Source organism: Erythrolamprus reginae, chromosome Z, assembly GCF_031021105.1.
Source record: "Erythrolamprus reginae isolate rEryReg1 chromosome Z, rEryReg1.hap1, whole genome shotgun sequence".
NCBI classification, from domain to species: domain Eukaryota; kingdom Metazoa; phylum Chordata; class Lepidosauria; order Squamata; family Dipsadidae; genus Erythrolamprus; species Erythrolamprus reginae.
Window position 1 is genome coordinate 88,960,500 of NC_091963.1, and position 144,179 is coordinate 89,104,678.

At 41.6% G+C, this 144,179-nt stretch overlaps 1 protein-coding gene across 3 annotated transcripts; it reads right to left on the reverse strand.

Moving 5' to 3' along the window:
- Positions 1 to 285: 285 nt before the first annotated feature.
- On the reverse strand, positions 286 to 95,678 carry CEP72 (centrosomal protein 72). Of its 3 annotated transcripts, XM_070730069.1 has the most exons (13): positions 95,569 to 95,678; positions 89,615 to 89,739; positions 88,306 to 88,498; positions 76,845 to 76,956; positions 65,906 to 66,075; positions 61,692 to 61,783; positions 57,170 to 57,221; positions 49,027 to 49,118; positions 35,717 to 35,849; positions 26,458 to 26,660; positions 11,585 to 11,711; positions 5,566 to 5,677; positions 286 to 464 (listed from the first exon to the last, which is right to left on the reverse strand). In XM_070730069.1, exons 1-13 carry the CDS (start codon positions 95,669 to 95,671, stop codon positions 326 to 328), a joined length of 1,653 nt encoding a protein of 550 aa, XP_070586170.1. In that variant the 5' UTR covers positions 95,672 to 95,678; the 3' UTR covers positions 286 to 325. The 3 variants fall into 3 exon arrangements, with proteins under 3 accessions (XP_070586170.1, XP_070586172.1, XP_070586173.1); XM_070730071.1 differs by lacking the exons at positions 35,717 to 35,849; positions 49,027 to 49,118; XM_070730072.1 differs by lacking the exons at positions 26,458 to 26,660; positions 35,717 to 35,849.
- Positions 95,679 to 144,179: the final 48,501 nt, after the last annotated feature.

The window sequence follows — 144,179 nt, forward strand, 5'->3', positions numbered from 1 at the left end:
AGATACCGTATAATAATTTCAATATTGTATAAACTGTATCTTTAGTGTATAAGAACTATAGCTCTGTATCAATAATATGTGTAAAAATCATGATCCATAATGACAGTCACTTTTTGGTATTCACATAAGAGAAAATTTGCTTTTGAAATCTGCATTAAAATAATGCAATATTTCAATAATCTATCAATGTAAACAATATTTAATAATAACATAATGAACATATCCTTCAAAATTAAAGTATTTTTCATGTCACTAATCGCAACAGTATTTATTTATCTTTAGACATTCGTTACACAAAATTTGTTTTATTATTAATTCTCATTACTTATGACTTAGGAGATAGAGTATCCATTGTTTTCTTTAACTGATTGTAGTTGCAATGTAGCTGTTCCACCTCAGCTTTATGTTTTAAATGCATTTCATTTAATTGTTTTAAGAGATGCTCATTGGTAGAAATCAATGTTCTGTAAAAACAAAAACATCATGTTTGCTTTAACTGACTTATATTCCATTAGAAAATAAATTCAAGGCATGAAGCCTGTTAGCATCCCACACTGTGCTTATAACCAATGTTAGAATCCTAAACTTAAATCAGAGTATACGTGACAGTGATGGTTATTCAGCCAATAACCCAGACTAATAAATAAAGTATAAATATTATTTGCATATATTCAATAGTCGTAAATAAACAGTTCACTTCATACATATTCAAGGCAAGCAATCATATACAAACCAGATATCAGAATATAGAGTTCTATACATACAGCAGCTAACCAATAATATTCCCCTTCAGAACACACAGTTCTCTATACCAGTGTTTCCCAACCTTTTTTGAGCCGCGGCACATTATTCATATTTTCAAAATCCTGGGGAACATTGAAAGGGGGGGGGGCGGGCTAAAGAAAAGTTTGGACAAAAAACCCCTCTCTCTTCCTCCCTTTCGCTCTATATCTCCCTCTTTCTCTCTTTTCCTTCCTTCCCTTCTTTCTCTCTCTCCATCCGTCTTTCTTTCTTCCTCTCTTTTTTGCTCTCTTTCTCTCTCCCTCCTTCCCTTCCTCTGTCTTTCTCTCTCCCTTGCTCTCTCTCTCTGTCTCTCTTGCTATCTCTTTCTTGCTTTTTTCTCTCTCTCTTTCACTGTCTTGCTATATGTCTCTTTCTTTCTCTTTGCCTCTCTTGCTATCTCTCTTTCCTTCTCTTTCTCTCTCTCTCTGCCTCTCTTGCTAAGTCTCTCTTTTTCTCTTGCTATGTCTCTCTTTCTTTTTCTCTCTCTCTGCCTCTCTTGCTATGTCTCTCTTTCTCTCTCTCTTTCTCTGCCTCTCTTGCTGTCTCTCTTTCTTGCTCTGTCTCTCTGCCTCTCCTGCTATGTCTCTCCTTCTCTCTCTCTCTGCCTCTCTTATATGTTTCTCTTTCTTTCTCTTTCTCTCTCTCTCTGCCTCTCTTGCTAAGTCTCTCTTTTTCTCTTGCTATGTCTCTCTTTCTTTTTCTCTCTCTCTGCCTCTCTTGCTATGTCTCTTTCTCTCTCTTTCTCTGCCTCTCTTGCTGTCTCTCTTTCTTGCTCTGTCTCTCTTTCTCTGCCTCTCTTGCTATGTCTCTCTTTCTCTCTCTCTGCCTCTCTTATATGTCTCTCTTTCTTTCTCTTTCTCTCTCTCTCTGCCTCTCTTGCTAAGTCTCTCTTTTTCTCTTGCTATCTCTCTTTCTTTTTCTCTCTCTCTGCCTCTCTTGCTATGTCTCTCTTTCTCTGCCTCTTTGCTGTCTCTTTCTCTGCCTCTCTTGCTATGTCCCTCTTTCTCTCTCTCTCTTGCTATGTCTCTCTTTCTCTCTCTCTCTGTCTCTCTTGCTATGTCTCTCTTTCTTTCTCTTTCTCTCTCTGCCTCTCTTGCTAAGTCTCTCTTTTTCTCTCTCTCTGCCTCTCTTGCTATGTCTCTCTTTTTCTCTCTCTCTGCCTCTCTTGCTATGTCTCTCTTTCTCTCTTTCTCTGCCTCTCTTGCTGTCTCTCTTTCTTGCTATGTCTCTCTTTCTCTCTCTCTCTGCCTCTCTTATATGTCTCTCTTTCTTTCTTTCTCTCTCTCAATTGACCGCCACGTCAGGGCTCCCGCTTGCAGTCAGCTGAGAGAGAGAGAGAGCGCTCCCTCTCGCCGCCGCCTGGAGCTCCCTCTCGCCGCAGCCATCTCCCTGCGACTGCCTGCGGCCGCTGCAGCCCCCCCCTCCCACCGGGCCACAAAGGACATTTGCCGCCGACGCCAGTGAAGCTTCAGCTGGGCGGGGGCGCTGCCGGTACTTCCCTCCTGGGGCTCCCGCTCGCAGCTGTCCCCCGGCTTCTGCTCGATGCCGCGGTTTTCGGCGCTGTCCTGCTGTGCCCCAAAGAAGGAAGGCGGGGAAAAGGCGAGAAGAATGGAGCTCTCCTCCTTCCTGCCTTCCGTCTTTGGGGCCCAGCAGGACAGCGCCGAAAACCGTGGCATTGAGCAGGAGCCAGGGGACAGCTGCGAGCGGGAGCTCAGTGCAAGGAGCCGCTGACTGCGGGCCCCAATTTGCCCAGGGCCCGGTAGCGCGCTCCCTGTAGTACCCGTCTATCGGCGGCCCTGGCTTTGCGCCATGAAGAGAAAACGGCAGCAGGGAAAAGTCGGCCGTTTTCTCTTCATGGCGCAAAGCCACACAGTCCCGGACTCTCGGATTCCTCGCCCCAAGGCAGGAGGCGGTGGCGGAGAAGAGTGGGCGGATCGGGCAGGCAATGGGGCAGGACGGAGAAGCCAGGGGCGCGTTTGGCCGGAGGCACCGTGGGGAGCAGGGGCAGGGTGGTGCGGCAGTAGGAGTAAAGGGAGCCGCGGCTGCCCCTGCCTCCCCACGGTGCCTCTGGCCAAACGCGCCCCTGGCTTCTCCGCCCTGCCCCATTGCCCGCCCGATCCGCCCACTCTCCTCCGCCGCCTCTCGCCGCGGCACACCTGACAGTGTCTCGCGGCACACCACTGTGCCGCGGCACACCGGTTGGGAAACGCTGCTCTATACAATATTCTACAATATTTATTTCCTATAGAACATACAGTTCTGTATAATACCATAAGTATTATTTACATACATAATACATAGAACAACATTTAGCCCACAGCAAGTCTAGAGTATAGTAACACAGACAAAACTAGCAGAGAGTGAGGTCAGGGAGTTAGCGTGTTAGCAAGAGCAATAGAGCAATAGCAAGCATTAGCAACAATAACAGAGAAACACATCTGACTTCCTTTTATAGCTAATTGCAGCACTAGCTTTTAAAGCTAATTCCTCCAAAGATCCGTTGCTGGTTAGTTCATAAATTGACAAACCCAACCGGTGAGGTATGTAGTACTGACAAAGCCCACTAGGAAAAACAGAATTGTAGCTATGGTACAATTAAAAAAAAAGTGTATGGTAAAATTAAAAAAAAAAACCTACCGGTTCTGTGGGTGTGGCTTGTGGGTATGGCTTGGTTGTCATGTGACCAGGTGGTTGTGGCCAACTCAATATTGTTTATGTTAAGGGGTGCCTTGCCTTGTTCCTCCCCTCCCAGCTATTATTTGTCACACCCAAATTCAACATATCTGTAGTTCTGTAAAATGTTGTTCATCTTTTTTTGACTTTATTATCTACATACTACAGATGTACTTTCATGGACTACTGAAAGGAGGAAATTACTCACATGCTTTGCCCAAGAGTGTGATAGACAACTTTTTAAGGGCTGCCATAAAGAAGGCAGGGCAATGTATTTTCTAGAGCAGCAGAAGGCAAAACAAGAAGCAATGAATTGAAACTGAACAAAGATAGAAGCAACCTAAAATTAAGGAGAAAATTCCTAAATGTGACAAACAATTAATCAATGGAATTGCTTGTCTCCAAAAGTTCTGGATGCTTGATCACTGGAGGTTTTTATGAAAAGACTGTGCAGCCATTTCTCTGAAATGGAATAGGGTCCCCTCCAAAGTCTCTTCTAAGTGTTATTCTGTTATGTTAATCTATTTCCCAGACTCTCCATTCATATCCAAAGTTCGGCTGTGGTAGCTATCCGAGCTTCTCTGTTTTTTATGTGCAATAGTTTAGGATCAGAGCTAAACTAGTTGCTTTTCTACTAATACATAATCCTTAAAAGTACTCTCCTGTAGGGACCCTGCATGGTCTAATTCAGAGGCCCCAAACCTCTAATTTCATGGAAGACAATTTAACCTGGGGGGGGGGAGAGAAAAGGCTTACCAAATACATCAGGCAAAGGATCTAGAAGGTAAGGCTGATGCTGGCGGTGTGGGGGAGGGAGACTCGCTTCACTCATCCAAGGAGCAATTTCAAAGGGATAAAGTGAGGCTCGCTCATGTCTTGGGCCTAGCATGCTCGGTTTCCGAGGGGTCTTTGGTTTTGCTTTCCCCTCCGCCTTGGGTCCTGCTCCTGCATCCAGCCCATAACGGGGTGCACCAGTGGCAGGCAGGCCGCTTGCCCTCCCAAAGCACTTTCTTCCTTCTCTAATGTTGTGGTTAGCTCTGGCCCAGCTCCTGCCCCAAGGATTGTGGATGTGGGGGAGACATCCACATGCTGCAGGCCTGTTTTGCCCCCGGTGGAAGCTGCTGATGAAGGCTCCTCTGACCAAGAAGACATGAGTGACAGGGAGGAGGAGAGTGTGGCAGACAGCTCAGAAGATCTATTATCTAGCTCCTCCTTGGATTCAGAACAAGAGTTAATGATACAGCCACGCATGCGGAGAGCGATGCATAGGCAACAACAACTGAGAGATTATTATCAAAGAAAATGAGGCCACCTGTGGTTGGGTGGGGCTGTGGTAATTAGTGAGGCTGCTATAAAGAGCAGTCTGTGGGTTTGGCCATTGTGGAGGATTATCTGATTGTTGTGTTTCGTGACTGCTTTACTGACTTGGACCTTTTGTGTGCTGATTTTTCCCCGCTTTGAAACTAAACCAGGGCAAAGTGTGTTTCACTTTGTGAAAAAAGAAGGACTGTGAATTACCTCACAGCTGCAAGCTAAGTATCACAGAACTGATAAGGGACTTGTACAAATTACCAGTTTGTTTGGAGACAAGTGCTCTTTGCTATCCCAAAAGAGGGCTTGGATTAAGTTAATTTTCATTATAAAGAACATTGTTTTGAATTTTCAAACGTGTGTGTGTCTGAAATTGTATCTGTGCATTTTTGGGAGGATTCTACCAGAGAGCTTGACAGAACATCTAGCCACTGAGAGAGAGGGGGGGGGAGGGAGGAAGGAAGGAGAAAAAGAAAGAAAAAGAAAGAAAGAAACATAAGACCACAATTGAGCCCAAAATTTAGTTGCTAAGCAAGAGCATTGTTAAGTGAGTTTCACCACATTTTACAAGTTAGAAACCCCAGGCTGTCACATGACTACCAAACCACACGCAGCAAGCCACACCCACAGAAATGGTAGGGAATTTTTTTAGATTTCACCACTGCTCAATTGGAAATGAGTGATAGTTAAGTTGAATAAACTAAATAATTAATTTTGGGTTGATAGAAATGAAAAATGATGAAACTTCTGGGATGTAAAATTTTCTGTAAGAGCAAAATTTGCAAACCACTATCCTACCTATGGCTTTCCTGTAACATTTCTGTCATTTCTCTCATCTTGTTAAAATTTTGGAGATGTTTTTTCATACTAGCATTCTCATCAATTAAAAGTTGATGGTGGTCTTCAAAATCTAATGCAAGAGTAAAAACAGTTAGTGTTACAAACAAACAAATAACACATATATGGTTACCACCATACAAATACCTACCATATATTATGAAAACCAGCCAAGAGGGACATGAGTCCAACAAACTAGTGGCAGAACTCACAGCTCCCATAGCCTTGTCCATTTCATCAGGTGTCAACATGTCAAACTCCTCACACACAACAGAACTAAGATGGGCCCCTGACACCTCGACTGACTTATTGTCAGCGACACTGCATTCCAGTTGGAGTTGCGGTCCCTCCAGATCTGGGCAATTTTATCTGCGAAAAACTTATTAAAATCCTAAGCACTACCCTGCAAGGGTTCATCAGCCACCACCACCCCTGCCTAAGGAGGAAGCAAGTCACCCTAGACAGGGCTGTTGGGCTGGATTCCACAAATGCAATCAGGATGACATGATATGCACATCTTGTTGCCCTGAGAGCCACTTTGTAAATCTCCATATGAGCTTTTACAAGTGTTTGGTCAGATTCGGGTTTACTTCTCCTCCAATGCTTCTCTACACATCTCTTCTGGAGTTTCATCCCTGGAGTTCCTCAGTGAACCAAGAAGATCTCCAGGATCTACTGCCATAGGGAGGTCACAAAGGCACAATCCAGTCAAGAGCCCCCACTGCTGCAGTATTCCAGGCTACAGCAAGGGAATCTGCCGAACTGTGTACAAGCAAATCTGGCAAAACCCCAAGCATCCTCTGAAAGCCCTCAGGGTCTATCCTAATTGGTTCCATCTCCTGCGGGGAAGGATTGGAGCCATGAAATCAAGCCTTATCAGAAAGTGATCTGACCAAGACAAAGGCAAGGTATCTAAGCCCCTTAATTTCAGATCATTACTCAACTGCTCTGAGAGTTATACCATGTCGGGAATGTGCCCCCTCTCATGAGTTGGACCCTGAATTACTTGGGTCAGGTCCATGGTTGCCATGAACTCCTGTGCCAACCCAGAGGATTAACTGAGCAACAGCAGGTTAAATCCCCAAGACAATAAGTCTGGGGAACTCCACCACCAGCCTGGCTGCCCCCTCAAGTAGCGCAGGCAAGGCTGTTGATACACAGCTGGGAGGCAGGTACGTCAGCAACAAGCCCACCTGAACCCCTCCAACTTCACAAAAAGTAACTCACAACCCGCTATCTCAAGAGTAGTGAGCCTGCATAGGATGAAGATTTTCCTGGCTATGATAGTCACTCCTCACCCCCGTCCCTGGAGTCGCGGCTGGTGCCATACCTGAAATACAGCTGGGCACATTTTAGAGACAGGAACTCATCCCTCTGGGCCCAGTCAGGTCTCAATCACACATGCCAAGTCGGCCTCCTCATCCAGGAATAAATCCTGAATGAGGGGAGCTTTATTTACAACTGACCTGGCATCGAGTAGGAACAGCTTGAGCCCAGGGTCCAGGATTTGCTTGTCACCAATACCCCGGGCTGAGCTCATGAGGCTGGAACAAGGGATCGCTTTCAAGCAGTGAGCTCTTGTTCCCCGAGAGAAGCCTATCCCATGTCTCCCACCATATCTGCCTCTCCTCAGCAAAACCAGAATATTCTGGCCCTCTGCCACCTCAGAGATAGGTTCCCCCACACCTCCTGCCTCTACCTCCCCAGGCAAACTGACCCTCCCATTCATAATACTCATCCCAATATAGTCATTTCTGCCTAGCTCTTTAGACATAAACAATTGAACTATAGCACTGAGAAGCTGAAAACAAACACTTTTGTGTTACACTGTTAGTACATGGTATGCAACCTACTTGGGTGTTGCCATACAGTAAACTAACAATGTTAGTATGTAAAATATAAAGACTGTATCTTTAAGGAAATATTACTGGTTGGACATAAGAGGGCGCCAGCACCATTCCCTTTGGGGGGAGTTACTTTTTTAGAGATACAGTATATTTTGCCTGTGAGCTAGATTCTTGCTTTGTGCATGGTTTAGAGTTATATTGTTGATTCTGTATATTTGTAAATAATAGTATTGTTGCATATACATTGATATTAAGTCTGATTCATTGTCTGGCTAACCCACATTACCTACACCCACAACAACTCTGCTTAATGTATTTTGAAGGTTTCGACCCGAGACATACTAACATACACAATGTTATATTTTCCTCCCATCTGGATCTGTCTTTTTCGAAGATGGGAACCACATCAGTGATTTTCTAAACCTCTGGTAGCTCCACAGTGCTCTGGGATCTTTGAACAGTTAAAAGGTTCTGAGTTCATTTCTGCTAGCTTCTTCAAAACTCTGGGATGCATTAGTATATTCCCTTAATAATTAATTATTGTTAACAAAATATCAAAACATATATAATCAATTTTGATAAGAATATCAATGAAAAATAAAATTCAATAAGAATTTCCTTAGAAGAAGGCATTCTATGAGATCACAACACTAGATGCCATCTTTCAAGATGCTCAGAATAGAAGCAAAGCTTCAGAAAACTGGTTAATTAAACTGACTTTTTATACATCCACTATTAGTAAAATACATTCAATATTAGTAAATCTAGCAATGATAATTCATATTTTAGCATATATAGATAAAGATTATAATTACCATATTTTTCGGAGCAAAAAAGACACAGCTTTTTACCCCCCAAAAGAGGGTGAAAACTTAGCTGTGTCTTATGCACCAAATGTAGCCCCACTCATCCACCCCCACTCTTTGATCTCTGCCTGCCAGCAATTTATCTCCTCGCAGTAAGCAGCAGCAGAGCCTGCTTAGTACAAGCCATAGATTACCTGCCCCCTGACACTCAGCTGATTGATTGAAGTTGCTGGCAAGCCCACATGCTAAAATGAAAATGAAACTAAAGCTGTATGGAGGCAAATTGCTGGAGGGGTCAGACTGTACTGGTTGTTTGTTTTTTGCTGCAAGGTGGTAATGCCTATAGCAGTGATGGCGAACCTATGGCACGGGTGCCTCAGGTGGCATGCGGAGCCATATCTGCTGGCACACAAGCCATTGCCCTAGCTCAGCTCCAACGTGCATATGTATGCCAGCCAGCTGATTTTTGGCTCGCATAGAGGCTCCGAGAGGGTGTTTTTGGTTTCCAGAGAGTCTCGGGGAGGGATGGGAGGGCATTTTTACCCTCCCTCCAGCTCCAGAGAAACCTTTGGAGCCTGGGGAGGGCGAAACATGAGCCTACTCAGAAGTTAGGAAACAGGACGTTTCCAGCCTCCAGAGGGCCTCTGGGGGGCAGGGAAAGTTGTTTTTGCTCTCTACAGGCATTGAATTATAGGTGTGGATACTCATGTATGGGCACCTGAGGGAAAAAAGGTTCGCCATCACTGACCTATAGAATGTTCAAATTATTAGACTTATTTTTTAAAGACTTCTTTATTACTAACTTAACAAAATGAAGAAGCTTTTTGAAATAAATGTTTGATCTGAAGAGGCCCAGTGATATTGTACCTTCTTTTAAATAGCAGAGAATACTTCCAGAAAGCCACATCAATTTTGAAGATCTGTAAAAGTATACAGTGATCCCTCAATTAGCACGGTCTCGATTAGTGCGAAACGCTACAACACGGTTTTTCAAAAAATATTAATTAAAAAATACTCCACGGTTTTTTTGCTATACCACGGTTTTTCCCACCCGATGACGTCATGCGTCATCACCAAGAGTCACTTCTCTGTCTCTTTCTCTTTCTTTCCTGTCATTCTCTGCTTCAATCATTTTCTCATCTCTTTTTTCTCCCCTTTTTTCTATCATTTCTCTCTCTTTCTTCCTCTCTCACACTCTCTTCCTCCCTCTCTCATCTCTTTCTTTCCTTCTCTCTCTTTCCTTCTCTCTCCCCCCCTCCACTTGCCCACGAGAAGAAAAAAAGCAACCTCTGCCAGGCAGCTCCCCTTGTGCCCCCGCTTTGTGCCTGCCTCTTGTCCCTCTCTTTTGGGGATTTTTTTTTCTTTTCTGTCTGAGTGCGTCTGTGTGAGCGTGAGAGAGGGAGTGCGTGTATGTGTGTGTGTGTCTGTTGCGGCTTGGGCTGGTCGGCCTCGGAGGCGGGAGAAGGCGAAGAGGTAGCAAGCGGGGAACCCGGCGGGGTGGATGGCGGCGGCGGCGTGTGTGTGTGTGGTGGCCGCCTTCAGCTTGGGGTCGCCGCCGGCGTGCTCGAAGGACGCGCCGCCGCCCGCCTTGGAGCCCTCGAAAGCCTCGTCGTCTTCTGTGCTCTGCTCGCCGCTGCTCTCCAAGCGGGGCGCAGCGGCTGGGAGCGCGCGCCTTTTCTCCCCTACGTGGATCCTGGCTAGCCGTCGCGCCTCTCTTGAAGATGGGGAGCCTGGCGACGCGCTGTTTTCCCCCACCGAGGACAATCGGGGTAAACTCTTTTGGTTGGGAACCAACCGGCCCGGTGCTCTTTTGGCTCTCTTGGGGTTTCCCCTTTGCCTGGGCAGCAGGAAGACCCAGGGAAGGTTCCTTTGGCCGCCCAACAGCTGATCTGCTCCGCAGCGCGGCAGCAGCGAGGAGCCGAAGATGGAGTTTCCCCTTTGCCTGGGCAACGGGGAAACTCCATCTTCGGCTCCTCGCTGCTTCCGCGCTGCGGAGCATATCAGCTGTTGGGCGGCCAAAGGAACCTTCCCTGGGTCTTCCCCGCTGCCCACATGCAAACTCCACCATCTGCGCATGTGCGGCCATGGAAAAAAAAGGGCGCGCATGCGCAGATGGTGTTTTTACTTCCGCACCACTATAACACGGAAAATCGATTAGCGCGGGAGGTCTTGGAACGTAACCCCCGCGCTAATCGAGGGATCACTGTAATCTGAAATGTAACGGTATCCTGTTTTGATATTAAGATAAGGCAGCTGAGTTAAACCCTCACTTACTTGTGTTTGGAGTAGATCTATTTAAATAATTGGGAGGAGTTAAGTGTGATTACATTTAAGAAAACTATTTGGGATTAATATACTGCCCTAATGTACATTTCTCCTATTCTGTGTTATTTCTATGGGTCAGGCACACATACACAGAAATACACAGCAAACAGTGTACAGTGGTCCCTCGATCATCACGAGGGTTCCGTTCCAGGACCCCAAGCGATGATCGATTTTTCGCGAAGTAGCGGTGCGGAAGTAAAAACATCATCTGCGTATGCGCAGATGGTGTTTTTACTTCCACCGCCGCCCGCCCTTCGCCCGCCCACCCCGTTGCTCGCGCCTGGGGTTTCCCCGCGCGCGTGCCGCCCGCCCGCCCACGCCGTTGCTGGGGCCGCTTCCCAGCTGGGAAGCGGAGCTGGGATGTCCCCAAGCGCGCGCGCGTTGCTGGGGCCGCTTCCCAGCTGGGAAGCGGAGCTGGGGTTTCCCCAAGCGCGCGCGCACCGCCCGCCCGCCCACGCTGTTGCTGGGGCCGCTTCCCAGCTGGGAAGCGGAGCTGGGATGTCCCCAAGCGCGCGCGCGTTGCTGGGGCCGCTTCCCAGCTGGGAAGCGGAGCTGGGGTGTCCCCGCGCGTGCCGCCCGCCCGCCCACGCCGTTGCTCGCGCCGCCGCTGGGGTCTTACCGGGGCAAGAGGGGGAAGACCCAGGGAAGCCGCCCAGCAGCTTATCTGCCCGGCGGGAAACTCCACCATCTACGCATGCATGGCCATAGAAAAAAGGCACGCATGCGCAGATGGTGGAGTTTACTTCCGGGTTGAAAACTCGCGATATAGCCCTTTCGCAATGCTCGAGGACGCGAAACTCGAGGGATCACTGTATATCATCTGTGCTGTTTGTTGTTTGGCAAACTGCTGGGTGGCAAAGGCCTTTTTTCCTTGTTTTCCTCCCCCAAAACTAAAGTGCATCTTATACTCCGGTGCAGCTTATACTCCGATAAATACAGTAATATTTACCTATAATCAAATAATGAAAAAGTAATTGGAACAAACATTTCCCGAGAATTTACCAGTAATCTGTAATGATGCTGTATCAGCAGAATCTGAAATCTGAACACTTTCTTCCACTTTGAATTTATGATTTTTTAAGTCTTCCTTTTCTTTCAATAACTTATTTAAATATTGTTTCAGTGCATCCTAAGGTTAGAAGAGTAAAGAAAACATATGAACACAATTGAATTAAAATCACATTTTAAATTTTGTGACTAGTTATAAAAATAAACTAAAATTGAACGAATCAAGTTTAATAGAAATATATGAAAAAAATCTTCACTTGGGAAATAAAATTTAAAAAAATATTGGGTCAGTTTTGTAGTTCAGTCCGATGAGACAAAGTAAATAAGCTTCACATTGATTGGCTGCAGCTGCTGCCTTTATGTCCCAATCCCTGAAACCACTCATCCAAGCCAGCAGCAAGCAGAAGATATCCAAGTGCTGTCCAGTTTGGGATCAAATGAGGCCTGCAGAGATGCTGGCCTCTTGGCGGGAGAATGGCTGTCTTTTACTCAGACACTGGCAAAGCTGTTTTCCTTAGCTCTTGCATTCTTACAACTTTACTGGCATCTAAGTAAAAGATGGCCCTTTTCTGCACATGGGTCAGCCTGTTCTGCAATTCCGGAGATCTTTAAAAGGTAAATGAACGATTGGAAACAGGTCAGGCAGAAGCAATCGGAATCTGGGAGGTTAACAAAGGCCCAGTGCCTGTGGAGACTCTTCCCTACCCTGAGATAATTACCTATGCATTTGATTAATGAATGCATTGAGGAAAGCAGGGAGGGACCACATTCATTTAGAACGATCAAATTAATGAATCCTCAGGTTATGAATATAATTGGCAAACTCTATTACATTCATAACTTGAAGATTACCTGTATAAATTTAGTCCTATCTTGACAGGGCGCCAGTAGAAAAGTGTCAAAGACAATGACATTCCCAGGGTGGTTTAGCAACTGAATAAGAAGGTTAGGCTCCTCACCTTCTGAAAGGTACTTTAAGGGAAAAGAAAAGCTCTTGATTTATGAACTCCCAAAATTTACTTACGATCCAATTTTAAAGTCATGGCTATTACAATTCTGTTGCTGTCAAGTGCATAAAATGCAGACAGATTTGTCCTAATGACTAACTGCAGAGGCCTTGCAGTGCCCTCATTTATCTGCCTACCAATCCTGCTTTGTGGGCCCCCGCCCTACCCAGTCCTCACAGGATTGCTTCTCCATCAAGTCCCCCTCACTTAACAATTACTACCAACCTGTCTTTCATTGAGGACTGGTATACTGCACAAGTCAAAGAGTGCTGTGAAAAAGTTTAAAGATCTGTTGCATCCTGGAAATAAATTGTTTCCACTCCTACACTCAAAATGACACTATAGAGCACTGCACCAGAACAACTAGACACAAGAACAGCTTTTCCTCAAACACCATCACTCTACTAAACAATTAATTCTCTCAACACTGTCAAACTATTTACAAAGTCTACATTACTATTGTTCCTATCATCGATCTTCTTACTTACTGTAAACTTTGTTGCTTGTATCCTTACGATTTGTATTGTTTCCCAGTATGATTTGATTGCTTATTTGTACCCTTTGACTATTAAGTATTTATACCTTATGATTCTTGACTAATGTGTCTTCTCTTTTTATGTACACTGAGAGCATATGCACCAAAGACAAATTCCTTGTGTGTCCAATCACACTTGGCCAATAAAGAATTCAATTCAATTCAATTCAATGCTGTTCTGTTCTGTTCTATTCTATTCATTCTACAGATCTCCAGAGCTGTAGACTTAGCATTGGGGAAGGAAAGCAAGTTGCCTTGCCTCTTGGCATCCCAAAGCTGTGTGGCTCCATTCTAGAAATGAGTCCCATTTTTGGTGTGGCCACAATGAATTGCAGTGGTTCTGAAAATTGTTGTTCCGGTGTGAGCAGTGAGGAGAATGGTGGGTCCGCTGCTCCTCTGAAACGACGGTAAATCATCAGAGAATGGGTTAGTCCAGGTTGGGGATGGCTGGAGATGGGTCAGAGTCCACTGGCTACTTTGTCCCCCTATTTTTGAGAACTTGAGGGTCGGGAATGCTTCCGCCTGTTGGAGGGACGCCGAGAGAGACCGCGGCAATGAGAGGTGGCCGGCTGAGGCGTGGAGATGGCGTCGTCATCTGGCGGAGCCTCGCGGAGAATGTAGCCTTTGTGGGGGAGGAGAAGAGAGGAGTCGGGGGAACGCCGAGCCACTGCCGTGGGGGTGCCGAGGGAGAGCCGAGAGAGAGTGCGGCACCGGAAAAAACAACTGGCTGGTGCGGAAGATGGCGGCGGGACCGGACGGAGGACGGAGGGTTGCAGTGCCGGAAAGGAAGAGATGAGAGGAGCCGAGGGGAGTTGAGAGGAGTCAAGTCCCTGCTGAGTTAAACTCCCAGCCCGACTCCGGTGGGTGAGAGGTCCAGTGTCGAGATGGTGGTGACCGGGAGTGACGGAGACGATGTGGGGGAGAGAAACAGCGGAAGGGAATGGAGTCCAGTGGCGGTGAACAACTTCAAACGCCAACGGAGACGTGTCAAATGAGGATATCTAGGGGCAATAACTTAGCCCCCCCCCCGTATGGCACCAGTGGGTGAGAGCTGCTGGGGGCCAAGAGGAGACTAAAATGAGGATTATTGCCATTGTTACCGCTTGTTATTCCACCAACCCCCCTTCCCCCCCCTCTTAATCTTAATCTTGATCTTTGTGTACCATCGTTGAAGAACTATGCCCCCTTGTGGATTGATTGAAGAACTATGCCCCCTTGTGGATTGTTTTAGAAAGACAGTTATAAAGACAGTAGATTTAAGACCAAGACTCTTTGAATTAGATTTAAGACCTAAGACCTATGAAGACCAAAAGAACATCACACCTGGACTGATTGATTGCTGATGATTAAATAATGTTTAAGATCTGATTTTACACCACCAAAAATCAATTTATATAATTACACAATTTTTATCTTATATTTTATATATTTATATATATATTTTAGTGTTTTAGTGTTTTTAAATTGCTATTAATTACTATTTTAAATTGTTATTAATTTAATCGATTTTTAATACTATTGGGGGTTCTAAATTAATGGATGATTGGGATAAATATACCTGTGGATATGAGTGGAATGACTGGTATGATTGAGTTGGTGGGGGTGGGTGGGGTTATGGTATGGATGAGACGATTGATAATAGTATGAATGATAGATTTGGCCCACCTGACGCTCGGGTGACAGGAGAGGAAGGGGCACCGATCTCTAGGGTGGCAGAGGGTCGGAATATTCCAGTGTTGCTGGGGAGAGGCAGATATGGCGGGGGCCACAGAGTTAGCCGTTTCAGGGGAACGAGGGATCGTTGCTTAATAACGGTCCCTTGTTCTGGCTCTGTGAGCCCAATCTTGGGTACTGGTGATGAGTGTAACTCTGGCCCTGGGCTCAAGTTGCTGCTGCTTAATGCCAGGTCGGTGGTAAATAAAGCTCTCCTCGTCCGGGATTTGATCCTGGATGAGGAGGCCGACCTGGCATGTATTACTGAAACCTGGCTGGGCCCAGAGGGAGGTGTTCCTCTCTCTGAAATTTGCCCAGCCGGGTTTCAGATATGGCATCAACCTCGAACCTAGGGAAGGGGGGGAGGAGTGGCTATTATAGCCAGGGAGAGCCTTTGCCTACGTAGACTCATTGCTCCGGAAATTGCGGGTTGCGAGTCTCTCTTGAAGTTGGACTTAGGGGTTCAGGTGGGCTTATTTCTCACGTACCTGCCTCCCAGCTGCATGTCAAAAGCCCTGCCTGTGCTACTCGAGGAGGTAGCCGGGTTGGCGGTGGAGTTCCCCGGACTCATTGTCCTGGGGGACTTCAATCTGCCGTCACTTGGCGAAACCTCTGGGTTGGCACAGGAGTTCATGGCCACCATGACAGCCATGGACCTGACTCAAGTAGTTCAGGGTCCGACTCACGAGGGAGGGCACGCACCTGACATGGTATTTCTTCCCGAGCAATTGAGTAATGGTCTGAGATTAAGGGGCTTAGAAGCATTGCCTTTGTCATGGTCAGACCATTTTCTACTACGGCTTGACTTCCTGGCTCCAATCCTTCCCCGCAGGGAGGGGGAACCAATTAAGATGTTCCGCCCCAGACGCCTGATGGACCCAGAGGGCTTTCAGACGGCGCTTGGGGTTATTCCAGAGGCACTCGTCCACAGTTCGGCGGAGTCTCTTGCGGAGGCCTGGAACAAGGCTGCGGCGGAGGCTCTTGACCGGATTGCGCCTTTGCGACCTCTCCGTGGCGCTAGACCCCATAGAGCCCCATGGTTCAACAAGGAGCTCCGGGAGTTGAAATGCCAAAAGAGACGTCTAGAGAAGCGATGGAGGAAGAGTAGGTCTGAATCTGATCAAACACTTGTAAGAGCTTTTATTAAGACTTACAAAGTGGTGCTTAAGGCGGCAAGATGCGCGTACCTTGCCGCCTTGATTGCATCTGCGGAATCCCGCCCGACCGCTCTGTTTAGGGTGACACGCTCCCTTCTTAACCAGGGGGGAGTTGGGGAGCCCTTGCAGAGCAGTGCCGAGGATTTTAATACGTTTTTCGCTGATAAAGTCGCTCAGATCCGGGCTGATCTCGACTCCAATTGGAAAACAGAGTCGACTGACAACGAGTCAGTCGAGGTGACTCGGGCACGTACTTGTCCACCTGTCTGGGAAGAGTTTGATCTGGTGACACCTGATGAAGTGGACAAGGCCATTGGAGCTGTGAGTTCCGCCACCTGTTTACTGGATCCGTGTCCCTCCTGGTTGGTCTCGGCCAGCAGGGAGGTGACACGGAGCTGGGTCCAGGAGATTACCAATGCTTCCTTGGGGAGGGGAGTTTTTCCAACACTCTATAAAGAAGCGCTCGTGCGCTCCCTCCTCAAGAAGCCTTCCCTGGACCCAGCCGTACTTAATAACTATCGTCCAGTCTCCAACCTTCCCTTTATGGGGAAGGTTGTTGAGAAGGTGGTGGCACTCCAGCTCCAACGGTCCTTGGAAGAAGCCGATTATCTAGGTCCCCAGCAGTCGGGTTTCAGGCCCGGTTACAGCACGGAAACTGCTTTGGTCGCGTTGATGGATGATCTCTGGCGGGCCCGGGACAGGGGTTTATCCTCTGTCCTGGTGCTCCTTGACCTCTCAGCGGCTTTCGATACCATCGACCATGGTATCCTTCTGCACCGGCTGGAGGGGTTGGGGGTGGGAGGCACTGTTCTCCAGTGGTTCTCCTCCTACCTCTCTGGCCGGTCGCAGTCGGTGTTAGTGGGGGGTCAGAGGTCGGCTCCGAGATCTCTCCCTTGTGGGGTGCCTCAGGGGTCGGTCCTCTCCCCCCTGCTATTTAATATCTACATGAAACCGCTGGGTGAGATCATCCAAGGACATGGGGTGAGGTATCATCAATACGCTGATGATACCCAGCTTTACATCTCCACCCCATGTCCAGTCAACGAAGCAGTGGAGTGATGTGCCAGTGCCTGGAGGCTGTTGGGGCCTGGATAGGTGTCAACAGACTCAAACTCAACCCGGATAAGACGGAGTGGCTGTGGGTTTTGCCTCCCAAGGACAATCCCATCAGTCCGTTCATTACCCTGGGGGGGGATTATTGACCCCCTCAAAGAGAGTCTGCAACTTGGGCGTCCTCCTCGATCCACAGCTCACATTAGAGAACCATCTTTCAGTTGTGGCGAGGGGGGCGTTTGCCCAGGTTCGCCTGGTGCACCAGTTGCGGCCCTATCTGGACCGGGACTCATTGCTCACAGTCACTCATGCCCTCATCACCTCGAGGTTCGACTACTGTAATGCTCTCTACATGGGGCTACCTTTGAAAAGTGTTCGGAAACTTCAGATCGTGCAGAATGCAGCTGCAAGAGCAGTCATCTTTCACCATCACTCCGCAGTCTGCATTGGCTGCCGATCAATTTCCGGTCACAATTCAAAGTGTTGGTTATGACCTTTAAAGCCCTTCATGGCACTGGACCAGAATATCTCCGAGACCACCTCCTGCCGCAGGAATCCCAGCGACCGATTAGGTCCCACAGAGTGGGTCTTCTCCGGGTCCCGTCAACTAAACAATGTCGGTTGGTGGGCCCCAGGGGAAGAGCCTTCTCTGTGGTGGCACCGACTCTCTGGAACCAACTCCCCCCAGAGATTAGAACTGCCCCTACTCTTCCTGCCTTCCGTAAACTCCTTAAAACCCACCTTTGCCGTCAGGCATGGGAGAACTGAAACACCTCCCCCGGGCATGTTCAATTTATACATGGTATGCTTGTGTGTGTGTCTGTTAGTATATGGGTTTTTTAAAAAATCTTTAAATATTTTAAAGTTATTTGGATTATTTATGATTTGTTCTATCTTGTTGTGAGCCGCCCCGAGTCTTCAGAGAGGGGCGGCAAAGAAATCTAAATAATAATTAAAAAAAAAAATCTGGTTCAGGGATGATGGCAAATGACCTGCAGGAATACTTCTTTTTCCATTGCAAGATCCAGAGTTCCAGACTTCATGGATCTTTTAGAAGTCACATGATAGCACACCCTGTTCTTGTATAATTTTCAGAGAATCTCGAAACTGCATAAGCAGTTCATAAGTGAATTCAGGGAATCTGGAAACCATGCAAGAAGACAGCCCATTCAAATGCAGTCTCCAGAACCTCAGAACCTCAGAATATTGTACAAGAATGGAGAGTGCTATTATGTTTTTTGAAGGCTGCAGAGTTCAAAAGAACATTCTCTAAATTTCAACAACACGGATCTGATGTGACCCAGAGTAGCCTGTTAACAAAAAGAAACCAGCATCTGCAGAACCAGGGTAGTAGGTGTATGGTCAGGTATGCAGTACCGGTAGCAAAGTTTGGTCAGGTACATAGTACCGGTAGCATAATTTTGAATTTCTTTCTTTTTTTCCCTTCTAGGCTCTGGGTATGTTTTTCATATCACAGTAAATGAGGTTGAATTTGTAAAATTTTAGAAGAGCCGTGCGTGCGTGTTTGTGTGTACATACACATACAGTTTATGTAGTAGATAATGTATATTTGTGTGTGCCTCTGTATAATATGCATGTATACATATGGCATATATACATAGAATTAAATAGCATATTTTGGATGCTCAGTACTAGTAAATAGATGGGGAAATTGTATCTCTTTGAGTCGAGGATAGGCCAGGCACCCTAACCCTAATCCTTGATGTGAGTGATGTCAAGTTGACCACCTTTAAGCCAGTCACATGACCTTTAAGCCTCCCCCATCACATGATCATCAAGCCACTCCCACCTGGTCACATGGCCAGCAAGCCACACCCACAAAATAAACCATGCCCATAGTGTGGTAGTAAAAAAAAATGTAGCCCACTGGCAGTACTTCATCACAGGGGCATTTGTTTCTCAGAAATAAGAACAATGTGGGTTTTTCTGAATGATAGTGGTGGCACTAGGGCTAAAATCAATTATTTTAATGCTGCCATTTATTGCTGCTGTTCAGGGTGGCCTAGATGTAGGGAGGGGGAGGGAAAGACACTCCTCCAACTGTGCAGCTCGGATCATCATCTTAGTCTGTAGATAATGGACTTCCATCTATCTTTCCACAAAGCTTCTACTAATTCTACTGACTTGTTATTTCTAGGGATTTTATTATGTCTTCTTATAATAAATTCATGCTACATTCAAGATGGCCTTCCTTCCCTTGCAATTTTTCCAAAATCATCTTGTGTATCAGGAGCTGATCTTTTGTCCCTCTGCTGCTTGGTAAATTCTTATGGATATATCCATGACTGAATTATTTCATAGATGCATGGCAAGAATAAGAGTAATTCAATTACTCTGTAGAATGTGAACTTTGATAACACTAATATGTGAGTTTACGCTTTCATGAAACAGAAAAAAAAATATTTTGCATGGAGCACAGGAATGACCCAAGATGATTTTTTAATAGATGTAGATCCACCTGAGAAAGGGAGGCTTGAAGATTCCATTTAGGGGGGGGAGGATTATTGCTAGCAAAGTATTGGTTTGTCATCCATCTTCTTGCAGCAGTTCATTTTCTTAAGCATGCATGTATTTTAACTTCACTCTTTTAACTTCATTTTGTTTTTTATATTTAAAAGTTGATGCCACCTTGATTGCATCAGCGGAATCTTGCCCGGCTGCTCTGTTTAGGGCGACTCGCTCCCTCCTTAACTAGGGGAGAGTTGGGGAGCTGTTGCAGAGCAATGCCGAGGATTTTAACACATTTTTCACTGATAAAATCTCTCGGATCTGGATGGACCTTGATTTCGATTGGATAGCAGAGTCGACTGACGACGAGTCAGTCAAGGTGACTGGGGCCCGTCCTTGTCCACCTGTCTGGAAAGAGTTTGATTTGGTGACACCTGATGAAGTGGACAAGGCCATTGGAGCTGTGAGTTCCGCCACCTGTTTACTGGATCCGTGTCCCTCTTGGCTGGTTTCGGCCAGCAGAGAGGTGACACGGAGCTGGGTCCATGAGACTGTCAACGCTTCTTTGGGGAGGGGGCCCTTTCCGGCTCCCTACAAGGAGGCTCTTGTGCGCCCCCTCCTCAAGAAGCCTTCTCTGGACCCAGTCATTCTTAACAACTATTGCCCAGTCTCCAAACTTCCCTTTATGGGGATGGTTGTTGAGAAGGTGGTGGCACTCCAGCTCCAGTGGTCCTTGGAAGAAGCCAATTATTTAGGCCCTCAACAGTCAGGATTCAGGCCTGGCTACAGCACAGAAACTGCTTTGGTTGTGCTGATGGATGATCTCTTGCGGGCCCGGGACAGGGGTTTATCCTCTGTCCTGGTGCTTCTTCACCTCTCAGCGGCTTTTGATACCATTGACCATGGTATCCTTCTGCGCCGGCTGGAGGGGTTGGGAGTGGGAGGCACTGTTTTACAGTGGTTCTCCTCCTACCTCTCCAGTCGGTCGCAGTCAGTGTTAGTGGGGGGTCAGAGGTCAACCTCTAGGTCTCTCCCTTGTGGGGTGCCTCAGGGATCGGTTCCTTCCCCCCTGCTATTCAATATCTACATGAAACCACTGGGTGAGATCATCCAAGAGCATGGGGTGAGGTATCATCAGTATGCTGATGATACCAAGCTGTACATCTCCACCCCATGTCATCTGGCGGGCCCCAGGGGAAGAGCCTTCTCTGTGGTGGCCCTGACCCTCTGGAATCAGCTTCCCCCAGAGATTAGAATGGCTCCCACCCCCCTTGCCTTTCGCAAGTTACTTAAGACTCACCTTTGTCGCCAGGCACGGGGTAACTGAGATACCCTGAGCACATATAGTTTTATGAATGGTATGATTGTATTGAATTTATTTATTTATTATTTATTATTTGGATTTGTATGCCGCCCCTCTCCGAAGACTCAATGATGGGTTTTTTAAATGTTTTCTTTCTTTTTAAATATTGGATTTGTATATTGTTGTGATTGTTGTGAGCTGCTCCAAGTCTCCGGAGAGGGGCGGCATACAAATCTAATAAATTATTTATTATTATTATTATTATTATTATTATTATTATTATTATTATTAATTCTTTAGACACATATAAAGTGATTCTAAACCAAGTAAAGATCCTAAATATTAGGAGTTATAGGCCTAATTTAGTAAATGAGGTTGATACCAAGATTTTAGTTACAATTATTATATTATCTTACCACACATAATTCACCTCCCAGTTGGAGTTTATCAAAATTCATCAGGTTTCAGACAAAGACTATTACATGACCATTGTTACTGATGTTGTTAAAGTTAAGTTCTGGTACTTTTTTTAAAGTGTTCTTCAGTATTTTCAATGTTATAATATCTCATTTTGAAGATATTTATCAGTTTTATATATTCTTATCCTTTGATTAAAATGTTTAGCTTCATCTAGTGTCAATTTTTAAAATCCTTATGTCCTACTGAAAGGATTTTTAAAAATAAATTCCAAAATCTTATTTTATTTTTTTCTGGACTATTAATTCATTCACAAATTTCTAAAATCAAAGTCTTAATTAGCTTTTGGCTATTTATTTCAATTCTGTTTAGTTCTTAAGTCTGTGGCGAATCCCCCCCCCCTTAAGTCAATAAGCCATGCCCACATAGTGTTTTCAGATTTGTGGATCAAAAAGCCTCTAGTGGGTAAAAATAGTTAAAAAGAATTTACCAAATATGAGTATGAAATGAAATATGTAAACTTTATGTACTTTAAAAGGTGGCAACGGAATTTGAACAGGATGGTTATTTTATCAACTCTTGATATTCAAAAAATATTGCCCTGAAGTCTCCTGAGGATCAGGTACCTGGATTACATATAGATGATTTCCTATCCTTTTTTTGACTGAAGAGACTTGAAGACTCTCTGGGTCTGTGATGGCAAACCTATGGCATGCGTGCCACAGGTGGCACATGGCGCCATATTGGAGGTTACACAAGACATTGCCCTATGTCAGCTTCAGCGCGCATGCAAGTGCTGGCCAGCTGATTTTTGGGCTTGGGGAAGCAGCAGGTAGAGTGCTCTACTGCAGGCCACTGAAGCTGACTGTAGATTTATAGGTCAGCGGATCAAATCTCATCACCAGATCAAGGTTGACTCAGCCTTCCATTCTTCTGAGGTGGGTAAAATGGGGACCCAGATTGTGGGGGCAATATACTGGTTCTGTTAAAAAGTGCTATTATTAATATGTTGTAAGCCACCCTGAGTCTAAGGAGAAGGGTGGAATAAAAATCGACTAAACAAATTTCACTCTCTCGATGCTTCAGGGAAGCTTCTCTGAAGCCCCAGAGTGCAACACCCCCCCCCCCCCCATCCAACAGGCATGTTGCAAAAGTTTGGAAAATACACTTCTGGTTTGCCTTGTGCTGTTTTTTGCAGTCCGGAGGTTTCAGGGAAGCTTCCTGAAGCCCCAGAGTCCAAAAAACAACACAACAGCCAAACTGGAAGTGCATTTTCTGAACTTTCATTTTTTCCCCATTGGGCTGTTTTTTCACCATCCCAAGTTTCAGTGAGGCTTGGGCGCATGCACAAGAATGGGGGTAGGGAAGGGGTGTGGGCAGGTGCATGCATGCTAGCACACACACACACACATCTTTTTGCACATGAGCCAAAAAAGGTTTGCCATCATTGCTCTAGGTGTTTGTTCTTTGCTCTGGTTTTTGATTCTTCTTTCTTTTTCTAGAAGCTTCTTTTTTTAGAACTTTCTTTGATGCATTGAGATTTATTATTTGCAACTGGAGTTATAACAACTAAAGCAGGCGTGGGTTCTAACGTACCTCCCTGCCAGTTCGCTTCCTCCCATGCCATGTGTGCGGTGTGTTGCGCAGTCACGTACATGCATGCACAGTGCCAAAATTCAGCTGCTGTACATGTGCAGAAGCAAAAAACAGCTTCTGCATGTAAATATAAGTGAAAAACAAGATGGTGCCTATAGTGCCACTGAGAGAGCCAGTTTGAGGGTGCGGCCAGCTAGTCATCCCTGCTGATTCAGCAAGTGGGAAGAAATTCCCGCTGCTGGTTCTACAGAACTCATCCGAACTGACAGGAACTAAAGTTATAACAACTGAATGTTCTTTTGAATTAGAACTGCTGCTTTGACCCTTTACCTAGTATGACTTTTGAACATTTGGCCACCATTATAAGGCAAGATTTATAAATTAAGATATATTATTTTTATATTTTGATAACATTTTTCAATTTTAGGTTAGCATTCTATCTCTGTACCTAATTTTTATGGTAGTGGATACTTTAAAAAATATTCTTGTTATACAATGGTACCTCGGTTAACAACCACAATCCATTCTGGAAGGTTGGTTGTTAACAGAAATGGTTTTTAACTGAAAAAAGTTTTGCCATAGGAAATAATAGAAGTGGATTTAATTGGTTCCCAGCTTTTATTTTTTATGGGGAAAATTGAAAATTGAGGACTTTTTCTCCCCCCCCCCCCCACATATTATCCCTCACTCCCCCCCCCTCTTCCTCTCTCTCTTTCTTGGGGAATCCTCACCAGGGGCTCCCAGAGGCTCTGCATTTTTCCTCAGGGTGATTCCAATGCGACTTGGCAAAGCAGCTGCCACAAGATCTGAGGGGACAGGATGAGGCTGGATGTGAGTCGGGATCCGACACGCCCCTCCTGGTCATCTGCTTAACAGCCTCCCACATTTGTTGTGGTTGGCTCTGGCCCAGCTCCTGCCGCAGGGAATGTGGAGGTGGAGGCAGGGGAAACGTCAACATGACCTAGGTCTGTTTTGTTGCCGGCAGAATCAGGAAGTGCAGTTTCCTCAGACGAAGAAGGTGGGGGTGACTTGGAAGAGGGGGGCTTGGCACACAGCCCAGGAAGCCAATCACCATTATCTTCGTTTGATTCAGATGACGAAGTGTTAGACCCACGCAGGCGCAGGTTTATGCATCGAAGAGACCAATTGAGGAAATATTACAGGAGATGGGGCTCTAGTAATTAGAGCTGCTGCTATAAATAGCAGCATGCTAGTTTGGCCGTTGTGGAAGATTATCTGATCGCAGTTCTTCAGGATCATGCCTCACTGTGTCTGAACTTTGTGGATTTTTCACAGCTTTGACACCAAAGCAGAGTAAAGTGTGTGTGTGTTTCACTTTGTGGGAAGAAGGAGGGCTGTGACGTTTCTTCACAGCTACTAGTTAAGTACTTAAGGACTGATTAAGGGACTTGTACAGCCGACAAGGTTGTTTTAGGGAAGAGTGCTCTTTGCAATAAAAAAAGGGTGCTTTGTTTCTTTTGAATTTTGTGATAAAGGACATTGTTTTGAATTTTCAAACATGTGTGTGTCTGAAATTTGTACCCGTGAATTTTTGGGAAGCTTCTACCAGAGAACCCGGCAGAACAACATTCTACCCTGGCAACAGCTGAGACAGCTCCGGCAGCTTCCCTTCATCACGTGACATTCCCAGCACTGCTGCTCCTTGAATGGAAGCTGCCGCCATTGCTGGGAAGGAAAAAGTTGGTGCAGCTGCCTAGAGGTAAAAAAATGAACCACTGAGGAAAGGAGCCCCCCGAAGCTGTGGGTATTGCAGCTGCCCCCACCCTTCCTGCAGCTTGGAGCAGTTAGATAGTAGACTATGGGAGGCTGTTAAGCGGGCGGCCAGGAGGGGCGTGTCGGATCCTGACTCCCATGCAGCCTCATCCCGTCCCCTCAAATCTTGTGGCAGCTGCTTTGCAGAGTCGCCCTGGGACTCAGTGGACTCAGCCCCCCCCCCCTGTTGCTGAGAGGAGGTGTAGCACGCAGGAGGCATAGACAGCGGCAGCAGCTTTGCTGCTGAGTGTAACATTTCAGATAATAACCAAAATTTTCTGTGGCTGTTCGCTATCCGAATTTTTGTTCATTCCCGAAGCAAATTTTTGCCGAAAACTTTGTTCGTTATCCGAAAAGTACGCTAACCAAGGCATTCGCTAACCAAGGTACCACTGTATTATTTTCTCTCTTACTTCTCTTGGGTTTTAATATATATAAAATAGATAAGTAAAAAGTTGGTTTTGTGATTATGGATTACTGTATATTAAATATTTTTAACTTTGCATATCTGAAAATATTTGGCACATGTGAAAATAAAGTGCAATTAAATTCAGGCATGCTTAAGAAAAACGAACAGATGAAGGGAAGACAATTGTTCCTTACCAAGATTTGCAGCCATGAAAATTTCCTCTTCTGCATAGGCACAGGCTCATACAAAGATCATCTTGCGTTCTTCCTAGACTCCCCTTCAAAAAGCAGGGAGCAGAGCCACCAAATAATCAGTTTTGGGGTAAAATCAGCTGTTTGTGGGTGGAAGAATGACCTGTCATTCAGCACACGATCTTGGTTTGTATTTTCATAGCAACTGTATGAATTGACTTTCCATAATTAAGAGGCCTCCTAGACATAGCAAGCTATATGAAGAGTTAAAATAAAATTTCTTGAGAAGACATCAGAATTACTTATTTTACATCACCGAGTATGAAAAAAGGATAAGATTTAACTTTTTCTCCATCTGTAATATTTAACAATTTCTCCATCTAAATGTAATATTTAGAAGACATATAAAATTATTTTTTTTTTCAGATCATTCTTGGCATAATTTCAGAATTATTTATTTATTTATTTGTTTGTTTGTTTGTTTTGTCAAGTATGTATTGATGGTATACAAAGCTATAATAATATTCATCTACATGGTAGTAGTAAAAAAACACACATTAGGACAGGGGATGGAAGGCACACTGGTGCACTTATGCACGCCCCTTACTGACCTCTTAGGAATCAGGAGAGGTCAACAGTGGATAGTCTAAGGGTAAAGTTTTGGGGGTAAGGTGATGATACTACAGAGTCTGGTGGTGAGTTCCATGCATCAACTACTCGGTTACTAAAGTCGTATTTCCTGCAGTTGAGTTTAAAGCGGTTTACTTAAAGTTTGTACCTGTTGTTTGCTCGTGTGTTGTTGTGGTTGAAGCTGAATTAATCATTGACAGGAAGGATGTTGTAGCAGATGATTTTATGGGCTATGCTTAGATCGTGTTTAAGGCAATGTAGTTCTAAGCTTTCTAAACCTTGGATTGTAAGTCTAGTTGTGTAGGATATTCTGTTGCAAGTGGAGGAGTGGAGAGCTCTTCTGGTAAAGTATCTGGACATTTTCTACATGGTGTGGGTTCCAGACAGATGAGCTGTATTCAAGGATTGGTCTGGTGAAAGTTTTGTATGTTCTGGTTAGTAGTGTGAGGTTATCGGAATAGAAGCTATCTAGGATTAAGTTAACAACTTAAGCCTTTTTGGCAATGTTGTTGCAGTGGGCTTTGGCACTTAAGTCATTTGATATGAATATTCCAAGGTCTTTGACAGAGTGAGGATGGTCTTAAAGTATTAAAAAAATACTATATTCTGCTCACCAAATCTTTCTTATTTTTGCTTAACTCTGACTTTAGATTTTTAATCTTGATGCTATATTGTTTCTCTTGTTGAGATAGACATTGTTGTAAGGCTTCTTTCTCTAAGAGAAGTTTATTCACTTCTTGATTATTTGTGGAACAATATTTCTGTTGACTTGATGACAGAGATTTCTGAACTGCAGACAAAACCATTTCCGCTTGAGCTGGGATGTAAAGAAATTTATCAAAGTCTATAGTTAGCGAGAAAAGAAAATTAAACAAAACAAAATACTGGATGCTAGAAAATTCATTTTACAATTCTGTTAGATTGTTATAGATAGCATGTCTTGCAAACATGTTTACATTCTACTGTAGTAATAGGTGGAGTTTTGAAAATAATAGGTCTGCATTTTGATCAAAGTGTCACTTTAAAATCAGTAAGTTAAAGTTAAGGATTGTAAGACCAATCAATATCATTTGATAATAAAAATTAATATTGATACTATTGATACTCTTACTGGCATTCTGCACTTGCATACCTGAAGAAATTAATGAAGGCAAAGAAAAACATTTGTACTATTTGTACTATTAATTAATATGCTGCCCCTCTCCAAGGACTCAGGGCGGTTTACAAATATTAAAAAAAACCCAATGTGAACATCCTAATCTAATTGATTTAAAACTAGTTAATCTAAAACCCCCAGTAACATTAAAGATCAATCATTGCCATTCACACAACAAATATACATTACATTCATCAGCCAGGGGGTTAGAATCTAATGGCCCCAAGCCTGGCAGCATAAATGAGTCCTGAGATTCTTGCAGAAGGCGAGGAGGATGGGGGCAGTGCAAATCTCTGGGGGGAGCTGATTCCAGAGGGCTGGAGCCCCTATAGAGAAGGCTCTTCCCCTAGGCCATGTCAAGCGACATTGTCTAGTTGACAGGACCTGAAGAAGGCCAACTCTGTGGGACTTTAAATCAGATGCTGGGATTCATATGGCAGGAGGCGATCCTGCAGATAATCTGGTTCAATGCCATTTATTCTATCCAGAGACAAATCGGCAGCCAGTGCAGTCCAAAGAGTGCTGGAGAAGAACCGTTGTACCTACCTGAACGGTCTTCTCAGTGCACTGGAAGGAGAGTCCAATATGGGTTATTCTCAATCCTATTGGTCGAGACTGAGTTTAAAATTAGCATAATATTAGGCACCGCCCCTTGCCTGCCCCCAGTGAGCTCAGTTTTAAAAACGACAGGTAATATAATCCAACACTATTTTATTGAACTAATATATATATATATAACATTAATCAACTCAACGAACCCAGCTTCCCTGAAACAATCCAGTGCTGGGTGGGTTTGGACTCTCCTTCCAGTGCACTGAGAAGACCGTTCAGGTAGGTACAACGGTTCTTCTCCATTGCATCTGGAAGGAGAGTCCAATATGGGATATACCCAAGTTCCAATTAAATGGGAGGGAGATTGTTAAGTCAGGGCAGCTGGAGAGGAACACACTCTCTGTAATACTCTTCTCCCAAAAGATGCCTCAGCTGAAGCATAGGCATCCAGTCTATAATGTTTAGTGAAAGTAGAGGGAGTCTTCCACGTCGCAGCCCGACAGATGTCCTCGATCGAGGCCTGAGTCCTCCAAGCCGCTGACGTGGCTGCACTGCGAGTAGAGTGCGCCGTGACCCCTTGAGGTGGATTCTGAGCTCTAGCCTTATACGCCTCCCCTATGCAGTCCCGGATCCATCGGCTGATTGAACTGGGAGAGACGCCCAGACCCTTTTTTGGTTCTGCAAATGAAACAAACAATGACTCGGACCTTCTAAAGGCCTCGGTCCTTCTAATGTAGATCTTAACCGCTCGCCTAACATCTAGTTTATGCCACCTAAGTTCTGTAGGGTGGCTCCCGTGCGAGCAAAAGTCCGGCAAAATTAGTTCTTGCTTCCTGTGGAAAAGCGAGTTGACCTTAAGAAGGAATGTCGGGTCTAAACGTAGAACTACCCTGTCCGGATAAAATATACAAAGGTCTGGTCTGATGGATAATGCAGCCAAGTCCGATACACGTCTGGCTGAAGTAATCGCCACTAAAAAGGCCGTCTTGATGGAAAGGAAGTTGAGTTGAACGGATCTCAGAGGCTCAAAGGGAGGCCCAGTGAGGGCCTTCAACACCAGAGATAAGTCCCACAATGGAAACCTATGAAGAGGTGGGGGATGACTGTTAGAAGCTCCTTTAAGAAAATCCCGTATCCAAGGGTGAATTGCCAAGGAGCGGAATTCCGGTAGCCGAATGACGGTTGCCAATGCAGCCACCTGTCTCCTAAGGGTGTTTGGAGACAGTCCCTTTTCAAGGCCTGATTGCAAAAATTCTAGGACAGTTAGTATTTGGGCTTGTCCCAGTTGTATGTCTTTTCCGTCGCAGAACTTACAAAAGGCCGACCACGTGGCCTGGTAAATCCTGGACGTGGATGGCCGGCGGGCGGCCTGCATTGTGGCAATGATACTGTCCGGTAAACAATGTTCCCTCAGTTTGTTCCTTTCAAATGCCAAACGGCTAATTGGAGCCATTGAGGGTCTGGCTGAAAGACTGACCCTTGACTGAGGGAGATTATTTTGTCCGGGATCCTCCAAGGTGGGGAGATTGACAGCGCTACCAAGTCCGAGAACCACGGGCGGCGTGGCCAATGTGGTGCAATAAGTAACACCTCCGCTTCCTCCAGTATAATCTTGTCTATCACTCTCTGGACCAAATTTGTCGGAGGGAAAGCGTACAACAGACCGCGCGGCCAGCTCGACCGTAGGGCGTCGACCTTCTCTGCCATGGGAGAGAGGAACCGAGAATAGAACCTGGGAAGCTGTGTATTGCTGTGAGTGGCGAACAAGTCCAACAGCGGTGTCCCGAACCATTGTGTGATCTTGTGGAACAGTTGTGGGTCCAGCCTCCACTCTGTGGGGTCCAAGGTGGTTCGGCTGAGCCAATCGGCCTGGACGTTGTTGACGCCTGCTATGTGCTCCGCAGATAGAGAAGCCAGGTTGTACTCGGCCCAATTGAAGAGGGCCATGGTCTCCCTCATGAGGCGAGGTGACCTCGTGCCTCCCTGATGGTTGAGGTAAGCTTTTGTTGCCACATTGTCCGTCAGGACTAAGACGTGTTTTCCCTGAACCAAGGTCACAAAATGTTGGAGCGCCAAAAACACAGCCCTGAGCTCTAGGAGGTTGATGTTCACAGGGTTGAGGTCCTCCTTGGTCCAGAGTCCCTGAGCCACCTGGGGACCGATGTGTGCGCCCCAACCCGACAAACTTGCGTCTATAGTCATGACTAGTTGATCGGGAGCCTGGAAGGAACAGCCCTGGAACAGTGCTGGTGAAGTCCACCAGTCCAAGGAGGTCTTGACGCTCTGTGGCAGCCTGATCAGCCGGTGTGACTGGCTGAGTTTCGCCTTCTGGGCCGGCAGCAGAAATCCTTGTAATGGACGAATGTGGTGCCTGGCCCATGGCACAATCCCTATACAGGAGACCATGGTTCCCAGTACCCTGGACAAAAGGGCTAGGGATACCTTTAGTTGTCTCTGGATGGAAGCTATCAAGGCCAAGATATTGTCCAGTCTGTCTGGTGAAAGTGACACCATGCACGTAGTGGTGTCTATCACTGATCCCAGGTGTAGGAGTCTTGTAGAAGGGGTCAACTGGCTCTTGGGAACGTTGATGGTAAAGCCGTGTTCTTCCAAAAATGTCATTGTAAGGTGTAGGTCTCGGAGTGCCCCTGCCTGGGACTTGGACAACACGATGATGTCGTCCAAGTATGCCATCAGGCGGACGGACCGTGCACGGAGATGAGCTGTGAGCACATCGAGCAATTTTGTGAAGGTACGAGGGGCCGATGATAGGCCGAATGGCATGGCCCGGTATTGATAATGCGTCCCTTCCACACAAAATCTTAGATACCTGCGATGTGGTGGAAATATCGGCACGTGTAAATAAGCTTCCTTCAGGTCCAAGGAAGTGAGAAAGTCCTGAGGGCGTACTGCCGCTAGAATAGTATGCAAGGTGTGCATCCTGAATCTTCGGTAAAGAATGAATTGATTTAATTGTTTCAGATTCAGAATTAAGCGACAACCCCCGGATGCCTTGGGAACTATGAACACCATAGAGTAAAATCCCATGCCCTCTGCGTGTTTCGGCACAGGCTCTATGGCTTGAATCTGAAGGAGGTGACTTACTTCTTGAAGTAGTTCCTTCCGTTTGGTGGGATTCTTTGGTGTTGGACAGTGTAGGAATCGGTTGGGCGGGGGCTGAATGAATTCCAACCGTAGTCCTTGTGTCACTGTCGATAGAGCCCATTTGTCTGAGGAGGTGGCACGCCAGGAGGTGCTGAAAAGGTGTAATTTCCCTCCTACTGGCTGTGTCAAAGCAAAGTCATTTGGGGCGTTTGAAACCCCGCTGGTTGGAACCCCGAAATGGGCGTCTAGATGGTTGAAAGCCTCTGGTCCTGTCTTGAAAGGAGGTACGGTCATTCCTGTAGGCATTCTGGTTAAAATTGCCCTGAGAGAAGGACCTAAACGGTTGGTTTGACCGTGAGTTGTCCCATCGAAAGGACTGGCGGCGGTTGTACGGAGTCTGGCGACGATCTTGTCCCCTCTTGGACCTTGGAAGTATCTTCCGTTTGTCCTTGTCCTCTATGAGGACTTTTTCTAAGATGTCTCCAAACAGCTGAGACCCCTGAAAAGGTGATGATGCCAGGCGACATTTTGATTTTGTGTCAGCTTGCCAGCTGCGCAGCCATAGCAGTCAGCGTGATGCGAGGGTGGCGGACATCCCTCTACCCGCGAACTTGGCAGCATGTAAGGTGGCATCAGCTGAAAATTCTGCTGCAGCCAGCAACTTACTGAGATCCTGGCGCATCCGACCGTCCTCTGGCCCTAAGCGAGACATCATATCCTCGATCCAGACGATGGAGGCTCTATTAAAAAAGGAAGCAGCCGCTGCTGCGCGAAACCCCCATCCGGCCATCATATGGGTCTTCCTCAGAAGCACCTCAGCCTTCTTGTCCTCTGGCTTCAAATTGTCCCCCATCTCAGCCGGAACCAGAGCGTTGGAAACCAGTGTCACCACCGGTGAGTCTATTGGAGGGAATTGTAGGAGAGCCTCTACTTCGTCGTCAAACGTGTAGAACTTCCTCTCTATCACTGATGGCCCCTGGGCTGCCGCCGGATATTGCCACGGTCTCTTAATACTTTGTACAAAAATCTCCGATGCCGGGACATGGTCTGTTTCAGGCTTAGGCTCCTTTAACAGAGTAGAGGATCTAGATGGAACGGCCTGAGATGGTTGGGCCGGATCCTTCAATTCCATAGTCTGTTTTGCCTTATATAGGAGAGTCCTGAACGAAGACTGTTTGAACAGTCCCGCTACCAGCGGTTGTTCTGGAGGTGCCTCATCCTCCGACATATCATAGTCCTTGTCACTCTCCTCCATTAACACTGGCTCTTCAACCTCAGATCCTAAACCTGAAAGGGGCGGTGCAGACCAGAGATCCCGGGTTGTGGCTTGTCTTGGCTGTTGAGGCCCTTGTTGTGCTCCAACTGCTATGCCCTTGGTATAGACATTGGTAAGTAACTCCTGAAAGGCCGGTGGCATATCCTGCCACGTATCAGGGTGATCCCTGAGCCCCGCAGCTGTAGGAGTGAAGGTAGCTGCTGGAACCGCTTTGGCCTGAGGTGAAAAACCCCACACTGGTCTCTCCTGGGCCGCTGATCCCGGCCTACTTCTGGGAATCTGAAGCTGAGTCAGAGCTGGGTGATCAGGAGACCAGTCCCTATCAACCCTCTCTCTTGGGGTTTGTGGGCCAGCAGCCATATCAAGGCCCAGTGGTGGTCCAGACTTGGCCAATGGAGCACTATTGAGGGCGGCCTCTAGCTTTTGTTCAAGGGCCTGAATTCGCCTCTCGGCCTCCTTGATGGCTGAGGAAGATGATTGAGATGATTTTGCCTTAATCTTCCCCTTATCTTTGGGCTTAGGCACCGGGGCAGAGACTAGAGACCCCAAAGCAGGGGTTGGGTCTCCATTGCCACTTGTATCCATAGTACTCACAGTGAGGCAGAAAGGAACGGTAGCAGAAATCAAGCACGGAGCTCTTTATTACTGCTGCTTTCACTGGTAACAAACCACTCTCAAAATGGCCCCCCGTGCCTGCTGTGATGTGCGCATGCGCCTGCCAGCCTCCCCAACCGCTCTTCGCGCCTCTTTCAGGGCGCTGGCAACAACACAGGTGGGGGGAGGGAGGGTTTCCCGCCAGCCACCCAAAATGGCGGGCGCGGATCGCCGCTTGAAGGAAGAGGCGCGAAAGGGCTGCTTGCCCTACAGCCTCCACTGCCGCCTTAATTCACAAGGGGGAATCATGCCTTCGCATTCCCCGCGGCTCGGGTGACCGCCAAACATATGCTTGAAGTAGGGCGACTTCACTTTCCTGTCACCCGGCCGTTGAGTTGCGCGTGCGCTCGGCCGCCGAACATATGGTTGGCGGCAATTAGTCCCTTTGAAGCCTGCCGCGTTGTTTTCAAGGCGGCGGCTGCGGCGCTGCGCTCTGATTGCAAACTGAATTTGCCTTTCTGCTTATTTCCCTCTGGTAAGGCCCTTTGACTTAGGGAAATAAATCGTCTTCGGGGGAACTCCGTGTCCCCGAGCCTCCCAGTGGAGGGGGCGGACCCCCCCACCTTCGGCTCCCAGCCGAGTTTGGCCACGGAGGCCAGTGACACCAGGCTGATCCCCTTGTGGGACGGTACCCTCTCTGAGGGAAGAGGTCTCCTGGGGAAACTTTGATGGGGGAATCTGCCCACGGAGGGTAGAAACCCCTTCCATCTTCTGTAGCACCTGTAGAAACAGAACAAACAAGAAGAGAAATAGTTAAAACAAGTTAAAAGCAAGGTAAAACAATTTAATTAAACATTTCTTTATTACAACTAACTCATACGTCTCGTTACATGGACTGAGTTTTTAAAACTGAGCTCACTGGGGGCAGGCAAGGGGCGGTGCCTAATATTATGCTAATTTTAAACTCAGTCTCGACCAATAGGATTGAGAATAACCCATATTGGACTCTCCTTCCAGATGCAATGGAGAAACATGGGCATGTCTAGGAAGGCCCATGATAGCTCGTGCAGCTGCATTTTGCACGATTTGCAATTTCTGAACACTCTTCAAAGGTAGCCCCATGTAGAAGCATTGCAATAGTCGAACCTCGAAGTGATAAGGGCATGAGTGACTGTGAGTAAAGACTCCCTGTCCAAATAGGGCCACAAATGGTGCACCAGGCAAACGCCCCTTCTCGCCGCGGCTGAAAGATGATGTTCCAAAGTCAGCTGTGGTTGAGGGGGATGCACAAGTTGCGACCCCTCTGTAAGGGTAAAGTCCCCCCCCCCCAGAGTAATGGATGGAGAGATGGAAGTGTCCTTGGGAGGCAGAACCACTCTGTCTTGTTAGGGTTGAACTTGAGCCTGTTAGTGCCCATCCAAACCCTAACCTCCAAATACTTCCACTGCTTCACTGATTGAACATGGGGTGGAGAAACTCCTCCCAAACAGATGGACTAAGATGGGCCCCTGTCACTTTGACTGATTCGTTGTCAGCTGACACTGCATTCCAATTGGAATCAAGGTCCATCTGGATCTGAGCGATTTTTATCTGTGAAAAACTTGAAAGTCCTCAGCACTACCCTGCAAGGATTCTTGAACTCCCCCGTTTAGGAGGGAGCGAGTCACCCTAAATAGAGCAGCTGGGCGGGTTTCTGAAGACACAATCAGAACGACATTATACGCACATCTGGTCATCCTGATCACCACTTTGTAAATCTCTGTATGAGCTTTTACAAGTGTTCGGTCAGATTCATATTTTCTTTTCCTCCAACACTTCTCTAGACATCTCTCTGGCATTTCATCCCCTCAAGTTCCTCGGTGAACCAAGGAGATCTGCATGGTCTACTACCACAGAGAGGTTGCAAAGGTACAATTCAGTCAAGAGCCTCTGCTGTATTCCAGGCAGCAGCAAGTGACTCTGCCAAACTATGTACAAACGAATCTGGCAAAACCCCAAGCACCCTCTGAAAGCCCTCTGGGTCCATCAGGCATCTGGGGCGGAACCTTCTAATCAGTTCCGCTTCCCTACAGGGGAGGATTGGAGCCTTAAAATCCAGCCTTAACAGGAAACGGTCTGACCATGGCAAAGGCAAGATATCTAAGCCCCTTAATTTCAGATAATTACTCAACTGCTCTGAGTGTGCCCTCCTTCATGAGCCAGGCCATGAATTCCTGCGCCAACTCAGAGGATTCACCACGTGACGGTAAATTGAAGTCCCTCAAGACAATAACTCTGGGAAACTCCAGCACCAGCCTGGCTACCTCCTCGAGCAGCACAGGCAGGGCTATTGACATGCAGCTGGGAGGCAGGTACGTGAGTAACAAGCCCACCTGTATCCCTAGGTCCAACTTCACAAAGAGGGACTCACAACCCGATATCTCAGGAGAAGCAAGCCTGCCTAGGCCGGTGGTCCTCTTGGCTATCATAGCCACTCCTTCCCCCTTCCCTGGGGTCATGGGTAGTGCCACATCTGAAACCCAGCTGGGCACATTTCTGAGAAAGGGACCACACCCTCTGGGCCCAGCCAGGTCTCAGTCACACATGCCTCCTCCTCTTGGATGAGGGGAGCTTTATTTACAACCGACCTGGCATTAAGTAGCAGCAGTCTGAGCCCAGTGTGTGTGTGTATATATTTGTTTTCGTAGATTTTCATGGGTACAGGTATAACGGTCTTGGTATATTCAGGTTTCTTCCCGTGTAGGATTTAGAAATTTCTGGCGACATTTCAACGAGGTCCCACTCGCCATCTTCAGGCTGATGCTTCTGTCCTTGTTCTAGGGCAAACACTTCTATAAATACTGGTGGCTGTGTGTGGTTTGATGGCTCAGCAATTGCCTGCTGTGTAGAAACTTCCTGGTGAGTCAATGGGATAAAACCTGGGGTTGTTGATTTAACTGAGGTATGCTGATTAGTTAATGATTGTGGATTAGGGGCAATATCCTGAGTAGTTGGAGCTTGCAGGCTACTTGGTTGTTTTGCAATGTGTGTTCTGAGTCTGGTTTCAGTTTCTATGGCTGGGATACGTTTGTTAATGAGGGCTGGTTTCCAGATATCTGGTAGGCGGGAGGTAGGTTAGACTTACATACATATATACGTACATACATACTAGGCTAGTGCATAAAAAAACTAGCAGGAAAAGCAATCTTACCTAAAAAAATCTCATTGTAATGGAGTGATTTGGAACCATTCCAGTATTTGTCAACCAAGTCAAGTAAACATTGCATGGGTGTTGCTTCACATAATTTTTTATTCATCAAATAGGTTGTTCCTTGAAGTAGTGCCTTAAATGAAACACATATATTACAATTTATTTAGTATGTTCTTTCTTATGTGGTGAAAGCAGATTAAAATAAAAACTATGTTGGTAACTAATTACAGTTCATGTAAAAAATTAAGTTGCAATTTGCTCCTTAACTTTTTCTGAAAAAAATTAAATCTGAAAAACTAAATCTGAAAAAGATGAACATAAATAAATAAATAAATAAATAAATAAATAAGTTTGCGACCACAGTTATGGAATGAACTATGGTTGTGACCAGAGGTTCTACTGTATTGATGGACTCCAGCAGCTAATACATCAATTGGCAGTTTAAAAGTTGTTGGTAAGCAAGTATTAAGTCTGCAGTTGCTCCTCTTTTGCTAGATATTTTTTTTACAGGTGCTGACCACCTGTAAAATTCTTGATCTTCCTTGCCTTTTTTCTCCACTATTTCTCCTATTATCACAAGTTCTTTCATTTCATTTTCTTTTTTGTTATTTTCCATATCCTTTAATTAAGCTGGGTTCTTATTATATTTCTTTGGGTTATCCCATATCTTGCCCAAAACTACACTTTTCTTCCTTGCCAGGTGCTGACCTATTCATTACAGTCTCCTCACTTATGGATTGGTAGAAATACTTCTAATTAGATGGAAAGTGGATATAATGCCTATAATTTGCAATTTAAGATTCATATCAGTTAATCTTGGCTATAGTTGTCATTTGCTTTTTTTAACATTTTCAGTGCTTTCTTGATCTTCCTTGTTTCTAAGTGCTTGTCGTTGAATAGGTTTCTTTTCGTCTTCTTATTCTTCAACTTATTTTCTTGCATATATTCTAGTTTACTAGTTTAGTCTAGTAATCTAGTTTAATATTTCCAGCATTTCCTTGGAAAAATACAGGCAACTTATTCTGTTTGTGTGTGTGCGTGCATACACATGCATGCATTCTATTCAAGATACTCAAATATTCTTTGCTTCAATTTTTGTACTACAGGGTACTTTAGTCAGAGGCCTTTGTTCTTTCTGAGACAAAGGAAAGGGTGTCTGTTTTCAAATGAAAACATTTCTATGTCTCTGCTGGCTTCCTTCACTGCCAATTCCCTTTAATTTGGCTATATAATCTTTTTTTTTTTTTGGCAAGGATTTGATTTCTTTGCCATAGGTAGATCTTTGCAATTCTGCTTGGAGGTATTCTGTGAATATTTTATTTCATATTCTAAACTTATTTATTTATTTGTTTATTTATTTGACTGATTGATTGATTGATTTCTATACCGCCCCCTCCAAAGACAAAGGGCAGCATACAACATATAATAAAAAAACAATAAAATACAATGGTAAATCCAATTAATTAGCTAAAAATCTAACCTAAAAGCCCTAATATTTTAAAAATCAATTGCACACATTCAGATCTCAGCCACTCATATGATTCATCAGCTGGGAGGCCTCAGATCTAATTGCCCCAAGCCTGGCAACACAAATGAGTCTTAAGACTCTTACGGAAGGTGAGGAGGGTGGGGTTGAATCTCTGGAGAGAACTGATTCCAGAGGGCCGGAGCCTCCACAGAGTAGGCTCTTCCCCTAGGCCATGCCAAGCGTCATTTTCTAGTTGACAGGACCTGGAGATGGCCGACTCTGTGGGACCTTAAACCAGTCGCTGGGATTCATGCGGCAGGAGGCGGTCCTATGGATAATCTAGTTCAATGCCATGTAGGGCTTTAGAGGTCATTATCAACACTTTGAATTGTGTCCAGAAACCAATCGGCAACCAATGCAGTCTGTGGAGTGTTGGAGAAACATAGGCATGTCTAGGAAGGTCCATGACTGCTCGCACGGCTGAATTTTGCACAAATTGAAGTTTCCAAACACCCTTCAAAGGTAGCCCCATGTAGAGAGCACTGCAGTAGTTGAATCTCGAGGTGATAAGGGCATGAGCAACTGTGAGTAGAGACTTCCTGTCGAAATAGGGCTGCAACTGGTGCACCAGGCGAACTTGGGCAAATGCCCTCCTCGCCATAGCCGAAAGATGATGGAAGTGTCCTTGGGAGGCAGAATCCACAGCCACTCTGTCTTGTTGGAGTTGACTCTGAGCCTGTTAACACCTATCCAGACCCTAACAGCCTCCAGAAACTGGCACATTGCTTCCACTGCTTCACTGAGTTGACACAAGGTGGAGATGTATAGCTGAGTATCATCAGCATACTGATGGTAACTCACCCCATGTCCTTGGATGATCTCACCCAGCAGCTTCATGTAGGTATTAAACAACAGGGCGGAGAGGACTGACCCCTGAGGAACCCTACAAGGCAGGGACTTAGGAGTCGACCTCTGACCCCCTGCGAATATCAACTGTGGCTGACCAGAGATAGGAAGAGAACCATCATAAAACTTTGGCTCCCACTCCCAAACCCTCTAGATGGTGCAGAAGGATGCCATAGTCGATGGTAGCGAAAGCCGCTGAGAGGTCAAGTAGCCCCTAACCTGGCCCTGTGTGACCAAAGCAGTTTTCATGCTGTAGCTGTTTCTGAATCCTGACTTTTGAGGGCCCAGAAAATCCCAGACCGTTGGAGCTGGAGTGACACCACCTTCTCAACAACCTTCCCCATAAAGAGAAGGTTGGAGACCGCATGATAGTTATTGAATATAGCTGGATCCAGGGAAGGCTTCTTGTAGGGAGCCAGAAAGGACCCCTCCATCAAGGAAGCATTGACAGTCTCCTGGACCCAACTCCTTGTCACTTCCCTGCTGGCCGAGACCAGCCAGGAGGGACATGGGTATAACATACAGATGGCGGAGCTCCCAGCTCCCATGGCCTTGTCCACTTCATCAGGCGTTACCAGATCAATCTCCTGCCACACAACAGGACAAGCTTCTGTCACCTCGACTGACTCGTTGTCAGCTGACACTGCATTCCAAATGGAGTCAAGGTCTGTCTGTATCTGAGCGATTTAATATGTGAAAAACATAATAAAGTTCTCAGCACTACCCTGCAAGGGTTTGTCAACCCCCCTCTGATTAAGAAGGGATTGAGTCACCCTAAAGAGGGGGCTGGGCTGGATTTCGCAAATGCAATCAGGGTGACATGATATGTGCATCTTGTCACCCTGAGCACCACTTGGTAAGTCTTAACATAAGTACTTGCCAGTGTTCGGTCAGATTCAGATTTACTTTTCCTCCAATGCTTCTCTAGATGTCTCTTCTGGTGTTTCATTCCTCGGAGGCCCTCAGTTAACCAAAGAAATCTCCAGGGTCTACTCCCACAGAGAGGTCACAAAGGTGCAATCCAGTCAGGAGCCCACGCTACTGCGGTATTCCAGGCTGCAGCAAGGGACTCTGCTGAACTGTGTACAAGTGAGGCGGTAAAACCCCAAGTGCCTTCTGAAAGCCCTCTGGGTTCATCAGGCATCAGGGGCAGAACCTCCTAATCAGTTCCGCCTCCCTGTGGGGGAGGGTTGGAGCCTTAAAATCAAGCCGTAGTAGAAAATGATCTGACCATGACAAAGGCAAGATATCTACCCCCTTAATTTCAGATCATTACTCAACTGCTCTGAGAGGAATATGATGTTGGGAGTGTCCCTTGGGACTTGGACTCTGAATTACTTGGGTCAGATCCATAGTTGCCATGGTGGCCATGAACTCCTGTGCCAACCCAAAGGACTCACCGAGTGATGGTAGGTTAAAGTCCCCCAAGACAATGAGTGTGGGGAACTCCATCGCCAACCCAGCTACCTCCTCGAATTGCACAGGCAGGACTGTTGACATACAGCTGGGTGGCAAGTACATGAGCAACAAGCCCACCTTGAGTCACCCGTGAGTCAGATGGATTTGTAACTGGCTGACCAATCACATTCAATATGTAGTACTCAATGGAACAGAATTTGTATGGAGGGAATTTGCAATGGAACATCCCAAGTCTCAGGCCTAGTTTTTTTAAGATGGCTCAGAGAAGTCGCTTTCCCTTTCTCTTCTCTTTTTTTACTGTACACATGTGATGGCGCATTAGGTGCCCACTTGATTAGAATGTTTTTATTGTTAGGAAAGGAACCATTTTCTTTGCATACTTAATTTGGTGTTGAATCAGAAAAGGTAATGTGTATTTTGTGGGGTTGCCTTTGATTAAAAACTGTTTCTTTTAACTTTTACATTGAGAGTTTGAATTATTAACAGTGTGGTTATTCCATGTCTGAAGGAAAAGAAGTTTAGCAACATATCATGTTCGCCTGAAATGGAGAATAATTTACTGAATGTCTCTAGTCTAAATCTAAATCAGATTTGTAAATAGGAAGTGTCTCATAAAGAGAAATGGGAATGTATGGGCACAGGTCATAAAGCAGGATAATTTTTATGTGTTGCAGGGACAAAAGGTTCAATGTACCCAAACATTTGGAAATGTAGCACAATATGATTCATGTATTCATCTCTTTCACAGAGATGCCAGCTTCAGTTTTGCAAAAAATGCAACAGTTTGGAGAAGGGTTAAACTTAAAAGAGTGTAAGGAATACTTGGACCATGCGGTATGTAAGTCATCAAAGTTCAAGATATTTCTTTCCTAAAATCCACAAAGTCCAAGATATGTTCAAGAGATTTTATGGTTTTATAGGACAAACCAATATATCTCTCTCAACTCCTTTTCTTCTCCTCTTCCTCTTTAGTAAATCAGCTATCAAAGTTTATTTGTAATCCACTTAGGCCCACATAAAGTATGTTCCCAATAATCTTTCACAGAATATTCCAAGAATTCTTGTAAAATTATTTTAATTTCTTCTTTTCTTCTTTCTTCTGGGTTTTTAAAGTTTCAATGGGAAGTAGGAAGGAGAAAAAGAGGGGGGGGGGAGAAAAAAATCCAAAGATTTTTTATTCAGAATGTTCCCAGCTGTAGCCTGCTTGCTTATTCATTATCTGTTGGAACCCAAGAATTGCTAATTTTGCATGATCATACTTCTTCCACTCTCTGCTCTAGCCTAAACCAATTGCAAAGGTCAGAAGGTTGATCTTATTTCATTTACTGTAATCCACATTCCAAGATCATGTCTATTCAAAAGTCCTTTCACTTCTTAGATGGGTTTTCTGCCAGCAGGTACCAGTAGATGGCACACTTGTTGTTTCCTCTATTCTAGTCTTGTCATTCTTTAATTTAGTGCTTAAAGTTTTCCTTTTTACAGTCAAAAGTTTCCAAATTTAATAAAAGGGGGACAACCAAACTTTACCACAATTAATGCATTAATCTCTTCCTCCTATCTCTTATTTATTTATTACTTGGATTTCTATGCCGCTCCTCTCTGACGACTCGGGGTGGCTTACAACACATAAAAAACAGTAAATTACAATAGCATTAATCCAATCTAATTAAAAATTAAATAGCTATCTAAAATCCCAAATACAGTATTAAAATCAATCACACCCATTCGTACAACGATCATACAAACATTTGTTGGCCAGGGGCCAAGAACTAATCGGCCCAAGCCTGACAACATAAATGAGTCTTAAGACTCTTATGAAAGGCGAGGAGGATGGAGGCAGTATGAATCTCTGAGGGGAGCTGATTCCAGAGGGGTGGGACCCCCACAGAGAAGGATCTTCCCTGAGGCCCCACCAAACGACATTGTCTAATTGATGGGATCTGGAGAAGGCCAGCTCTGTGGGACCGAACCAGTCACTGGGATTCATGTTACACATTTCATTGTAACAAAAATAATAATTTCTTCTATTTCCTTTTTGTTAAATGACTAAAGACCTCTTCATATGCTCTTTGGAACATATGCAACAAAGACAAATTCCTTGAATGTCCAATCACACTTGGCCAATAAAGAATTTTATCATATTTGCCGCAAAATCCAGAGGTGGAAAGTTTATAATTCCATCTCCTATTCTTTAGTCTCGCTCTCCATTAGTTCCAGTTTTGAGGAAGAGCCAAATCTTTTCTTTTAATAGAGTTCAAAAAAATCTCAACTTAAGCACGCATACCACTTGACACTCTTCTTTTAACTTTCTGATCTGGCTGCCATAGCTTCTGGCTCATAATGGACCTCTCTCACTCCTTGCCAGTTTGTGAGAATTTCCTCTGTTTCCACAGGGATTTGCAGTCTCCCTGTGGTTTACAGGGTATCCTCTCTTCTTCAACCATCCCTACAAGATTAGCTAGGGTCTCTATAGACTCCTAATTGGGGGGATTTTAACTATTTTCATGGAGCCCCATGGAGCCCTGTCATATCACCGTGGTGCTAGCTACGCCTCCCTCTATATAACATTGTTATAAAAAAGAAGAGAAGAAGAGTGAAAAACTATATTTAAAAGTATTTTTGAATTGATATATTACAAGCTAGCTGGACAAAAAACTGATAAAGGAATCTGGTGGTGAGTGTAGTTATAAAAAGATTGTTGAAGTTGGGAGGCAACTAGAAGGGAAGGGGGGAGTAGTTGGGAGAGTGTTGTTATTGTGTTTCCCATGTGTTAATATTGAAAGATGAAGAAAACTATTTCAGCTCTCTACTCAGTAACATCATCTGCTGCCCCAAGTCTGGCAAGCCAGAGATCCTTGAATAATTTTTTATTGTAGAACAGAAATTCAATGCAGGGGGAAACAAAAGCGATGTTTCAATCAATACAGGTATCAATGATTAAACTACATGAAAGAATACAAAAAATGGATGATAAAGTAGAAAATATCCAACAAACAATGATAAAGAATGAAGAACGAATTAAAGTAGTAGAGGAAAAAAATCAGAACAAAACAAGAGAAAGGTGTGGAAATGGACCAGAGATTAACTCAAGTGGACAACAGCCTGGAGGCCTCAATAATATCCTTGGAGATGGAAAACCCTGAATACTTCCTAAGATTTCAAAACAGAAAAGAAGAGAAGAGGGAAGACCTCCCTGATAAAATAGTAGAGTTGTTGGCAGAAAGCATTATCTGAGATGGATGAAATTCAGCCAGGAATTGGAATATATATCTAGATAAGGCATTGAAGAGTCTACATACTTATACTGTATATGTAAAGTTATGAATTGTTTCCTTATTCTGATGAATGAATAAGCATATTATTGTGTTAGAATATTAGAACAAAGCAACTAGTTTTTGACTTGCTCATTAAAAAATAGTTTTTTACTTGTTTATTAAATTAAATCTATATTATTAATTGTAGGATATTTAAAATATTTAAGGATATTTAAGATATTGATGAATCTATACTTAAAGAGAAATCTGTTTTGTTTTATATATTGAGATAAGTTTTCTTTTTTATAGTAGCAAGTCTATTCAGTTCTAATTCAGCTCTATTAATTAATATATATATCCAGTTCACTAAGCCTCAGAGCCCTTCAGCAACCTCCTCAGAGCCCCCGACGCTCAACTAATTACCCCACCCTCATAGCACCAAGAGATCTCCCTCCAGCCCCAACACGACTTCTAAGGACCCAAGGAAACTGACTGGTTGCCATTACAGCAAACAGACCACGTGGCCGATCAAGGATACAAGAGATCACGTGACTCTGCTAAAGAACCCGGCAGTGCCAATCAGAAACCCACAACTCCTGCAAAACTTGTCCGAATTCACCAGCCCCCCCCATCCAAGCTACACATACACCACCACCCCCTAAAGATAAGCAAGAAAAGAAGCAAGCAACAAATAACAACTAATTCAAAAACAACTAACAAATCTACAAGAACCAAAAGGGAACTAAAGCACAACAAAAAGACATCAACAGCACCCACCTGAACACCACCAGACACAACTGGACACTGAACCCCAACTAACCAAGATATAACTCTTGACTGCACCCCCACACTCCTACACCCCTCACACCACACTTGCACACACCCTGAAAATATGCCTAGCAAACTAAAAGCAGAACTGCCACCACTGCATTGTACCACACCTACCCTGCAACTTACCACACACATGAAAAATTACCTACAGAGAGAGAGAGAAGATGCACCAACCACGCACATGGAAGACCTACCCCCCACAAGCAAAGATGAAGACGGAACTGACTCCATGGTGTGCTGTAGATTGTGCTCCATGTACACACTACTCCCCTCAAACCTCCAAAACTATACTTGCAATAAATGCAAACTTATCCAATTACTTGCAAAAAAAATCGAAAACTTAGAGAAAAACCTAAAAACCCTGAAACACCAACACCAAAATGAGGAAGACCAACATACTCCCAACAAAGCCAACACCTCAGAGGAGCAAAGCCGATTCAACACCCCCGAGGTAGCAAATGGCTGGACACACATCACCCAAAGAAGAAAAAAGAAACCAAACACCAAACCTCCACCAACTCCAACCCACCTCCTCCCAACCCCACTGCCTACAAGCAGCAGGTATTCAGGACTCCTGGCAGAAGAAAACCAGCAAACTTCCAATAAAGAACCACCAAGAACCAAGCACAACACAACACCACCAAATACCTCCACAACGAAAGCTAAACCCCCCCACCTTAACCCAACCAAAAAGAAAAGGAGAGTACTGGTAATCGGAGACTCAATCCTCAGAGGAACAGAACCTGCCATCTGCAGACCTACCCCCCACAGATCTTACAATCAATCCAGAGAAGTGTGCTGCCTCCCTGGAGCTAAAATTTCTGACATAACGCAAACCCTTACCAAAATATTAAAGCCCACTGACTACTACCCCCTACTGGTGATCCATGTGGGAACCAATGACACAGGGAAAGACATGAATCAAATAATGAAAGACTACGACCACTTGGGCAACACAGCCAAAAAGATAGGTACACAGGTTGTTTTTTCTTCCATTCTACCCACAAGAGGACGACACCCGGCCAGAGAACATAAAATCCTGCAAATAAACCACTGGCTAAGGGGATGGTGTTGCCAAAGGAACTTTGGCTTCCTCGACCACGGCCTACAATATCTCCAAGAAGGGCTTCTAGCAAGAGACAGGCTACACCTCACTAGAGCTGGGAAGAACCTCCTAGGTAATCGACTAGCCCAACTTATCAGGAAGGCTTTAAACTAATTCTGAGAGGGGCGGGTGACCAAACTAAGAGACTGGACAATGAACAAAATAAGGAAGGGGAACAAGTCAAGCCTACAAATAAATCAGAGGATAAAAAATGTCTAGACACAAACACTTAAAGTGCCTGTACACTAATGCACAAAGCCTAGGGAACAAACAGGACGAACTGGAATTACTAATGCACGAGGGCCAATACGATCTAATTGGTATTACAGAAACCTGGTGGGACAAAACACATGACTGGAACATGAAGATAAAGGGTTACAACCTCTTCAAGAAAAACAGTCAAATAAGAAAAGAGGTGGAGTTGCACTATACGAAAAAGACCACTATACTGTCACAGAGCTATACCAATCCAAAGAAGATAACTCCCTAGAAATCATATGGGTTGGTATAAAAGAAAAGAAGTGCAAAAGTACAATTGGAGTATACTACAGACCACCAAACCAATCAGATACAATGGACAACCTCTTTACAAGCCAACTAACAGAAATATGCAACAAGCACAGCACAACAATATTGGGAGACTTTAACTACCCCGACATTAACTGGAAAACAAAGTCAGCACCAAGTGGAAAGTCTGATTTCTCACCAGTCTTGCTGATAACTTTCTAACCCAAAAAGTGGAACCAGGAACCAGAGGGACTGCAATACTCGACCTAATATTAACAAACAGGGAAGAACTGATAGAGGGAATTGAAGAAGAAGGGACACTGGGTGAGAGTGACCATGTCATTCTCAAATTCAACATATTATAATCACCAACTGTTGTACCCAACGCCACTAGAGTCCCAGACTTCAGAAAAGAGGACTTTAACAAGCTGAGAGCAAACCTGGAAAACAAAACCTGGAAGGAACTTCTAAAGGGTAAAACCACACAGGAAGCCTGGGAGGCCCTGAAAAACAGTATCATAGATGCCCAAAACAATACAATCCCCATGAAAAAGAAAAACAGGAAAACCAAAATGAAACCAGCTTCGCTAAACAAAGAACTCGCAGACAACATAAAAGAAAAAAAAGCCAAATACAAAAAATGAAAAGAAGGACTCATAACCAAAGCAGAATATCAGCAAACAGCCAAAACCTGCAAACAAAAACTAAAAACAGTAAAGGCCCAACGCGAGCAATACCTTGCAACGAAAGTCAAAGACAACAAAAAAAGTTTATTCCAGCACATAAACAAGAAGAAAATCAAGGAAACAGTCACTACACTAAAAAACGAAGACGGTAATGAAATCACAGACAACAGAGACAAAGCATAGCTGCTCAACACCTACTTTGCATCAATCTTCACACAAAATGGAACCACCTACCAACCAACATGCAAGTCTGCAACAAATAGCCCCGGAACCGAACTCAACATAGACAAAAACACAATAAGGGACTACTTGTGGGAGCTCAATGAGTACAAATCACCAGGGCCAGACGGACTTCACCCCAGAGTCCTAAAAGAACTGGCAGACACCATTGCGGAACCACTTCTCCTCTACCAAAAATCCTGGGCCACTGGAGACCTTCCAGAAGACTGGAAACGAGCTGACGTAGTCCCCATCAACAAAAAAGGTAAAAAGACTGACCCAGGCAACTACAACTACCTTTCAACCATGGAGCTCTACGGGGTCTAGTGCCGCAGAGAGGTTGCAACGGTGCAATCCGGTCAAGAGCCTCCGCTGCACCCTTGTTCCAGGCCACAGCAAGAGACTCTGCCAAACTGTGGACGAGTGCATCTGGAATAACCCTAAGTGCCCTCTGAAAGCCCTCTGGTTCATCAGCTTGTTATATCTGTCACAATAGTTCATACCGGACATAGCTTGTGCAGTAAGCATCTTGAGTCGCATTACTGCTGCACCTATGCAATTGCATTAGATGGGTATAGAAAGGATTCTCAGATATTTGAAGGGAACTATGAATTGGGTCTTCAAATACAGGTATCTGAAGGATTGAAATTAAAATGTTATGTAGATAGTTATTATGCCAATGATGTAAAAATGAGAAAATCTAATTCTGGGATTGTGGTATTGTTTGGAGAGACTTTTATTGGTTGGAAGTCTAGAAAACAAACAACTGTAGCCATTTCTACGGCAGAGGCAGAATTGCTCAGACGTAACTGGGGACCTAAAGCTGTTAAGGGTTTAAACATAAAAGGATTTTAAGGATGCTGCTGCTTGCATTAAAATGGCAACAGGTGACGAGTAAAGAATAGAAGCAAGCCAGAATCTCGGTCTCCTACATAGTGGCTAAACGATTAAAAACCAGGGTGCATGAGCATAAACTAGAGGTCTGACACCAAGAACAGCGCTCCCAGAACTGGACCCATATGGAGGAGCAGCGCCATGAATTTAACTTCCAGGAGACTGACGTTCTGGCCCAGGATGAAACAAAGGGAGTCCGTCTCCTGAAATTGTCTGGTTTTCAAATAAAACTCCCTTAATAGACACACCAGCATATCAGGCATTAAGATACCAGTAAAGACCTAGGGGGGATGGATCATTAGGGTTAGATGGTGATCTGAAAAAAAATCCTCCCCCCCCCCCCCAGGCATAAGGAACAACCTAATGAAGGTGGAGCAAACTCCAATTGCATGCAGGAGAGCATGCTGGAAGAGCACAGAGAAAGGGTGTGTGTGTGTGTAGAACAATGCAGACCAAAAACACAATCATGGGGAAAAAAGATGCTAGAGAAGGCAATGTGGGTACCTAAGGAAGGAAGGAATAACAACAAGGGAGAGAAGTGGTGATTAGCATACCCCAAATATTGCCTCATAACCCTACTTCACCCTCTGGAGAGAGAAAGAGGCAATACGCAAAAGAAGAAGAAGGAACAGCAATTCTACATTACTAAGCTAGCAACAGGAGGGAAGGAAGGGTGTGGGCCTGTGACATGGGCAATGAGCAAAGTGAGCAGCATTATATAAAATCAACTGTCTTCAATGGGGATTTTAACACTCTGAAGATGTTAGTAGAGGACTAACAAAAGCTTAGTTAATTTTAGTAGGTTTGAATCAATTTTAAACGTTACAGAGATTGCAATGGCTGTTGCCTCATTTATATCAAATCCCAGTAAGGGTGTGGCTAGCTGATGAGGCCAGAACAAGGCCAAAATGGTGCCATCCTAGTCTCCCTTAATTTTAAAATTTCAGCAAAAAAATGTGATACATACATATATATATTATGTATGTGTATATATATATATATATTATATTATGTATATGTATGTATGTATGTATGTATGTATGTATGTATGTATGTGTATATATGTATATATGTATGTACATATGTGTATACACAAGCGTGCACGCACGCACACACACACACAATTGGGGGGGGGAATCCCCTGCCAAAAATATAGTAAGAAAAAAGACTTCCTCTTTCATTCTCAGTAAGCTTATTCAACATTAACAATTTATCAATGTCAACCAGATATATCTGCACTCCATTCATTTTAGTTCATTAATCAGTAAAAATTAACAAAAACACCTACTAGCATAGGTGTAAAATCCCCCTTTCCATTTTGTTTAAATACTTCTCATCCCTCTCTCAAGGACTTCACAAACACTTGGATGAAACATTTCCTTAAAAAATGTAGCATGTGTTTCAATAATTCACCTTCAAAGTTTTGTTTTGCATTTGGAATTAGCACTTAAAATTTTCTTTCAGAATCATTAGACCTGGGCCTTTTGCTTCATAAGACAATTAGCACCAGCAATTGAGTGCTGGGTGGGGCAGTGGGCAATCATGGGTGCTGAGTGGGGCTGGCAGCCCTCTTGATAAAGGTTACCTTCTTTATCTAATAACATATTATCTAATATATTTATCTATCAACACAGGTCCTATGTTGTTTTATCTAGTGTATTAGGGTAGGGTAGTTTAGTTTTATCTAGTGTATTAGGGTAAATCAGGATCACACACAAGCTATTTTTTGTCTATAATGCCCCCACATCTGCCGAGAAGAGAAAACTGTGGATGTTAGTTTGCCCTGCCTCCATAAGAAATCCAGACTAGGAAATACAAGATCAGCTTCCTAGTTGCTAGCATATACTCTGCATTTAACCATTTGCTGACTGACCTACTCCTAGTTAAAAATTTATATCAAATTGCACATACTGTATAAGTACATTCACATACACATAGCACGTAAAACATTCTATGGGATCCAAATTTGTACATATCTCAAATTTGTACATTTATTTAAAAAAATAATACAGATAACTTACACCTCTGCCATTAAATCTCTGTTCTTTGTATCTACATGCTTTTTGAACCGGTTGAACCATTTTCTGTGAAATAAGTAATGATTCATTCATTCCTGATGGGGCAATGAAAAGAAGAAAGACACAGCTATTTAAAAATTGCTTTAAGTCAGTGGTTCTCAATCTTTCTAATGGCACAACCCCTTAATACAGTTCCTCATGTTGTGGTGACCACCAACCATAAGTCTAGCACCAATTCTCCCAACAGAGCTTACATTGATTGGTAGGAAGGTCAGAGGGATACCCCCAATGTTGGTTGGATGGTAAAAATATGTTCCAAGGCACCAGAATTGCAGCTTTAGTTCCTAAAACAATGGGAAATTTGTCTCTTCCCATGGTCTTAGGCTAAAATGACCAGATATCCCACTTTCAGTGGGACAGTCACGCTTTTTGATCATTTGTCTGGTGTCCTGCTCCGTTTGAAAAATGTCCTGCTTTTTTTTCTCCCAACCAGCCCCCTTGGGAAGAGGCTGGAGGGAGGTGATTCCGTGCTCCTGCTGCTGCCTCGCCCTACCCGCCTCTAACCCAGCTTGGCTGGAGGTCTCTGCGGGGAGGAAGAGGTCTCTACGCATGAGAAAGAAAGAGTGAGAGGGCCCACCGAGGTAAAGGGGCGCCGCGGCGGGGGCAGGTGAGGCACGCACTTGCTGTGGGGGAGATGGTGGTGCTGGGCACTTGGCAAAGCTTTGATTGCCTTGGCGCTTCTGGAGGCTCCGGCCAGCCTGAGGGCAACATCCAGACGCTTCTCTCCAGGCTGCACGCAGTCAGTCTGGGCACCTTGGCATCCGCCGAGGGGGAAGCACAGCGTTGCTTTCCCTCACCTTTGAGCTGGCGGAGCCTGCCTGAGTGCGCTTGGGGGCATCCTGAGGCAGGATCCTCCCCTCGCCACCCATTTGCCCCCCACCCTCCAAGCCCCCATTTGGCCGAAGGAGCAGGTGGGGGGAAGCGGGGGGCACCCGAGTGGAAGGAGGCTCCCGCTGAAGGGCCTGACCCGAAGGGGGGAAAAGTGGGGGGGGAGGCTGGACCCGGCTGTCTTTGCGTCTCTCTTCCAGGAGCTGGAGCGCATAGTGAGCCCCAGGGTGGGAGCTGGGTTCATGGGGGGGAGGCCCTTAGGGAGAAAGAGGAGGGAGGGGAGAAGAGGAAGGAAGAGTGAGGAAGAAAGAGCGAGAGGAAGGAGAGGGAGGGAGCAAGAGAGAAAGAGAAATAGAGAGGGAGAAATAGAGAAAAAGAGAGGGAGAGAAAGAAAGAGAGGGGGGAAAGAGAAATAGAGAGAAAAGGTGGGATGAATAGAGAAAAAAAGAGAGAAAAGAGGAAGGGAGAAAGAGAAAGAAAAAAAGAGAGAGAGACAAAGATATATATAAAGGGAGGGAAGAAGAGAGAAAGAGAGGGGGAGGAAAGGAGGGAGAGAGAGAAAAAGATAGAGGGAGGAAGGAAGGAAGAGAGATAGAGAGCAAAAAAGAAAGGAAGGAAGAAAACGGGACAGAGAGAGAGAGAGAAAGAAAGAGGAAAAAGAGAGAAGGAGGGAGGGTGAGAGAAATGGAGAGAAAGGGAGGGAGAGAGAGAGAGAGAGAAAAAGAAATTGGTTTGCCACGCCCCTCCCCCCCCCGGCTCAATGGTTTCCCTCTTTACCAATGCTAAAATCTGGTCACTTTATCTTAGGCAACCCCTGTGAAATGGTCATTCAGCCCCCAAAGGGGTCCTGATCCCCAGGATGAGAACCACTGCTTTAAGTGAAACATCTGAAATATAGTAGTTAAGTTATTCAATTTTGTTGGATTAAGAGTGACTAGAATTAAGAGTTGAAACATTCAAGACAGATTATTTTAATAAAAAATAAACCAATTTATTTTGGAGATACAGAAAATTAATTAAAGAAATAAATAGGTGGTGGCGCTCCTTGGAAGAAGCCGATTATATAGGCCCTCAACACTGAGCACATGTAATATGTTATATGTTGTGCGTGTGTTTTATATTATAAAAATCAATAAAAATATTATTTTTTAAAAAAAAGTCGGGTTTCAGGTCCGGCTGGAGCACGGAAACTGCTTTGGTGGTGTTGATGGATGATCTCTGGTGGTGCCTGGGACAGGGGTTTATCCTCTGTGTCCTGGTGCTTCTTGACCTCTCAGCGGCTTTCAATACCATCGACCGTGGTATACTTCTGCGCCAGCTGGAGGGGTTGGGAGTGGGAGGCACTGTCTTTCAGTGGTTCTCCTCCTACCTCTCTGGGCGGTTGCAATCGGTGTTAGTGGGGGGTCAGAGGTCAACCTCTAGGTTTCTCCCTTGTGGGGTGCCTCAGGGGTCAGTCCTCTCCCCCCCTGCTATTTAATCAAATCAAATCAAGCGTGTTTTAGATTTCTAACAAAGCATCAGCAGTTTCCAAAGCAGCCCTGAGCAAAGGCAGAAAAGCAACTTACAGTGATACCTTACCTTACAAACTTAATTGGTTCCGGGACGAGGTTTGTAAGGTGAAAAGTCCGTAAAACAAAACAATGTTTCTCACAGGAATCAATGGAAAAGCGATTAATGCATGTAACCCCAAAATTCACTCCTTTTGCCAGCCGAAGCGCCCGTTTTTGCACTGCTGGGATTCCCCTGAAGCTCCCTTCCATGGGAAACCCCACCTCCAGACTTCCGTGTTTTTGTGATGCTGCAGGGGAATCCCAGCATCAAAAAAAATGGGCGCTTAGCTGGCAACGGAAGTCCGGAGGTGGGGTTTCCCAGTGAGGGGAGCCTCAGCGAAATCGCAGCATCGCAAAAACACCAAAGTCCTCGAAACCCAACCTCCCCTGCTGGGATTCCCCTGCAGCATCGCAAAAACATGGAAGTCTGGAGGTGAGGTTTCCCATGGAGTGGAGCCTCCGGGGAATCTCAGTAGTGCAAAAACAGGCACTTCGTTGGCAAGTGGTCTGTAGGTGGGGTTTCCCAACGAGGGGAGCCTTTGCCTGGCAACGGAAGTCCGAACGCGGGGCATCCCAGCGGCAGCAGCAGGTACGTAAGGTGAAAATAGTTTGGAAGACGAGGCAAAAAAATCTTAAACTCAGGGTTTGTAACTCGAAAAGTTTGTAGGATGAGGGGTTCGTAAGACAAGGTATCATTGTATTTGCCTTTGGCCTACTACAGTACAAAGACAAAATAAAGGACGTAAACACAATTGTAGTATGATTGTTGGGGTGTTTTTGATAAACCCATCTATAGCCTTCTCATTAGTTGTTGTTGTTGTTGTTGTTATTATTATTATTATTATTACAGTATTATTATTATTATTATTATTATTATTATTATTATTATTATTATTTAGATTTGTATGCCGCCCCTCTCCGAATTTCAATTTCAATTTATTAGATTTGTATGCTGCCCCTCTCCGAAGACTCGGGGCGGCTCACAACAATAATAAAAACAATATTCCAGCGAAAACAAATCTAATATTAAAAAGCACATAAAACCGAAGACTCAGGGCGGGAGTTATCTCTTCCTACTAGCATGGGGATGCCAGGATGTCTACTATACCAGGGATCTCCAACCTTTTGGACCTCAGAAACTATCAAAGTCTTGCAGACCGCTATGATTTTTTAAAGTTAAATAAATTTGTAAAATAATAATCAGAACATTTCCATTTTATTAATATGAAATGCACCTATTCAACAACAAAATCATAAATGCTTATTATAATAACATCATAAATGCTTATTTAATCATAACAAAATCTTTACAGGTTGTTTTTATTTTTTAATTAGAACTTAAAAGAAAAACAATACAAACATATAAAAGAAAGTAACAAAGCATATGTTCATTTTTACATTTTACATTTCTGTTCCATCGAAAAGAAAAAAAGATATCTATGCATATGAATCCAACTACCACATTATTAGTCTATCGCTATAATACATTTCATTGGTGGTATTATTATTTGCAATTGCTATTTATTTCTATTTACTTTTTTTTGTTTACGTTTGATTTCTAGCCACTTATTAAAAAAATTCTATGCGGTAAATAACTCTCTTGTCTATTCTGTAGTTCATATGTAAACCTTGACATTTCAGCGCTGTCAACCAATTTGTTAATTATCATGTTATATGACAGGAAGCTTCCATCCTCCCAAGTCTGTGCAAATGCTAATCTTGCGGCCGTCAAAATGTAAATAATAAGGTAATAATTTGTTTTCGTATAGTGTCCTTTAATAATTCCTAATAAATACATCTCAGGTCTTAACTCTGTCGCATTCTATCATTTCTTTTATCCAGGTTTTAATCTTGATCCAATAGCTTCTTGTCATTGGGCAAGCCCACCATAGGTGGTAATATGTGTGCATTCTTTTTTACATTTCCAGCATTGTGTATTAAGATAAATGTTAATGAGTCCAGCAGGAGCGAAATGCCAGCGATCAAACATTTTGTATAAGTTTTCTTTGTAAGGGGCTGATAGTGTCAATTTATAATTTTCTTTCAATAGTTTGTCCTAATCTTCTAATTGCATCACATACCCCAAATTTCTCATCCAGGCGATCATATTTTCTTTGACCATTTCCTCTAACTTGTCATACTGTAGTAAGTAATTATACATTTTCGTTAAAAAATTGGTATATGATCCTACTAAGATTTTGTCCATTGGGTTTAATTTTTTACTTATGCCATATTCTTCTAAATCTGTTTTACATCTACTCCACAATTGGAAGTATAGTAGCCAGTCTATGGATTTCCCTTCCACCTCTAGTGTTTGTCTAGTCTTCAGGTTACCTTCTTTATCTAAACAACTCATCATAGATCCTTACTTGAGTTTTATCTAGTGTATTAGGCTAAATCAGGGCTTCCATAGTGGATAACCACCAAGGTATTTCTATGTAATGTTTAGTTATAATTTTCCTCCATATATGTAGTAAGGTTCCTCTTACTGCGTGGGTTTGGAAGTGTGTATGTTTAATATTCTTTTTTTCCCCAGAGGTGGGTGTGCCAACCTTCCTGAATATTGTATCCTTCCAAATTTAAAATTCTCTCATTGCTAAGTGTAACCCAGTCTTTTATCTAAAGTAAGGTTGCTGTTGATGGTATGTTTCAAAGTCAAGTAGCTCAAAGCCCCGTCTAGATCAATTGTTTTGCAATATCTTATATTTAATTCTTGTTTTTTTCCGGCCCATATAAATTTGGATATTGCTTTATTTATATGTGTAAAGAATTATTTTCCCAGTTTTATGGGTACCATCTGAAATAGGTAAAGCCATCTAGGTAAGATATTGGATTTTATTGTTGCGATTCTCCTGATTACTGTATTTTTCGGAGTATAAGACACACCTTCTTCCTCCCTAAAGGAGTCTGATAATTTGGGTGAGTCTTAAACTCTGAATGTAGTTTTTTTCCCAGCCCTAACTAGCTGCTAACAATCTTCCCAGCTCCTACCTTGCAGGCTCCTTCATTGTTTCTCCCCCCCTCCCCCCAGCAATCTAAGAAGTTCTAGATATGCAGTAAGGCTTCCAGACACCTTCGTCCATTTCGGAGTTCTCTCATTCTTGAGGAAGGGTGGGAATGGGGATAGCTTCTGTCACATGTTCTCTCTCCCCCTCAGCAATCTCAGAAGTTCCGAATGTGCAGAGTGAAAAACCTTCCTCTCAATTTCCCCTCTCGTGTGTGTGTGTGTGTGTGTGTGTGTGTGTGTGCGTGTGTGTGTGGCAAGGGGGAGAATCGGGACAGGCAGTCCGGGAGCAGGAGTTCGGGGAAAGAAAAAAAAAGACTGCTGCTGCTTTCTTCCCGTGCAGCCAAAAGCAAAAGGAGCAGCAGTCTTTTTTTTTCCTTTGCCCCAACTCCTGCTCTCGGCCTGCCTGTCCCAATTCTCCCCTGTGCTGCTTGGTTGCTCTGGACTGCTTGTGGGAGCATTTGAAAACGCACCCCTGCCTGCAGGATCGATGCTTGCTTCCTCTTCCTCGCAGGCAGGTGTGCGTTTCAAATTACTGTAGGCAGAGCCCAGTCCTGTGGGGTGTGTTCTTCTTGCTTGTTCTCTCTCCCCCCCGACAGAGCTACAAGTCCCAGGAAGAATGTGCGTGTCCCAGACCCCAACAGCAAACCATAAAATTCATATATGTTTATGTTTTGTTTTTAATTTTCTTTTGTTAACATCTGATTGGCTATACAAGGTTTATAGAACCTTGGTTTATAGAAAAATGTATAAAGAAAGAAAGAAGCACTTTGGCATAGTGGTTAATAAGTTAGAAATATAATTGTTGTACTTTTTGAAGGAACATTAAGGAGGGAATTTAATTAAAAGAAAAGTATGTACCTGGATGACAACATTAGAAGAAAACGTTTTTGCAACTTTTTTGATGATTGATATTAGTTACTAACAAAATACCGCATTTTATTCATGGAAAATTAGATGGTACACTGTATTGTCTGAATGTGTGTTGAGGGACATTTTTTAAAAAAATTAACCCCCCCCCCAAAAAAGTCCTTCCTTCCTCTGTCCCTCCATTCATTTCATTCTTCCTTCCTTCCTTCCTTGTTCCCTCACCGCCTACTCTGGGCGCAATCCCCGCCTTGGCGGGGGGCGCTAGCGATAGACACAGGCAGTGGGGAAGGAGAGAGAGCTGCTGCTGCCCTCGGCACTGCCCACTACGGATGGGCCAATGCCGAGCCTATTTGAAGTTCGCGGCGGAGTGCTCAGCCTCCCCACCCCCCAGGCGCATGGCGGGCTGGCAGTGGAACGGGGAGCAGGCGGCGCGAACCTTCACTGGTGCAAGACTTCCCCGCAATTTCCTTGCTGCTCCCCACCCAACTCCGATGCCCATCTCCCCTACCTGCTAGAGGGAACAGTGGCCAGTAGCACAGGATGCGGACGCATCCTGTGCTCCTGTCACCCACCTGCGGGTCGGATAAATGGCCTCAAAGGGCCCTATGCAGCCCATGGGCCATAGTTTGGGGACCGCTGAGCTAGAGGAATGGGAAAAGATTTGGAAAGACAATTGCAAATTGACAATATTGGTACTATACAGAGAGAATGAATATAAGATGCACTATGCCCCGGCAAGGCTAGTGCCCAAACTTGAAAAGTGACTGTTGGAAATGTAAGTCAATGCATGGTACTTATTATCACACGTGGTGGTTATGCCCAGAAACAAGGAAATTCTGGATCATGATTCAAAATTTGTTAAAAGAGACATTAAAGTATGAATTAGAATTAAAATCTGAGACATTCTTATTAGGAATAATCAGAGGACAACACAAAAAGGCTAATTATTATCTGATAATACATGTATTAACTGTGGCTTGACTGGTTTTCGCACAAAATTGGAAAAAAGAAAACATACCAATACTAGAATGAGCAAAGTGGAGTAAACTTATAGTAGAGAATAAACAGAATAAACAGGAAGAATATTATACTGTGTGGGATAAATTTTATAATTGGATTGATGGAAAGAAAAAAATAAAATAAATGTAAATTCAACCAAAAAAAGAGGAGAAACCGAAGAAACAGAAATGTAACTGTAAATATGTTTTTATGTTTAATGTTTTTGCTGCACATTGCTTCTCTTTTTGTTATTTTATTTTTTGTTCTCAAAAAACCAAATTAATTTTTTTTAAAAAAAATCTCTAAGAATTAAATATAGGCTCCTACAAGATGCCAAAGAAAGTGGTGGCTTGCCAAATCTCAAATTGTATTATAAAGTCTATTGTTTGAGATGCTTAAAATATTGGATAACTTTGAAAAACCCAAAATTATTAGATCTTGATTTGAGATTTGGGTGATATACTTACTCATGGTATGATAAGGTAAAGTTTAAGCCTGATTTTAAAATTCATTCTATTAGGCAATCAATTGGTTGAAGTACAAAAGAAGATTGGTTGTTAAGGTGCCACAGGACGCACTACATAAGTTATTACCACAGGAGGCACTACACAGAAAGGAGATGCTACTGGAACTTAAATCAGTGATGTTTATTAATACTTTTACTCAACCAAAATTGTAAACTAATCTAGATTCACATATAGTAAAATCAATGTAGCCTTATGCATGCCATTTTTATATTAAAGATCAAAATTCAAATAATGAATTAAAATAACATCTGTTGTCAATTTGAATTTTGTGCGCAATGAACTACACCAAGAACACTTGGATAATTTACCTTTATTGGTTGTTTTTTCTTTCAGCGTATTTCTGTCTTCTGACAAGGTGTTCTAAGGGGGAAAATGATATAAACATAATGCTTTAAATTGGAAGAAAAGTATGTGGTTTGCTGGAGCCTGAACTACAATCCCAAGAAACTCACTATTAGTCACACTGAACTGGAGCTGTTCAAAATTCTAATTCAGCTACATCTGAAGAACACGTCAATTTTAGGAATTTTTAACCTCTAATATGTATGCTACATATAGATAAGATTTCTATATGTTATATTTCTATTATTTATGGTGTTAGTGAAACACATGTATATTACATTAACAGTTAAATAACAGTGGTGTTTGTCTTAGAAAATGCATTTATGAGACAAAGAGAAAATGGATCTATATACCATAATTTTTTGAGTATAACATTGGGAGGTTTTCATCCTCTGCATGTTGCATTTTCAGGTGGTTTCAGGCAGCAGGAATTCTCACTTTCACTCGGAGATTTAAAACAAATCCTATTACCCTAAGGGGCATTTAACTGGAATGGATGGGGTGGGGGATGATTTTCATGGGGGAAGAAGAGAGACATGGCATGTCCGTTTCTGAGATGCCGCTGTGTTCTTATCTATAGCTGCAGGCATTGAAAGCCTGGCTTTCCTGCAGCAAGGTCTGATAGAGATGAAGCACTTCAGTCCTCCTAGATCAGTGATGGCGAACCTATGGCACGGGTGCCACAGGTGGCACGCGGAGCCTATCTGCTGGCACATGAGCTGTTGTCCTACCTCAGCTCCAAGGTGCATGTGTCGGCTGGCCAGCTGATTTTTGGCTCATACAGAGTGTTCTGTCTGGGTCCCTCCAGAAGTCAACACCAACCAAAAAGAGAAGCCAGACACACTGGTAAAAAGCAAAGGCAGTTTGTATAATTCAAAGCAAACACAGGTAACAGAAACTGTTCTTACAGACAGGAACACGCTGGAACTTCACAGAGGTTTCACGAAGGCCATGAAAGAAAACAGGATTCTTGCTGTCAAAAACAACGCTGGAGATAACAAAACCCACGCCTCCCCCAAGTCTTCCAGACTTCTAGGCCACAAGCCAAGATCAGAGATGCCGAGAAGCGAAGCAGGGTCACAGAACTTCCAGTTGATAACGCTCCACAAGGCTGCAAGGGCAGGCCTGACTTTTAAACCCTGCTGAGGAGAACCACACCCAAACCCAGCTGTGGCCAATTCAGTGATGCAAATACCTTTCTAATTGGTCCCGTCTCTGAGCTGCACGTCGCTGTATCATGTCAATTATAGCCTGTGCGTCTTCATCCAATGAGTCCAGGCTACTAGCTGGGGAGAGCCCCCCCCCCCCGGGGCTCTCAGGCTGCTCTACCTCCTCCTCTTCCTGACTTTCCTCTCCCCCGTCTGCCTGGTCCTCCCCCTCCTGTTCACTGTCCTCCTCCTCTGGGCATGGATCCAGCAGAGACGCAGCCGGTCCCTGAGGAGCCGCAGGCTGAATCACAACACAGAGGCTCTGGCAGTGTGTTTTTTGGCTTCCAGAGTCTCTGGGGGGATGAGGAAGGGCGTTTTTACTCTCCCTTGGCTCCAGGGAAGCCTTTGGAGGCTGGGAAGGGTGAAACATGAGGCTACTGGGCCCACCAGAAGTTGGGAAACATGCTGTTTCCGGCCTCCAGAGGGCCTCTGAGAAGCAGGAGAAGCTGTTTTCTCCCTCCCCAGGCATTGAATTATGGGTATGGGCACTTACGCATGCGTGATAGCATGCACCCATGCTCTTTCGGCACTTGAGGAAAAAAAGGTTCACTATCACTGTCCTAGATGCTGCCACCTCATAAACACATTGCTGGGCTTCCCAGCAAGGCCCTGCACCTTTGGTCGGAGCTTGATTCTTGAAGTGGGTGGCCAGGACTCATTTGGCAAAGGGGGCACTGTGTGTGAAGTGATCATTCTTCTGCCAGTCGGGATTTCAAAAAAGAAATAAAAGACATAGCAAAGCATCCCAAAAAGAGCTTGCTGGCTTTGCCCAGTCATGGCAGGGGAGAGAGAGAAATGCATACAGAATGATACACAGAGGGGGTGAGAGAGACACACAGTGATACACTGAGAGAAGAGGAAATGGGGAGTGATACAGAGGGAGAGAGACACTCTGTGTTTGTGTGTGTGTGTTTTCTTGGGAGTGAAGTCTTCGGTGCCAAGTCTCTCTTCTACCCCTATGAAAATCATCCCCCACTTCACCCCACCCACTCCACTTAAATGCCCATAGGGCGATAGGTTTTATTTTATTTTATTTTTAAATTTAAATTTTTTATTAGGAAAAGAAAAATTTGATGTACAAGTATAAGTTACATACAAGAATGAACACACAACTTTAAAAACAAGATGACCTTGCTTTCTTTTTACTTAGGTGTTTTAACGTATGCATTTCTAAATTGTTTCCAGATTTTCATATCGATAACATATATACTTTTTCAATTTAACTCTATTTCTTATAATAATAATAAGTTGTATTAGTAAGAAACACTTAATTATTAGTAACCTCTCTGTTCCGAGTCCTTGGAGAGGGACGGCATACAAATTTAATAAATAATAATAAAAATAATAACAACAACAACAAATGGGATGAGGGGCGGGGTCTGATGGCCGCAGCAACAAGGAGCTTTTCCTCTCTCTTGGAAAGGCTCCGAATACTCACTGTCTAGGTGTTCTGGTCCTTTTGAACCAGACCGGATCCTTCCTGAAGGGAAGATGATGCATGGGACGCTACCGGGGGCCTGGTAGGGACCGCATGCCCCACCACACGAACCAGCCCAGTCTCACACCGGTTGTGGTGTGAAGCCAGCCAGGCAGCCATGCCTGAGCCGACACAGCCACGGAGACAATGCAACGCCGGGATGGAAAGCTGAGCGGTAACATCTGGAAAGAGCTGGAGGAGTACTTACGGAGAGAGGAAAGGATTTGAAGCTGGTGCTGGTTAGTGAGGGTGACCGAAAGGGATTTTAGATTTTTGTTTTTCGATTTGATCTTTAATGGAGCTAAAACAGCTGGAAATAGAAACCGGAAGCAGCTATTTTGCGATGTGGCGTATGGCGAAAGCTTCAGAAAGTAGCAAACTGCCCAAGATTGGATTCTTAAGATACCTAATTGATTTTTTTAATTTGTCCTTTTATATCGGGAACCTTAAATTCTTGCCGTGGAGGCTATATTTTCTTTCCATTTATAGGTATTAAATGAAGAGGAATACTAAATACCAGAAGATCTGGAAATTTTATTATCTAGCTCCATCGTGTGGTCAGAGGAAATATAACAGCCTGTTTGTGCAAAGATTTTGGCATTGTTGTAAGCATATCTTATCTGTTTGGCCTTCATATTGGTTTTCTATGAGAAAGATATCAGCTATGGTGTGGAAGGAAGAAACTATTCAAGATGAACTGACTGAACTGACTGAAAACATATTGGATAATACAATTTAAAAAGAGGCTTGATACATTTTAAGAAAAATCAGAAGATAGTAGAAGACAACAGCACTACAAAGAAGAGAAAGAGGACTGAGTTTTTCCCACAAAGTTATAAATTATAAAAGAAAATGACTATGTAATTAATGAATTAGAATTACTAAGGACTTCCTGGAGGCCGAAACGTGGCCTCCAGGAAGGATGTCTTCGTGACGTCAAAGCTCCGCCCATGGAATTCCCTATTGGGATTCCCCACCTCCTTTCCAGCCTCCAGATCGGCCGAAAACGCCACTGCCGATCGCAAAAACGGTGCTCTGCTGAGCGCCGCCGCCCAGCTGTAACCTTCTGAAACAGCCGGGCGCTTCTCAGTGGACTCCAGAACCCTAACCTGAACCTCCGGGTTCGGGAGAACGCCGAGAAACCCCCCTGCTGTTTAAGGTGACAAGCGGGTGACAGCACTTCTCGGCGGCCTCCCGAACCCGAAAAGTTCGGGTTTGGGTTCGGGTGAACACCGAGAAGCCCCCCAGCTGTTTTAAAAGGTGACAGCTGGGTTGCGGCGCCCAGCGGAGCGCTATTTTGCGAACTGTGGTGGGTTCATAAGGTGAAAAAAGTTCGTAAGAAGAGGCAAAAATTTTCTGAACCCCGGGTTCGTATCTCGAAGTATTCGTATCACGAGGGGTTCGTATCATGAGGTACCACTGTATTTGTAAGACAGAGCCATGCTAAGAATAATAGGCTCTCTTATTTTCTTTCCTATATCATTGAACCCTCACTGGTTTGTATCTTTAAATTATATTCTCCTTGTCTATGGAGTTTGCATAATTCCACAAACATTTTAGCTAAATGAGAAACCAAGCTTGATTCCCACAATATATGTTATTCTAAAACTAGCAGACAGCAGCTTTTTGTTGCCTTAGGAGTACAAAATCATGGAAATGCTTTAAAATTATGAATATTTTGCAGCAACACCAACTGTTTTCAATATCATTAAATAAAACATATTTCTGCATAAATTGCATAATAGTTTAAAATATTTCATATAGAAAGCAAGCACAATACAGATTTTTATTTATTTTCCATACCTGAAATGAACATTTCTTTTGTAATAGGAAAAACTGGGGAAGGGAGAATTCTGATTTCCACTTCTCAGAATTCTCTTTCATTTCATAAACACCTTAGGAAGTAATAGATTAAAATATTAAATTGATCTACAAAAACACATAAGTTACAACATTATGGAAGATAGTAATAATACTATATTCAACACTTGACAGTCTGAGATTTTTCATCTCAGATATGTTGATTCTATTTTCAGAATAAAAGCAATGAAACTAGGGAGGAGTAACAATGCACCCAACAAGAATTAAGTCAATGTTTTTCTGGCAGAAAGGTTAAACTTTTTGTATCTCAAAGGAATACTCCCAACTCACTGATTTTAGCTACAAAAACATTGCTTATATTCACTTGTACTTCAAAATCAAAAGCAGGAAAAAAAGTGAATAGGTATTCCTCTAAAGCAAAAACTTTCCAATTCAAAAGGCACAACATTTAAAGAACTCAACTAAAGTACAGTGGTACCTCAAGATACGAACCCCTCGTCTTACGAACAACCCGAGATACGAACCCGGGGTTCAGAAAATTTTTGCCTCTTCTTACGAACTTTTTTCGTCTTACGAACGCCAAACCCGAACTTCCGGGTTCGGCGTTCGGGAGGCTGATGGGAAGCCCCGCAGCCCAGCTGTCACCTTTTAAAACAGCCGGGGGGCTTCCCAGCAGCCTCCCGGAAGCCGAAGCTGGAAGTTCGGGTTTGGCGTTCGGCTTCGGGAAGCTGCTGGGAAGCCCCCCGGCTGTTTTAAAGGTGACAGCCGGGCGGCGGGGCTTCTCGGCGGCGGCGGCAGGTTCGTAAGATGGAAAACGTTCGGGAGGCCGCTTTGGGTTTTTGGCTGGGAGGGAGGGCAGGAGGTCCGGCGCTGGGGGAGGGAGTCAGGAAGGTCCTCCTGCTCCCCCCTCCCAGTGAAAAACACAAAGATGGTCTGCCACCGGAGACCCCTTTGTATTTTTGGCTGGGGGGGGGAAGCAGGAGGCGCAGGATCGGGCCGGCGGCGGCGCGGGAAAAGGCAGCAGGTCTGGGACACCCCCCACCCCAGCACTTTGAATCCCGCCGCTTCTGCTGGATACGGGCGATGGGCGGGGCGAGCTGTCACAGCCCCTGGCTTCCGTGCCGCTCGTCCCACCCACCGCCCGTGTCCAGCAGAAGCTGCTGGATTCAAAGTGCTGGGGTGGGGGGGCTGTCGGGACACCCCCCACCCCAGCACTTTGAATCCCGCCGCTTCTGCTGGATACGCGCCGCTCGTCCCACCCACCGCCCGTATCCAGCAGAAGCTGCTGGATTCAAAGTGCTGGGGTGGGGGGCTGTCGGGACACCCCCCACCCCAGCACTTTGAATCCCACCGCTTCTGCTGGATACGCGCCGCTCGTCCCACCCACCGCCCGTATCCAGCAGAAGCTGCTGGATTCAAAGTGCTGGGGTGGGGGGGGCTGTCGGGACACCCCCCCACCCCAGCACTTTGAATCCCGCCGCTTTTGCTGGATAGGCGCCGCTCGTCCCACCCACCGCCCGTATCCAGCAGAAGCTGCTGGATTCAAAGTGCTGGGGTGGGGGGGCTATCGGGACACCCCCCACCCCAGCACTTTGAATCCCGCCGCTTCTGCTGGATACGCGCCGCTCGTCCCACCCACCGCCCGTATCCAGCAGAAGCTGCTGGATTCAAAGTGCTGGGGTGGGGGGGCTGTCGGGACACCCCCCACCCCAGCACTTTGAATCCCACCGCTTCTGCTGGATACGCGCCGCTCGTCCCACCCACCGCCCGTATCCAGCAGAAGCTGCTGGATTCAAAGTGCTGGGGTGGGGGGGCTGTCGGGACAAGCCGCGCATAAAGGCCGAGGCGAGGCTGAGCAGGAGAAGCCAACCAGCGAGGCGGTGGGCTGGGAGCCGCAGGCGAAAGGAGCTCGGGCATCGGAGTGCGGCGCCAGGCATTGTTCTCCGGACCCCGCCCGCTCAGCCCCGTGGCGGCCCTTTCCCTCTCCAGGCTGCGGGCGGGGTCTGTAGAACAATGCCTGAGCTCCTTTCGCCTGCGGCTCCCAGCCCACCGCCTCGCTGGTTGGCTTCACCTCCTGCTCAGCCTCGCCTCGGCCTTTGTGCGCGGCTCCTCCGCCGGAGCTCTGCCGCGCGCGCCCCTTCGCAGCCCCCTCGCTCCTTGTCCCGACAGCCCCCCCACCCCAGCACTTTGAATCCAGCAGCCAGGCTGAGCGGGCGGGGTCCGGAGAACAATGCGTTTGAAGGCTGCTGGAAAGCCGCGCAGCTGTTTTAAAATGTGACAGCCGGGCTAGGGGGCTTTCCAGCAGCCTCCAAATGCCAAACGCGGAAGTTTGGGTTTGGCGTTTGGCTTCGGGAGATGGCTGGGAAGCCGCGCGGCCATTTTAAAAGGTCACAGCCAGGCTGGGGGGGTTGCTGGGAAGCCCCCCAGCCCGGCTGTGACCTTTTAAAAGAGCCGCGTGTCTTCCCAGCCATCTCCCGAAGCCAAACGCCAAACCCAAACTTCGCTCCTGTCCTGGCTAAATCGTGTGACAGTAAACAGGCTTTGGGGTTTTGGCTGGGGGGAGAAGTAGGACCTTCCTAACTCCCTCCCCCCCAGCCAAAACCCCAAAGCATGTTTGCTGCCACACGATTTAGCGGCGAAGTGACGTGAAGGGATGGAAAGTTGAAGCCGCCCGGTTTCAGCTCCCCATTCCTCCACGTCACTTCGCTCCTGTCCTGGCTAAATCGTGTGGCAGCAAGCAGGCTTTGCGGTTTTGGCTGGGGGGGAGGGAGTTAGGAAGGTCCTACTTCTCTACCCCAGCCAAAACCCCAAACATGTTTGCTGCCACACGATTTAGCGGCGAAGTGACGTGAAGGGATGGAAAGCTGAAACCGCCCGGTTTCAGCTCCCCATTCCTCCATGTCACTTCGCCCTGAATGCTTCTTGGCCACCTCGCGGGGAAGCCGGGCAAGAGCGATCTTCTGCCGGCCATGGGCGAGCGGCGGGGTGTCGCCAATGGCCTGCAGAAGATCGCTCTTGCTGACCTGATGCCTCGTGGTGAAGTCGGGCAAGAGCGATCTTCTGCCGGCCATGGGCGATTCCCCGCCGCTCGCCCATGGCCGGCAGAAGATCGCTCTTGCCCGGCTTCCCCGCGAGGCATCAGGTCAGCATTCTGGACGGGCAGGCGGTGGGCGAGGAGGGGGGAAGCCTCGCGGGGAAGCCGGGCAAGAGCGATCTTCTGCCGGCCATGGGCGACTCCCCGCCGCTCGCCCATGGCTGGCAGAAGATCGCTCTTGCCCGGCTTCCCCGCGAGGCATCAGGTCAGCATTCTGGACGGGCAGGCGGTGGGCGAGGAGGGGGGAAGCCTCGCGGGGAAGCCGGGCAAGAGCGATCTTCTGCCGGCCATGGGCGACTCCCCGCCGCTCGCCCATGGCTGGCAGAAGATTGCTCTTGCCCGGCTTCCCCGCGAGGCATCAGGTCAGCATTCTGGACGGGCAGGCGGCGGGCGAGGAGGGGGGAAGCCTTGCGGGGAAGCTGGGCAAGAGCGATCTTCTGCCGGCCATGGGCGACTCCCCGCCGCTCGCCCATGGCCGGCAGAAGATCGCTCTTGCCCGGCTTCCCCGCGAGGCAGCAGGTCAGCATCCTGGGTGGGCGAGCGGCGGGGAAGCCGGCGGCTGTGGCAGCTGCTGCCCCCCCCCCCCCGGCTGTTTTAAAAGGTGACAGCCGGGCGGCAGCGTTTTTTTGCGGTTTTTTTTTTGTTGTTGCACGGATTAATAGACTTTACATTGTTTCCTATGGGAAACAATGTTTCGTCTTACGAACCTTTCGTCTTACGAACCTCCTCCTTGCACCAATTAAGTTCGTATCATGAGGTATTACTGTACTCAGAGTGGCTCAACTAAAGTACAGTACTAAGTGACTCTTACTAAAGAGATAGGTTGTTCTCACAAAATATAAGAAAAATACAGTTGAAATGTGTGTTGATTGTATGCAAAATGTAAAGATATCCAATAAGTTAAGTGAATCAAGGATTTTTATGCCTGTGTACAATGTATTAAATTTTCTATTCGTTCTTAATAAATTCTCAAGATATGTCATCAATAGTTCAGTATTTAAAAATATTCAATGAATTGGAATTCTACAGTAATTCAATGTAGTATAAACTGGTTCACTGCAGAAAATAATGAAAGAGAGATCTCATTTTAAAAACTGCATACTTTTAAAACTATGAAGCTCTACTTCGGGATCCTTTTTAGATGATACACATATTTTTGCATGTTTTCTTAAATCCCATTCACTTTTTGCTAAGATTTTTTCATCATCTTCATCCACTGCCAGATACTTTTTTGACATAGAATTAATATATTCAACTCTTGGATGAATAAAGCTGGAATGAGAAAATATGGCACAACAGCCGAATCAAAGAATTATCAAACCACTCCCATTAATACTGACAGGGCAAACCACATATATAAATTGAGAACAATTAGTCCTTTCTAACACTGATATTACCGGTACTTAGTTTGGTAATGAAATGCCTGCAAGAAAAAAACCATGCTTGGAAAGAACCAAGGACTCCAGATATGACACAATTTAATACAAAGAAACACACTTTTGGGTCACTCCATGTCAAATGTCAGATTTTGGCTTGGGAACTATATAAGATATCCACTTGGATACTTAGGATAAGCTGCCCAATTGTCAGTTTGGGAATCGGACTGATACCCACACATGGCTTTGGAATCTCAAGGAAGAAACCACACTTGGGATCTTTCAAAAAAAAATATTGCCAGAGATATTTTGCCTCAAAGTTGCTGGAATCTCAAAGTCATACTGTAGAAGGCTGCAGTATGGGATAACACAAATGAATATAAATCCCAAATGTTACATAATACTTTACCAATGCTCATTGGGGATGTGTATACATATTTATACAAAAATTCATTGAAATCCATGATGGACAAGCAGGGAGCCCCAGACCACTTGATATGGAATGACCCTTATTGAAATCAGATATCTGATCTGAAGTCTAATGACAAAAAGATCAAAAGATATAGAAGTATTATCCGTTACTAAAATGGTAGTTTTACAATTTAAAAAAGAAAGCAATAAGATGGAATAGGAATGTGTATTATAAGAATCAATGGAAATAAAAATAAAAAGTTTTTTGCATAACACTAGAACTCAGGACTTTAGAATAAAGCTGAATGCCGGGAAATCTAATGGAGATTTTTACACATCCCAAAATAAAGCAATGGGATGGCATTTCATAATTCTATTCTACTTGTAACAGTATTGCATTAAAAATCTAAAAAATATAAGAAAAAAGGTTAGCGAAAAAGTGATCAATAATAAAAGAATCAGTAATTCCATAATTATTAATTCATAATTTCCATATCCTATGAGATTACAATACTGTGGTCACCACTCTATAAAAAGATATTGAGATTCTAGAAAGAGTGCAGAGAAGAGCAACCAAGATGATTAGGGGACTGGAATCTAAAACATACAATGAACAGTTGCAGGAAGTGGGCAAGGCTAGTCTAGTGAAGTGAAGGACCAGGGGAGACATGATAGCAGTGTTCCATTATTTGTGGGTTTGCCACAGAGCGGAGGGGGTCACGCTATTTTCCAAAGCACCTGAAGGCCAAACAAGGAATAATGGATGGAAACTGGGAACTGGATGCTGAGCCCTGAGGGAGGTATTCCTCTTTCAGAGATGTGCCCAGATGGGTTTCAGATGTGGCATCATGACCCCTGGGAAGTGGCAATCATAGTCCGGAAGAGCTTCGGCCTACGCAGGCTCCCTGTACCTGAGATTCAATTCAATTCAATTTATTAGATTTGTATGCCGCCCCTCTCCGAAGATAGTTGGCTGTGAGTCTCTCCTTGTAAGGTTGGACCTAGGGGTTTAGGTGGGCTTGTTGATTACGTATCTGCCTCCCAGCTATGTGGGAACAGCCCTGTTTGTGGTATTTGAGGAGGTAGCTGGGTTGGCAGTTGAGTTCCGCAGACTAATGGTCTTGGGGGACTTTAATGTCACTCAGCAAAACCACGGAGTTGGTACAGGACTTCAAGTCTCTCATAATGGCCTGGAATATGTCCGCAACACGGGCTCTGGACCGGATTGCACCTTTGTGACTTCTCTGTGGCAGCAGACTCAGGAGATCTTCTTGGATTTCCAAGGAGGTCAGGGGGATAAAAAGGCAGAAGAGAAGTCTGGAGCAGCGTTGGAGGGCCAGTAAATCTAGATCTGACCGGACACTGTTAAGATCTTTTATTAAGACTTATTTAATAGTGATCAAGGCGACATCTTACCACCTTGATTGCATCTGCGGAATCTCACCCAGCTGCCCTTTTTAGGGTTACTCGCTCTTTCCTTGACACAGGGAGAATGGAGGAACCCTTGTAGGGCAGGGCTGAGGAGTTTAATAAGTTTCGCTCAGATCCAGACAGACCTAGACTCTGACTGGGCAGTATCGACAGAGGAGACAGGGTCATGTCTTAGTCCAGTTGTATGGGATGAGTTTGATCTGGTGATACCTGATGAAGTGGACAAGGCCATGGGAGCTGTGAGCTTTTCCACATATTTTTTGGACCATGTCCCTCCTGGTTGGTTTTAACCAGCAAGGAGGTGACAAGAGGCTGGATCCAGACGGAAGTCAATATTTCATTGATGTGTGTGTGGGTCCTTCCCACCCCTGTAAAAGGAGGCGGTGGTGCATCCCCTCCTCAAGAAGCCTTCCCTGAATCTGACTATTCTCAACAACTATCGTCCCCAACCTTCCCTTTTTAGGGAAGTTTGTTAAGAAGGTGGTGGCGCTCCAACTCCAATGGTCCTTGGATGAAGCCGATTTTCTCAACCCTCATCATTCTGGTTTCAGGCTACAGCACCAAAATTGATTGTTTGCGCTGATGGATGATCTCTGGTGGGCCCAGGATAGCGGTTTTTCCTCTATCCTGGTGCTTCTTGACCTCTCAGCGGTTTTTGATGCCATTGACCATGGCATTCTACACCAACTGGAGGGGTTGGAAGTGGGAGGCACCATTTTACAGTGATTCTTCTCCTACTCTCTGGTCAGTCACAGTCTGTGTTGGCAGGGGGTCAGAGATCAGCTCCTAGGCCCCTCCTTTGTGGGTGCCCCAGGGATTGGTCCCCCCCCCCCAATGTTTAGCATCTACATGAAACTGCTGGGTGAGCTTGACGACATGAGGTGAGTTTCCAGCTGTATGCCGACGACACCTAGCTATATATCTCCATCCTGTGTCAGTTCAGTGAAGCAGTGATGTTACAGTGCCTGGAGGCTGTGAGGGTCTGAATGGGTGTCAACAGGCTCAAGCTCAATCCCGACAAGACGGAGTGGCTGTGGGTTTTGCCTCCCAAGGACAATGCCATCTGTCCTCCCATCACTCAGTAGGGGGGACTTTGGACCCCCTCAGGGAAGGTTCGCAACTTGGGTATCCTCCTCGCCCCACAGCTGATGTTAGAACAATATCTCTCAGCTGTGGCAAGGGGGACATTTGCACAGGTCCGCCTGGTACGCTATTTGGACAGGGAGTTTCTCCTAACAGTCACTCAAGTCTTAATCACTTCGAGGCTCTAAAAACACACCTTTGCCAGCAGGCCTGGAGCCGTTGAGCAGGAACACTCTGCTCTGGCTGATAGTATGACTTTTGTGGTATGACTTTTGGTTGAATAGTCTTTTTTTAAAAAATCTGTATTGTTTTAATAGTTCTTTTTTCACATTTGGGGGTTTTACATTTTTAAATTTAAAATTTTGTATTGTTTTACCTTGTACACCACCCTGAGTCCTCTGGCCTATAAATGTGAATGAATGAATGAATGAATGAATTAATTAATTAATTAATTAATATAAACAAGGAGAGACTCAATCTAAAAATAATGGGAATTTTTCTGACAGTGAGAACAATTAACCAATGGAATAGTTGCCTTCAGAAGTTGTGGGAGCTTCATCACTGCAAGCTTTCAAGAAGAGACTGCCATCAAAAAATGGTGAAGGGTCTGCTGGGCTGGACTAGATGACCTACAAGGTCCCTTCCAACTCTGTTAATCTGTATCTGTATCTGTGGTTAACCTAATGAATACAATCTATCCAGATTTGACAAAAGAGTGATTCTAATCTCTGAAAGTATATACTTCCCTTTATTTTTTACAATGAAGTAATTTTAAATTTTAGTTTCGATTAACTAGGGATGCTACCTAACAGTACTGTACTTCCTATTCTAAACATTTGACTGATAATAAAAAGGCACTGAGGCTATTATTCTAGTGAGGCTTATTGAGTTGGGTTCAAGAAAACCAAATGGAAAATAGTAAAGAGATATAGAAAGATGGAGTATTAAAAAGAATCAACTGACAAAAAGACAGAGGGACTCATTCTGGCTTCACTTGACTAAGCCTTAAGAACAAAACCAGAATTTAAAAGACAGCAACAGAAAGCAGATGTATTGAGTTGTGCTAGACAAAATTGATCTTGCTCTACAAGAAAGATCAAATAGAGAATAAGAGACATTGGAAGACAAAGTATTCTATGCCTGATACATAAAAAATAGCAATAGTTAAGAGCAGGAAAATTGGAAAAAGAGACCAAAGGGCTAATTCTTGCTACTTAAAATTGATCAATCAATCAATCAATCAATCAAATCTTTATTAGTTATAGACCAGCATTAGAATACAGAAATCACAGTTAATTAAAATGAAATACCAAAGAAAGAAATCTTTGTGTGTGACTCTCTCTCTCTGTGTATTTTATTCAGAAAGTATTCAGACTTGACTTTACTTTTGCCAATTGTGTTATACTGCAGTCTGATTCTATAGTTGTTGAAATTTTTCCTCATTAATCTATATTTACTATCCCATAATGAAAGTGAAAACAGAAGTTTATAAATGAAAAAACCTTATGTACACATTGGCATAATTATTCAAAACTTTAACTCAATCAATGTTGAAGCACCATTGGCAGCAATTACAGTCTTGAGGGGTTTTTTTGTATGATGCAACTGATCTGACTCTGATCTGATAGTAGCATTTTAAAATAAAACATATTAGAATGACGAGGGGTTTAATTAAAAAATAGAAATAATAATTCTTGCCATGCTCCTTAATGGAGAGACAAAAGAGAATAACATGTACTATTAAGTTAATTACTTCACCATCGCATGGATAAGTTCAGAATCCAAAAACAATGGATTGAATAATGGGCATATTCAACAACATGAAATTTAATGTGGATAAAAGCAAAGTTTTATACCCAAGCAGAAAAAATTAAAGATACAAATACAGATTACCGTATTTTTCGCTCTATAAGACGCACCTGCTGATAAGATGCACCTAGATTTTAGAGGAGGAAAATAGAAAAAAAATATTTTGAGCCAAAAAGGGGAGAGGAAGAGAGGAAGGAGTGAAAGAAGGGAGTGAGGGAGGAAAGAAGGGAGGAAGGAAAAGGAAAGCAAGAAATGGAGGGAGGAAGGAAGGAAGGAAGGAAGGAAGAAAGGAAGGAAGGAAGGAAAGAAAGAAAGAAAGAAAGAAAGAAAGAAAGAAAGGGGGAAGGAACAGGAACAGAGGAAGGAAGGAAGGAAACATGAAAGGGGAGAGTAAGAGAGGAAGGACTGGAGGGAGGGAGGGAAGAAGGTAGGAAGGAGAAAGAAAAGAAGAAATAGAGGAAGGGAAGGTAAAAGAGAAAGAAAAAGAGCAAGAAAGAAAGCAAGAAAGAGAGAAAGAAAGAAAATGAAAGAAATAAAAATAGAGAGGGGGAATGAAAGAAATGGAAGGAGGGAAGGAAGGAGAGAAAGCAAGAGAAAGAAAGAAAGCAAGAGAAAGAAAAAAGAATGAAAGAGCAAGAGCAAGAGAGAAAAAGAAAGAAAGGCAACTTCAAAGAAAGGCTCACTGAGCATCTCTCACTCTCTCTTTCTATCCCTCTTTCTTTCTTTCTCTTCCTTTCTCTCTCTCCTCTTCCTTTATCTCCTCTCTCTCCCTCCCTCTCTCTTTCTCTCCTCCCTCTCTCCCCCTTTCCCTCTCTTTCTCTCTCTCCCTCTCTTGCTATCTCTCCCCCCTCTCCCTCTCTTTCTCTCCCCCCTTTCCCTCTCTTTCTCTCTCTCCCTCTCTTTCTCTCTCCACCCTCTCCCACTGTCTTTCTCCCTCTCCCTCTCTTTCTCTCTCTCCCCCTCTCTCTTTCTCTCTCTCCCCCCCCCCCTTTCTCTCACTCTCTCTTTCTCACTATCTTGCTGTCTGTTGCTCTCACTCACTCTCGTTCTCTCTCCGTTCTTCTCAGCGGTGACGCGCGCACGCCCTGCCCGCCTCACCTTTGCTGAGAGCACTTTCGTCCCGAGCTCTCAGCAAGGGGGTTGTAGGAGAGGCGGGGCCGGCGGCAAAGGTGATATTCAATGTCGGGGGCGCACGGGCGGTTGCACGCGCTCCCTATCTCCCTGCTAGCCCACTCGGAATATTCAAAATAAGAAAAACCTTCACCGGCAAAGGCTTTTCTTATTTTGAATATTCTGAGTGGGCTAGCAGGGAGATAGGGAGCGCGCGCAACCGCCCATGCGCCCCCGACATTGAATATCGCCTTCGCCGGCCTCCGCTGAGAAAAGCCTTTGCCGGCATTTCCTCTCGGCGTCAAGGAGGCGCAGCGGCGGGCGGAGAGAGGGAAGGGGGGGCAGCGGCGTCCCTCCTGGCCTTGGCGGGCCGCCCGACCCTCCCCCCCCTCCTGCAAACGCAGCGGGCGGCGGGGGAGAGCGAGGAGCTGGTTCCGGCGGGCGCGGGGCTTGGCTGGCTGGCTGGCGGGGGGAGCGCCGCTGGTGGTGCGGAGGGAGACCCTCCTCCGGGAGGGAGGGGGGGGCCAGGCAGCAGCTAGCCAGCCAGCCGGCGGGATGGCGCTTCCGAGTTCGCAGCCTCCCCCCCCCTCCCTGCCTGCATCTTCGCTCCATAAGACGGGGCTGATTTTTCATCCTACTTTGGGAGGAAAAAAACTGTGTCTTATGGAGCGAAAAATACGGTAGATGAAATCTGGCTTAAAAACAGTAACTCAAAAAAATTAAGAACAAATGCAATTAATGCTGCCACTGAACTGAATGAATAATTTATTTGGGGGTTCAAGAAGATTGCATAGATTAACTACAAACAATGGCATGACAAAGTAGCAACACTATTTTGGCAGATGCTGCAGTACTTTTAGACAGTAGAAAGAACTGGAGAAAATAATAAAAACCAAAGACTGGCAAATAGAAGTAGAACAATTGTGCAGAAGAAAGCAAAGAGTAATAGGCACCCTGGGTGCAATACCAAAATATTTGGAGAACCAGCATCAGTTATTTGTACAAGACAGTTTATTTGGAATAGTTTACATCTTATATCCTGCAACCAAATCTTTAATATTATTAAATAGCAATATTTGCCTACCTCAGATATTTGGGAAGGACTGGCTGGTTGTATAAAATGCCAAATCCGGTCTAAACATCTAAGTGACTGTGCAACCAACTATATTATTATAACAATATACAGTGGTACCTCGAGATAAGAGTTTAATTCGTTCCGGACCTGGGCTCTTAAGTCGAGCAGCTCTTATCGCGAACGACTTTTCCCCATAGGAATTAATGTAAATAATTTTAATTGGTTCCAGCCCTCAAAAAACTCACAAAGTTAGTCTAAATTATGCAGGAAGACATGTTTTTAATGAAGAAATGTACATGTATATATAAATGAATAATGAAGTTTCTTTCACTTAACTTGTAAACTTTCTTAAACTTTTAAATTTACATATGTTCAACTTCTCTGCCACCCAATCCTGTAGGACAGAGGTCCCCAACCCTTTTTGCACCAGGGACCGGCTTTAAGCGATCAAGAGAGGAATGGGTGAATGAATGGACGGAGGGTGGGAAGGAAGGAAAGAGGGAAGGGACAGGAACAGAGGAAGGAAGCAAGGAAACTTATGAAAGGGCAGAGTAAGAGAGGAATGAGTGAAGGGAGGGAGGGATGGAAGAAGGTGGGAAGGAGAAAGAAAAGAAGAAATAGAGGAAGGGAAGGTAAAAGAGAGAAAGAAAAAGAGCAAGAAAGAAAGAAAGAAAGAAAGAAAGAAAGAAAGAAAGAAAGAAAGGGGGAAGGGACAGGAACAGAGGCAGGAAGCAAGGAAACTTATGAAAGGGGAGAGTAAGAGAGGAATGAGTGAAGGGAGGGAGGGAGGGAAGAAGGTGGGAAGGAGAAAGAAAAGAAGAAATAGAGGAAGGGAAGGTAAAAGAGAGAAAGAAAAAGAGCAAGAAAGAAAGAAAGAAAGAAAGAAAGAAAGAAAGAAAGAAAGGGGGAAGGGACAGGAACAGAGGCAGGAAGCAAGGAAACTTATGAAAGGGGAGAGTAAGAGAGGAATGAGTGAAGGGAGGGAGGGAGGGAAGAAGGTGGGAAGGAGAAAGAAAAGAAGAAATAGAGGAAGGGAAGGTAAAAGAGAGAAAGAAAAAGAGCAAGAAAGAAAGAAAGAAAGAAAGAAAGAAAGGCAACTTCAAAGAAAGGCTCACTGAGCATCTCTCACTCTCTCTCTCTTTCTATCCCTCTCTTTCTCTCTCTCCCCCCTCTCTCTTTCTCTTTCTCTCCCCCTCCTGGACTCTCGGATCGCTCGCGTGTGGAAGCGAACATGCTTTGGGGGTTTGGAAGGTGCTACTTCTCCTCCCCAGCTAAACCCCCAAAGCATGTTCGGTGCCACACGATTTAGCCAGGAAAGGAGCGAAGGAACGTGGAGGATTGGGGAGCTGAAAACGCCTGGTTTCAGCTTTCCAATCCTTCACGTTACTTCGCCGCTTGGAAGCTGGGAGGGGGACGGAAGAGCTAAGTGGCCAAAGACGTTCCGCCCCCCTCCCAGCTTCCAAGCGGCGAAGTAACGTGAAGGATTGGAAAGCTGAAACCAGGCGTTTTCAGCTCCCCAATCCTCCACGTTCCTTCGCTCCTTTCCTGGCTAAATCATGTGGCAGCGAACATGCTTTGGGGGTTTAGCTGGGGAGGAGAAGTAGCACCTTCCAAACCCCCAAAGCATGTTCGCTGCCACACGATTTAGCCAGGAAAGGAGCGAAGGAACGTGGAGGATTGGGGAGCTGAAAACGCCTGGTTTCAGCTTTCCAATCCTCCACGTTCCTTCGCTCCTTTCCTGGCTAAATCGTGTGGCACCGAACATGCTTTGGGGGTTTAGCTGGGGAGGAGAAGTAGCACCTTCCAAACCCCCAAAGCATGTTCGCTGCCACACGATTTAGCGGCGAAGTAACGTGAAGGATTGGAAAGCTGAAACCAGGCGTTTTCAGCTCCCCAATCCTCCACGTTCCTTCGCTCCTTTCCTGGCTAAATCGTGTGGCAGCGAACATGCTTTGGGGGTTTGGAAGGTGCTACTTCTCCTCCCCAGCTAAACCCCCAAAGCATGTTCGGTGCCACACGATTTAGCGGCGAAGTAACGTGAAGGATTGGAAAGCTGAAACCAGGCGTTTTCAGCTCCCCAATCCTCCACGTTCCTTCGCTCCTTTCCTGGCTAAATCGTGTGGCAGCGAACATGCTTTGGGGGTTTGGAAGGTGCTACTTCTCCTCCCCAGCTAAACCCCCAAAGCATGTTCGGTGCCACACGATTTAGCGGCGAAGTAACGTGAAGGATTGGAAAGCTGAAACCGGGCGTTTTCAGCTTTCCAATCCTTCACGTTACTTCGCCGCTTGGAAGCTGGGAGGGGGGCGGAACGTCTTTGGCCACTTAGCTCTTCCGCCCCCCTCCCAGCTTCCAAGCCGCATTCGCCTTCCTCCGCCGCCGCGGTTCCAAGTTGGGGGTGGGGGGTGGGTGCTGGCAAGTCCCCCAGGTCGGCTGCAGTCTTTTAAAACAGCCCCGCCGCTTCTCAGCTGACTCCTGAAGCGCGGAAGTTCGCCTTTGGCTTTTGGCTTCAGGAGTCAGCGGAGAAGCGGCGGGGCTGTTTTAAAAGACTGCAGCCGACCTGGGGGCTTGCCAGCACCCACGAAACCGCTGCTTATGCCGGGCGGCTCGCCTGGAACGCCAGCAATGCCGCCCGGCCGATTGCCGAGCGGGGGCGGCTTCCCTGTGCTTTGGAAGCCGCCGAACGCTGTCAGAGGGGCGCGTCAGCGGCGGGAGCCGGACCCGGCCACCGCCCCCCCCAGCAGAAGCCAAGCCCCCCCCAGCCGAGCCTGGTGGCAAGCTCGCCCCCAACCCCCGAGATCGAGCGCACGAAGAGGCATCTCTCGCCTTCTGCCGCTGGCCGCCCGCTCTCTTTCGCCCAGCGCTGCTTTGGAAGGCGCGACGGGAAGAAGGAAAGCGGCACGGCGGGCGGCCAGCGGCAGAAGGCGAGAGGTGCCTCTTCGATGTGCGCGGACACCCCCACCCCCAGCAGAAGCCAAGGACCCCCAGAGTGGGGCAGCAGGGGAGGCGACCGCCTCTCCACTCACCAACTGCCGGGATAGGAGCCGAGAAGAGCCGGGCTGGTTTACTTTCCTTCCTTTCCGGAGTGAGCCACTCGAACAAAGCGTCACGCCCCCCTGACGCTTTTGGCGGCAAAAGAGCCCAGCGTCGCTTCAGAAGCCGCCGAAAGCGTCAGGGGGGCGTGGCGCTTTATTCGGCTCTGCATCAGCTCGGGAAGGAAGCAAAGCAAGCCAGCCCGGCTCTTCTCGGCTCGTATCCCGGATTTGAGCTCGGGAGTCGAGCAAAAATTTCTCTCCTCTCCCAGCTCGTATCTCGAGTAGCTCGTAAGTAGAGCTGCTCGTATGTCGAGGTTCCACTGTAATAGTATAATTTATTATACTATTATATATTTATTTTATATACAATATATGCAATATTATAATAAAGCAAAATAATATAATAACATTAATAATATTATCTGGCAAAATGGGCTCATTATTGAAGATTTAGAATCTAGTGCAGCCCAGATAGAGGAACAGTACCGTAAGCTCCACTTTTTTACTTATATTTTATCTAGATGTAAAATTTACCATACTATTTTAAAATCTCATTCCAAAAGGTTTTCTAGCTTTTGCAAGCATGACTTCAGAAACAAAAGTAGAAAAACAATCTCATTGCAATAACATGAATTCCATTAGAATTTCAGTGATGGTCTCCAACATTTTCAAAACTGTGCTATTGTTATTTTTTCAGTTTATTTTTTAAATACCTGCTGGGTTTAATTTGTTTGCCTAAAACTTCAGGTTTTTTGAATGTATAGGCATGAAACGTAAAACGCAAAAGAGATGCTTTTCGGTCACTTTCTGTTACGGGACAATCATCTAAAAAAAAAAAATCCAATATGATAATCACTTATACAGATATTTTGAAAACAATATATAAATCCAAACTAGCCATTTTAATAAATGTTATTAAATATAATATTAATAATATAATTTTAGAATGTGTATTTCAAAAAATAAATGACAAAAAGTGAATTAAATATATATATACATAAAAATAAAGATACTGTTAAGGAATTAAATACATGTACATATACACACACACACATATACACATACAAACACACACACACAAAACAACCTGCCTTTATTAATTTTACAAATAACACAGTAAAGTGAATGTATCTAATATACCAGTGGTAGCGAACCAATGGCACGCATGTCACAAGTAGCACTTGGAGCCATATCTGCCAGCACGCAACCTGTTGCCCTAGCTCAGCTCCAGCACACATGTGCATACCCGCAAGCTGATTTTTGTCTTGCGTAGAGACTTTGGGAGGACATTTTAGGCTTCCAAAGGGCCTCCAAGGGGCATTTTCACCCTCCTCGGGCAGCCTCTGAAGCCTGGGGAGGGTGAAAAATGGGCCCATCAAGCCCACTGAAAGTCAGGAAGTGGGCTGTTTCCAGCCTGCAGAGGGGAGGCCATTTTCACTCTTCACAGGCATTGAATTATGGGTGCGGGCACTCGCATATGCATGATAGCACAAGCACATGCATTTTTGGCATCTGGGAGAATAAATGTTCGCCATCACTACAATATACCTTTCCCTTTCTCTTCCTATTTTCCCCACAATAACCCTATAAAGTGAATTGGGCTAAGAAAGTAAACTGCCTAAAGTCTTCCAGATGGCTTTCATGACTACAAGCAGAACTTGAATTCACCATCTCCTGCTTTCTACCCTGGTGCATTAACTACAATACCAAACCTTCAAAGTATTATCAATTCATAAGTCTTCTTATTTAGCATTTGCAGCTCCATGTTATCTTAAATCATTTTAAGTGGGAACTAGGAAATAATTAACCTCAACAACTGACTCATACTGGTCTCTATTTTATTATTCTGCTTCTCTCTATAAACAGAAAATCTAACTCATCTTAACAGAGTAACCCAATATCAGAGTTGGAAGCAACCTCAGAAGTCTTCTAGTCTATCTCCCTGCTCAAACAGGAGACAGATGGCTATCCAATCTCTTAAAACATCCAATGATCAAGTACTCACAACTTCTGGAGGCAAGGCAGTTCAATTATAGTTCTTATTGTCAAGAAATTTCTCCTTAGATCTAGGTTGAATCACTCTTTGATAAGTTTTCATCTACAGTGATCCCCCGGTTATTGCGTCCCCGACCATTGCGAACAGGGTAATTCGCGATTTTTGAACCCGGAAGTCAAAACACCATCTGCGCATGCGTGCCCTTTTTTCTATGGGCACGCATGCGTAGATGGCGCCGGGCAGATCAGCTGCTGGCCGGCTCCGATCGTTTTAAAGCAGGCGCGCCGTTCTCCGCTGACTCCTGGCGAACTTCCCCGCTTTAGGAGTCAGCAGAGAACGGCGCGCCTGTTTTAAAACGATCGGAGCTTTCCAATGAGTCCCGAAGACAAACGTCAAACTTCCGCGTTTGTCTTCGGGACTCATTGGAAAGCCGCGCGGGTGTTTTAAAACGTCGCCGCCGACATGGGGGGCTTGCTAGCACCCCCCGAAACCCGGGTTGGGGGTTCGGGGGGGTGCTAGCGAGCCCCCCATGTCGGCGGCGACGTATTAAAACGCCCCCCCCAATCTTCGGCTCCTCGCTAGCGCTGCGGAAGTTAAAAACACCATCTGCACATGCGCAGATGGTGTTTTTACTTCCGCAGCGCTACTTCGCGAAAACCCGCTCGTTGCGGGGGGTCCTGGAACGGAACCCTCGCAACGAGCGGGGGATCACTGTATTACAATCCACTTTCAGATGCTTTGGAGAATAGGTCAATTTTCTTTGTGAAAGCAACTTAAATATTGGAAAACTGCTTTAATGTCACCCATAGTCCTTGTCTCCATTAGACTAGACATTCCCAGTTCCTACAAATGTTCTTCATATATATTAGCTTTCAGCACCCTGTTCATCTTTGTTGCTCTTCTCTGAACCTTTTCTAGAGTGTTAATATATGTTTGGATTGTGTGACCAAAACTGTATTCCAAGTGTTGTATCACCAGTACGGTATAAAGCAGCAATAACACCTCATGTGATCTTGATATTATTCCTCTGTTGATGGAACCAAGAACTGCTTTAGCACTGCTGGTTCATATTTGATTGTCCATTAGGACTCCTAGATCCGATTCATATTTAGTATTAATAAGCAAGTTACCATTTATCCTATATCTGTATTTTCTTGTCTAAGTGTACAATCTTACTTTTTTCACTAAACTGTATTTTGTTGGATAGGGCCCACTGCTCCAATCTGTCAAAATCCTTTTGGATCTTGAGTTTATGTTCTAAAGCAAGATATAAAACTGGTGTTGTCATGGCAGGGTCATGTGACATTGGAATTTTTTTCCTTTTTGCTAAACCGTGCATGGGTATGGCCAGCACATGATGCATCCAGCCCATGGGCTGTAAGTTTGTCAGCCCTGTTCTAAAGTGTTGGCTATTCCTCACAGCTTGGTGTAATCTGCAAAATTTTATGAATTCCCTTTCTATCCCCTCATTTGAACCATTTTTGAAGAGTACTTTGCCTAGGACAGAACTGTATGTCTTCCTTCCTGTAGATGTAACTCCATTAAAGATTATATGTTGAATGCATTTGGTCAGCCAGTTATGAGAGTTATCTGGAAAGTAAGGTTACAAGACAAGTAGCTCTCGTGGAGAATGTTCACAGAGGAAGTTGGTATTACTATCATGTAGTGGGAAGCCAGCAGAAGTGAACGAGCAATGTCAGTAGTCAGTAGATCATTGACTGGCATTGTGATGAAAGTTAGAGATTAGTGTCCTCATTCCATTTCTCTCCAAGTGTGAAGTGCACACTATAATACACTACCTGAATGCTAAGGACATGAACGCTGTTGTGATGGGTGCCCATGATTTTTATCGTTGATTGTTGAGTTTTGAATTTTTGGCTGAAAAAGAATGGGTATGGTGTCACTGCATTGATTGATGTTTGCTCTCTGGAGTACGGTTATAAGCCCAAGTTTCATCTCCTATCACTATACAGTTGAGAAAAGCCCCACCTTCAATCTCAAAATGATTAAGAAATTCTTGGGCAGCACTGACTATTGATTTTGTGTGTTTCAGTAAGCATCTTGGGCACCATTGCAGCAGTGTTCATGCCCTTAGCATTCAGGTAGCATATTACAATGCGCACTTTGCACTTGGAGGGAAACGGAATGAGGATGCTCATGTTTAACCTTCACCACAATGCCAGTTGATGATCTGCTCACCACTGGCATTTTTCATTCATTTCTGCTACATGATAGTAATGTCAACTTCCCCCACAAAAAATTCCCCGCAAGAGCTACATGCCTTGTAACCTTACTTTCCGGATAACTCTCATACGAATCTACAAAGTAGTAATGCTGTCTATCCCATTTTTCTATCTCACCAAATAGTACAGGTAGTCTTCAACTTTCAAATACTTGTTTTGTGACTGTTCAAAATTACAATTAAAATGACAAAATTGACGTATGACCATTTTTCGCACTTACAACTATTGCAGCATCCACATTGTCAGATGATTAAAATTCAGACACTTGGCAACTAACTCATATTTATGACTGTTGCAGTGTCCCAGGATCATGTGATCATCTTTTGTGACCTTGTGATAAGCAAAGTCAGTGGGGGAGCCAGATTCACTTAAGCTTGTGACTAACTTAACAACTGCAGTGATTTTCTTAATAATTGTGGAAAGAAATGTTGTAAAATGAGGCAAAACTCACTTAACAATTGTCTCATTTAACAATGGAAAGTTTGGGATCAATTCTGGTCATAAATAGAGGACTATTAGTATGTATACTGTGGTCTACTTTGCCTTAATGAAGTCCAAGTATATTATGCCGAGAGCATTTTGCTTACCCATTAATTTAGTAACTTTGTTTTTGACAAACTCATGTTGGCTTCTATTAATGACTTTACTTGATACTAGATGTTTGCAGACTTTGTTGCTGATTGCTCTGTAGTTTCCTGGATTCATTTCCCCCTTTTTCTGAAGAAGGGAAACAATATCAGTGCTTTTCCAGTTCTCTGATAGTTCCTTAGTGCTCCAGGATCTTGCAAAGATATGGATCAGTTGGTTCCAAAATCTCATTTTCCAGTTTCTTCAGAACTCTGAGATATAAACCACCTAGTCCTGCTAATTCAAATTTCTCTAGAGTGCATAGGTATTGTCTTATTACTTTCCTGCCTCTTTTGACTTGTATTCCTAATCCATCTTTCCTGATACTACTGTGTTTCCACAAAAATAAGCCTTCTCCTGAAAATAAGCCCTCCCCCCAAAAAAAGCCTTCCCCGAAAATACAATTTCCTTTGGTTAAGGTTAGGGAGACAGAGCTGGAAATCGGATAAGATGGTAAGAGGAGCCCCATCTTGCTCCACACACCCAAAATAATAAGACCTCCCTGAAAAGGGGCGTTGATCTTACCTGATATAACTCTCCTCATCTGGTGGAGTCAGCATTTAGGATAGATTGTCTTCATCCACTCAGAATGAGGACCGAGTATGCTGCTTTTTGAAGAATCCACCCTCTTAGGACCCAGCTTTGATGAATCTGAAGAAGCAGACTCGAAGTGACTACCAACTGAACACAGTCAATAGCAAATAGTCTCCCTTCCTACAAACTATTAAAGAAGCGGGAACATCAATGCAAAAGACCAGTTCAAGGAAAAACCAGAGCCAATCCATCAAACAAGGTATATCAAGTGTGAGGCTAAATGCTGGCTCCAACGGATGAGAAGAGGCGTATCAGGTAACACCAATGCCCCTTCTCCATTGTGGGTTGAGCCAGCATTCAGGATGGGACATACCAAGCCAAATGTCTCCCGGGTGGGAATAGTCCAAGTCTGATTCAGTTGGACTCCTCGTGAACCCTCTACAAAACCCCTGGCTGAAAGCCACATCCACTGACACATACAAATCTATTTTGTAGTGGTGGATAAACTGAGAAGGTGATGCCCACGAAGCTGCCCGACACACCTCTAAGGACATCTGGGTAGCCCAGGCCACCAATGCTGCTGCACTAGGCATAGAGTGGAAGTGATTCCTACCTGCCTCAGCATTGCAGAGAGTTTTTACACTTTAACAATCATCCCGCATATCCACCAGTCAATAATCATGGAGGAAACCTTCAGACCCAAAGACTGTTGCAAAAAGGCCACCAGAAGGGCCTCAGTCTTACAAAACTGGTGCACCCTGTCAATGTAAACATATAAAGCCCATCAGACATCCAGTATGTAGCAAAGTCTCTCTAATGGATGAGCCAAATTCAGGTAAAAATTGAGGAGGATGAGATCCTGAGTCATGTGAAAGAAGGAACTGACGTTGGGCACAAAAACGGGGTCTAACTGGGGAACAATCTGGTCCAAATGGAATACACATGTCTTTCCAAATGGAGAACATGGAGAGCTTGGAAAGCTGATGGGCCAACATCCTCTCCACCAGGAAGCTGAGCTTGTATGACAGATACCTGAGAGTAGAGGACCTGTCAGGGACTTCAGCACCCTGAAGAGATCCCAGGTCAAGTAGTGATGGATAACTGGAAGGCAAAACTTGGAAGCACCCCGCAAAAACCAGCAAACTGTAGGAAATTGAACTAGAGAGTCATCTGGTCATAGGACAGAACCAAAGACAGGCCACCACCTGCCTGCAAAGTGTGTTTGGGGAAAGTCCCATGGCCAATCCCCACTGGATAAATTTCAGGACTTTCAGCAGAAGAATTCGCGAGGGCGAACAACCCTTGATTGTGCACCAAGCACCCAAGGATTTCCACATTGCGGCGTAAATTCACTTGACGGAGGGGCAGCAAGACACCTGGCGGTAAGGATTTGCTTGGGATAATAATCCTGTTGTCTCAGAGTGTGCACTCAACTGCCAGGCAGTTAGTTTGTACCACTAGGGATCTGGGTGTACCAATTCCCCCTGGCTGAGTGACGACTCACTCATTGGTATCTTTCATGGCAGACACACCAACAGGGCCTTCAGGCCCGTGAACCAAGCCTACCTCAGCCAATAAGGTGCCATCATGATTACTTTCTCCTGTTCCTCCAAAACCTTCTGAATGACCAAAGACAGGACTGGCAGGGGCATAAAAGCATACAGAAGACCCAACAGTCACCACCCTCGGAGGACGTTCACACACACACACCCGCTCCCTGGGCTGGGAACTGAGAAAAAATCCTCATCAGGTGGGTATTCTCCAGGGTGGTGAATAAGTCAACCTATGGGAAGCCAAAACAGCTCATGATTTTGTGGAAGATGAATGGCAGCATGTGCTACTCTGAATGGTCCACGGTTGTCTGACTGAAACAGTCCATCTGGGTATTGGAAACCCCAGAGATATGTCCACTGAAAGTAAGAGAAGGTGTCTCTTCTCCCACAAAGTAAGAGAAGGTGTCTCTTCGCCCACAGTCCCAGTCTCATCACCTCTCGCATTAGAGTCTTGGAGCGAGTGCTGTCCTGTTGATTCATATGAGCCTTGGTAATAGAACATGCCTGCTGGCTAGGAAACAGTGGAAATGTCTGAGGGCCAAAAACACTGCCTGAATTTCCAGCCAGTTGATCGAGCATCTGGACTCCTCCAGCAACCACTAGCCTTGAGATATCTGGAGAATGGGGACCCCTAACCAATCAGGCTTGCATTGGTAGTGATGATCACCCTGTGTGAATCCTAGTAAAGGCAGCCCTGGGTGTTGGCTGGTTAGCTCCACCAAGGGAGTGAATGGAAAACTGGCGGTGGAACCAGGACCCTCAACATTGAGGTGCTACGGCCCGCCATTTGGAAGGGCAAAAAGAATAATTGAAGATCCCTAGAGTGTAGGCTTGCCCAAGGGGTTAGGGAAATGCATGAAATCATTTTCCCCAGAAGAGTGGACAAGAGGGCTAGGGATACCTGCCACTCGTGTTAAACCTGAGCAATTAGGCTCTTGATGTTATCCTGTCCCTCCTATGAGTGGGAAACCCTACACTCTAAGGGATCTACAACAGTTCCCAGATGAAGCAGGGAGGTGGAAGGGAAGAGGTGGCTCTTCTCCAAATTGGTAGAAAACCTGTGCTGTCAGAGAGTTGAAATGGTTACCTGGAGATGTGGTTCCACATGAAGTTCAGAAGATGCCTATACCAAAATATCATCTAGGCAATATAGGACACACATGGGTAAGGACCTGACTGGAGTGCAAAAAAGAGCAAAGGGGAGAATAAGGACAGACAGAAACTGCTGGGTAAAGAGCGACCAGAATTGAGGGAATCATCTCTCACAACAGCCGAAGAGCAGAAGATGGCGGAAAGAAAGCTTTTGCTTTTGGCTGCATGGATGGAAAACAGCAGAGGTCTTTCTTTCTTTATCCCAAACTCTGGCTCTTCGGCTTCCAAACCGAGCCAGAGCAGAAGCTGCTCTGTATAAGCATCTAGGACAGGAATCTCACAATGGGGAGAGCTGTGAGATGTGTGTTCTACCTGGGCCTTGTAGCTCCATTGTGTTCCTCAGCATTGTATCCAACGTTGGTAATGTCAAAAGAAAACTTCTTGCGAGTTCAATCAAACTTCTTGAACTTGCGAAAAGTTTTCTTTTGCTGGACTTCCTTCCTTGGACACAACACTGAGGAACGCAGGGAAGCGGGGCGTAGTCACCGCCATGGTGAGATGGCATCTCTTCCGTTCCTGCGGGGGGTGGGATGCTGAATCCCCGATGTCTGGGGGTGCCGATTCCTGTTGGATTGGCCTGGAACCTCCCTAGAGGTGAGGTGAAGAAGGGGTCTTGTTGCCCTCCAGTTTTTGGGGTCAGCATACCTTGCAGAGTGCTGGCAACTGACCTCGACCAACAGAGATATGAAGCGACCTCGGTTGCCATAGTCGCAGTGACTACATGCTAGAAAGTGAGAGTTAAAACATCAGGAGTCATCTGGAAGGAGAAGTAACGTAAGTTTTTTGTGCTGGAGGTGGAGAAGAAGAAGAGCCTGGGTGAGCTATTATGCTGGTGGAAAACCTTGTTAAAAAGCTGATATTTTTTCTTTGGAATTTAAGCTAAAGTGGAAGAGGGAAAGCGGCTGTATTATTATCGGAACTCTTTAACTAACACTAAATTGACATAAAAAGTTAACTAAAACCCAAGAACTATTTGCTGAGTCTGTAGAAATTTGGAGTAAATATTTGACTGCTTATTGGAGATTTTTAGAAATTCAAAGGCTTTAAAAGAATACAAAGGAATGGAAAAGTAATTGTGAGACTATTTACTGTGGCCATCTGCTGTTGAAGTTGAGGCGGCATTTGGTTGGATATATTATTCACTGAATATGACCTTGATTCAATGGAACTGGGCAGATTGTTTTCATAAATATATGATAAAGAAGAACTGAGCACTGCAGGAAAATATTTTTGACTTGAACTCTAGGTGAACCTGAAAGGGGGAGAAGGAAAAAACAAAAAACAAAAATGAAAGACTGATTCTTTTGGGGCATTTTGGCTTTTGGGCTGCATAAATTGAACAGCTGGACAATGTCTTTTGCATACTAAGCTTGATGAGATGGAAGAAATAAGTGATTTATGTTTTATTTTGCTCCACCTATTTCTTTCCAGGTGCCAATGATGTTTCCAGCTCTTACTGGCTTGGAAACTCTTTCATTGTTACTGTCTCAGAATAAAGTTTTTTTTAAGTCCTTAACCAAGGGAGAAAACAATGTACTGAAGCTGACCAGACTAAGAATGCTAGCCAGATGAATACCTGGTAAGCAGATTCTTTTCCTTATTTTCCTACTCAAAAACTAAGGTGCATCTTATATTCTAGTGCGTCTTATACTCCAAAATACAGTAATATGTTAATTTAGATTTCCAAATTTTGAACTGGAGGAATCAGGTGCTAACAATGTTTTACCAGCTTGCAAGCTCTTTCATTGTTACTCTCTGCCAAGAATGTATTCCAAACCCTGCCTTTGTAGGGTTTTTTTCCATTGCTTTACTTGCTCCAGATATTTCTTTCCAGCCCTAACTAGGTGCTATTAATGTACCCAAGCTCTTTCATTGTTACTCTCTATGAAGAATGTTTTACAAGCCCTAAGTCATTGCAGGGTTTTTTTCCATTATTCTAACTTGCTCTGAGTAAGTTTCTTTCCAGCCCTAACCAGGTGCTAACAATGTTCCCAGCTTTTACCAGGCTTGCAAGCTCTTTCGCTGTTACTCTCTGCCAAGAATGTATTCCAAACTGTGCCTTTGTAGGGTTTTTTTCATTGCTTTAATTGCTCCAGATATTTCTTTCCAGCCCTAACCAGGTGCTATTAATGTACCCAAGCTCTTTCATTGTTACTCTCTACGAAGAATGTTTTACAAGCCCTAAGTCTTTGCAGGTTTTTTTCCTCATTTGTCTAACTTTCTTTCCAGCCTTAACCAGGTGCTAATGATGTTCCCAGTTCTTACTGGCTTGCAAGGTCTTTCTTTGTTATTTTCTCAGAATAATTTTTGTTTAAGCCTTTAACCAGGGGATAACACTAAGGATGCTAGATAGATGAATATTTAGTAAGCAGATTCTTTTCCCTATTTTCCTCCCCCAAAACTAAGGTGCGTCTTATATTCTGTGCGTCTTATACAAAAAATACAGTACATCTTTTAAATCTATTATTTCCACTCATAAATTAGTTTAGTTGACAAATAAGATATAAACAAGCCTAACATGGTTTCTTCCCTTGCATATCAGCTGATCTAAGTTTGCTTATTTGTAATCTTCTGTTCTTCAAATTATTGACCATGCTAATTTCAGTTGGAATCTTTGTATGCTAGTGATGTCAATAATTAGGCAACCAGAATAACACAATAACATAGTGGGAAGGGACCCTATTCTGCCCCAGCACTGAGCCCCAAATAATTATGTAACAAGTTGTCTTGGTTGGCATGTGTAAAAAAAAATCAGGTGCTCAGGCTTGAAAATTTGTCGCTCAGACACTATACTTTTCCGCCCACACCCCAAAAAATTAGAAGGAATATTGCTCCTAGCCTCCACGCAGGCAGGAGCACGTTTTAATGTGAGGGGGCAGTGAGAGCCTCACAAAGGAGGCAGAGCCAAAGGGGCTTGGTCTTGCTCTCCGAGCCAGGAGCTGGTCTTTCAGCAGCGGGCACTCTTTTGGCCAGGAAAGAGAGAGTAAGCGAGAGGTGGCTTTGTCTGGGGGAATGAGCAGCCCACCCCTGGCTCCACGTGCCATAGGTTTGCCATCACGGGCCTATACACTTACACTCAGGGTAAATTTATAATCATTTGATGGTGTGATTTAGTTGAAGATGTAGATCTTCAAAATCTACACAAAGGACCTTTGTCTGGGTATGGGTTTCACCTCACAAGAACTGTGAAGTATGATTTTGCAAACCAAGTTGCTAGCTGTATCCAAATAGCTTTAAATTAATACTGCAGGTGGAGGGAGACAATTTTTCAGAAGGTAATTCCTTGTATGAATCCAAAGGGCAAGGAACCAATAATAAGAAAGAAGGGGAACTTAAATATAAAATAGGAGATAGAGGAAGTAGACAAACGGTCACTAATAGGGACCTATTAGAAACCCATACCCAGACAAAAGTCCCTTGTGTAGATTTTGAAGATCTACATCTTCAACTAAATCACAGCATTTTCTATGATAGTTTTTCCTGTACAAGGGGTTCCTGGCCAGCAAGGAAAAGTGTGCAGTTTTCTATTGGAGGTCAACATTTCAAACCTATATTTCCTATTTCATTTTGACTAACACATCTAAGAAAATAATCTGTTGTCTTCTAAAGCCACGGAATATTTGGTTCTTCTATTTTATTTTAGATATATTATTCCAATATTGAAAAAAATAGACAACGGATTCCCCCAACTATTCTACAGTGGCTTTGAAAATTAGTTTTTCCCAAGAAAAACAATCTTCACTTTAGAAAATCCCATAAAAAGATGGTGTATGTCAATGGGGGATTCTATCAGGCTAATAATTCCTACATCTATTCTTTCTCTGCTCCCATCTCCTCCAACAACTAGACAGAATTATATATTTTACATCTACCAATATTACATGGAAACATAACCCACTAGGAGAAGAAATGTGAAGATCTCTATAGTTGTCTCCTCCAACCACCTGAAACCAGCAAATAAATTGTATGTGCTGGAAATATTCAAACTATAAATTATTAAAATTTTAAGTTTAATTAACCCATAATCTGGTCTCCTGACCAACAGTAAAATTTATGCAAGCCTACTTACCTAACTGTTTGAGATTAGGAAGCATATGTACAACAAAAAGGCGATAATCTGATTCATTTTTAACAACAGGATTCAGTCGGAAATCCACAACTTGAAGTGCAGTTAAATTGTGGAGTCGTAGCACTTCTGATAAAGAGGAGATGTGATTGAAGTAGAGATTGAGCTTTTCTAAATATGTAAGATGTTTAAGGCCCTGTTTTAAAATATAAATAGACAGAGTCTTCCTCAGTAACTTTACTTTTGTAAAATGACTAAGACAGAATTGTGTTGTAAGATCCTCTTTTTTATACATATATTTTATAATATTGCAAAAAGGGGGAAAAACATGTCATGCAATTTTCTCCACCTTAGCACTCAATCAGCTTCTACATGTACAAATGTAGAGATGCCTGTGTAAACAGGATATTTTAGATGAGCATTGGAATAATGCTTCTTGTCAGATATTTCAGATATGTAGGCTGTTAAATTATAGATCAATTTACAATGATGGATAAAAGTCAATGAACTCTATTGAATGTTCAATGCTTATGCATACCGCCCAATAAATAAATCCCAAAACTAAATCAAGAGAACTGTTAAACAAATTAGTCCAAAAATATCATACAATGGTATCTCTACCTAAGAACACCTTTACTTATGAACTTTTCTAGATAAGAACCGGGTGTTCAAGATTTTTTTCCCTCTTCTCAAGAACCATTATCCACTTACACACCTGAACCTCTGAAACTGTAACTGGAAAAGGCAGGGGGAAGCCTCCATGGGGCCTCTCTAAGAATCTCCTGGGAGGAAACAGGGCCAGAAAAGGCGGGAAGAAGCCTTCATGGGGACTCTTTAGGAATCTCTTGGGAGGAAACAGGGACTCCACCTTCCCTGTGGTTTCCCCAATCACACACATTATTTGCTTTTACATTGATTCCTGTGGGGAAAAATTGCTTCTTCTTATAAACTTTTCTACTTAAGAACTTGGCCACGGAATGAATTAAGTTGATAAGTAGAGGTACCACTGTATTTGTTAATTTATTCATTGAAGAAAATTGTTCACCTTTTGCTTACTTTTAACACATAGAGAGTGCCTTTTATTTTCAACATTTTAAACATTTGCCTCAATAGTCCCTTTAATACTTGTTACAGTCATTTTATTTTGTACATATGGAAAATCTCTACACATGTGCTTTATTATATCAGGATATTTTCATGTTAAGACCATTTCAATTGTTAGGTGATAAAAAGATGTATACTGTACTGTAAATCCAAAAATAAAATTCCTAAATATACAATGGAAAATATACTAACTTCCAAAAATGTTTACCTCCAATGTAGTTAGGGCATTGCGTGAGAGATCAAGAGATTTCAGATAAACAAATTTTTTCAAGGAGTTTCCTAAATGAGTGATCTTTTCATACAATCCAGGAAGAGACAAGGATCGGACGTCACCTGAAATGAAAACATTGCTAGCAATTTAATATAATGGCTTACTTTTAACAGTACTTATAAAAAAGGAGGGGGGAAATTCAGATATTGGGGGGATTTTAAAAGCAAAGAATTATCAATAGAGGGGAATATTTGTAGCTTCATTTTTTGAAGAATGGACTAGATAACATTCTGACCTCAATACCAGAGTATATTTTGGAAAAGATAATGAAGCAACAAATCAATTAACACCTAGAACACCTAGAAACAAACAAAGTAATAACCAAAATCCAACATGCGTTTGTCAAAAACAGATCATACCAGACTAATCTTATTGCATTGTTTGACAAAGTGACAAAATTAATGGACCAGAGGAATGTTGTCGGTGGTTTACTTGGACTTGGAAAATGTGGGATGGACAACACCACCATCAGATGGATTCAAAACTGGCTAACCAGCCGCATTGACCATGTAGTGCTCAATGGAACTGCATCTACATGGAGGGATGTATACAGTGGAGTACCTCAAAGCTCTGTTTCAGGCCCAGTACTCTTCAACATCTTCATCAACGACTTAGACAAGAGGATAGATGGGAACTCATCAAATTTGCAAATGACACCAAGCTGGCAGGAATAGCCAACAGTCCAGAAGACAGGTGCAAAATACAGAAGAATCTGGACAAACTTGAACCTTAGGTACAGTATATGTAGTACATTGCTAAACAGTAGTAACTATGAGAAGGATCTTGGAGTCCTAGTGGACAACCATTTAAATATGAGCCAGCAGGGTGCAGCAGCTGCCAAAAATGCCAACACAGTTCTAGGCTACATTAACAGAGGGATAGAATCAAGATCATGTGAAGTGTTAATGCCACTTTATAATGCCGAGGTAAGGCCACACTTGGAATACTGCATTCAGTTTTGGTCATCATGATGCAAAAAGAATGTTAAGAGTCTAGAAAGAATACAGAGAAGAGCAACACAGATGATTAGGCGACTGGAGGCTAAAAAAATGACAAACAGTTGCAGGAACTGGGTATACAGTAGAGTCTTGATTATTCGACATAAATGGGCGGGCTGACGGTTGGATAGCTGAAATGTCGGATAATCCAGATTCTACTGTATGTGGCCTTGACCTGAATTTAATCAGTTTCTTGCAGAAAAAAAATCTCAAATTCGGATAGACCTGGACTCTGACTGGGCAATATTCACTGAAGTGACTGGGACAAGTATTAGTCCAGTTGTATGGGACTAGTTTGAACTCTGGTGAAATGGACAAGGCCATAGGAACTGTAAGCTCCTCCAACTGCTTGTTGGACTCATGTCGCTCCTGGCTGGTCTCAGCCAGTAAGGAGATGATGTGAGGCTGGATCCAGGCAGTGGTCAATGCTTCTCTGAGGAAGAAACGCGTTGTGCGGCCTCTACTCAAGATGTTTTCCCTGGATCCAGCTATTTCAAACAACTACTGTACTTTCACCAACCTTCCCATTTTAGGGAAGCTTGTCGAGAAGGTGATGGTGCTCCAATTCCTATTGTTCTTGGATGAAACTTATTATCTAGATCCTTATCCTTCTATTTTCAGGCCCAGTTACAACACTGAAACCATTTTGTTCATACTAATGGATGATCTCTGGTGGGCCCGGGATAGGGGATTTTCTTCTATCCTGGTGCTACTTGACCTCTCAGCGGCCTTTGATACCATTGACCATGGTATCCTTCTGCGCCGACTGGAGGGCTTGGGAGTGGGGGCACCATTCTGCGGTAATTCTCCTACCTCTCCAGTCAGTCAGTCAATGTTGGTGGGGAAACAGAGATCGTCTCCTAGCCCCCTTCTCTGCGGGGTGCCTCAGGGGTCAGTTCTCTCCCCCCTACTGTTTAATATCTACATGAAACCTCTACTTGGTGCTACTCTTGAAGTATATTCGGAGAATTCAACTAATCCACTACACATCTGCCAGGGCCGTGTTGGGCATACCTAGGTATTCCCACCTTAGTCCACTACACTGTGAGCTGCACTGGTTGCCGATTGGTTTCTGAACACAATTCAAGGCATTGGTTATTACCTATAAAGCCCTATATGACATGGGACCAGATTATTTATGGGACCATCTTCCTCCTCACATGTCCCAGCGACCAGTTAGTTTGCAGAGTCAGCCTCCTCCGGGTCCAGTCAGTCAAACAATGCTGAATGGCAGGTCTGCAGTGGAATGCCTTCTCTACTGCGGCCCTCGTCCTCTGGAAACAACTCACCCGGAGATTCATACCATCCCCACTCTCGCCTTTCGAAAGGCATTAAAAGCATATTTATGCCAGCAGGCCTGGAGACTGTAAGCGATAGTTCTGCTCCAGGCATTAGAATGAATGAGGAGTCATTGTTTTTATAGTGGGTTTTATCTATTTTTTCTAATGTTTTTTAATGTTTTAATTGTATTCTATTTTAATTTGCTTACCTTGTTTTTTACTTTTGTTAGCTGGCCTGAGTCCACAGGAGAAGGTTGGCCTATAAATCTAAATCTATCAATCAATCAATCAATACATAAATAAATAAATAAAATAATTTTTAAAAGTTTATTTCAACATATAAATAGCAAGGGGAAAAAGCAAGGAACCAGTCTGTCCACTAAAGAAAGAAGATAGCAAGAATGGAACAGGCAGTATAGAAAAAGCAAAGCTGCTTAACTAATTATTTGCATCAAACAAAAAGAAACTATAGTCCTACCTACCAAAAACATAACTGTAAAAGACAGACTAAAAATAAAAGTTAAAGTAAGCATTAAAAAAAAGTAAAGAGAATGTGTGTCTGATCTTGATGAATATAACTCACCAGGACAAGAGAGGACAGACAAATGTATCTTTTCTTTTATTTACACTGAAAGCATATGCACCAAAGACAACTTTCTTGTTTGCCCAATCACATTTAGCTAATGAAGAATTCTATTCTATTCTTATTCTATTCCTATTCCATTCTATTCTATTCCAGAGTTCTAAAAGAGCTGACAGATATCATCTCAGAACCATTGTACTACATCTTTCAAAAATCCTGGAGCATGGAAGTACCTAACAATTAGAAAAGGGCTCATGTGGTTGCTATCTTCAAAAAAAAAAGGGAAAAAACAAACTCAGCCTAACATTAATACCTGGGAAGATACTGGAAAAAGATAATCAAAAAACTGATATGCAAACATGTGGAAACAGAATAATAACTAGAAGTTAGCACAGGTTTGTTAAAAACAGATCATGGCAAACCAATTTTATTTCATTCTTTGACAAAGTGACTAAATTAGTGGACCAGTAAAATGCTGTGGACATAGTATACTTAGACTTCAGCAAGACATTCGACAAAGTAGATCACAACCTACTTCTTGGTAAGCTAGAAAAAGTGGGTAGATAGCATCACCACCACATGGATATGTAAATGGATGACAATTCATATTCAATGAGTAGTCATTAATTGTATGTCTACATAGAAGGAATAAGTAGTGAGGTGCCACAAGGTTCTGTCTTAGGCCCAGTCCTCTTCAATATCTTTATAAACGACTTAGAGGAGAAAGTAGAACAAGAACTTATTAAATTTGCAGATGACAGTAAGATGGCAGGAATTGCCAACACCCTGCCTAGATAACTCAAGATACAGATGGATTTTAACAGACTAGAAAACTGGGCCCTATCTAACAAAATGAAGTTCAATGTAGAGAAAAGTTAAATCTTACACTTTGACAAGAAAAAACAAAAATGCACATATAGATTAGTGAAGCCTGGCTTAATAGCAGCAATCGTGATAGGATCCTGGAATCTTAGTGGACAATCAATTAAATATGTGGCAGCAGTGTGTGGCAGCAGGCAAAAAAGCCAATGCAAATCCTAAATTGTATTAACAGAGGAATTCAATCAAGATTACGTGAGGTATTAATACCACTCTATAAAGCCTTAGTAAGATATCTAGAACACTGCATCTAGTTTTGGTCACCACAATCTAAAAAGATGTCGAGATATCTAGAGAGTGCAGAGAAGAGAAACAAAGATTAGGGGACTGGAATTTAAAACACAGAGAATGGTTCCAGGAACTGGACATGGCTATTCTAGTGAAAGAAGGACCAGGGGTGAGAGGATAGCAGTGTTCTAATATTTGAAGGGCTGCCACAGAGGGGGTCGACCTATTTTTAAAAGCAGCTGAAGGCCTGACAAGGAATAATAGATGTAAACTGATCAAGGAGAGATTCAACTTAGAAATAAGGAGAAATTTTCTGATGGTGAGAATAATTATCCAATGAAACAGCTCACCTTCAGAGGTTATGGGTGCATCATCACTGGAAGCTTTCAAGGTGAGATGACTCCAGATGATCCTCACTCTGTCAAAGATCTTGGAATACTATCAAATGACTTAAGAGCCAAAGCCCACTGCAATAACATCGCCAAAAAGGCTTCAAGAGTTGTTAACCTAATCTTTCATAGCTTCTTCTCCAGTAATATCACACTACTAACCAAAGCATACAAAACATTCACCAGACCAATTCCTGAATACAGCTCATCTGTCTGCAACCCACACCACATATCAGACATAAGTACATTAGAAAGTTTCCAGAGATACTTTACTTTACACTCCTCTACCTGCAGCAAAATACCTTAGCAACCAGACTTAAAATCCTGTGTTTAGAAAGCTTAGAATTATGTCGCCTTCAGCATAACCTAAGCATAGCTCATAAAATTATCTGCTACAACGTCCTGCCTGTCAATAACTTCAGCTTCAACCACAACAACATACAAGCACACAAGATACAAACTCAAAATGAACCATCCCAAACCTGATTGTAGCAAATACGACTTTAGCAACAGAGTGGTTAATGGCTGAAACTCACTACCTGGTTTTGTCACCAAACCCCCAAAACTTTATGCTTAGACTGTCCACTGTTGATCTCACCCAATTCCTAAGAGGTCAGTAAGGGGCGTGCTTAAGTGCACCGGTGTGCCTACTGTCCCTGTCCAATTGTTCCCTCTCATCAGTACCCATCTTATGCATATAAACAATGTTATATCTATGTATATTACAAATACATACTTGACAAATTAAATAAATAAGACATTGGATAGCCTTCCTTCAGAAATGATATAGGGTCTCCTACTTGATCAGGAGGTTGGAGTTTGACTAGATGACCCACAAGATCTCTTCCAACTCTGTTATTCTATTTCTATTCACTTTATAATAGTAATTAGAAGCTTGAATTGTAGCTGGAAGCAGTCACCCATGGGGATGGAAAATTGAAATAGGGCATCATAATGCCTATTATTTAATTTAGGTACTTATGTCAGAGTTGATATAAGTAATAAATTGCACTCTTTGTGTGTTATCATTATAATTTTGATATCTAATGGGTAAATCAATCCATAATGACACCACTAATTGTAGTGGCATTACCCAACAGCATGAAGTGGCAGTAGTTGTGAAGCCTTAAAATACAATACACCTACAGCATTTCTATTATCAATTTTTAAATCTTCCTAGGCAGAATTGCTATATAGCTTTGAATCCTCCCATCTCCACTCCCAATCCATCGAAAATACAATACGTCTTGTTCTCTTACAGGAAAATTGATTTATATTTCAGCCCAATTCTTCTAATTCTTAAAAGAATTGAGAAATACTAAGGAACGGACAATCTCTTGAAAGATCATTCTGTCCCCTATTAGAAAGCAATCTCTCAAATAATACAATCGAATATCTTCATTGGATTTCTCTATTTTCCCTGCCTGTCTTTTGATCACCTCTTCGTAACAAGAGGCAAAACGGCGACTAAAAAAAGCTTTTTTTCTCTCGCAGTCATGCTCCAACTTCCCATACACAAAAGCTGGATGATCACCGAGATTTTGGCGCCTCAGGTTGATTCTCTCTCGAACATCTTCCTCAGTCAGTAAGATTCCGAATGCAGCCGTTTTCAAATAGTTAGAATGTACTCCATACATAACAAATTGTAACTCGGCATAGCAGACAAATCAAAATTAACGCCGCGAGAGGACGCGGCAGCCTTGAAAACAAAAGAAAGTGCGCATGCGCCCGATCGAACTAAAGAACCAATTAAAATATGAGTTTGAACTGCCCTATGGAAGTGCTCAAGTAGTCAGGTAGATTCTCTCTAGTTCCTAGGCGACGGCACACGGATACATCCGCTCCACGCTGTTCGTGTATTCCATAGATGTGGAGGGGTGGCTGCATAGATGTAACTACATAGAACGTCTAAAATGATGACGATTGGGAGTCTGCACAGATTCACAAACTGAAATACTTTTATTTTCTGTAAAAGACCTAAGAAAGAATGATGGTATTACTTAACATATTAAGCATAACTTGATTTTTTAAAACAAAAATTAGTGACAGTTAAAATGTACAGCTTTGATTGAAATATGATCCAATATTGCTTACTTTTTTATAATTATATTTTTAATTTCCATAGAGATGAGCAGGTCATAAGAAAATACAATTTTCTTTTAAACCATATTAAGCAACTGGTATGATAGTACTATTTTAAAAGTGGAACTGCCAGTCCATCTTGCTCTTTCAAATCTTATATATTCTTGAATTTAATTTTTATCTCTCATTGGACCACATCTAAATTATTATTTGTTTATGCCAATTATTTAATGCCAATATTTTAGTGGAATCATCAGAAACATCAAATATTTGTAAAATGTTCATTTCAATAGCTTGCAATTATTCCTGGCCAATCCTGCTCCAAATTCAACTTGTGATACAGAATTTCATGTGAATTTTTTTGTTCAATGAAGTCACCTTAAGAACTGCTCTATCTGTTAAAAGCAAAGATTTCAGATATTTATGGGTTTAGATTCTTTGCATTTAGATGCTATATTTAATCTCAATACTTTAATATATTTATATATTAAATATATTTAATTTTGATACTTGGACTTCTAAATATCTCTACCAAAATGTTAAATTTTAGAGTTTGAATAGTTCAAGTTCAAGAATTTTTTTAAGTGTGTGTATGTATGTGGGTATATGTAAGCATATATGTTTGTGTATATGTATAATGTGTGTGTGTGTGTGTGTGTGTGTGAATCCAATTCTGTTTAGTAGCAGAATTTAACTTCATAATTAACACACTTCAAAATATGGGACAAAAAAAGATAACTTTAAATTCTTAATCAGAAAGAAAAGTAATATTTTATAATTATTACTGACAATTTAGTACAAAACTCTTAATAAGGAATATAGCAATTTTTAAATTTTTATTTATTTTATTTATTTATTTGTGAAGTACGTATTGGTAATATACATAGATATAACATCGTTTATATACATAAGATGGGTACTGATATGAGGCAACATTAGGACAGGGACAGTAGGTATGCTGGTGAGGTCACAAAGAAATCATAGAAGAGAAATAAATTGCAGTAGAAAAGTAGGAATTGAATACAGTTACATAGATGAATACCCCTATCCAATTTCAGGTGATCAAAGTCCATACATTTTTTAATTTCATATACTTAATTAATAATGCTAAACAACATTATTGCTCCAACAGCGATCATAGTATGATTAACTTCAACCTCAATGTACACCATCCTAACACTCACCTGAATAATGTGACATCTAAATACAATTTTAGGAAAGCCAACTATGAACTCATGGATGCCAATCTCTCAATTCTTAACTGGCAATCTTTGTTCTCTAACTACAACACCATTGATGATCTCTACAACACGTTCTTACTCCAAATTAAAAGACTTATTGGACTACATGTACCACTCACTTCATCCAGAGGTAAACGAAAAAATAATTTACCTGTCTCGATAAAGAAACTACACACCAAAAAAAGATCTCTCTGGCGTAAAAGCAAAAAAGGCCAAGTAACCAACTTCAAAAGCCGCTACAAAAGCATATGCCAACAAATAAAAGCAGAATGTCTCAACTATCACAGCAAACAAGAGGAAAACCTCCTTCGCACCAAATCTAACCGAGCCCTCTACAACTTCGTCAACAACAAATTCAATTACTCTAGACCTATTCCACCTCTCGTAGGACCCAACAACAAAGAATACCACGATGATCCATCCAAAGCTAACCTCTTCAACTCTTTCTTTGGCTCTGTCTTTGTTAACAGTAATGGCTCATCCCCCATCTTTGCAAATCGCACCTCAAACTCTCTCAACAACCTAACCCAAATCGACTTCACTATAGACCGCATTGAAAAAGCAATCCATGACCGCAAACCTTCCCTATCAGTTGGACCAGACGGTCTTTGTGCATACTTCCTAAAAAAGCTTTCTTCTGCTATAGTCGAACCTCTAAGCATTATCTTCCAAAAATCCTTCATGACCAGCACACTCCCCAAGCTATGGTCAAAAGTAGTAGTCATTCCCATCTTCCAAAAAGAAGACCCTTCTCTCGTTGACAACTACAAACCAATATCACTATGCTGCGTCTCATGTAAAATCATGGAATCAATTATAAATCAATCAATCATCCTTTACTTAGAATCTAATAACCTACTCTCAAACAAACAATTTGGATTCAGAAAGAAATTATCCTGCAACCTACAACTACTTCACTGCAAAAATATATGGACTACTCACCTAGATCAAGGAAAATCCATTGATGCAATTTATATTGACTTTTGCAAAGCCTTCGACTCAGTGGTTCACGACAAACTACTCCTAAAACTCAAATCCTATTGCATCTCAGGATTCCTCCACAGCTGGATTACTGCATTCCTGTCAAATAGGCAACAAGTTGTCAAAATTGGAAGCGGCATTTCCACCCCCTTCCCTGTCAAAAGTGGCGTTCCCCAGGGCAGCATACTAGGTCCTACTCTTTTCATTCTTTATATCAACGACCTCTGTGATCATATCACGAGCAATTGTGTTCTTTTCACCGATGCTGTAAAACTATTCAACACCACAGACAACACATCTACTCTCCAAAAAGACCTCGACTTTGTCTCAGATTGGTCTAACATCTGGCAACTTCAAATATCAACCAACAAATGCTCTACCCTCCACATCGGCAAAAATAATCCAAATCTCATATATAAACTGAATAAACAAAATCTCACAGCCAACCCCCACTCAGTAAAAGACCTTGAAATACTAATATCAAGTGACCTAAGTGCTAAAACCCACTGCACCAATATCGCCAAAAAGGCTTCTAGAGTTGTTAATCTGATCCTACGCAGCTTCTGCTCCAGCAATCTCACACTACTCACCAGAGCCTACAAAACTTTTGCCAGACCCATCCTTGAATACAGTTCATCTGTCTGGAACCCATACCACATCTCGGACATCAACACCCTTGAAAATGTCCAAAGATACTTAACCGGAAGAGCCCTTCACTCCTCCACTCGAAACAGACTGCCCTACGAAAGCAAACTATCAATCCTAGGTCTAGAAAACGTAGAACTACGATGCCTAAAACACGATCTAAGTATTGCCCACAAGATCATATGCTGCAACGTCCTGCCTGTCAATGACTACTTCAGCTTCAACCGCAACAACACAAGAGCACGCAACAGATTCAAACTTAATATTAATTGCTCCAAGCTTAACTGTAAAAAATATGACTTTAGCAATCGAGTTGTCGAAGCGTGGAACTCATTACCGGACTCAGTAGTGTCAACCCCTAACCCCCAACATTTCTCCCTTAGACTATCCACGATTGACCTCTCCAGGTTCCTAAGAGGTCAGTAAGTGTGCCTTTCGTCCCCTGTCCAATTGTCTCTCCTTATCTCATATATCATATATCTTTTCTTCCTTTCATATACTCCTCTATTTTTATATCTTTTCTTTATATATAATACTTCATGTCTATTCGCTTCAATGTGTATTGTGTATTGGACAAAAAATAAAATAATAAATAAATAAAAATAAAAAATGTGATAATTTAATAGGTGGTCCACCTGAGCTGCCAGGTGTAGGCCTCATTCATTGGGTGGGTGTCAGCAGCATCAGTGGAGCTGGAAGAAGTGGAATGAAAAGCAATTGCAAAAAGAAAGAGAGTGGCAATCCAAGCTGCTTTCCAAGGAGCCATACCTAGGGATCAATAGCATAAATCCTGGCAAATTAGCTAAGGAACTGTTTGTTTGTTTTCATTTTTTTTTTGGTTTGTTTGTTTGTTTTGTCATGTATGTATTGGTATACAAAGATATAATATTTATATACATGATACTAGTAAAAGAGAAACATTAGGACAAGGGACGGAAGGCACTCGGGTGCCCCTTACTGACCTCTTAGAAATTGGGAGAGGTCAACAGTGGATAATCTAAGGGTAAAATTTTGGGGGTTAGGTGATGATACTACAGAGTCTGGTAGTGAGTTCCATGCATCAACTACTCGATTACTAAAATCGTATTTCCTGCAGTCGAGTTTAGAGCAGTTTACTTTAAGTTTGTATCTGCTGTGTGCTCGTGTGTTGTTGTGGTTGAAGCTGAAGTAGTTGTTGACAGGAAGAACGTAGCAGATGATTTTATGGGCTATGCTAGGTCGTGTTTAAGACAACATAGTTCTAAGCTTTCTAAACATAGGATTGTAAGTCTAGTTGTGGCATATGGTATTCTGTTACGAGTGGAGGAGTGGAGGGCTCTTCTAGTAAAGTATCTCTGGACATTTTCTAGGGTGTTTATATCCAAAATGTGGTGCGGGTTCCAGACAGATGAGCTGTATTCAATGATTTGTTTGGCAAAAGTTTTGTATTCTCTTGTTAGTAGTGTGAGATTACTGGAGGCTTCAACTCTTGAAGCCTTTTGGGGGATGTTGTTGCAGTGGGCTTTGGCACTTAGGTCATTTGATATGAGTATTCCAAGGTCTTTAACGGAGTGAGGATTGTCTACAAGGTCTTGTTTATTCAGCTTGTATTTAGTGTTCTGATTCTTTTTGCCAATGTGTAGGACAGAGCAGTTTTTGGTTGAGATTTGGAGTTGCAAGATGTTTGACCATTTAGACACAAAACCAAGGTCTTTTTGGAGAATAGCTGTGTTATCGGTGGTGTTGAAAAGTTTGACATCATCAGCAAAGAGAACGGAGTTGCTTGTATTGTGATCACAAAGGTCATTTATGTAGCGTATGAAGAATGTTGGTCCAAGTACACTGCGTTGGGGTACGCTTGTCTTAACCAGAACAGGATTAAATATGGTGCTCCCTGTTTTCTCTGCTTGATAGGAATGAACTATGGAGGGATCCTAAGATTCCATAGGATTTGAATGAACCACTGAGTCAAAAGTTTTACAGAAATCACTATAAAATGCATCTATAGATTTGCCCTGATCAAGATGTGTAGTCCATATGTTTTTGCAGTGAAGGAGTTGTAGGTTGCAGGATAATTTTTTTCTGAAACCAAATTGTTTGTTAGTTTCTAGGTGGAGAGTAATTGATTGGTTTATGATTGATTCCATGACTTTGCACGTGGCACAGCATAGTGAGATTGGTCTGTAGTTTTCAACTAAACTGGGATCTCCTTTTGTGAAGATGAGGATGGCCGTTGTTTGCGACCATAGCTTTGGTAGTGACCTGAATGATTTTTCAAAGATTATGCTTAGTGGTTCAGCTATAGCTGTGGAGAGCTTTTTTTAGGAAATATGCACATAGACCATCAGGCCCAATTGATAGAGAAGGTTTGAGGTCGCGTAATGCTTTTCCAAATATGTCTTCAGTGAAGTCTATTTGTGTTACGTTGTGAGTGTTTCAGGTGCAATTGGTGAATTTTGGGGATGAGTCGTTGCTGTTTACAAAGACTGAGCAAAAGAATGTGTGAAAGAGGTTAGCTTTGGTTGATTCATCATGGCATTCTTTTTTTGTTGGGTCCTTTTTGTGGCATGGGTCTTGAGTCCTTGAGTTTGTTATTTACAAAGTTGTAGAAAGCACGGTTGGATTTGGTACGCAGGAGGTTTTCCTCTTGTTTACTCTGGTAGTTTAAGCATTCTGTCTTTATTTGATGGCATAAACTTTTGTAGTGGCTTTTGAAGTTGGTGACGTGACCTTTTTTGTTTTTCCGCCAGAGAGATTTTTTGGGGGAGATTGTAGTTTTCTTATTGAGATGGATAAGTTATTTTTCTTGCTTACGGTAGTTATTAGTGGTACATATAGTGTGATAATTCTTGTAATTTCAAGCAAGAATGTGTTGTAGAGGTCATCGGCAGTGTTACAGCCAGATAATAGAGTTTGCCAGTCAAGAATTGAGAGATCGGTGTCTAAGAGTTCATAATTGGCTTTTTAAAAATTGTACTTGGGTGTTGCATTATTAGAGGGAATCTTGAAATGGTGTAGGTTGAAGTTGAAGTTAATCTCGCTGTTGGAAAAAGGTTCTTTTATTTGTAGTCCATAAATTGTGCTTTTGCTGTTGCAGAATATAAGGCCTAGGCAGCTGTTGAGTCTAGTACTTTTTGTTACTAGTTGGTCGAGTCCCAGATTAGTAACAGCATTGTATAGGGTAGTATGGATGGGTTCCATAGTGCATTCATTTGGGATCCAGTTAATGTGGGGTAGGATGAGGTCACCAATAGATCAGGGGACATGGACAGGAGGCTGCCCACATTAGTAGTGAGGTTAATTTGTTTGCATGGGTGATGTCGTAGGGGCTCGGTAACAAAGTAGGAAGTGAAGTGTGGCATTTAGGGGTAGATCATAGACGATGGTTTCAGGGAGGGTAAGATCATGTGTAACTTAGATATAGGATGGATTTTGGATTTTGAATTTGATGCATTTAGCACGGTAATCTATGTATAAGTTTGTTTCACCAAGATCTAGTTGTCTCTTAAGTTCTGCCCGTAGTTCATGGAAGCGGATATGTTGTAGGAGAGATAGATCTTGTCTGGATTTAATTTTGTTGTAGATAGTATTGTTTCTGGCGACGGAATTTATGGTCTTGTTGAATTGTTGTTTGGTGGACTCATTTTTGCAGACCACTCTGCAGAAACAGGGGCCACCGAGCCATCACTATACCTGTGCTGAGGGCCATTTCTGGTAACTTCTATGATATCTTCAGGAGCAATTGTTTGTGTATGCTGGTTGCGGATGATGTTTTGTACTTTTGTTAAGTCAGATACATTGTTTTCTTCTAGTCCGAAAAGGATTGCATTCTGATGTTTTTGTTCATGCTCCATGGCATCTTTGATGAGGGTCGGGATATCAGTGGTTGAGTTGGTAGGTCTTTATGTTAGGGGTAGTGGTTGAGGTGGTGTTGGTGGAGTATAAACAGGTGGGGGTGAAGTGGTATTTGGTTTGATGGATTTGCATTTTTCAATACTTGGATATTTTTCTCTATGAATGCAAAATGTGGTTCAAGGTATTCAATGTATGCTTGCTGGATTTTTATGATTGTTTTTAGGATGTGGATCTCATCAGACATGCTAATGAGAACATCAGTTTTAGGAGTATATATATAGAAATGAAGAATTTTGTTGTAAAAAGGTGGCTATCTGCTTTGTTATTTTGAGGCAGGTGTGATGAGCTGATTTGATGCAGATGTGGCATTTCTTGTACCCTTCATGATTGCTGATGGTGGTATTGCACTTAAAACATTGGTTGCTATTGTTTTCAAGATTTTTTTGCTTGGAGGTTTTTTGTGGGGGGGTGTTTCCTGGCATGTCAGGTCTCAGGAATTTATTGCTTTATTGCTTTATGGCATGAAGGCTGGAAGAAGAAGAAATTGGAATGTTAACTGTTCCTTTGTGAGCAAAAAACTCAGCCAGAAGGTTGGAAGAAGAAAGAATGATTGTTTTAAAGTAGCTTCTCAACAGTATAACAACAGTGTTCAACAATTAGTAATAAACAATGTTTTAATCCAGAGTTTGTGTAAACATGCAGTAAGCAAGAAGAAAGATAATAGCGAATCCACAGTATACTGTAGTTTACTTAAGCTTTATATTTAAGCATGCAGGAGGAGAGGAGGACGTTTCCCCCTCGAAGGCTTTTTTTTGTTTGTTATGGAGCTTTGTTATTGAGCAGGCTGGGGTAAGGTACACAGTGAATGCAAAGTATGCTGTAGTTCGGAACTGTTTCGAACTGTGCCTAAACCATAGTTGTCAAACTCACATCATCACATGAAATATCATGACTTTTCCCCCTTAGCTAAAACTGGGGTGGGTGTACCAGTGTGTGATACATCTAGCCCATGGGGTGCAAGTTTGACACCCCTGGCCTAGACTTTGCTTGCTGGTCAGGAGCAACAGCATAGGTGACAGCAGCAGTAGCACCCTAGGTGGACTTTAGGGCCATTGTGACAATTCTAAGAGACTGGATATAGGGGATATTATTCAGAAAGAGGACTAAGGTCTGAAGGAACTGTGACCCTGCTCCCATGATAAGAATCTAAGAATGGCTAGTGCATCTATATGAATGTTGGTAATTGTCTAACCAGAGTGAGAGTCAGGTGGAGGGTTCTGAATGAGTCAGTCCTCCTTCCTGCTGATAAATTAGAAAGACTGATCAGAGAAAGTATGGCATATTCAGCCTCCCTTAGCTCAAGTTCAGAGCCTGGACAGCATTCACTTGGAAGGCCAGAGATTTAGTTGCTGCTGCTGAATATCAGATTGGTCAAGCTCCCCTCATTCTAGACTTTATTGAAGAGGAAGATTCTGACCTGGCATGTATCACCAAGGCCTGACAAATTTAGAGTTTGGCACCAGCTGAGATTTCAGGACAAGAGTCATCAGATAATTTCTTTCTACCTTCACGGTACTTGTTCCCCACATTTCTGGCTGTGAGACTGTTTCTGAAACTGGGATCAGGTGGGGTTGTTGCTAATGTACAGGCCTTCCCGTTGTACAGCAACTCTTCATAACGTATATATCTTGGCTTAAGAGGTAGCAATCAACCAAGCATGCAACCAGTACCATTCAATCCGACTGTGGAAGAAACCAGCCCCATGGGGAAAGAGAGGCGACAAAACCACAAATTCCACAGCCAACTCTTTACTGCTTGCTTCAAGTGTGGCCAGGAAGGACACCATCAGGCTACAAGGCCAGCAGTCTGGCCAAGAAAACCCCTCCTGGAAGCCTCAGGAAAGTCACCAAGATCCCTAGCAAGCCAGAGAGACAGCTATTGAGGGTAATGGAGGTCATCAAGTTCATCTCATCATTAAAATGGGATGAGGGAACTCTGACCCCACCAGCTGACAGCCAGGGTCTAACTATTACTGACAACAATCTTCTTGTAGTGGCCAGGTAATACCAGTGACACTCCCCATTAAACTAAATTTCCAGGCCTCAGGGTTGAAGGCCACTTTATGAGCCCTGCTAGACCCAGGCTGCACCAAATGTCTGGTTAACATAGCTCTGATTGAAAAATTAGGAATCCACTTGAGGTGGCTAAAAGCACTAGCACATTTTGTCAACTAGATGGATCAGTAGCAGGGGGCACTCCAGCAATGTTTGTTACTAAACCCATAGAAATGCAAATGGGGTCCCACGGCTTTATAGTGGCCTAGGGATGGAATGGCACCTAGTTCTAGGCCTGGCTTGGCTAAAAAAGTGGAAACAATATGTCAACTGAAGAAGAGGACTGTTAAAAATCCAAACAAGTCACCTTTCTTGGGAGCAACATGGAGTTCAGAAAGCCACCTCCCCACAATAGGACATCCGCAGTAGTGCAAGGACAGGAGAAAGGCCTCCCCTGCTATCCCCAAGGAGTCCCTGGACTAAAGAGGTGTTCAGCGAAAAGGGTTTTGATGAACTCCCCCCAGCCCCACTAACCAACAGATTGTGCCATAGAAATCCTTCCTGGGGCAAAATTGACTGAAACAAAACTCTATACGATGACTGTGAGGGATTTAGATAAACTGATTGTTTATTGAGGAAATCCTTGCCCATGGATTTATTCAACTGGCCCAATCCAGGGTAGCGAGCCTGATCCTATTCCACAAAAAGGAAGATGGGATGTTTTGTCTATGTGTGGATTATAGGAGTTAAATATAGTTATGTGTACCTCCTGATCCTGGTGAAACACATGGCAACCCATTTATCCATGAGCAAAATATTCATTAAGCTGAACTTGTGAGAGGCCTGCTACCTTGTGAGAATCAGGGAGGGTATGATTGGAAGACCACATTCAACTGCCCTTTGGATGGTTTCCGGTTCAAAGTATTCTTATTTGGCTTCCAGTGGGCTTCAGCAATGTTCATGCTATTGAGAAAGGAGGTCTTACACAAGCACCTGTATAAAATGATACTGTAGTGTAGATCTAATATAGATCACATTTTAATTTGCACTGAAATGAAGATAGTGCATGTGAACCTAGCACCAAACTGTGTGCCAGACTATGAATTTCACCAAAGTAAGGGAGACTACCTGGGCTACTGCTGTCACACAAAGGCATTGAGATGGATCTCCAGAAAATTCAAATGATATTGGAATGGACTTTGTCCTGAACCAGAAACAGAGCTTCTTGGGCTTTGCCAACTTTTATCAATTCATCCGTGATTTTACTTCCCATCATGAAAGTACATAACACAAAATTGGTACATAAATCTAAACCCAGCCAGCCTCTTAAATGGACTTTGGAATGCTTGCCATGACTCAGTGGCACTTTCCGATGTGGCTGCAGCCCTGCAGGATAGTTTTATCTATGCATTAGATACCAGGGAGGAGAATAGGTGCCTGTCTCCTTAAGAGTGTGAGGATGCAGGGTACTGGCTTATGAGCCATGCTCTCTGTCCTCCATTAGTAGTTACAGTTTTTCCTCCTTTGCAAGAAAGGACTGGCAGGTTATCATTTTTAGGTGGGTGAATTACTCTCCCCACAAATATTGGACAATTCAGACCCAGATACAGAATGAAAGCAAGAATATCCAGAAGTCTGCAACAACAGCCCAATATTTTTTTTTTATCTTAGTGAGCTGGTCTAGGGCAAACAGCCAATTTTTGTTTTAACTTTCTTTAAGTAAAATCTGTTAACCTTTCCTCAAAACCGATGCTAGTGATGTGGCTGTGGGAGCTGTGTTGCTTCAAAGGAATGAGGATAGAACCTTGCACTTACACTTCCAGGAAATTGTCAGCAGTCAAACAAAGGTGGGCAATATGAGAAAAAGGAGGTTTATTAATTGGATTTCTATGCCGCCCCTCTCCGAGGACTCAGTGGGGACTCAGAGGACTCAGACTTTACACAGTGTGTAGGGCACTCGTAACATGGAGGCATTTCCTTGAAGGCAGCAAAGTGTTTTTCAAAATATAGACTGATGACAAGAACCTGGAGGCACTAAAAACCCCTTCTAATAAGGTGCAATGGGCGCAGTACTTTAACTGCTTCAATTTTACGTTGTGCTACTTTCCAGGGGAGAACAAATTCTGTCTGATAATAAAGAGTTACATTTTTTATTATTAGCCAAGTGTCATTGGACACACAAGGAATTTGTCTTAGGTGTATATGCTCTCAGCATACGTAAGGAAAATAAAATACATTCATCAAGACCAAAAAGATACAATACTTATTGATAGTCAAGGTTACTAATAAACTATTAAATGCCTCAATTCAATTGCCCTGCAGCATTAGTCAAAACTCTGCAACCATCCAAGCAACTAGTGGCCCAAGTGATCACCCAAGTTTAGATGAAAGAAAACCAACAAATAAGACTTCCAGTTGACGTTGCAGTGGGAACAGCTGGAAAATACTGAAGCTCCACCAGGCTCCATGAAATGCAGCCAGCAACTCTACAGGGTCAAGCTGTTCTGGAGGGGTAATGAAGAAAGGAGAGGCAATTCATTGATCACAAGGAAACCACAATTTCCTCATTGATCCAAAGAAAGCTCTCTCAAAAAGCAGCAGGGACAATTGCCATCTTGTTCTCTTACAAGCTGGGACATCTGGGATACTAAGATCTCGTGGACAAAGCAGTGAAACTGAATCCGATAACATTCAACTTTTATCCCAAAGGTTTAACCCAAGTTAAGAATTTAAAAAACAATCACCAAATAGTAAGAAATCAGCAATTGGATTTTTAAAAATGATTTTTTTTTTTCAATTATAGTTATTCTTAAGGAACCTGTGTTTTTTTTAAAATAAATTTTATTGATTTTATAGGTTTACAAAAAACAAACATATAACAGTGCACAGTGCATGTGCCCATCACCAAACAACACACACACCCCGTCACCCCCACCACCCCTATAGGAGGATTCAAAGACTTTTAAGCTATTTGTCTATCTATTGATCCTTGGCTCTATCTTGAACGCTTTTTTACTAAAAGAGTGATTGTAGTTTATTTTTCGTATTTACATCACAGATTCTACTTAACATATAATCTTTTACCTTGTTCCATCGCACCATCAGCTTCTCTAGTTTATTCTCATCAAAATTATTTAATCTTATTTCCATAATTTCAAAATGTATGTAATCTACCATGTACCAGTACCAATTCTGTAGTGTCCATTTTGTAGAGTCTTTCCATCCTAATACTATCACCGCTTGAGCACTTTCCAATGCTACAGTTTTAATTTCTTTAGATTCTCCTAGTTCCCTATATTTAATTAAGATTGCTGTTTCTTTTGTAATTATCCAATTAATGTTTAACATTTTATTAATTTCATTCTGGACTACCTTCCAGAATTTCTGCATTTCTGTACATTCCCAGATCATATGCATAAAGATTCCTTTTTTCTGGCATCCATGCCAGCATTTACCCTTCTCTTTCCCCTGGAAGTATGCAAGTTGTGCAGGTGTATAGTACCACTTATGTAAGATTTTTCTTCTCATCTCTTTAACTTTCGTGTTTTTAATCTTATATATATTTACTATTATTTCTTCCATTTCTCTTTCGTCTATTTGTAAGTCATCCTGCCAGCATCTTGTTAAACTTTTAACTACTTCTTCTTGCCTCTGCAATAGCATTCTATATATGTTACTGGCTTGTCCTTTACTTTCATTTATCTTTACCCTTATTATTTTTTCCAAGCTATTTTCTTCTCGTAAGAAGGCTTCTTTATTCTCACTTTTATTTAAACATGTACATATTGCATTAATCTGCAACCATTGCTGTTTACCGATCAACCATTCCAATCTAGTTCTACTAACTCTTCCATCTTTCTCATATAACTGTTCCATTCTCATTACCCCTTTACTATTTAATATTTTGATAATTCTAGTTAAATTAGCCTCATCCCCTATATTCAGTGCATGTAACGTTGATAGCTTGGATATCTTTATTCCACTTGTCCTCTGCCATTTAAGCCATATTTCTAAACATGCTTTAAAAGAATCACTTAGGGTACTGGTTTCAATTCTATTCCAACTTTTAAATAATAATTCTTTATTATTTATATTATTAATTTCTCTTTCTAATTCTACCCATTTCTTTTCCCCCCATAACTGTAGCTCGATTAACCTTTCGATTTGAAATGCATTTCTATATAATACTAGGGATGGGCTTCCCCAACCTCCTTCTTTTTCTTGTGCATACTGCCAATGCTTCCTTATTCTAGATTTTTTCTCTCCTTCAATCCAAAAGTTTAGTCTATTATCCCATTCTCTTAATTTTGCCTCAGGAAAACTGCCCGGTAAAACTTGAAACAAATACATCATCTTTGGTATTATCATCATCTTAAGGGCCCTTATCTTAGCCATTCTTCCTAAATTTTTACCCTTCCAATTTTTGATCTGCTTCTGGATTTTTTTCCATATTAAGTTATAATTGGCCGTTGTTATTTTTGATGGATTTTTAAATAACCAAATTCCCAAATATTTCATTTTTTTACAACCTAATTTCAATCCTGAGATTTTTTGAATTTCAATTTGCTCTTTGGGGCCAGTATTTAAGCATATTATCTCTGATTTTTCTATATTAACCTTAAGCCCAGATTGATCTTTAAATTCTTGAAGTAATATCATTATTTTTTTCATCATTTCAATTGGGGTTTCAGACATTACTATAGCATCATCTGCAAATAAGTTTAATTTCAATTCAAGTTCCCCTATTTGATAGCCTCTCCATTCCTTATCATTTCTAATTTTATTTGCTAAGGTCTCGATTGCTAATGCAAATAGCATTGGGGATAATGGGCAACCCTGTTTAGTTCCATTTTGAATTTTAATCATTTCTGTTCTATTGCCATTTACTCTAATTTGAGCTACATTATCCTTATATATTGTTTCTATAACTTTACAAAATTTATTTCCCATATTTAAATCTTTACATAGTTGAAATAGGTATTCATGATTAACTTTATCAAAGGCCTTATAAACATCTAGTTTTAAAATGCTTAATTTCCTTTTGGTACTGGTAGCATGATGTAGAACATTAATCACGTTTCTTATTGGTTCAAAGATTTTCCTTCCTTTCACAAATCCATATTGATCTTCTCCAATTATTTTTGGTAATATATTCTCCACCCTATTTGCTAATATTTTCATAAATATCTTGTAGTCCTGATTTAACAAGCTAATGGGGCGATAGGAACTAGGATCCGTTAAATCACGATCTGGTTTTGGGACCGTTATAATTTCTGACATTTTCCACGTCTGTGGAGTTTCAAAAGTTTCCATTACATTATTAAACAATTTCTCCATATACGGTAATAATTCATTCATATACACTTTATAATATTCAGCTGTAAAACCATCTGGACCAGGAGCTTTGGCAGGTTTCAATCCCTTAATAACTCTAGATATCTCCTCACTTGTAATTTTTGCATTTAACATTTGACTGTCCTCTTTCTTTAATTGCTTTTTAACCTCTGAAGTTTGTGAAACAACATACTCTTTTTTATATAATTCCCCATAAAAGTCTCTCATTATTTTTTCCATTTCTACAGTATTACGTTTTATTAGACCATCCTTATCTTTTAAAGCAGAGATAAAAGATTTCTCTTTTCTTTTTTTTAAATAATGTACCATTTGCTTCATAGATTTATTGTTCCAGCTTCTAATTCTATGTTTCATAATCATCTTCATTTTATTCCAATTTTCCTCATCAAGTAATTGTAATTGCTTTTTCTTAAATGATAATAATAAATTCCATTCTCTGTTTCTTGTAATTTTTAAGGTTTCTTGGATTAATTCTATCTCTTTTAATAGATTATTCCTCTTAACATTCCAGGATTTCCTAAGGAAAGCTTCCGTACTAATGCAGTTACCCCTCATCACTGCTTTATGTGTATCCCAGACTATTGTTTCTTTAATCTCGCCTGTTGCATTAATACTAAAAAATCCATTGAGTTCCTTTTGTAATTTAGTTCTACTCTCCTCATTTGCAGAGACAATGGGGTTATACCTCCAAATTCTTTGTTTGTTAGAGACCCCTATTTCTAACACAGCTAACATAGGAGCATGATCTGATAGCCAGATGGCTTTCACTTCTGCTTTCTTCAACTTAACCTTATCTGTTTTATTAATTAACATGTAATCTATACAGCTAAATTTATTATGTCTTGCAGAATAGAAAGTATCTCTTTTAACTACATTTTGATGAAGGTCCATCATATTAATTTTATTTAAATGTAACTTTTTCTTATCCCCCTTCCCTGTTGTTAATTCCAAATTAAAATCACCTGCTAAAACCACTATACCTTCCGCAAAGTTATCTAATTTCCGTTTTACATTTATTATAAATTGTTTTGCATTTACGTTAGGGGCATAAATAACCGCTAGAGTTACTAGATTATTTCTTATTTTCCCCTTAATAAATAACATTCTACCATCCTTGTCTCTCTTAATATTGCTTAACTGAAAATCCACTCTTCTGTGAACCAAAATTGCTACCCCTTTTGATTTATTCGTTCCTTTCGACTGATAAACTTTTTCCCATTCTATATTTGGTACTAATTTATTTGTTTTTTCCCTTCCCTTATGGGTCTCTGAAAAGAATAAAATATCTGCCTTACAGTCTTTAGCCAGCTTCATGATTCTACATCGCTTTTTCTGTGATGAAAGACCATTTACATTGAGAGATAGAAGGCCTAAATCACCCATTTACATAAACTAAATGGATTTCCTCTTTCAACAAAACAGAGCCTGCCGGAGAATTGTTTATTTTCCCAATGAATCCACACCCTGGTGCCCCTAACCTGACCTCCCCGCAGGGGAAGGCAATGGAAAAAAAACCTTCCGTTACTGAGAGGCACTCTTAGATCTACGTTCCCTCTGAAAGCCCTCCCTTCTCCCCCATTTTACAAGACAATAAAAGATTCCCCCCTCCTTCCCTCCTCTCCCCTTATTAACTAGCATGAACCCCCAACAAGAAGTACAAAAGTATATAAAAAAAGTTAATTAGTTGAAAAACTTAATACCATATTAGCACGACAACTCAGTTCAGTTTATTATTTTTTTCTTCTGTCTGGTGACGCGGGGCTCATCTCGCTTCTCCGATTGCAGTGAGGCCAATTCTCTTTGAAGCTCGGCAATTTTCTCCTCTTTGGTTTGTTCTGACTCACGAAACGGTTCTGCTGCATCTGGCCGGTCGATCGATGCCTGGGTCTGCATTGCTTCCTCTGGATTTAATCCCAATTGTAAAAGCAGCTTTCTTCCTTCTTCTAATGACTTTGCCTGAAAAAAATTTGGTATCTTTAAACACAATAATGGTGGCTGGATATCTCCAAGAAAATTTGATCCCATTTTCATACAGCTGAGAAGAGACCTCTCTCATCTGATTTCTCATCTTGAGAGTCTCGGCAGATAAATCTTTTAAAACACGTATTGGAAAAGCTTTGTAGCGTAAGTTTAAAATCTGTTTGAGTTCTTTAAAAATCTCTGCAGCTCTTCTTTCTGAAACAAATCTGATAACAATGTCTTTTGAATCACCCTTGCGAGGTCCAAAAGCCCAATGCGCTCTTTCAAATTCTTGCAACTCACATGTAACTTTGTTCTCGATAAACCACTGGAGGATTTCTTGAATAAGTTGTTTGCCCCCCCCCCCAAAAATCTTTGGGGAAGCCTCTCAAGCGTATGTTAGCACGACGCTGTCTATCTTCAAGATTTATGATGCGAATTTCCTGGCGAGATTTCCCCGCTTCCAGCTTTCCAATCCTTTGGTCTTGAGTTTTTGTTTGTTGTTTCAGTTCCGCCATTCCGGTTCCCAGTGCCGATAAATCTTTTTTCATCTCTTGGAGCAATTTGCACATATCAGCAAAACCTTTAAGCAACGAGTCCATCTTCTCCTCCAGCTCCACAGCAGACGCCATCTTCGCTTTGTTCTTACTTCTTCACCCAACCGCGTCAAAAAGAGTTATTTACTTCAACTTTTAACTCCTTCTGGTAAAGTTTTTCGACAGTTTATTCAGTTCACTCTCCTCTCAGTCCACTTTTAGTAAGCTAGAGAGGGTAGTTAAGGGTTAACTTTTATTTCTTTTTTTTCATGTGGGAGAGCTTTCCCTTGGTGCGTCAGTCCAGGCGACGCATGCGTAGATCCTCTTCTTAAAAATGATTTTTATTAATTTTTTTCTTTTTCCAATTGTTTCTTTATGTTTTCTATATATTCTGTTTCATATTGTGTTTCTTATTTATATCATTATGGTATTCTGCATACATTTTACTTAATATAATCCAATTCATATTCCAAGTTTCCAACTCATTACTCTTGTTCATTTTATTATTCTCTATTTCTATCCTCTAGCCATTTGTACCATTTGTTCCGCACTAAGTAGTATTCCATCTTTTTGTTTTATCTCTTTTGTTAATTTGCCCCTTTCTGCACAGTCCCAAGATTTTTATTATTACTTCTTCTTTAGGTATTTCTTAGTTTTTGAGCATAGGGTATCTGCGCTGCCGTTAGTATATGTAGAATTAAATAATAGATTTCTTTTTTATACCTTTTAGTAATTATTCCTAACAAATTGTTGTTCTGGTTTCCACTCAGTCTCCTGCCCTATTATTTCCTCTAACCATTTTATTTTAGTCCAATATTTTTTAACATTCAGGTATCTCCACCACCGTTCCCTGTAAGCTGTGTGCGTGCATGCGTGCGCGTCCCAAAGTACCCCCCCATGCACCCTTTTCCATGGGCGCGCACTCCCCATCCCCCTGCCAGCCTGGGGGGGCGGGGAGGCTGGCAGTAGAAAGAAAGAAAGGGAGCTGCGGCCGCACCTTCCTCCCCATGGTGCCTCTGTCTCAGCCCTGTCCCCCGCCCGCCCAATCGGCCCCCTCTCCTCCTCCTCCGCCACCTCCTGCCTTGGGGTGTGACTTCTCCCATGGCCGTGGCTGTGGATTCTCCTCCTCTTCTCTCCGCACGCTTCGGGAAAGCCCGCTCCGCCCCTCTCGCAGCCCCTTTGCTGGGAGCGCTTTCGTACCAGACTTTCAGCAAGGGGGCTGCAGTAGAAGCAGGCGTTCCTGAAGCGCTCGGAGAAAGCGCTCTCGCATCCCCCTCGCTGACACAGAGAGAGAGAGAGAGAGAAAGTAAGTGACAAAGAGAGAGAGAGAGAAAGGGGAGGGAGGGAGAGATAGCAAGAGAGAGAAGAGAAAGAAAGCAATAGAGAGAGAGAAAGAAAACAAGAGAGAAAGAGAGAGAGAGAAAGGGGGAGAGAGCTAGCAAGAGAGAAGAGAAAGAAAGCAAAAGAGAAAGAGAGAGAGAGCAAGAGGGGGAGAGAGATAGAAAGAGAGGGACAGAGAAAGTGAGAAAAAGAGAGAGAGAGCAAGAGGGGGAGAGAGAAAGAGAGAGAAATGACTCTTGATTTAAAGCATATGGTAAAAAGCACCCGAATAATAACAGAAAAAAACCCCCAGCCGTTTGTGTGTGTGTGTTAACTCTTGAACCATTTCCAATAGCTCACCTGTTATTGGAAATGGTTCAAGAGTTCACACACACACACACACACACACACACACACACACACAAGTGGGGAGGAGACAGGGATGGAAAAAGAGAAGATAGTAATAATAGTAATAGATTTTGGTTCTTATTCATTCATTCATTCATTCATTCATCCATCCATCCATCCATCCATCCATCCATCCATCCATCCATCCATTTATTTATTTATTTATTTATACTTCTATGCCGCCCAGTCCCAAAAGGACTGCTGCTCAAACACTATACTTTTCCGCCCACACCGAAAAAAAATTAGAGGGAACATTGATCTCCACCATAGATGATAGTAGGATCCATACGCTTTCTTACATTTCCAACAACTGGATTTCATGTTTGGAAGCATCTTAGCTATTCTTGCTGGTGGGAGATGACACCTATAGATCATCTTGTATTAGTTTTCCTTGTAGCCCATTGACATGGTCAGTTTCAGATTTAAGTTAAAGAGAAAGACTAAAGGTTAAAGACTCACATGGAAAAGAAATATCTAAAAGATGCTTTAAAATACAGAAAGCCTGGGAAAAGTCGAACATTGTGAAAAGTGATTATTAGGAGAAATTGCTTTTCTAAACTCTATTTTCCTTTTTTTCAGGGTATTTTCCCCCCCTCTCAACATACATTCAAACAATACAGTATACAATCTAATTTTCCATGTATAAAATGCAGTATTTTGTTAGTAACTAATATCAATCATTGAAAAAATAGCAATTTTGTTTTCTAATTTTGTCATCCAGTTACATACATTATCTTTTAATTAAATTCCCTCCTTAATGTTCCTTCGAAAATATAACACCAATCATATTTCTAATTTATTAACCATTATACTATAGTGCTTCCTTCCTCTCTTTATTCATTTTTCTATCTATAAGCTTCAACCCATATAACATTTAATCAATTAATACTTATCTACATTTATTACTTAAATGATAATCTTAAATTTCAGTCAATTTAAAAACAAGTTTCTAAATGTTCTCTATTTTCAATCAATTAAAAATCATTAACATCATTAATTTCCCCAACAATTCTAAATTCAATTCCACTTATACATTAGTCTAAATCAGTATCTCCTACTACGTATTTTATTATAGTCAATACTAATAACTTTATTAATACTAGTCATCAATTCCTAAATTCATATATCTAAATAAGAATATAACTGAAGTTAGAAAAACAATTAAAAATTACACCAAATTTAATCAGCCCTTCTCAAACTCCAATTTCTTTAATCTGAGCAGAACTTTGAACTGAACCTCTTTTTTTAAAAAAAAAATTGTATCCCCTTTTAACCCCCTTTTCCATTTTATTCTTTCTATTTTTTCTCTTAACACCTTCAGTTTTTGTGAATATCAGCTTTTTATGTTTTTCCCCCCATTTGCTTTCAATTTTGCATTCTTTTTGAATGTGGTCAACCCTGAGCCCCCAGTCACATTCTTTCAATTTTTCCCTTGTGCTAGTTTCACTATATTCATAGAAACATAGAAACATAGAAGTCTGACGGCAGAAAAAGACCTCATGGTCCATCTAGTCTGCCCTTATATTATTTTCTGAATTTTATCTTAGGATGGATATATGTTTATCCCAGGCATGTTTAAATTCAGTTACTGTGGATTTATCAACCACGTCTGCTGGAAGTTTGTTCCAAGGATCTACTACTCTTTCAGTAAAATAATATTTTCTCATGTTGCTTTTGGTCTTTCCCCCAACTAACTTCAGATTGTGTCCCCTTGTTCTTGTGTTCACTTTCCTATTAAAAACACTTCCCTCCTGGACCTTATTTAACCCTTTAATATATTTAAATGTTTCGATCATGTCCCCCCTTTTCCTTCTGTCCTCCAGACTATACAGATTGAGTTCATTAAGTCTTTCCTGATACGTTTTATGCTTAAGACCTTCCACCATTCTTGTAGCCCGTCTTTGGACCCGTTCAATTTTGTCAATATCTTTTTGTAGGTGAGGTCTCCAGAACTGAACACAGTATTCCAAATGTGGTCTCACCAGCATTCTATACTTTACTATATTCATAGTAAAACGTAATCAACAGCCCAATCATTGACCAAACAGTTCTTAATGCTTTTTGCAATATCATTTGTTAAAGTAACAGAATCATCCAATTTAATAGCATATCCTTTAATCTGTCCATTCTCTATCTTGCCAGTATCTTGTTTTCCATATCCTCCTAGTTATCCTGTAGGATCCTCTTCTCCACTTTTCGCTTTTAGGTCATTTGCTTCCTTTGTTTCTCTGATAATTCCTGTACAGTCTCTCATTGATTCTTTAAATTCATTAATAATTCCTCAAATATCATTAAAGATTTCTCTGATCTCCTGAATCTCTGATTTCTCCATATCAGCAGAAAGAATTTTTATATTTTCAGCTGTTTAGATAAAAGAAAATTCTCTTAAATAGCCTAGTATGTTGTGTCCACCAATTTCATGAAATGTAATGCAGCTTCAAAGATTTTTTTTTCAAGAGTTCATTCAAAGTTCAAGTCCAACTCAAAGTTTACCACAATCAAAGCTTCTTCTTTTATCATCTTTTCAAAGAATGTCTGTCCTCCAGTTAGGGTCTTTTTCTTTTATTTTCCCAAAGTCAAACAACAGATGTTAATTGAGTAAGCAAGTAATTCTCCCACCAACAAACCTTCTTCCAAAAGATGGCAGCATCATTAATCCAAAAAAGAAAAAAGCCTTAAATCTAAAATTAAAATGTTAAGCTCAAACGGGGAAGGAAGGATTCTGAAATTTAAACAATTTAAGTTCTTTTAAATCAAACCTTGATCAGTCTAAGCATCCAAAATCCACCACCTGGTTCTTAGCTGTCGCTTTCTAATTCAGTTAATAGACATTGAACTGTTCTGGTACTAATTAGCCACCTTCCTCAGCTTCCTTGTATCTCTTTCCCCTTATTCAAAAAGCAGTTCTATTTAGAAAAAAAAATGGTAAATCGTTCATCACAACTCATAATTTTCTTCCAAACGACCTCATGCACAACTCCTTAAAATTCCTTTCTTCTTTCCAGATGATTTCCAACATAGTAACAAACAACTGTCTTCCTGATAAGTAGCTGATGGTGACTGAAGCCACTTTGCACCGCCATTGGTGGAGGCTCCAGGCAGGCTATCCGTGGGGTATGCGGACCCCAGAAGGGACCATCTGCCAAGTCCCCTTCTTCACCTTCCTTTCAGGGAGACTTTGGGCCGATTCAGAAGAATCGGCACCCCCGAACAGCAGGGATTTGGATATTCCCCCACCGGAGCATAGGAAATTTATTCTCACCAGGCCAGTGACCACGCCCCTCTCCTAAATTCTATTTTCCACCCCCCTGAATGACTGGCAGTCAGCTGTTTGGACTTTTACACTCTGTTGAATGCTACAATTTGGAGCAGGGAAGCCATCTCCTAGAGGAGGAAGATTACTGCAATGCTAGAAATTTGTCTGAAAGTGATGAAAGGAGAGAAAGAAAACAACACCTGGAAGACTATTTCTGTAGCTGTAGCCCCTGGCTTGGTAGGAATGTGGAGGGAATGAATGTTTTTGGAATATATGATATGGATGTTGGATGGTGCCTACTGAATAGAGGGAGGCCGGTGAGGTTGGGGAGGGGATCTCTGGAAGGTGACAAAGTCAGAGCATTGTGGTTGTGATGGGGAGAGGTATATATGGTGGGAACCAGGGGATGGGCCACTCTTGGGGAACTAGGACCTGCTACCTCACAGCGATTCCTAGTTCCGGCCCCTCAGGTTCAACCCGTGTAACAGGAGATGTCAGGACCCTGGTCTCAGGCTGCTGCTGTTGAATGCCAGGTTAGTATTCAACAAGCCCCCTGTGCTCCAGGACTTGCTCCTGGATAGGTAGGCCGACCTGGCATGCATAACTGAAACCTGGCTGGGCCGCAAGCAGGGGTAGGCTGCTCTCTGGATGGAGGGGAACGCAGTGGGGTAGCAATTTGCACTGAATTTGCACCCAATTTGCACTGAGGCATTCTGCATAAGCCAGGGCATTCTGCATAAGCCACGCACACAGTGTGGTAGTAAAAAAATTGGTAGCCCTTCACTGGCCACAAGGGAAATGTGCCCAGATGGGTACATACATCTCAGAAGTGTGCCCAGACAGGTTTTAGATGCTGCATCAGCTGCGTCACCAGGGAAGGGGCAGAGGAGTGGCAATTATTGTCCGGAAGATCTTTAGTCTTCACAGGATCCCTGCATCTGACATTGTTGGATGTGAGTCTCTCCTTTTGAAATTGGACCTATGTGATCAGGTGGGCTTATTGTTAAGGTACCTACCTCCCATCTGCATTGCAACAACCCTGCCTGCATTGCTAGAAGTGGTAGCCAAGTTGGCAGTGGAGTTCCCCAGGCTCATGGTCTTGGGGAACTTCACTCTACCATCATTCAGTGAATCCTCAGAGATAGTGCAGGAGTTCATGGCCTCCATGGCAACCATGGACCTGACTCAAGTAATTCAGGGTCTGGCTCATGAGGGGGGACACACACTCGACCTAGTGTTTCTCTTGGGGCAGTGGAAATATGATCTGATGTTAGACTTCTCCCTTGCCATGTTCAGATCATTTCCTGCTGAGACTGGACTGTAAGATGCTAATACTTCACTGCAGGGAGATGGAACTGATTAGGTGGTTCCGCCCCAAAAGTCTTTTTTTTCCCAATATATTTTTATTAATTTTCTTAAAATAGACAAAACTGACAAACATACATTTAACATAAAAATGGGGTTGTATCTTCCCCGCTTATTCTAGAAGTAAAATTTCAATACAGAAAAAATAATACATTCAAAAAAATACTTAAATTCAACTTATTACTTTAAATGAAAAGAAGAAATTTGTTTTACCTTATGTAATAAATCTTCATACATAAACTAATTCTAACATAACTCTTAAATCATATCACTGCTAATACAATTCTTTTATTTATTTATTATTTTAATATTTCTTCTTGTTTATCCATATATACACTTCGTTCCATATCTCATAATAATCTGTTTCTTCTTGATCTTTTAACCGTCTTGTCATCATATCCATTTCAGTGCAATCTAATATTTTCTTAATAACTTCCTCTTCTTTGGGGATATTATCCCCTTTCCAATTTTGCGCATATATTATCCTGGCCGCGGTCAAAATATGAATAACTAGGTGTAAAATTTCTTTCTTGTATTTCTGATTAGTTATGCCCAGTAAATAAAATTCCGGGGTTATTTCTATCTCATGTTTTACTATTTCTTTTATTATTCTTTCTAGCATTTTCCAATAAAGCTTAACTTTACTACACGTCCACCATTGATGATAATAGGACCCTATTTCCTTCTTACATTTCCAACATAATGGGGAAGTCTTAGGGAACATTTTTGCTATCCTACTTGGAGGGAGGTGCCACCTGTAAAACATCTTAATTTGGTTTTCTTTTAGGGAAACTGATTTTGTCATTTTCCAATTTAAGGTCCAAACATTTTCCCATGTATCTATATCGATTTCTTTACCAATATTTTTACACCAACTTATCATGTTATCCTTTAAGGTCAAATCTATATTTTTATGAGCAATCAAATATTTATATGCTTTCCCTATTAATTTAGTCTGATTAGTAACTAGTAAGTTACCTAATTTTTTTTTACTTTTATTAAAAATGTATGTCATACTGTCTCTTTGAAATCTAGACTGAATCTGAACGTATTGCCACCAGTCAATTATAATCCCTTCTTCTTGTAGTTTATTTCTTGACTTTAATTTCATTTGGTCATCTAGTAATTCCTTATATCTTATTATTTTCATTTCCCTTATTGAGTTAGGGTGTATTATTGCCTCTAGGGGAGAGATCCATTCAGGAATAGTCAAAAAATGATTCTTCTTTATGTCTTTCCAGACTTCCAACAAATACTTTCTTATTGTATGTCTTTTAAAATACGTATTTTATCCTTATCATACCATCTAAAGGCATGCCAGCCAAGCATAAGGTCGTGGCCTTCTAATTTTAATGTTCTTTTATCTTCTAATACTATCCAGTCTCTAATCCATGTTAAGGCGGCTGCCTGATAATATAATTTCCAGTTAGGTAAAGCAAATCCTCCTCTTTCTTTAATATCTTCCAAGATATTTATCTTTATTCTTGCTTTTTTTCCTTGCCATAAGAATTTTTTAACTATCGTTGTTAAAAAAAATTTAAAAAATTTCCCCAGGATTTATTAGGATGACCTGAAACAAAAACAGGATCTTAGGTAAAATACTCATCTTAATTGTGGCAATTCTTCCCAGAAAAGATATTTTTAAGTTGTTCCATATTTCTAAATCTTTTTTAATTTCTGCAATTAATTTCATGTAATTGTCATTTTTTAATGATATTGTTTTTGATGTTATCCATATTCCCAAATATTTAACTTTCTTTTTTTTTAATTTAATTTTTATTAATCTAAAATACATATACAGTAATACCTCGTCTTACGAACTTAATTGGTGCCGGGAGGAGGTCCGTAAGGTGAAAAGTTCGTAAGACGAAACATTGTTCCTGGAGGCGTCTGTAATATGGTAAATGATTTAGCTTTACTAGATAAATGGTCTAAGCAATGGAAACTGCAGTTTAATGTTTCCAAATGTAAAATAATGCACTTGGGGAAAAGGAATCCTCAATCTGAGTATTGTATTGGCAGTTCAGTGTTGGCAAATACTTCAAAAGAAAAGGATTTAGGGGTAGTGATTTCTGACAGTCTCAAAATGGGTGAACAGTGCAGTCAGGCGGTAGGGAAAGCAAGTAGGATGCTTGGCTGCATAGCTAGAGGTATAACACGCAGGAAGAGGGAGATTATGATCCCACTATATAGAATGCTGGTGAGACCACATTTGGAATACTGTGTTCAGTTCTGGAGACCTCACCTACAAAAAGATATTGACAAAATTGAACGGGTCCAAAGACGGGCTACAAGAATGGTGGAAGGTCTTAAGCATAAAACGTATCAGGAAAGACTTAATGAACTCAATCTGTATAGTCTGGAGGACAGAAGGAAAAGGGGGGACATGATCGAAACATTTAAATATATTAAAGGGTTAAATAAGGTCCAGGAGGGAAGTGTTTTTAATAGGAAAGTGAACACAAGAACAAGGGGACACAATCTGAAGTTAGTTGGGGGAAAGATCAAAAGCAACATGAGAAAATATTATTTTACTGAAAGAGTAGTAGATCCTTGGAACAAACTTCCAGCAGATGTGGTAGATAAATCCACAGTAACTGAATTTAAACATGCCTGGGATAAACATATATCCATCCTAAGATAAAATACAGAAAATAGTATAAGGGCAGACTAGATGGACCATGAGGTCTTTTTCTGCCGTCAGACTTCTATGTTTCTATGTTTCCCATAGGAATAAATGGGAAAGCGATTAATGCGTGCAAGCCAGCTGCCACCACGGAAAGAGGCTTGAGCCTCCCGATCCCCCCCGCCCCTTTGCCATGCATATCATCCTGGGTGAAGCGCTGGGGGGAGGGAGTCAGGAAGGTCCTCCTGCTCCCCCTGAGCCAAAAACACAAAGGCGGACTGCTGCCGCCCGCGGAGCAATGGGAAGCTGAAGCCACCGGCGGTTTGAGCTTCCCTTTGCTGCAAGCTACTTCGCCCTGCCTGTGGTGCTGGGCGAAGTGCTGGGGGGAGGGAGTTAGGAAGGTTCTCCTGCTCCTCCCCCAGCCAAACACACACCGCCGCCCGGGGGGCAATGAGAAGCTGAAGCCGGCGGCGGTTTGAGCTTCCCATTCCTCCACGCTGCTTCTTCCTCCTGGCTCAAGCAGACGATGGCAGACCGGCTTTGTGTTTTTGGCTGGGGGGGGAGAAGTAGGACCTTCCTAACTCCCTCCCTCCCCAGCCAAAAATCCAAAGCCTGTCTGCTGCCGCTCGCTTGAGCCAGGACAGGAGGGGCGAAGTGATGTGGAGGGATGGGAAGCTGAAACCGGCGGCGATTTGAGCTTCCCATCCCTCCACACCGCTTCTTCCTCCTGGCTCAAGCGAGCGGTAGCAGACAGGCTTTGTATTTTTGGCTGGGGGGGGAGAAGTAGGACCTTCCTAACTCCCTCCCCCCCCCCCAGCCAAAAACCCAAAGCCTGTCTGCTGCCACTCGCTTGAGCCAGGACAGGATGGGCAAAGTGACGTGGAGGGATGGGAAGCTGAAACCGGCGGCGGTTTGAGCTTTCGATTCCTCCACACTGCTTCTTCCTCCTGGCTCAAGCGAGCAGCAGCAGACAGACTTTGTGTTTTTGGCTGGGGGGGGAGAAGTAGGACCTTCCTAACTCCCTCCCCCCCAGCCAAAAACCCAAAGCCTGTCTGCTGCCGCTCGCTTGAGCCAGGACAGGAGGGGCGAAGTGACGTGGAGGGATAGGAAGCTGAAACCGGCGGCGATTTGAGCTTCCCATTCCTCCACACCGCTTCTTCCTCCTAGCTCAAGCGAGTGGCAGCAGACAGGCTTTGTGTTTTTGGCTGGGGGGGAGAAGTAGGACCTTCCTAACTCCCTCGCCCCCCAGCCAAAAACCCAAAGCCTGTCTGCTGCCACTCGCTTGAGCCAGGACAGGAGGGGCGAAGTGACGTGGAGGGATGGGAAGCTGAAACCGGCGGCGATTTGAGCTTCCCATTCCTCCACACCGCTTCTTCCTCCTGCTCAAGCGAGCGGCAGCACACAGGCTTTGTGTTTTTGGCTGGGGGGGAGAAGTAGGACTTTCCTAACTCCCTCCCCCCCAGCCAAAAACCCGTATTCCGCCTCCCTCCCAGCCTCCGGGCCGCCGCCTGGCTGTCATTTTGTAGAGAAGCAAGAAGAGGAGGAGGAGCTGGATGCTGGTGGTGGCGGAGGAAGGCAAATGTGGCCCGGAGGCTGGGAGGGAGGCAGAATACAGGAGGAGGAGGGAGGCAGCCTCCATGCTTTTCTTTCGGCGGAGGAGCTAAGTGTCCAGAGAAAGGGATCAATGTAAATGCACCGCTGGGTTGGGAACGTCTTTGGCCAATTAGTTCCTCCAAAAGAAAAGCGTGGAGGCTGCCTCCTTCCTCCTCCCATATTCCGCCTCCCTCCCAACCTCTGGGCCGCATGCGCCTTCCTCCCGCCCGCAGCCGACTGACCGTGGGCTCCTTCCCGAGCTCGGAGAGCTTCCTGGCCGGAACGCAACAAGAGCGAAAGCCAGCGCTGCGATGATGACCGGGCGGCGCTCCAGAGCCTCTGCTGCATGTTAAAGACTGCCTTCTGCCTGCCCCCGCTCTTCTGCCGGCGCTGGCTGGCAACTTTTCTTTTTAACGCTGGGGAGGAGCTGGCTTGCCTCTCCAGCGCTAAAAAGAAAAGTTGCCAGCCCAGCGCTTCTCTCGGAAGTTCGGGTTTGGCGTTCAGGTTCGGGAAGTCGCTGGGAAGCCCCCCGGCTGTTTAAAAAGGTGACAGCCGGGCGGCGGGGCTTCCCAGCGGCCTACCGAATCTGAACTTTTGCCGAACTTCCGGGTTCGGCGTTCAGCGTTCGGGAGGCCACTGGGAAGCCCTGCTGCTCGGCTGTCACCTTTTGCAACAGCCGGGGGGCTTCTCGGCGGCCTCCCGAACGCTGAACACGGAAGTTTGGGTTTGGTGTTCGGGTTCAGGAGGACGCTGGTAAGCCCCCCGCTGTTTCAAAAAGCGACAGCCGGGTGTCGGGGCTTCTTGGCAGTGGCAGCGGCGGCGGGTTCGTAAGAAGAAAAAAATTCGTAAGAAGAGGCAAAATTTTTCTGAACCCCGGGTTCGTATCTCAGATTGTTCGTAAGATGAGGGGTTCGTATCATGAGGTACCACTGTATACACATTTACAAAAATATAAGATAGATAATCAAATCATAAATCGAAACAAGACAAAACTAATACAAACAAGAAAATAATCATAGTAATATAGTTAATTACTTATTTAAATACACTAAACAATAATAACAATAACAATAAACAAATAACATAATATATATTATTTAAATTCAAATTCTCTTATGAGGAGGAAAGTTATAAGTCATCTTCTAATTTCAAATTATCTTCTGGTGAAGTATACAATCGGTATCTACTATTTTTTCCTTTTGGTTATCCATATATTTTTAATTATTTTTATTTTCTTAACCGCCTTCATATATTCTTATTTAATTAATTTAAATTCATACAAATTTTTCCTAAAAGTTACTGTATATAGATCCTTTGTAATTTGTTATATCAAAAAAGGGGGGAAAGATATTGCTATTGTTGTATTTCAATTTAAGTTTTTGTTTCTTCTCTTAAACCAATCATAAAAGTACTTCCAAGTTTTATAGTGGTTAGAGTCTTCTTTATTTTTTAATTTGAGCGTTAATGCATCTGATTCTGCACAGTAATATTTTTTTTAATATCAAGGCATCGTCAGGAGGTTTTGGTTGTTTCCAGTGTTGGGCTATTGCCATCCTAGTTGCAGTCAATACAGTATATGTATTAATAAATAATATTTATTTTTATCCATTTTTTGGTCTATAATCCCAAGGAGGAACGCTTCGGGTCTTCTATTTACCTTAATTTGTAGCATTTCGTTTATCCATTTTTGTATTTTAATCCAAAGGTTTTTGATTATTGGGCAAGTCCACCAAATATGGTAATAGATCCCCATTTTTTCCTTGCATCTCCAACACTGTGGGTTTATTCCTTTATACATTTGTGATAATCTTGCTGAGGGGAGATGCCATCGGTAGTACATTTTGTATAAGTTTTCTCTAAATGCTGTTGACCTCGTCAGCTTGTAATTTCTGGTCCAAAGTATTTCCCATTTGTCCAAACTTATACTATACCCAAAATTTCTACCCCAGCTGTATATATTATTTTTAACAATATAGTCCTCTATTTTGTAATTTAGCATGTATTTATAAATTTTCGAGATCATCTTCTTATCCTGATTTAAGATTATTTTATCTAAATCTGTTTCTTTTATTTGCATCTCATTTCTTTTTCCTTCTTGGTACTTTGATTTTATTGAATTATATGTCCACCAGTCCATTGTTATTCCAGTTTTTTCTAATTGTTCTCTTGTTTTTAATTCACCATTTCTCTCTAATATTTGGTAGTAATTAAGCATTTTGTTTAAATCTCTCGAATTAGGATATATTATCGCCTCCATGCTGGAGTACCATTTCGGGATTTGTGGGTAGTACATTTTTTTAATTCTGGTCCAGACTGCATATATTCCTTATTATATGTATATTATATTCTGGTCCAGACTGCATATATTCCTTATTATATGTTGCCTAAAATGTTTATGTATTTTTTCTTTATTATCCCATAGAAAGGCATGCCACCCTATCATCAAATCATGCCCTTCTAATATCAATAATCTTTTATTTTCTAATTTAATCCATTCCCTCAGCCAATCTATAATTGATGCATTATAATATATTTCAAAATCGGATAACCCAAAGCCTCCTTGTTTAATATTGTCCTGCAAATATTGTATTTTTATCCTAGGTTTTTTTCCGGCCCAAATAAATTTTGTTATAATTCTATTTAATTTTTGGAAGAAGGGTTTTTTTTAACATAATTGGAATTGTTCTGAATAAATACAATATTCTAGGTAAAATAGACATTTTAATTGTTGATATCCTTCCAATAAGTGAAATGGGTAGTTTATTCCATTTTTCCAGTTTTGTTTGTATTTCTTTCATTAAGACTGTATAATTGTCTTCTTTTATTGTAGTTGCCCTTGGTGACAATTTTATTCCCAAATATTTAACTCTTTTTACAATTTGTAATTCTAATTTATTTTCTAGTGTCTGCTTTTCTTTATTTGTTAAGTTTTTTGTCAATATTTTAATTTTCTGCTTATTGATTTTTAATCCTGCTACTTTGCCAAATTTGGTAATCTCGTTTAGTAAATTTTCACCAGATTCGATGGGATCTTCTATATTAAATACCAAATCGTCAGCAAATGCTTGAATCTTATATTCTTGCCCCTTTGTTTTCAACCCTTTGATGTCTTTATTTGATCGTATCTGTGTTAATAAAACTTCTATAGCCAATACAAATATTAAGGGGGAGAGAAGACATCCCTGTCTTACTCCTTTTTCAATGTTTATATTCTCTGTTAATTTTCCATTTATAATAACTTTTGCTGATTGTTTAGAATATATTGTCCGGATAGCTCTTATAAATTTTTCTTTGAATTTCATCTTAATTAGTTGATTAATAAAGAAATTCCAGTTTAGATTATCAAACGCTTTCTCAGCGTCTAAAAATATCAAAGCCAAATTTTTCCCCGGGTTTGCTTCATAATATTCTAGTATGTTTATTATATTTCTCAAGTTATTTTTAATGTTTCTATTTGGTAGAAAACCGTTTTGGTCAGAGTGTATTATTTCATTGATTATCATTTTAAATCTTTCCGCTAATATCGATGTGAAAATTTTATAATCAGAATTCAGTAATGCTATAGGTCTATATTGTTTTATTAAGTGTCTTTGCTTTGGGTCTTTTGGTATTAGAGTTATTAATCCCTCTTTCCATGATTGGGGAATTTCTCCTTTATTTAGTACTTCATTTAGCATTTGCAACATTAATTTTTTGGCTGGGTCATACATTTGTTTATAGAATTCAGCAGGTATTCCATCTGTCCCTGGTGTTTTATTATTATTTTGTTTTTTGATTGCTGTCTCTAATTCTATCATCATTATATCTTTATCCATCCTGTCTATATTAGTTTCAGATATTTGTGGTATTTCAGCCTCATTTAAATACAAATCTTTTTTTTTTAATTTTTTTTATTATTTTTCATGAAATAGACATACAGACATACAAACATTAAACATAGAGTGGGGATGTATTTCCCCGCTTCTTTTGAAAGTATACATTCAAATAGAAAAAAGAATACATAATCAAACATTTGTTAAATGTTAAAAAGTCTAGTAAAAAAATTTTCAAATCTTAAATGCAATGTTAGTACGGTATAAGTAAAAATTCTTAATATGTTGTTTATGTGTAATATATTCATCTAGTCAAACATTTAAACAAGTCTCAGTTACTAAACATACATAAAACAAAGTTCTTAATATGTTGCTTGTAAATAAACTATTATATCATGATCATCAACAAATACATTTGAGCTACTATTAATATTGTTATTATCTAAATAAAAACAGATACATCTCTTATTTTTTCTTATCTAACCATTTATATATATTATTCCATGTTTCATAAAATTTAGTATCTTCTTGATCGTTTAATCGTCTTGTCATCATGTCCATTTCAGCGCAATCTAATATTTTAGCTATGACTTCTTCTTTCTTGGGGATTTCCTCCCCCTTCCAGTTTTGCGCATATATTATTCTAGCCGCAGTTAATATGTGTATGATTAAATAAAGAGTTTCTTTCTTATAAGTCTGATTGGTAATTCCTAATAAGTAAAATTCCGGGGTGTTATCTATATCATGCTTTAATATTTCTTTTAATATCTTCTCAATCATCTTCCAATAAATTTTAGCTTTACCACATGTCCACCATTGATGGTAATAAGTTCCTATATCTTTCTTGCATTTCCAACATAGTGGGGATGTTTTAGGAAACATTTTTGCTATCCTGTTTGGTGGGAGATGCCATCTATAAAACATTTTAATTTGGTTTTCTTTTAATGAAACTGACTTGGTCATTTTCCAATTATTAATCCAAACTTTTTCCCAAGTATCTATATCTATTTCCTTACCTATATTTCTGCACCATCTTATCATAGTATCTTTTAAAGTCAGCTCTATATTTTTGTGAGCGATAAGAAATTTATATATTTTCCCTATCATTTTTACTGGATTGGTGGTAATTAAATTACTTAGCAAATTCTTACTTTTATTAAAGATGTAAAGAGTTTTATCCTTCTGGTATCTGGATCGAATCTGGGCATAATGCCACCAGTCTATTATTATCCCTTCTTCTTGTAATTTATTCCTAGGTTTTAGCTTCATCTGGTCATTTAATAATTCTTTATATCTATAAAATATTTTCGTGTCTTTTATAGACTTAGGATGTGTTATTGCTTCTAGGGGGGCTATCCATTCTGGAACATTTAAGAAGTGATTTTTCTTTATGTCTTTCCAAACCTCTAATAGATACTTCCTTAATGTGTGTCTTTTAAAATATGAGTGATTTTTTTCCTTGTCATACCATATAAATGCATGCCAACCCAACATGAGATCATGTCCTTCTAAATTTAATATTCTTTTATTCTCTAAAGTTATCCAATCTTTAATCCATGTTAAGGCGGCAGCCTGGTAATATAATTTCCAGTTTGGAAGACCAAATCCTCCTCTTTCTTTAATGTCTTCTAAACAGTTTATTTTTATCCTTGCTTTTTTCCCTTGCCATATAAATTTTTTAACTAAATTTGTCAAAGTTCTAAAAAAGGTTCCCCCTGGATTTATTGGAATTACCTGAAAGAGAAATAAAACCTTAGGCAAAATATTCATCTTAATTGTAGCAATTCTTCCTAAAAATGATATTTTCAGGTTATTCCACGTTTCTAAATCTTTTTTAATTTCTGATAATAATTTTATATAATTATCATTTTTTAATGTTATTGTTTTCGCTGTTAAATTTATTCCTAAATATTTTACTTTCTTTACGGTTTTTATTCCAGAAATATTTTCTAATTTAGTTTCTTGTATTTTATTCATATTTTTAGTTAAGAAAAAAGTTTTGCTTTTATTTATCTTTAAACCTGCTACCTTTCCGTATTGTTCAATAGTTTGCAATAAAGAAGGAACTGTTGTTATCGGTTCTTCAATTATAAACGTTAAGTCATCTGCAAAGGCTTGGAGTTTGTAAGTTTCGTCTCCTATAGTTAAACCTTTTATTTCAGAATCCGCTCTTATTTTAATTAATAAAGTTTCAAGAGTCATAATGAATAACAATGGTGATATAGGACATCCTTGACGAACTCCCTTATTTATATCAAGTGTTTGTAATTGATTATTATTTAATATTATCTTAGTCGTTTGTTTTGAATATATAGTGTCTATTAAATTAACAAATTTTGGGCCAAATCTCATTCTGTTTAATTGCATTTTTATAAATGTCCAGTTGACGTTGTCAAAGGCCTTTTGAGCATCTAAAAACATTAAGGATGCTGTCTTATCTGAATGTTGCTCATAGTATTCTAATGTATTTATTACAGTTCTAAGATTGTTTTTAATTTGTCTCCCTGGTAGAAATCCATTTTGGTCTTGGTGTATTATTCCATTTATGATTCTTTTAAGTCTATCTGCATAAATGGCAATAAATATTTTATAATCTACATTTAATAAAGATATGGGTCTATAGTTTTTGATTTTTACTGGGTCAGTGCCGGATTTGTGTATTAAAGTTGTCAACGATTCTGACCAAGATTTCGGAATTTTACCCTCAAGTCTACATAAATTAAAAGTTTCTAACATATGGTTTCTTATTATTTCGTTTTCTATCTTGTACCATTCTGCCGGTATAGCATCTGGACCAGTGGCCTTATTGTTTTTCTGTTTTTTAATTATAGTTAGGAGTTCTTCCATTGTTATTGGTCCATCCAAAATAGTCTGTTGGTCTTCTGTTATTTGTGGTAATTTTGAAGCCTGTAGGTAGTTAAAAACTTCATCTTCACTAACATTGTCTTTGGCATAGAGATCTTTATAAAAATTATACACAATATCCGCCTTTCCTTCTGTATCATATTTTATTGTACCATCTTTATCTTCTAATTTTTTTATCAGTTTGGATTGACTCTGCTTTCTAAGTTTATATGCTAACCATCTGCCTGGTTTATTTGCATGTTCAAAATAATGTTGTTTTGCTCTTTTAATTTTTTCAGTTATTTGATTTTGTTCTATAATTCTGATTTTATGTTTAATTACATTTATTTCTGTTTTAAAATCTCTGTTCTTGGTGTGTTGCTGCGATACAAATTCCAATTGTTTTAATTCATTTATTAATTGTACATACTTTAATTTGTTTTCCTTGTTATATTTTGCTATATAGGATATTGTTAACCCTCTTATATAAGCTTTGAGTGTATCCCATAAATTCTGTGGAGTGGTGTCTGGAGTTTTTTTGATTTCAAGAAATATTTTTAATTCCTTTTCGATCCAATCCTTATATTTCTTATCTTTTAATATATTTCTATTCATCCGCCAAATATTCTGTTTATTATTCATTCTTATATAAACCACTATTGGATTGTGGTCGGCCCATGTGTTGACATCTATCTCTACCTCCCTTATTTGTTCTGCGACCATTTTTGGTGTCCATACCATGTCTATTCTTGTCCAGATTTTGTGGGGATTAGAATAAAACGTAAATTGTCTTTTAAGGGGGTGTCTTTCCCTCCATATATCATTTAACAATAATTCTGCTTTCATTTTTTGGAAAGTACTAGGTAGTAAATTTCTTCTTGTTTTTTTTACTTTTTTTCCTTTTATTATTACTCCCCCCCCCTGAATGGTCTAGTTGCCTGTTCACAATAGCATTAAAATCACCTATTATTAATACATTCTCAATAGCTAAATCTATTATTATTTGATGTAAATTTTTATAAAATGTCATTTGGTCTTCATTGGGAGCGTAAATAGAAACAACCACTATAGGTCTAGGTTCAATATCAACTTGTACAATCAGTATTCTACCGTCATTATCCTTATATATTTGTTTGGAATTTATAGAATTCTCTACATACATCACCACACCTCTTTTTTTTTGATCTGCTAATGCAGCATACATTTTTCCAATTTTAGGATTCAACAATAATTTTTGATTATCTTTTTTAATATGTACTTCTTGTAATATTGCAATTTGAGCATTTTGACTTCTGATTTTGGAAAAGATTTGTTTCCTTTTCCTTGGTTCATTAAGTCCATTAACATTTACCGAAAAGATCTTTAAATCTTTACTTGTTGTCATTTAGTAGGTTTTTTGGTTTCTCGCTGGGGTTGAACTCTTCTAGCACCTTGGTCCTGCTCTATTGCCTGGGCAGTGGCCCCCAAAAGTTCTTCTTGTTGGATTGCTAGTTTCTCCCCTGGTTGCTATTGTGCTGGTTGTTGTTGAGCCTCTTGTTGCTTATCTGAAAAATCCATGTGGCTGATGCCACTATTTTCAAAGAAATACCTAGCTTGTTCTATGTTTTCCAGCTTGTATCTTGTAGAGCGCCATGTCAGAGAAAGACCTTGTGGGATTAACCAACGCTAGGTTATATTTTCTTTGATCAAAATTCTGGTAAGAAAATGGTAATCTCTTCTGCTCTCTCTGACACTTCTTGGAACTTGTTTTAATATTTTTATTTCAACTCCTTGATGTTGGAGTTTGGAGTTTCTTGCCCAATGGAGTATGTCGTCTCGCAAAGTTTTCCTGGTAAATTTGATATGAATCTCTCTTGGGAGGTTGTGGCGACGGATGTAGCTATTCGAAGTTCTGTAAACTTCATCGATTTCTTTCACTAGCGCAGCAGGATCCTCCTGGAGTATTCCTCCGATAGTTTCCGCCATAGTCATTTTTAAATCTTCATCTTTTTCCTCTTTCATATTCTGAAATCGTAGTCCATACGAAGCACGTTGCATCTCCAGCTGAATGATTGATTCATCATGTCTTCTATGTCTTGCATCAGCTCTCCCTTCAAGATAGTCTATTCTTTTTGCATTTTTGTCGGATTTCTCTTCAACCTTTTTCACTCGATCATCACTTTCTTGTAGTGTTTGTTGGATCTCCCTTATCTGGTCTTTCACCTCGCCCATATCAACTTTCAATTGGGCCATCTCCTTTTTAAATTCTGCCAAGTCTGCTTTTATAGCTTCTCTTTGTTGTGTTGCATCCTCTTTTATAGCCTCTCTTTGTTGGGTAGCATTTTCTTGAGATTTAAACATAAAGTCCTGCATATTGTTTAAAGTTTCTTGTAGTGTTGCAAAGTTGGACTGCATTGTTTTGTCTTTTTCTTTATCCTTGGAAGACATAGCTGACGCCTGGTGCGTCGGGGAAGGACGCGGCGACACTTGTGGAGAAGAGATTGTTGCAGTAGTTTGTTTTTTAACCGTTTTAACAACAGTTGAAGAACTCGACATTATCAATTTTGAATCCACTATTTAAAATTCAAATTAATTTAAATCAATCTAAATTTATATGTAGTAAAAGGGAGAAAATTTCTATAAATTCCAAATCTATTCAATCTGTTTTATTAACAATTACCCTTAAATTATAACTATTCAGTTATCAAGAAAATTCAAAATTCAAAATCCAATATATATTATTGTTATTATTATTATTATTATTTTAGAAATTTAAAAATTTAAAAATATAATACCAAAGAAAACAAATGTGAGACTTTTAGGAATAAGAAACAAATAAAAGTTAAAAATAAATGGTCTAATGCGAAGACAGAGTAAATAACAACGAAGAAAAAATAATAACTATTTTAAAAAGGGAGATTCTAAGGAGGTGAAGAGGAAAGAGGAAGAGAAAAGAGACTTAATAAAAAAGTAAAAAGAGGGAGAAAAAAGGAGAGAGAAAGGAAAAAAAGGGGGAATATTTCAATTCAAATAATTAAAATAGAGCAGGAAACCAAGGTTTGCTAACAGTGCATAGTCTTCAATTCAAACTTCTTTTACAGATAGGAGTAAAAAGAAGGAAAATCAGAAGGGGATCAAAAAAGGATTAATTAATCAAAAAGAAAACACAATATATATAGTTATAGTCTTCTTATAAATCAAGAAATTATACTAAATAAATGAAGAATGTGAATCCAAATGTCAGAAAATACAATTATACTTAATCCCAGTTGCAGGTCTCAAAAAGAAAGTCAAATTAATAATTTTCTTGTGATTAAAATGGAGTCTATGTTCTTTTCCAAATTCAAGACAAAGGCAAAAAAAGTAGATCTCAAAATGGAGTCAGGTTAGAAGTCAGAAATTCATATGTGCAGGCAGATGTGAAAAGGTTCTCAAAAAAAAAAAATCCCAAGTAAAAGGCAATCAGCAAGTAATCCAAAGTAATCCAAAGGCAATCAGCAAATAATCCAGCTAGGTTAATCCAAGGGTAAGTATTCCAAAGGAAAGGTATCAGTTCCTTCTATTTCCCTTTTATTTTCAAGTTGTTATATTATGTTATTATGTTGCAGAGACAACAGGATGAGAAAAAAAAATAAGGCAACAAAGTTATATTCCTCCGCTGTTGAAATGTCAGCCATGTCACACAATGTTTTTAACAGACTATAAAAAAGAAATTTTACTCATCATTACTGATTTCTTTTAGGCATTAAAATTTTCTAAATAGTCATTTCCAGTTTAAGTTCTTTTATTAGAGCATAAGGTAGAAAAGATGTTTTATAGATTCCAAAGTTCAAATGTAAAATGGAAACAATAAAAATGAGAAGAATTAGTCTCGGCTGTTATTTGCGGATGAGTCTCAAAGAGAAAAAAAAAACTTTCGCTTTCGCCTTGTTAAAGAAAGCTTTCCCTTGAGGCTTCAGAACGATCAAATCTTCTAATTTTAGTCTTGAAACAAAGAGGAATTTTTTTACCTTAAGTCCTTTATCGAATGTATTCTTTTTCAGTTGGTTAAATGTAAAACTTTCACTTCGAGAATTTTTCTCAGCTTCCCGCTGGGTGAGGGGAGAAAGCGCTGGCCGGTCCTCTTAAGCAAAGAGGATCGGTTCTCCCGTCTTCGAAGCTGCGGGGCGAACCGCTGCCTCCGGAGTCTCAGCGATGGCTCCTCGGGCAGAGGGGAGCCCCCTGTTCTGGGATCGGGCCATCCGAGCCCGATCCGATCGCAAATGCGACCTTCGAAGGGGGTAGAAGGGACCGCCTGGCAGAGCCCTGCCAAAGATGTCCCGCCGCGATCTCCGCCAAACCGGAAGTCTCATTTAAATACAAATCTATATCTTCTTTTTTTATTTCATCTTTCCCATATAACTGTTGAAAGTAATTTTGAATTATCTTTTTTTTCTCTTCTATATCAAATTGTTTTTCTCCTCTTTCATTTTCTAATTGTTGGATATATTTCTTTTCAGTTTGCTTTTTAATTTTATATGCTAGCCACCTTCCTGGCTTGTTCGCATGTTCGAAATAATTCTGTTTTACGGATCTTATTTTTTGGGCTATTTCCTCCTGTACAGTCAAATTTATCTTATGTTTAATTAGTTCCCTTTTTTCTTTTAGCTCCACATTTTCTGGGTCTTTTATCCACTCGGCTTCTATCTGCTCTAGTTCTTTTTGGTTTTCTCTCATTTGCTTATTTTTATTTTTTTGCTCATATATGCTATTGTTACCCCTCTAACAAAGGCTTTTGTTGTATCCCATATATTTTATGTCGTTGTATCTTTATTCCAATTTGTTTCTAAAAATATATCTAATTCTTTATTTATATATTCTTTATATTGATTTTCGTGTATAAGTTTACTATCCATTGTCCATCTATTTTTCCTGATCTGGTTCCCTTTAATTGTAATACTTACTGGGTTATGATCTACCCAGAAATTAGGTTCAATTTCTGCTGTTGTTATCTCTTTTTGGAGCTCTATATTTACCCATATCATATCCAGTCTAGACCATGATTTGTGAGGGTTGGAATAATAAGTGTATTTGTATTCATCCTTATGTCTTTCTCTCCATGTATCCTTTAATTTAAATTCTTCTATGATATCCTTAAGTTCATCTGGTAATTCTTTTTTCTTTTTATTTTTCTCTGTTCCCCTGTAGTCTTTATCATGATCTACTATTACATTAAAGTCTCCAACCACACAGATATTTCCTTTTTCAATTTTTATTATTTTTTGACACAATTTTTTATAAAAGGTTTTTTGATCTTTGTTAGGAGCATATATCACAATTAGAGTTGTTTTCTTTTGTTTGATTTCAATTTCTATAACAAGTATTCTACCTTCTTCATCGCTATCAATTATTGTGGGGTTTAATCAGCTTTTAACATACACCGCAATTCCTCTTTTTTTTTCCTTAGCAAGGGATGTAAATAATTTTCCTAATTTTGGGTTTTCCAATACCTTTTTATCCTTTTTTTAAAATATGAACTTCTTGAAGGCATACAATGTCTATATTTTGCTTTATTAATTTTGCATATACTTGTCCTCTTTTTTGAGGGGAGTTCAACCCATTGATGTTCACCGAAAATAGTTTGATTTCTTTATCCATTCTATATTAACTATTTCGCTCTTTTACTACTTCTTAATTCTCTGTGGTTTCCTGTCCTTTCTTCTTTTCCTTTTTTTGGTTTATCTACTTTCTCTACTTCTATTTCTCCCTCCTCTTGACTTGTTGTATCTAATTCAATACTGCTTTCCCCTGCTTTTTTCAAGTGCTCTGAAATAAATTGATCTGCTTGATCTAAGGTTTCAATATTAATCTTCTTCCCTTTCCAGGTTATCATTACTCCTTCTGGGACTAACCACCTAAACTTTATTTCATTCTTTATTAATTTATTTGTAAAATAGTGGAAGTCCCTCCTTTTTTCCCTGATTCTTTTGGGTATCTGCTTTAATACTATAATATCCTTTCCTTTGTAAGATAGTACTCCTCTGGTATTTCTATATATTTCATCCCTTAGGTTTTTTTGGTAAATCTAGTATGTATCTCTCTGGGGAGCTGGTGCCCTCGTGCATAATTAGTTTGCACCCGGTACACCTCATCTACATGATTAATTAATTCATTTTCATCTATTTTTAGTTCCTCTGCAAAAATTTCTACTGCTGTTGCAAATAAGTTTTCTCCTTTTTCTTCCGGTACATTTTGTAGTCTTAGGTAGAAGGAAGCTTTTTCAAACTCTAACTGAGCAATGGCTGCTTCCAGATCTTTATTTACCCTTTTAAGCTCTTCCTCATTTTTAGTTAATCTTAGTTTATTTGCCTCTGTTGTTTCTTCAACCTGTTGTATTTTGATTTCCTGCTTATCTACTGTTTTTTTAACACCCTCTATTATGGTATTAATTTTGGCAAAATTCTCACTCACTTCTTCAAATCTTTTTTGTGTCTCCAAGTGATTTTTAAAAATTGTTTCTTGGGTTTGGCTTGAGGCTTCTTGCTGCTTTATCATAAACTCTTGAATTTTATCTAAGGAATTTTGTAAACTTTGTAGCGAGGGGGCCTGATCTTTGCTCTCTGTTGTAGGGATGTCAGAGGCTGAGGAAGATTTCTGCACTGCAGGTGAGAGCAGAGTTAAATTACCTCTCTTCATTGATTTGGTAATAGTTTGTTGGGTAGCCATTAGTAATTTAATCTTTTTCTTTTCCTATGTATATCACTCCGTTGATCAAAATTCAATCACCTTTTTAACTGTTATCTACCAATCCCAACCTATCTATAAATATAGCTATAGTAATAAAGTACAAAGTTCAAATTTATATGGATTTCAAACAATTAATACGTAATGTCTATACAACCTATTCAAATAATTTGTTAATTAGCAAAATATATGCCCAACACAATGTCAAAGGGAAATAATATCTGTATACTTAACAGGAAATGGAAAGAAAAAAAATAAGTAAAGGCGGAAAAAAGGATAACCGGGCAAGAGAAAGCATTTCAACCAATATCAGTATCAATACTTGTAATTATCTCAATGTTTAATCTAGCTTGTTCTAACTTAATTTTAATGTTTAATTAACTAGTTAAATAAATCCTTAATCTCAAATTTTAAACTATATTATATACAATCAATTTTTTCAAAAGCAGATATCTAGATAATGTAAATCAAATATAAATCAAGAGGATGTCACATCAATTCATTAATTAGTAATAATATTAATAATAATCACTTTTAAGTTCATCTATTTATGTCCCAGTCCAATCCCTAGTATTTATATTTCAATCAAGTCTTCTATTTTATGTCCCAAATACAACCAAATTACATTAGGGTTTTTTTTGTTTTTTTTAATAATTTCTTAAGGGTTTTCCATTTCCAGTTGTTGTTTCTTGATTCCAATTTCTATCTCAGTTCAAAGTAGTTCAAAGTAGACCCGTTAATTCCACGTTGTTTGTTCAATATTCAAAGTTCAAGGTACCAGTACAAGTTTCCAAAGGGAAGTTTACCGTAATAACACCTGAAACAATAATATTATCTCTACAGTACCATATGTTTTCTTCTTATATCATTCGGGGGGCTCAGGTGAGGGGACAATTGAAAGCAAATCCAAAAAAGATAGGTTTAGCTGGCGTCGTTTATTTGGCGACTATTCCTGTCTTCTCTCTCTCTGCGTTCCCCGAAAAGAAAAGGCTTAGTCATCAACACGTAATATCCGCTTTAGAGATCCACACGATGAAATTTTAAATCTCGCAGTTTCGCTTCCATTTACAAATGTACTTATAGTTATTATTCACACTTCCACCGCTGCACATTAAATCATGTCTTTTAAACTCTCACCCGATACTGCATTCATTTGTTATATGACTTTTGTTGTTACGCCCTGCTCCGATTTCACCACGTTCCGATCTCGTCAGCCTCCAATCCCCGATCTCCTGTCTCCAGTCACCACACGCCCGTCCTTGATTCTCCCGTCGCTCAAACCTCTTAATCGCCGCTTGTTAGATTTCGAGCTTCTCTATCTTTCAAGATCTTACTATTATTTAAAGTGTACAAGAAGCCTCCGAAGTAAAAAGAAGTGTTTTGATGTAGATACCGAAGCTCACCGATCTCTTTCCACTTCCCTCCTCGCTGTTTACGGGGCGGCCATGTCTATGGGCCAGCGAACGCTGGCTTCTTTTCTGTCTGATCCTGATGGTTCAAAGGCTTGTTCTGATGCGGGATTGCGGTCCTCACACCGGGCACAGCATAACCACCCCTTACGATACCCTTCTCTCCAGGATGGGCATCTGTTTTTATACAAAAAGACAGAAAAGTCGTGCTGGGAGAGCAGCGGCTCACCCTCCAGCTCCACACCGACCAAGCCCCGCCCCGGAAGTCCCAAATATATAACTTTCTTAACTATTTTCATATCTGTGATATGTTCAAGTTTTCTTTCTTGAGTTTTATTCATGTTTTTCACTATAAATTTACCGCCTACTACCGCACGAATCCCAGCGGCCGATAAGGTCCCACAGAGTTGGCCTTCTCCGGGTCCCGTCGACTAAACAATGTCGTCTGGCGGGCCCCAGGGGAAGAGCCTTCTCTGTGGCGGCCCCGGCCCTCTGGAATCAACTCCCCCCGGAGATTAGAACTGCTCCCACCCTCCTCGTCTTCCGTAAACTACTTAAGACCCATCTATACCGCCAGGCATGGGGGATTTGAGACACCTTTCCCCCAAGCTTATTATAATTTATGTTTGGTATGTATGTGCTGTTTGGTTTTTAATTGATAGGGTTTTTTAGTTTTTTCTTAATATTAGATTTGTGCCTGTACAATATTGTTTTATCGCTTGTTGTGAGCCGCCCCGAGTCTTCGGAGAGGGGCGGCATACAAATCTAATAAATTATTATTATTATTATTATTATTATTATTATTTACTCTTATTTATTTTTAACCCTGCAACTTTTCCATATTGTTCTAGTGTCTGTATCAGTATTGGGGCCACTGTTATTGGATCTTCTATTATAAAAGTCAAGTCATCCGCAAAAGCTTGAACTTTGTATATTTCTTTTCCAATGGTCAAACCCTTTATTTTTTGATCTGCTCTTATTTTTATCAATAAAACTTCTAAAGATAAAATAAATAATAGAGGTGATATCGGACATCCTTGTCGAACTCCTTTACTTATTTCAAATGTTTCCAATTGCTCATTATTTAATATAATTTTTGTTGTTTGTTTTGAATAAATTGCATCTATTAAATTTACAAATTTAGTACCAAATCTCATTTTGTTTAATTGCATTTTTATAAAGGTCCAATTAACATTATCAAAGGCTTTTTTAGCGTCTAAGAACATTAATGATACTGATTTTTTAGAATGTTGTTCATAATATTCTAATGCATTAATAATCATTCTAAGATTCTTTTTAATCTGTCTACCAGGTAAAAACCCATTTTGGTCATGATGAATTTTCTCATTTAACATCTTTTTAAATCTATCAGCATAGATTGTGGTAAATATTTTATAATCAACATTTAATAATGATATAGGTCTGTAATTTTTAATATTTTCTTTTGCAGTTCCTGGTTTATGAATTAGGGTTATTAAAGATTCTGACCATGATTTTGGGATTTTACCATCCATTCTACTTTCATTAAAAATTTCCAACATATTATTTGTTATTACTTCACTATCTATTTTATACCATTCTGCCAGTATAGCATCAGGTCCAGTGGCTTTATTATTTTTTTGCTTTTTAATAGTTGTAAGAAGTTCCTCAATTGTTATTGGACTATCTAAACTTTCCTGTTGTTCTTCCGTTAATTGCGATAACTTTATAGATTCTATATAATTAAAAACTTCATCCTCACTAATATCTTCTTTTTTGTACAACTCTTTGAAAAAAATTTGTACTATTTTTGCTTTTTCATCTATATTATATTTTATTGTTCTGTTTTCATCCTCTAACTTTTTAATTATTTTTGACTGTCTATGTTTCCTTAGTTTATATGCAAGCCATCTTCCTGGCTTATTGGCATATTCAAAATAATGTTGTTTAGCTCTTTTTATCTTTTCTGCTATTTGATTTTGCTCTATAAGTTTAATTCTATGTTTAATTACTTCTATCTTTCCCTTTAACTCCCTGTTTTTAGCATTTTGTTGCGATAAAGATTCTACTTGTCTTAGTTCAGTGATTAATTGTTCATATTGTGTTTTCTTTTCCTTATTTACCTTTGCTGTATAAGAAATTGTTAATCCTCTGATGTATGCCTTGGCAGTATCCCATAGGTTTTGAGGGGTAGTATCTAAATTTTTATTTATTTCAAAAAAGACCTTTAATTCATTCTCTATCCATTCCTTATATTTTTTATCTTTTAAAACATTTCTATTCATCTGCCAATTTGGGTGTTTCTTATTACTTTTCATGTAAACTACTACAGGATTATGATCTGCCCAAGTATTTACATCTATTTCTACCTCTTTTATTTGTTCTGCAGTTATTTTTGAAGCCCACACCATGTCTATTCTTGTCCAAATTTCGTGAGGGTTTGAATAAAAGGTATACTGTCTAGTTTGAGGGTGACTTTCCCTCCAAATATCATTTAATAATAATTCTGATTTCATCTTTTGAAAAGTAGTTGGTAATATATTTTTCTTTTTCTTGCTATTCCCCCCCCCCCTGAATGGTCTAATAATCTATTTGAAATTGCATTGAAATCGCCAATTATAATCATGTTTTCAATATTTAATTCATTTATTTTCTGATGCAATTGTTTATAGAATGTCATTTGATTTTCATTTGGGGCATAAATAGAGACAATGACAAGAGGTTTAGGCTCTATATTAATCTGCACAATTAATATTCTACTTTCTTGGTCTGCATATAATTGTTTGGAGTTTGTGGAGTTCTCGACATACATTGCTATCCCTCTTTTTCTTTGATCTGCCAATGCAGCATACATATTTCCAATTTTTGGATTTAATAATAATTTTCGGTTTGTCCTTTTTATATGAACTTCTTGTAATATTACTATTTGGGCTTTTTGATTTTTAATTTTTGTAAATATTTGTTTTCTTTTTCTTGGTTCATTTAAGCCATTCACATTTACAGAATTTTTTTTAAAGTCTTTTGATGTAGTCATTTGTAATATTTCTTGGTGTCTTTGTTTTTGCGCTGTGGTTGTTTTCTTCTTGCACCTAGTTCCTCCTCTCCTCCCTGTGCTGCACTCCCTGTGTCCTCCTCGCTTCTTTCTGGCAGTTCTTTCATTGGTTGTTCAAGTTGGCGTATTCCACTGGTTTCATAAAAGTCTTTTGCTTCTTCCAAATTTTCTATTTTATATCTTTTGGATTGCCAATAAAGTTATAGTCCTTCTGGGATAAGCCAATGAAAAGTTATGTTTTCTTTAATCAAAATTTTGGTCAGAAAATGATAATCCCTTCTGCTTTCTCTGACACTTCTTGGGACTTGTTTCAATATTGTGATTTCTTTTCCTTTGTCTTGTAGTTTTTCATTTCTTGTCCATTTCAAAATGTCATCTCTTATAGTTCTCCTAACAAATTTGATATGGACTTCTCTTGGTAGGTTGTGCTGACGTACATAGCTAGTTTGTACTCTGAAAACTTCATCAATTTCTTTTATTAATTCTGTGGGATCCATCTGAAGGATTCCTCCAATAATTTCTGCCATTCTTGCTTGTAAATCTTCATCTTTTTTTTTCTATTATATTCTGAAATCTTAATCCATAGGATGCTCGTTGTACTTCAAGATGTGTAATTGATTCATCATATTTTCGATAGCATGCTTCGGATCTGCCTTCAAAGTAATCCATTCTTTTTTCCATTTTTCCAGTTCTCTCCTCTACTACCTTCACCCTTTCTTCATTTTCTTTCAAAGTTTGTTGAATTTCCTTCATTTGCTCCTTCATCTCTCCTGTGTCAGCCTTTAATTCACCCATTTCTGCTTTTAAAGCTTCTCGTTGGTTTGCATCTTCTTGAGATTTTAACATAAAGTCTTTCATTGCGTTTAATGTCTCTTGTATCGTTACAAGAGACCGGAAGTCAGACCGGAAGTCAGGTTCCACCCCAAAAGTCTAATGGACACAGAAAGGTTCCAGAGGGAGCTTGTGGAGATACCTGACACCCTTGTCCACAACCCGGCAGAGTCCCTGGTGAGTGCCTGGAATAAGGCATAATTGAAGGCACTTGACCGGATTGCACCTTTGCGACAACTCTGAGGCGATGGATCCAGGAAATCTCCTTGATTTACTGAGGAGTTCTAGGACATGGGTAGGGAGAATAGAGTAGATATTATAATTTTAACAGAAATGCATAAATGATGCAAAAGACATGATAAATTGATAAATGATAACAATTGGAAACTGATATATATATCTCACCGTAGCCAAAATAGTAGAGGCACCATGACTCTTATTCACCAGAGAGTTCTGTTTGAGGAGTTCAAAGAGATAGGAAAGGGAGATGGTTGTTTGTTAAAGGGAAAATCAATCAAAAGAAACTAACATTGGTAGCAATTTAAGATAAACAAATGTTGAATGCAAAAATTATACAAGATAAAATAGTTAAAGTAATTAAAGGATTGAAACAAACTAAAACACCGGGCTCTGATGGATATACAGGAGAATTTTTTAACACTTATATGAATGAATCGGTAATGCATTTGTTGAAGTTGTTTAATGATATATTTCAAACTTACAATATCCCACAGACATGGAAGACCTCAGAGATTGTTCCATCCTGAAATTGGTTTGTGATTTAAGGGATCCGGGATCTTATTGTCCTATCAATTTGGCAAATCAGCCAAATAGAATTGAAAATATTTTAACAAAAATTATTGGAGAAGAACAATATTTTATTGTCTTCTCCTATTCTCCTATCAATTGTCCTATCTTATTGTCCTATCAATTTAGCAAATCAGGCAAATAGAATTGAAAATATTTTACCAAAAATTATTGAAGAAGAACAATATTTGTAAAGGGTAGGAAGATAAGTGAACCAATAAGAAATGTAGTAAATGTGATACACCATGCTACTGCTACCAAGAAAAAATTGGGAATTTGGAAGCTAGATGTGTACAAAGCTTTTGACACAGATAATCATAGTTATTTATATAAATTTATCATATTTATTATATAATAAATTATATAAGTTATTTACATAAATTATGCAAGGAATTAAATTTTGTGAGATTATAAAGAAATATACAGAGATAATGAAGCATATATAAGAGTGAATGGACAAAAAACCTCAGTGTTAAAATTCAAAGTAGGGCTGCCCACTACCTCCAACATTATTTGTAATGGCAATAAGATAAGACAGGACAATAAGGTAAGACAGGACACTACTTGGGTAGGATATAAAATAGGAGAATTCAAAATTAAATTAAATTTATTTGCAGTTGATGTTGATCCAGACTCTGATTGAGATGATTAAAGGAATAAAGGCTATTTTGCAAGAGTTTAAACTGCAACCAGGGTTATCTGTTAGTATGGGAAAATCAGAGTTTATGTGTTTAAATACAGGTCCAAGAGAGCAAATAGAAAATAGGAAGGAATCAGGGCTGAAATTGGGATTAAAGAAAATGAAATATTTAGGAGTATGGATATTGAGGAATCTGGGAAAATTGTTGAGGTGAATTATAGATATGGAGGAAAATGCTAAAACAGATGAAAAGCTGGAAAGAGAAAGGATTAAGGAGAATGGCAAAAATAAGAGCATTAAAAATGATGATTATTCCTAAAATGATGCATTTGTATCAGGCATTACCAGGTGTTTTACCAGTGGCAAAGATAAGGGAATGGGATAGGAAACTTAATTATTGGGTAGAAGGAGATAAAAGACCAAGAGTAAGGAAAAAGTGGTTAATAGTTAATGAAAAAGATGGAGGATGAGCAGTCCTATCTTGGAGTTGTGTAGAGATGCGTTTCAAATTGAAAGATTAATGGAGCTGCAAATATTTGAAAATAAATGGGTTAAATTGGAAAAAGAGATAAATGGGATAAAGGAAAGAGAATTAATATTTATTAGGTGGAATAAGAGTGATTTAGATAAATAAATAGGTCCTTTGAAAGAGACCTTAGAAATTTTGAAAAAATGGCACAGGAAATTAGGAAAAGTTTTCATTGATGTATGCAATAAACAGAAATAATGAAACAAATTTAAATAGGCCAATAAGAGAGTTGAAGGAAAAGGGGCTAATTAGGATAGAACAATTATATGAGAACAATGGAAGGGT

What these genes read in the sequence shown, in the direction of transcription:
- CEP72 (XM_070730069.1), bottom strand. Translation starts at nt 95,671, where the DNA reads ATGTATGGAGTACATTCTAACTATTTGAAAACGGCTGCATTCGGAATC. An exon ending in AGCATCATTACAGATTACTG is followed by an intron (nt 5,678 to 11,584) that starts GTAAATTCTCGG and finishes CTCTTGCATTAG; the next exon opens with ATTTTGAAGACCACCATCAA. An exon ending in ATGTTACAGGAAAGCCATAG is followed by an intron (nt 465 to 5,565) that starts GTAGGATAGTGG and finishes TTGTTTTTACAG; the next exon opens with AACATTGATTTCTACCAATG.